Raw genomic sequence first — 144,179 nt, forward strand, 5'->3', positions numbered from 1 at the left:
CATTTACCTAATCAGATATGACATTACGATTCATTCGATGACTGGGTTCATGGCAACAAACTGTGTGCAACATTTTTAATGATAGCAGGAAAACGGAATATTTCTAGTTTGGATGGGTATTTTAATACAATTTATACATTTGATTTGACTTACATTTTTAATTTTTTAGTAATGTGTAGATTTTTTATTTTATCATGTTTAACGTTTAATTGCGGTTACTTGTGGGCGGATGGGTTACGGCCAAGGGACTGTCTTTTCCTTGTTGCTATTATGTACTCGTATCCTAGACTGGGCTTTTATAGAACAGAATTTAAAACATTTATATTGAGTCCCAAATGTAAAAACAGTTTCATTATACATGCACAAAAATATTATCCTCATTGAGGGTGAAAGAACAAAATGTTTACCCGAGACAAGTGATATAACGCCTCAGTTGACATAGAGATCTTGTCAGGGTAGTGATGTTACGTCTCTGTTGACATTGTTCTTTGTCAAGGATAATGATGTTTCACCTCGGTTTACATTGTTCTTGGCAAGGGTAGTGATGTTACGCCTAGGTTAACATTGTCTTGTCAATGGAAGTGATGTAACGCCTCGGTTGACATTATCTTGTCAAGGGAAGTGATGTCACGCCTCGGTTAACATTGTCTTGTCAAGGATAGTGATGTAACGCCTTGATTGACATTATCTTGTCAAGGGTAGTAATGTTACGCTTCGATTGACATTGTCTTGTCAAGGATAGTGATGTAACGCCTTGGTTAACATATTATCTTGTCAAGGGTAGTAATGTTACGCTTCGATTGACATTGTCATGACAAGGGTAGTGATGTAACGCCTCGGTTGTCATTATCTTGTCAAGAGTAGTAATGTAACGTCTCGGTTGACATTTTCTTGTTCCAACACTTCCAGTGTGATGCGATGTTTATTATACTGTACCGAGTAACAAATCAATGTTTAAGATAGTATCTCCGACATAATGCGCGTGAGGACCTATGAGTAAAAGTTAAATCTGTTTAGGTACTCGAAATATATCAAAGACAATTCCTGTCTATTACAATGCTTAAATGATATGTTAAGTACAATTTACATACAAATGTCCTGAAACATATCTTAGGAGTTCACATAAAAGCATATAATGGTGCTGTTTTAGCTGAATTGATATATTAAATGCATTATTAAACATATCTCTAGGTAGTGAACTTTTTTTAAAATGCTTATGCTGAATATGAAAGGTTGCACAATTGTAAAAAAGTGACTTTCTTTGTGTATTCTTTATACTGAAAAATCATTGAAGTCAATATCGGATATAGTGATAGAATATGATTCTATTTTACAAAAGCAACTATTTAGTATTTTCAAAATTCATTTTATGAATAAATTAAAAAGTGCTGTGAAAAATAATGGCAACTACGTGCTTATGTACTGTTTAAAACAAAGTTCTTTTGAGAACATTTTTTATCATTCATCAAGGATAAAGATATTAGAACTTGTTGATATTTCTCACAAAAGTGAAGTGTATAACTCAAATAAAGGTGAAAACAAATGATCGAACTTCTTCATTTTGTAACTGCTGGTTTGCTTTTACTATTCAACGCAAGATTTTATATTATATAACTTATGAACTTTGCAAAACTGTCTGAGATAATCAAATTTAGTTCATGAGCAATTTATAAAATCAGAATAATAGAGAGAAAATGTACATAAATGTGACTCAAAGAATTCAGTATTCCTATTTTTGAGAGACATTAGTATTGTACGGTGAAGTCATTAATTTAAATTATTACCACCTGATGTATAGGTTGGTTATTTTTCTCTACAGTAGAATAAGCTACACTACAGATATAATCTTGTCTTTTTGTAAAGACATTTAAAGAGTGTTATTAAAAATATAATAAGATACAACAATACAATTATTGTGTATTCAAGTACCATTAAATGTTATGATGTTTAAAAGTTAAGCATGGGTAGCAAAATTTTGTTAATCTGTTATCTTGATATTTTCCAGTTCTTTTTGTTATTGCCTATAGGAATGAAGAATTCAATAGCTTATCTTATTATTATCATGATTTATATGTCATTTAACATGACCTTTGATCGAAAATACAAGTTATTCTATTCTATTTTATCATCGAACCGAAATGTGATGTTGCCATGAGACATTACGAATTGTTACCCTCTGACGTACACCTGTGCTATATGTCACGGTTCAGAATAGTTCACTATATAGGGGAGAAGATGTGTAAGCGGCCGGATAGCTCAGTCGGTAGAGCCGCGGTACGGTATTCCGAGGGTCCCGGGTTCGAGTCCCGGTCAGGCTGCACATTTTTCTCACCCTGTGACATATGGGGCCCAACGTGGGGCCGTGACTGCCTCTAGCTCAGAGTTCAATTGGCATTGCTCTGTAGCTTAGTTAAATTCGAGGACGAATTTCAATATTTTCGTGAAGTATGTCACGGCTCAGAACTGTTCACTACTAGTATATAGGGGAGAAAATGTGTAAGCGGCCGGATAGCTCTGTCGGTAGAGCCGCGATACGGTATTCCGAGGGTCCCGGGTTCGAGTCCCGGTCAGGCTGCACATTTTTCTCACCCTGTGACATTTGGCGCCCAACGTGGGGCCGTGACTGCCTCTAGCTCAGAGTTCAATTAGCATTGCTCTGTAGCTTTGTGAAATTCGAGGACGAATTTCAATATTGTTGTGAAGTATGATACGGCTCAGAACTGTTCACTACTAGTATATAGGGGAGAAAATGTGTAAACGGCAGGATAACTCAGTCGGTAGAGCCGCGGAACGGTATTCCGAAGGTCTCGGGTTCGAGTCCCGGTCAGGCTGCACATTTTTCTCACCCTGTGACATTTGGCGCCCAACGGGGGACCGTGACTGAATACAACTCAGAGTTTAATTCACATTGGTCTGTAACTCTGTAAAATTCGAGGACGAATTTCAATATAACAGGGGAGTATGTCACGGTTCAGAACAGTTCACTATATAGATGTGTAAGCGGCCGGATAGCTCAGTCGGTAGAGCCGCGGTACGGTATTCCGAGGGTCCCGAGTTCGATTCCCGGTCAGGCTGCACATTTTGCTCACCCTGTGACATATATTAATGCAATTTATTCATAATAAGGCACCCTTTCTCTACTTAAATTAACCTAATACGTCGAAACAAAATACCATATCATCACGAGAATGTCGAGATTATTTTCCTCACAATTTTGTCTCATTTGTATTTACTGTATATATGTTCCTCCATTACTCATCTATTACCCTAATCACGACTGTGTTGTCTGTTTAATGCGAATGTGTGTATAACTAAATGTTCTCAAATAGCATTGTTTTAATAAAATTTTCGGGGATTTAAAATCTAGTTCGTTGTAAAAAAAAAACTATAAACAAAAAAATAAAAAAGAAAAAAACGCCTTTTTCAGGTTTCGGAACACTCTACCACTACGTCATTATGCTTAACGCAATAAAATGAGTGATTGATTAGGTGGTAAAAGATTGTACACTTTTATATATAAGAATTATCGACACCCTATTTGTCAATATTGATGTAAACAGATAATGAAAGGAATAGCGAATTCGAGCTGTATAATGTAAAAGTCATGTAAAAATAAGATGACTGCATTTTTTTTTAATTTCAGAAAATGGCACTTCCAATTTTTGCTCAGTCGATCTCTATTTGTTTGTCAAATATACTTGGGAGTGTTGGTGTTAATGAGACGACGGTGACAAAACGAAGAGAGATGTATAATCAAGCTGAAGTGATCAAGGAGATTGGTTTTAATCTGATGGCAAAATGTTGTGGTCATCTTGGGTTTGAGAATTCTAAGACATGTCATTTTGGGAGTAAAATGGAAGGTTCGACAACCCTTGGTATGAAATCTGACATCGACCTCGTTTATTTTAGCCCTGTTACGTATGAAATAGTACAGTCGAATTGTGAGAAAAAATCAAGTGTTTTTACTTTAATGATGGACAATTCAGCACCAACCGGCCATTGTAAACTTGATGTGATATCTGGACCATCTTATGAAGGTCTTTATTACTACCTTCATAAGCACAATCAATTTATTCCAAACTCACATATTGATAAATATTGTCGAAGTTTGACTGATATGTACGGGTTATCGCCATTGACAAAGAAATGCCCTTCATCAAGTTACAACAATATTGATAATATCAAAGGGATCTTAGTACCACCTTATCTGTCCATGACAAATGGAATCATAAATCGATTTCGAACTTACCAATGGCCTACCAAACAACTTATTGTCAAAGTTAAAGAAGAAAATGGTCTTGTTGTACCCATTGGCCATCCGAAAAGTGAGAATGCTAATGTCGAATGGAGAGTATCGTATTCCTTTGCTGAAAGGTTGTTGATATTTGATTTCAATATTACACAACTGAGATCTTTAGTTATTCTTAAAATGCTTAAGAAAACATTCTTTCAACCAATCGCTGGCGATCAATTTACAAGTTATCATTGTAAAACCATATTGTTCTACACCATAGCAAGAACGTCGCCGTATCTATGGAGAGAGGATCGACTATTTGATTGCATATTGAATTGCTTATCTACTCTTCAACATTTTCTTTTTTCTCGTTATTGTCCACATTTCTTTGACCCTTCTGTGAATTTGTTTATTGGAAAGTTGACTCCGTTGCTATGCAGAAGTCTAGGTAACATTTTATATAAACTCATGAATGACCATCTTCTGAGTTTGCTTCAGATTCAAATCGATGATATAGGACAAAGAATGCTCAATGTTTCCATAACCACAAGCTGCTTCAGATCACGTAAATCTATTGAAAAAAGAATGATTGCAGAAATTGTTTTTGATAGAAACAATTATCTAATTGAACATTCCAGACACCCGTATGTATTGATGTTTCAAAAATCATTGAAGAAACAGATATATACGGGTTTTCGGCTGATCAATCAGTTGTTGCATATTATTGGCAATAGTAATAAAAAAGAGCAGTTTGTAGCTAGGTTGATGTTGCCGCATTTCATAGCAAAGCATTCCTCACTTCTTGCAGCGTATCGAATAAAGAAGAAACAACCATTATCAGATGAACTCATAGATCTGTTCAAAATAGGTTTTCAGACAGATGCCACATCAACAAGGTTGAAATTAGCATCCGTCCTGTGCTGCAATAACGAGTATGAAAAGTCTTTAAAGGTGTTAAATGAAATATGTAAAATATATGACACAAGCCCAATGCTTATACCGACATGTTTTACCTACATATTACCATATACATCATTTTGGGAGGAGCGTTACAAAATTTTATCAGAGTTGCTTAGTGACGTATGCTGCAGAAATTCATACTCGTCCTGTGTTGAATTTATGAGGAAAGACATTTGGTGTTGCCCGATTGGACTACGGAGGTCTGTTTTTACTTTCTTTACAGATGGCTCGCCCGATTTTGAAAATAACATGTTATTTCATGATAAATTTGGAATTGAACTCGACTCGCCAATAATGTTTCATTATCTTAAATATTTAACATACTCTGGCTTGTCATGTAAGAAACACAAAATGTATGCTTTAAAACAGTTGATGCAAACCGTTGTTGGAAATTCAAAAACATTGAGCAAATATTTCTTTGAAATCGCTAACAGAAAGGATTTGGGAATAGTAAATATGTTTTGGAGGTGTATGCGTAAGGACTATGAGTTTAATGTCGAGTGTGACAATGCCCTTCCAAAGCTTCTAAACAATTTAAGAGATGACCCTTGGGGAGGCATACGACAATGTCTTATGTACGCATTTGGACAAATGTCACCTATACAACATCCAGAAATAGCTCTGATTCTTATTGGGTATTCTCTTGAACTAGAAAACAAAATTGATTTTGCAAGTGCGTTCTACTGGATGTCATTTATCTTAGATCCTAACTGTGTTGCAAATCAGCATTTGTTAAGAGTTCGCCCCAGAAGAGATATTGATGAATATCTTAAGGGTTATTGCATCGGAATATACTCACCACAGCTTGAGATGGATTTGATACCTGAAATTGTTGAAGCCTTTGTTAATATAATGAAGGCTAATATCTACTTGGGCCTCTTACAAGAAGATGATTTTCAAGAAAGTTCCTACGATGCACGAATTTATGTTTGCCTTCTTAACGCACATGTTAGAAAGTTTGATCAGAACAAAAGGAAACCACTTGAAGTGTTTCCCAGAGATCGTCAAATCGTACAGGCGAAACGGAGTAGACTCTTTTTATAAAGCACTATAAAGACTTTGCTTACAAATTGTACACATGTGCGCTTCATAGTAAAATAAAACGTTTTACAAGTTTTCTGCTATAACAGATAAATATTATTCTAAAGGACATTTTAGTTCGTAACAAAAAGATGGGAAGGAATGGATCCCGACATGACTAGGTATTTGAACTCGCGACTGCCCGATTATAAGGTTAAGTAACAACTCTTAGGGCATTTGAGCCTAAATAATCGCTTTCCTGACGAAATTATTGTACATATAAGTTGTCCTCAACCGTAACATAAAAAGATACTGATACACTACATGTACACATTATTTAAAGATGTAAAATTATATTTACCCAACATCATCTTCAAGAAAGGGCATTACAATAGAGTAAGGAAAAAGGGAATCCAAAACGACAAAATTGAAAATGTTGCAGACTTGGTTGAATTGAACCTGTTCGTGGACAATACAAACCATAACAGTAACAGCCTAGATTGATTGGATATGGTATATATAATGATACTTTTAAAAGCAAGAAGACTTTGACTTTATTCATATTTTAATCAGTTACGAACTACTGTAATTTTGATCGTTTATTCACTATACGTGAGTACCTGTGTGGGTGCGTGCGTGCGCGCGTGTGTGTGTGTGTGTGTGTGTGTGTGTGTGTGTGTGTGTGTGTGTGCGTGTGTGCGTGCGTGTGCGTGTCTTCATACTTACAGTATATTTTAACTTTTTACTGGCTTATACTATAATGTTATGTTAAAGCGGCCATCAGCTTTTATTGTCTGTTGGAATTAAACAATTCCATATTGTTTCAAACTAAGAATTTCAGAAATCTTATCTTGTAAAAGTTACATCATTTCACTATTAAGACTTCCTCAGCGTCCCTAGAGATATTGATAACGCGTTAGTGACGCTCGTTTCTAAAAATAGAAGATTGGAAACGAATCTTCCGCTTTACTAACTTAAATATAGAGAGCAGACCGGTAGATTAGATATATCAAGGAATTTCCATTACTGTTTATGTATTTTAACGTTGGCAAATTTCAATTTCCACATTATTTCTTTAAAATCTGACAATTATATGAAACAATTTATCTAAAGATAACATATTTAACCTTTGGAAAAGTTGAAGGCCACTTTAATGCAACGTTAAAAACTGTTTAGTAATGTTTATATGATTTTCATGTTTTTACCTTTTCAAAGTAAAGTGATTCCTCTTACTTAATTGTTATTTATTGTTTAACTTATGTTTTTAAAATAGGCATTTTTACAAATGTCGATTTAGTTTAATTGGAAAAAAGTTTTAGTAATAAGACAAACGAAATCCATAAATAACGCCCAAACCGCAAAATTGAACATGTATAAGACTTGATTTGAAGGTGTCTGCTCATGGGCTATAGTGGTAAATACCAATTTCGCTCACGTCCCCTAGAACCGGTTTAAGAATTTCAATATGTAAATAACTTCGTCGACGTCGCCAGTTTGAGCCAGGACTTAGTCTTTTGAAAACATTTTTGTAAAGCATGTGAGGGCTTCTGATTTTCCCAGCATTTTTCTACTACTAACAGGCGTTTAACTGTAATTCAAACTAACAGTTAAAAATTGACTTCACTTTTTTACAAAATTTAACGACGGATCAGATAATCAATAACGCAGAACTCTATTGTTGAAGTTTTGTGCAGGGATTGAAAAGAACGAGGTTTATTGTCAACGTTAGTTAAATCGCCCATGAGGATCAAAATTACACCAGCTACCTTATTTCAGGTTGAAGAAATTTAAAGCCATTTAGTTGTACTTCAACTAAGTATCCTTGTTAATGTCAGTACAATGTTCTAAGTTACATCAGGAAATATTAAGATACCATGCGCAGTTATTCGGTTGTGACATACTAACAAAAATGGCCATACATGTTTAACAGTTGAACACTGCTTAAGTGGGAGCTAGGGGGCGTTGACGGTATCTTGCAATTATTTATCCCTACTGTCCATGAATAGGCTCAATCAAACCGGGCTTGCAACATTCTAAGGCTTGTCGTTTTGTCTATTTGGATTATGTTCCTCTCAAAACAATATCGGGTATAATGTTATGCACCTGGTCGTCCTTTTGTCCGTCTGTTATCCGGTCTCTATCATTTGAACCGATGGAAGGAAATTAAAACTACATGTACTTGGCAGAAAATTTAATCATAATGTGCGGAGCGCAGGTTTTGGCATTTCTCAGGTCAAGATCACACTTATACTTTTTTTCATGTGTCCGCTCTGTATCTTTTGAACCGATAGAAAAAAAATTTTAGCATCAATTTGAGGACTTAAAATAACTGGTATTTATCATACTCCTTGGGTCAATATTGACCCTGTCCCCGTGGTCATTTAATTGCTATAGTTTTGTTTAGGAAAACACATTTAAGTTTTATAATTGGTGAAACTAAAAAAATCAAAGTGTAAAATCAAAATGTTTAGAAAATTGACATGTAGCATTGCCTTGTTGGTCTTTATAAATCTGGTATTAATCTTGCCACTTGGGTCAATAATGGCCCGCCCCTTGGATCACTTAGTTGAATAAGTCTTGTATGGGAAAGTATATTCCAGTCTTATTTTGTGAAAATAAAGAGCTAAGATATTAAGCCAGTAGCATTACCTTGTTAACCATTGCTCTTGGGTCAATATTGGCCTGCGCCCGGGTCACTTAATTAAAATAACTTCTATAGGAAAACACATTTAAGTCTTAATATGTGAAACTACAACAAACAAAGTCCAGAGCTTAGATATTTAGCATGTCGCATCAATTTGTAGATTTCTACTAAAGTTATAATAATTATAAAACTCAAGTGAAAATTAGCACTGACCTTGGAGACACTTGCCTTATGTAGACTAAGGTATAGGATAACCCATCTTATCTTTTTGTGAATAAAAACTATGCCTCTATATGTGGCATATAGGCTTGCCAAGTAGACCTCTATAACAGTTTTATGAATTATGCACTTTGGGTAAAAATGCCTCCACCTAGGTGATCATATAGTATCCTAAGGATAATTTAGATAAAACATTTTTCAGACAAGTTTCTTGATTGTGTTTCTACTGTTTTACGACAGTTTAAGATAATGATTTTCAACAGATGGATCTCTATGGTCCAAGTACGACGTGTCCCTCGAGACTTCTCCAGAGGAAGCATCTTTTCAAACTTATTTTTTGTCAAATGACAATTAATGGTCATTTTACGAACTAGTATAATCATCTGTTAAATTCATTAGAATATCTATAGCTAGCCATGGTTTAAGGACATAATTCTTTTACATTGTATTTAGAACCACTATAATTATGTTCCATATGGTAAGCTGTACCAATTGATAAATTAATAAATTCCGGTTTTAAGAAATGCAGATAATCTAGGTAAAACATGTTGTGCGCGTTAAGTCAGAACTTGTTTTCTAATCCTTCTCAACATTTTTATTTAACCCTAAATTCATGTGTAGCCGGGGATAAATGAAGACAATCTAATTCATTCCTTTATTATCGGAGACATATAAAACCGAGCCTACAAACAAAATATAATGGACAAATGATTGATTGTCATAACAATAGCATAACAAGAAAAATACATATCTTTATCAAATTTATCAATGGAAAAGAATAGGATATTACAGACAGATAATTTCTTACCAGGATCAGAATACAAGATCTTTCAATAAACGATGTTCTCAAGTTTAAAGCAGCACTCCTCCAGATTCATCCTAATTTTCATGAAAATTTTGAAAATGTATTAAAGGTAAAATATTGTGAAATGAACAAAGAAATTACTTGACACATTACAATCGGCACTTAAAATCCACGTAAAGTACCAAAAAGAGGTCAAAATATGCATAAATAGCCCCTACTGCGTTAGTAACGCAGTAGAAATATGGTGATAAATACTACAAAATACAGTCATTTATTGCACTTAACATATAAATTATCACTTGAATCTTTAATTTGTTTACTTTTCTCAAAGTTTTAGTATGGTTTTTCCAAGTTTAACTTTCTTGAAATATTTTGGGTCCATCTGGAGGCATGCAGCTTTAATATAAAGTAACTAATTGTATCACACAACTATACTGTAAAGTATGTTGGCTGATTTTGTACGCTTTTGTGCGTCTCGTTGGCGCTAGCGACAACACGACAAAGCGCCAAACGGCGCGTTGTCGCGTTGTCGTCCTGTCTCTAGCGTGGCACGCAAAAGGGCGCGTTGTAGTGCGGTGTGTTGTCGCGATGTCACATTGTCGCTCGGTTCAAATTGAAGGATTGGCTTATAAGCCAAGCGATTGGGCGACATTGCGACAACGCGCCGCACGACAACGCGCTAGAGACAGGACGACAAGACGACAGTGCGCCGTTTGGCGCTTTGTCGTGTTGTCGCTACCGCCAACTAGACGCACAAAAGCGTACCAAATCAGCCACCAAAGCAAAGCAAGTTATATCGGTAACTAAGTGGAACTGGCGAAGGGAAATATCTTACTAAAGCAAGATGTTTCGCGGGGATTTTAGGGTCAAGCACGTGCAATATAAGTAAACACATTCATACAACATTTCAACTTACAGTGACCTCTCTTATGAAATAATATAAGTACAAATGTACAGTGAAAACACAACAGTTCGGATTCAACATTACACGTAGGATACAACTTACCAGTGATGAATAGAAAACGATACACAGGTTACACATGTTTATAGTCTGATACCAGTAAATATTTAACACTTCTCTTAGTAATCTGTACTGATCAGGGGAAGTAACCGTTCCTGATACACTACACTTCACTTCTTGCAGCGGTTACTTCTCCTGATCAGTAATGAAGAACGTGTTTGTTACGTTGCACATACTTGTAAAATTCAAAAAGGTTTACCCATTCACTCAGTAATAGACAGAAAAGAATGAAAAACAACAGGTTAACACTATTGTGGCTTATTTGTGCCATTCGTGTTTTTGCCCCGCGCCCCCGCCATTCTAACTTGTTAATTCTCGACTTTTCGCTTGGCGGGGTCGCAGGACGAAAGCACGCTAATTAGCCGGGGCGCGGGGCGACATTTTATTTATTAAACTTTGCCCCGCGCCCCCGCTAATTAGCCTAATAAGCGTGTTTTCGCTTCGTGACCCTCCATTTTAACTTGTTAATTCTCAAGTTTACGCTTTGCGGGGTCGTGGGGCAAAAACATGAATGACACAAATCAGCCACATATAAAACAGCCATGGCGTTTCGTTATTGTGATTAATATACGTTGGCATGTCATTGCTATTTGATGAAGTTGAAAATTATTTAACTTTCAAAAAAAATTATCAAATATATAAATATAAATGCATGACCTTGACCTTGAACCCAGTGATCTTAAATTCCATTCAATCTTAAAGGGCCAGTTGAGGTTTGTTTCTTTTAAATATGAAAAATTGGTAGAAATAAATTCAAAGGCTGTATAAGAAAAAGGGTAACAAAAAAACTATTGTTAGAATATGTGACCTTGAACGTGTGACTACTCCCAACACTGGACCATCCAGTATGAAAAATGTCATCAATAGATAATGACTGTTAGAACAATAAATAAAAGCTTTTTTGACAAAAAGAACAAATCTATTTTAGCACTGGTGACCTTGACCAAACTGACCCTAACTCAATCCAAAGGAAGAAGACCACGCAAGTTATAATCCTACCAAATATGAAAAACACCAGTCAATAAATAAAAGCTGTAATTTAAGCGAATGTTTAGAAATCTATTATTGGCACCAATGACCTTGACTCATTGACCCCTAACTCAATCTAAAGGAAGAATACCATATAAGTTATCATCCTACCAAACATGAAAAACATCAGTCAAAAAAGGGCTGTATATTTAACAAATGTTTGAAACCAATAATTGGCACTAACCACAAACTCAATCCAAAGGAAGAAGACCATGCAAATTATCTTCCTGCCAAATATTAAAGACATCTGAAAATAAAGGCTGTATGGGAATAAGTGTAAAAAATCTAGTTTAAGCACTCGTAACCTTGACCTCACTCATCTCAGACTCCTTCCAGAGGTAGAAATCTTGTCAATTAATGTTCCAACCAACCATACATAAAAGACATTTGTCAAAAGAAAAAAATGTTGCACATGGCATTGGTGACCTTTATATTTACCCAAATGACCCCTGACTACAGCTAATGGATATGAACAACCTAGGAATGTCAGTATTAAACATTAAAAGACATCAACTTAAATTTATGGTTGTATGAACAAAAATGTTTAATTTTATTTTTTACACCAGTTACCTTCACCTTGACCCCAGAGACCCTTACTCCACAAAAAGTTAGAGAATCATGAAAAGTATCTACCTGCCAAATATGGAAGATATCTTTAAATAAATGAGAAACTTGAGAAAAGTTCAACTTGCCGTTTTTGGTTGACCTCGTAAGGACAATCAGACGGACGGTTCAATTACTCTATGCTCGGGTGCATGTAAAATGTATACTCTAATACGATATACAACAAATGTATGAAACGTTGATAAAAAACACGGCTTTTGTAAATCCTTATGTTAATTTTTATTCTAAGAGGGGTAGATGGTATGGTGGCTGATTTCGTACATTGCGCGTTGCCTTGTCGCGCTGTCGTCTTGTCGTCCTGTCTCTATAGAAGCACGCGAAAAAAGGCGTGTTGTCGTGCGGCGCGATGTCGCCATGTGGCTTGGCTTATAAGGCAATCCTTGGATTTGAACCGAGCGACAATGTGACATCGCAACAACACGCCGCACGACAACACGCCGTTTGGCGTACATCGTTAGCGACATGACGACAAGACGAAAGTCCGACAACGCGCCATTTGGCGCTTTGTCCTGTTGTCGCTAGCGCCACCATAAAATGGGTTTTAACTAGTGTGATGTCTTTAAAACATTAATAACAGAAGAATACTTTTTTACTAGCAGGCGCAGAAAAAGCATAGATATACACTATTCTGTTTGCAATGTTATATTATAGTTCACTTCCATACAGCTGCCGTTATCAGTTTTGCCGATGGATTGATAATTCTTAATTTAGCTTCAGGTCCACTTGTATAAATTGAATAAATATTCATCATTTAAAAATCTGATATGAATACAGAGGTATTAGTGTTTCAAGTGTATGACCATATATATATATATATATATATATATATATATATATAAAAGAAGTTCGATTCCTTGTGTGGATCTCATGTATAAATATATTATACGTTACTGTCTGAAGATATGTAGAAACATTTGAAAGCGCTAACAGAAATAAACGTATAAAAAATTAAAGAACTTTGTACTGTGCATTTCCCAAAACATACTTTATCTATATAGGCTTATTTTGGCAATATTGTTTTGATCACTTATCATTGTTTAAGAATGGCCAGTCTATAGCTGATCAGTTTTAAACGGGGGTCATTTTTCACGCGTGGGAGGGTCATTATTTGTTAACAAAAAGGGTTGAAAATTGATCAAAATGCGTTGAAACTTTAATATCACACCGGTACACTTTGACAGCAAGCTGCACACAAAAAAAAATCATACTAACAAGTTATACAAGTAACAAAAAGTGTATGAACGTCTTGAATGAAACGGTATCAGTGGATAAAAATATTGTTGTTTTTCAGAAGACCGTTAATCTTTGTGAAATTTAAAAGAAATTATTTCAGCGTAAAAACATGGTCAGTACTTGTATTGAATGATATTGATGATGATGTCATAAAATATAAGGTACAGTGATCACCTGAACAAACGCTATTATCATTTCATAAGACATCTAAACTATGATGATTAATAGTTTTATGCACAGTACTGAGTACATTATATATGATATAAAGATCATTTTAAACCCAATACGTGAAATAGATTATCATAATCATTGTAAACAAACCAAACAAACACAATACCCTTCAAAACATATGAGCCGCGTTACGACAAAACCAACATAATGGGTTTGCGACCAGCATGGATCCAGACCAGCTTGCGCATCCGCGCAGTCTGATCAGGATCCATGCTGTTCGCTATCAGTTTCTCTACTTATAATAGGGTTTGTGAACGAACAGCATGGATCCTGATCAGACTGCGCGGATGCGCAGGCTGGTCTGGATCCATGCTGGTCGCAAACGCACTATGTTGGTTTTGTCGTGACACGGCTCATATCTGAGGTGGCAACTGGTCTGATGACATGGTCCATATTAGTATTACCGATGTCTATTGCTTCTTTTTTGCTGTTGCTGGTGTTTAACTTCTAAATATTTTGGCACTTGTTGTTGTATTTTTTTTAATGACAATTCTTTTTAATGCAGCAACAGTCGAAGATATATAACAGCAATAAATCAATAAATAACAATCATTGTTAATACTAATGTTGATAAAGTTTATCAAAATGACCTACAACTTAACACACTGCAGTACTAACGATGTTATTGAAACTTTAGATAAATAAGATTAAAACTTTAGATTACTTACTATATAGCCATTGTTAGATTACCTTGTTATAGATATATAGATCTATATATTGCAAGTATCATTCACAATATTTTTACAATATTGTACAAAAAACAGACAAAATGCGTTGGCTTCTTAAACCTCTGTTTTCACTTTTTGTGATATTGCACGTGGTATTTGCTTACAAACCGATTATTTTTATGCACGGGATATTGAGCGAACCCCAGGAAGCAAACACTTTATTCCAATGGATAAAAATGGTATGATTATGTATTATTTTGTTCACTAATTTATTCTTATTTCACGTTCCGAAAAAATGTTTTATCGCGATCTTATTACTAAAGATACGTTGACAAGTCGTATGCAATTATATTTAAAACAAAAACAAATATATATGTTACATTTTTGATATGTTGAGTACATTGAAAAAACACAGGACTTTATTATACATATATATTTTTGTTACGGGGTAGGGTGTCCTCTTTGTTAGTTTGACAGGAAGGTTTTTGCCGCCCTGTCATTTTCACCGGGGGAGGGCTTTTGTCCGTTATTAATATTGATGTCTACAATTTAAAACATTTTTTTATATACAAACATGTATATCTCACTCACTCACTCACTCACTCACTCACTCACTCACTCACTCACTCACTCACTCACTCACTCACTCACTCACTCAATCACTCACTCACTCACTCACTCACTCAATCACTCACTCACTCAATCACTCACTCACTTAATCACTCACTCACTCACTCACTAAATAAATCACAGACGACCATATTTCTATGAACACTGCTTATTGAATTGAATATAAACTGAACTCATTTAAGATAAATTGTAATTTGATCACTTTTATAAAAGGACAGTTCATGTATATGTTACAACAATTCTTTGTTTATCCCTTGAAAATGACCAGTCCAAAATTTAATTATACCGCCCATGCGACTATCATAGACTAGTATCTGACATAGTGTCGTATGTGACCACTCAATTTCATTTATTTTAATAAATGTTTGCTTATCAAAGGACCATCCAGGAACGGAGACGTTTGCTATAGATATGTACAACAAACTGGACAGTCTTGTCAATATGATGGAGCAAGTTGACCAGGTCGGGAAAGTTATGATGAAATTCATGCAACAACATCCCGAAGGCGTAAATATTATCTGTTTCTCACAAGGTAATAAAATTAGAATGTATATGTCTGAATCGATCAATCATGGTATATCTCTTTGCAATATTTGTCTTTTGTTTGTTTGCCTATCATAGCAAGTCTACCGTTTTTCAAGTCTACCTTCCTTAAGACTATCTCTTACAAGTCTATTGTTTGCAAGTCTAATTTCTGCAAGTGTATTTCCTGCAAGTCTATCGTCTGCAATTCAATCGTCTGCTAGTATATCGTCTGCTAGTATATCGTCTTAAAGTATATCGTCTTAAAGTCTATCGTCTTCAAGTATATCGTCTTAAAGTATATCGCCTTAAAGCCTATCGTCTTAAAGTATATCGTCTTCAAGTCTATCGTCTTAAAGTATATCGTCTTGAAGTATATCGTCTTAAAGTATATCGTCTTCAAGTATATCGTCTTCAAGTATATCGTCTTAAAGTATATCGTCTTCAAGTCTATCGTCTTCAAGTATATCGTCTTCAAGACTATCGTCTTCAAGTCTACCGTCTTCAAGTATATCGTCTTCAAGGTTATCGTCTGCTAGTATATCGTCTTCAAGTATATCGTCTTCAAGTATATCGTCTTCAAGTCTATCGTCTTCAAGTATATCGTTTTCAAGTCTATCGTCTGCTAGTATATCGTCTTCAAGTATATCGTCTTCAAGTATATCGTCTTCAAGTCTATCGTCTTCAAGTATATCGTCTTCAAGAATATTGTCTTCAAGTATATCTCTTCAAGTATATCGTCTTCAAGTCTATCTCTTCAAGTATATCGTCTTCAAGTATATCGTCTTCAAGTATATCGTCTTCAAGTATATCGTCTTCAAGTCTATCGTCTTCAAGTATATCGTCTTCAAGAATATTGTCTTCAAGTATATCTCTTCAAGTATATCGTCTTCAAGTCTATCTCTTCAAGTATATTGTCTTCAAGTATATCGTCTTCAAGTATAACGTCTTCAAGTATATCGTCTTCAATGTTATCGTCTGCTAGTATATCGTCTTCAAGTCTATCGTCTTCAAGTATATCGTCTTTAAAACTATCGTCTTCAAGTATATCGTCTTCAAGTATATCGTCTTCAAGTCTATCGTTTTCAAGTATATCGTCTTCAAGCATAACGTCTTCAAGTATATCGTCTTCAAGGCTATCGTCTGCTAGTATATCGTCTTCAAGTCTATCGTCTTCAAGTATATCGTCTTCAAGTCTATCTCTTCAAGTATATCGTCTTCAAGTATATCGTTTTCAAGTCTATCGTATTCAAGTATATCGTTTTCAAGTATATCGTTTTCAAGTCTATCGTCTTCAAGTCTATCGTTTTCAAGTATATCGTCTTCAAGTCTATCGTCTTCAAGTATATCGTCTTCAAGTCTATCGTATTCAAGTATATCGTCTTCAAGTATATCAACTTCAAGTCTATCGTCTTCAAGTATATCGACTTCAAGTCTATCGTCCGCAAGTCTATCGTTTGACTGTGCAAAATTTTAATTTTGACTTTCTCAAGTTAATCTTTCATACAAGGGCACAATTCATAAACTTCATCTTGAGTTATCGAAATATGAAATTGATCTTTAATGTTCAATTTTCGAATTAAGGAATTTTTTACCTTTACTCTTTAAAAAATATTTTCCTTACTTTATTCAAACTTTTAAAATAACCTGCTTTGGTACTGCACCATGTGACGTTATAATCATACTTATTTCATTGCAAACGTTAAAGGAATTATCAGGGAAGTATAACTAGCTTTATATCCTGCTCCTTCATTTAAAGTGGTATCTGGTAGATCTAAATAGATATATCTGTCTTTTATTGACAGGTGGTCTTGTTTGTCGAGGCGTGTTAGAGCAAAATCAACATAATGTGGACACATTTATTTCATTAAGCTCTCCGCAAGCCGGACAATTTGGAGGTAATTGTACGCGTATTTGAGTGCACTTTATCAATCAACTTTAAATCACTTGTCACTTTAGTAGTTTTCACACAATGGTAGATAATATTTGTAATATTTTGAAATATACGATGTAGGAATGACCTGGTCGTTTGTCACGTGATTTGATATCCTTGGTTCTAAATCCTTATATCCAGAAATATCATTAACGTGTCAGCACTTTACATGTCGCACCTTGATAAGCCCAAAGGGGGACCATTTTCGATTCCAATATCTCAATAAACCTGTACAATCTTAAAGTGTTGCTCAAGTGTGGTGGCCTGTTGCGGCCATTTCAAACCCGCGAGAAATTTTAACATTTCATCATAAAATGTTGTAGGCAAGTCAAAAATCCAGAGATTTTCTGCTGAAATCGTACAAAATGTTGAGGTGAACGTATAAACCTCGAAATTTTATAACAGATGATGGAAACTGCAAGGAACATTTTGACTTCAGCGGCCCGTAGCGTCCACGGTTTGACTGTACACTTTATCCCTAGTATGTCTATATAAAAAAGTCGAGGAACAGAAAGAAATCCGCGACATATTTTCAAGTGTTGTAAAAACTCTACTAAGAGTCGAGTGGGAAAATTTAAGGCCGCGGATTTTGTTCTTAAACAACGAATTTCCATAAAAGGTCGCGGGGAAAAATCCACGACTTTTTAGCCGCGACTTTTGTGTAAATGCATTTCCACGCATAAAAAGTCGAGGCATAATGCTCAAACTCGACTTTTTACAAGGTAAGCATCAAAACAAAATATACCGGATTATAATGGCTGCAATCGGCTTCCTAAACCAAAGTAGGCATATGTTTGCGTAGCTTAGTCTACTATATAGACAAAAACAAAAAATGGGTTTCTAAAATCCGCGACATTTTATAAATTTCGACATAAAATATCGCGGATTTAAAAGTTGCCCGCAACATTTTATAAACCGATGGTAAAATTTCTAGCAGCATTAGAATGGACGCTTTCGGCCACCATACTCAAGGTATATCATACACAAAATAAAATGTATTAACATTACTTTTTTTACATTAATAATAATATAAACTTTAAAACCGTTAATTATATGGTTGGATTATAAAAAACGCTTTCCTACATTGCCAGTTAAAGTTTTGATTTCTATTTTCAGATACCGATTACATAAAATATATTTTCCCGCACGTTCTTCGCGACAATGTGTACAAGTAAGTATGGATAAAAAACAAACAATTTTATAATTTCTGAAACAGCAGATAAAAAATTCATGCTTTCTAAACATGTTTGTTGGAATAAACAACATAAACAAAATTTAATGATTCTCTTTTAATGTCTAAGAAATGTATGCAAGCATCAAATTAATCATTTCATGCGTCTACAAGATTTGACTGTACAGAGTTTCAGGATTTATTTTCATAAGTTCTATTTGATCAATCAAGTCAGAAATATATTTGCATGTACATAGTCATGTGTTTGAACCACATGCTGTGTTTTGTTTAATGTGGATAAAATTCGAAAAGACAAAAAGATGACAATGTCGTATTTTGTCGACGTATTTCGTGTGTTGTTCTACGCCTTTCCGCCTTGTTGCAGGGCTTTGCATATAGTAGTAATGAAATGACCGTTTCTTACAGGATAGCGTACTCTAAAGACGGTCAAAATATATCAGTGGGAAATTATTGGAATGGTATTATACTCGTTTACACATCATATAGATTTGTAAATACAAGATGTTTATATAATTAGTAAATGTATATCTAAATGGTAGCCATTACAAAGTTAAATAAAGATGTAAAATATTAGGTAATTTAGATACCGGAAATGATAATATATGAAAAGGTAAAAAGGAAATCTTAAACCTTCATTTACAATACCAATTATTACTCTCACTTATCAACAGCTTGCGGTAGTTGTTTTGTATCGTACAAGTAACTTACAATTTAATTACGTCTCAAGGTGCTTGGCGACATTGTTCGCCAGCAATACATTTTCAAAATGTTAAATTAGAATTAATATTTAGAGAAAAAATAAAACATTTCTTTAAGGATTTAACGTCAATGCGTGTTGCTATGGTTTCAGATCCACATCACCAGGACTTATATAAGGAAAATTCCGAATTTCTGGCAGTGTTAAACAACGACACTTTTAACATAAACAGCAAAGGTCGGTTCAAATAAATATACTGATTATTCATAATATTCATCATAGTTTGCATAGTTTTCAAAACAGAATGTCTTTGGCCATTTAAGTAACCGAGATCTAATATACATTGTTAACGAACTTATAGTTATTCTTTGTGCATAAGTATAAGACATTTATAAGAACTGTGGCCATCCAAATAATTTCAATGCTTTGATTGCAATTAAAGCCGAATTCAAAGAAACTGTATTAATCATATTGTGAGAAATTCTTCAGCGCTCATGAGCTCTAAACATGAACGTAGAAATATTATATTTTATATATTATATATGATCTATGTATATCTTTCAAATTAACCAATATCTTCCAAATTACTTTACCAATTGTGAACAATGACCATATGGTGTCCGCCTACTCTAATTTTGCTCCGTATACTTTATAGTAAATCATTCTCACCTGAATACTGCATACATGAAACAAAATACCGGTTTGCAATAACTTAAAACGTGAACGTTATCCGATTCATTTGAGCACAAATTTATAAATATTAACCCTTGATCTTTTCTTATAACTTTTAATTTGTATAATCACTATAAAGTTATTTAGCAATAATTCATTGTCTACCTTCTGGTACGTAATGTCTATCGAGACATTCCTCCCAGAAATAAAGACCTGCAAAATGCACATTAAAAACTTTAAAAGTCACTAGAAATGACACCACATGTACTGATTTACAAACATTTAACCCGAGAAATTGGGCAATTCCAAAGAACAACTTCTTAGACCACGACCACTCGCGACTCGATACATAACGGGACGACACCATATATAATATAAACAACAAAAATATGAAAGTATAATATATTATTGGTAAATAATTATTTATTGACAATTCAGAGTACAAAGAAAACTTTCTGCGCCTGAAGAGATTGGTAATGATTGGTGGTAAGGATGATGGTGTTATTACACCGTGGCAATCAAGGTAAGGATGATGGTGTTATTATACCGTGGCAATCAAGGTAAAGATGATGGTGTAATAACACCGTGGCAATCAAGGTAAGGGTGATGGTATTATAACATCGTGGCAATCAAGGTAAGGATGATGGTGTTATTACACCGTGGCAATCAAGGTAAGGATGATGATGGTATTATTACACCGTGGCAATCAAGGTAAGGGTGATGGTGTTATTTACACCGTGGCAATCAAGGTAAGGGTGATGGTGTTATAACATCGTGGCAATCAAGGTAAGGGTGATGGTGTTATTACACCGTGGCAATCAAGGTAAAGATGATAGTGTAATTACACCGTGGCAATCAAGGTAAGGATGATGATATTATTACATCGAGGCAATCAAGGTAAGGATGATGGTGTTATTACACCGTGGCAATCAAGGTAAGGATGATGGTGATATTACATCGTGGCAATCAAGGTAAGGGTGATGGTGTTATTACACCGTGGCAATCAAGGTAAGGGCGATGGTGTTATAACACCGTTTCAATCAAGGTAAGGATGATGGTGTTATTAACCGTGGCAATCAAGGTAAGAGTGATGGTGTTATTACACCTTGGCAATCAAGGTAAGGGTGATGGTGTTATAACACCGTGGCAATCAAAGTAAGGGTGATGGTGTTATTACACCGTGGCAATCAAGGTAAGAGTTATGGTGTTAATACACCGTGGCAATCAAGGTAAGGATGATGGTGTTATTACACCTTGGCAATCAAGGTTAGGATGATGGTGTTATTACACCTTGGCAATCAAGGTAAGGATGATGGTGTTATTACACCGTGGCAATCAAGGTTAAGATGATGGTGTTATTACACCGTGGCAATCAAGGTAAGGATGATGGTGTTATTACACCGTGGCAATCAAGGTAAGGATGATGGTGTTATTACACCGTGGCAATCAAGGTAAGAATGATGGTGTTATAACACCGTGGCAATCAAGGTAAGGATGATGGTGTTATTACACCGTGGCAATCAAGGTAAATCTAGAATGATGGTGTTATTACACCGTGGCAATCAAGGTAAATCTAGGATGATGGTGTTATTACATCGTGGAAATCAAGGTAAATCTAGGATTATGGTGTTATTGCACCGTGGCAATCAAGGTAAATCTAGGATGATGGTGTTATTACACCGTGGCAATCAAGGTTAATCTAGGATGATTGTGTTATTACACCGTGGCAATCAAGGTAAATCTAAGATGGTGGTGTTATTACACCGTGGCAATCAAGGTAAATCTAGGATGGTGGTGTTATTACATCGTGGCAATCAAGGTAAGGATGATGGTGTTATTACACCGTGGTAATCAAGGTAAGGATGATGGTGTTATGACACCGTGGTAATCAATGTAAATCTAGGATGATGGTGTTATTAAATCGTGGTAATCAAGGTAAGGATGATGGTGTTATTACACCGTGGCAATCAAGGTTAAGATGATGGTGTTATTACACCGTGGCAATCAAGGTAAGGATGATGGTGTTATTACACCGTGGCAATCAAGGTAAGGATGATGGTGTTATTACACCGTGGCAATCAAGGTAAGGATGATGGTGTTTTTACACCGTGGCAATCAAGGTAAGAATGATGGTGTTATAACACCGTGGCAATCAAGGTAAGGAACATGTTGTAATTACACCGTGGCAATCAAGGTAAAGATGATGGTGTTATTACACCGTGGCAATCAAGGTAAATCTAGGATGATGGTGTTATTACATCGTGGCAATCAAGGTAAATCTAGGATTAATGGTGTTATTGCACCGTGGCAATCAAGGTAAATCTAGGATGATGTTGTTATTACACCGTGGCAATCAAAAGGTTAATCTAGGATGATTGTGTTATTACACCGTGGCAATCAAGGTAAATCTAAGATGGTGGTGTTATTACACCGTGGCAATCAAGTAAATCTAGGATGGTGGTGTAATTACATCGTGGCAATCAAGGTAAGGATGATGGTGTTATTACACCGTGGTAATCAAGGTAAGGGTGATGGTGTTATGACACCGTGGTAATCAATGTAAATCTAGGATGATGGTGTTATTAAATCGTGGTAATCAAGGTAAGGATGATGGTGTTATTATTACACCGTGGCAATCAAGGTTAAGATGATGGTGTTATTACACCGGGGTTGGCAATTCAAGGGGTAAGGATGATGGTGTTATTACGACGAGAAAACTAAACATTGTAAAAAAAAAAAGCCCAACAGGTATAGTTTAACACCCGTTCCAAAAATTCACACATCCTTAAGAAAAAAAATGCACATTTTTGAAAAAAAAAATATAATATACTTGCATTTTTTAAATTGGAATTTTTAAACACATATTTATAATGTGAATATTTTATGATTTATGCAAAACCTTTTACACAATTTTTACAAGTTTATCGTCGGGAATTTTCTTAAAAATTAAAAAAAAAGGGGTTTTAAAAACTCCCTTTTCAACCCCAGTTAGTTATATTTTAAGACTTTTTATTTTCTTTTGAGTTTTGCTTTATTTGTACCCCTGGCAATATTTATCAATGATTTTTATATCTTTAAATTTAAAAAAATCTTTTTTGGGCTTTAAATATAACATTTTTGGGGAAAGAAAAAGAAAAAAACATCCCCCGAAAAATTTTATTATATTTTTTTTTCTTTTTTTTTTGTATAAAATGTTTTCCAAATATTTTACGGGGAGTTTATTTTAACTAAAATTTTCCCTTAAAAATTTTTAAAATTTATTCATTTTCATTAATTAAAAAATGAGTTCGGCCCCCTTTGGGGTGTCTACTGAAAAATCATGAAATAAAATTTATAATTTTTAGTCTATAAAGGGAAAAAAGTTTGGGCTAAAAATCTGGTTTAAAAAGGTGGACTGTTTATAAAGGGGAATCGCCGGTTTTTCAGGGGCCCTACCCACTTTGGGAATTTTTACATAAAAAGTGTTTTTAAAAATCAAAAATTTTTTCCCTTCCTCCATAATTTTAAAAACGGACCTCTGATTCCTGGTGATAAATTTAACAGAACAGAAGATGGGGATTTATTAAAATCACAAAAAAAATTTTATCATAAAAATTAAAATGTATATTATTGTCATATAATTTAAAAAAATTTTAAATATATTGTTAATAAAACAAGTAAAAAAAAAAACCCCCTTTCAATTAAAAAGGGTGAAACAAGATTATTTTTTTAAATTTTGGTTTTTCACATTCCCCTGCCGTTTTTGCACTCCTTTAAAAATGAGATTGCAAAGGAAACCGTGTATATATTTTGAAGTGAGGGCATTAGCGTTTTTCAAAAATAGCGTTAAGACGTAAAAAAAGTTTGCTTACTTTTTATAGGCGCATCAAAAAAAAATTTTTCTTTTTCCCCTTCAAACGCCTTTATTTTTGTATAAGATAAATTGAATTTGGTGTAAACTTCATAAAATGAATTAAATTAATCTTTTCCCCTTTTTACGCTCCCAAAAAGGGGTCGGGATAAAAAAATCATAATGGGTTTAACTCGTTTCCCAAAAAATGGGGGGAAAAAATTTAAAACCCACCCCATTTAAAAATTCCTCTAAAGAGATATGATTAAATTTTTTTAAAAACTTATTTAGGAATCGTGTCTAGTTTTCAGTTACTTAATGGTTTTTTTTTAATGGCAAAAAAAAATGGAAAAAATTTAAAAAATGTATTAAAATACTTTTTAGACTTAAACGTTTAGTGTAGTACTGAAAAATTTTCAAAAACATTTTTTTTTAATTGCAAAGTTTCAATTCTGATTCCGGGGTGGATTGTAAGGAAAAATGTGCGCGTTTAAAGGGACCAAAGCCAAATTTAAAGTTACGGGAAAGTAGAGGATATTAAATAAGCGTTTTTTTAATATTGATTTTTTGGGCGTTTATGATATTTTTTATTAAAATTTTAAAACAAAAAAGTTTTTAATGATTAAGTAAAAAATTTTACTATATAATATTCTTTTTTCAAACCAAAAATAAAGAGCATTTTAAGTAAAAAAACCATTTTCATTAAAAAAATTTTTCGCATACAGTGCCGGTTTTGCTCTTTTTAAAAGGCCCTGAAAATATTTTTACGTTTTTACGTTTATTTTGGGAAAGCAAACCCCTACGTTCATTTTTTACTTTAAAAACAATTTTTATTTTGGGGGTTTTTGTGATTAAAATAAATTGTGGGTATTAAATTTTTTTAATTTCAGGATTTATTTTTTATTTAGTGTTATTAAAAAAAAAATAAAAAAAAATCTGGGGGTTTTTTTTAAACCCTTTGGGGGTTTTTCTTCAAAATAGGGGCAGGCCCATAAATTTACAAAAATCCTGGTCCCGATCTTTAAAAAGGCCCCAGACTCTTTTTTAAAATTATAACATTTTTCCCCTTCAAAGTAAAAAAGAAAATCTTAGAAGTTTTAATAACCCCTTAAAAAACAATTGTTTAAATTTCAATTCCGATTTCTTCTCAAAAAAAAATATCGTACAAGGAAAACTTAAAATTTTGGGTTAAATTTCCCCGTCACAGAAACAGGGGGTTAACAGCCCCCTAAAAGAAACCAACCCCACTCTTTTGAAATTTTTTTTATCCATTTAAAAGGGCAGAGTTTCTGAAACCCATTTTGGGGGCATTTTTTTGTATACGTTTTAAAAAAGGGATTCCCGCCGTAAGAAGACAAGAAACTCGAAATTAGTGGGAAATTTAATTTATTTGGATAGAGTTAAAAGATTCATCATTTTAAAATTTTCTTTTTGGGGGCCCTTTTTTCGCCCCCCAAAATTTTTCCCCGCATATGTTTTCTCCAAAATTGAAAAAATCAATTGGGCCTTGCCCTTTTAACTAGCATTTAAAAATATAAAATTTACCTATCCAACTTTGATATCTTTTAAAAACAGCTCATTTAAAAAACTACTTGAATTAAAAAAAAAAATTTCAACATGGGCACAAATAAAAAAACCAAAGCATTTCACAAAATCTTTCCCCCTTCCCCCTCTTTCCCTTTTTTTCCCTTTTCTTCCCCTTATTTCCCTTTTTTTTTCTTTTTTTCCCCTTTCCCCCCCCCTTCCCTTTTCTCCCTCCCTCCCTTTTTCCCCTCCTTTTTTTGTTTGCCCTTTAAATAATCTCCTTGGCCGACTAGCCAAAATTTTAAATTCCCCCTCTTCCCTTCAAAACTTTCTTCCCTTTTTCTTAAAACCCCCAATTTCAAATTCTTTTTCCCTTTTTGCCTTTTTCTTTACCTCCCCCTTTCCCCTCATTTATTTTTCCCCACTCGGACCTTTTTTTCCTAAAAATTAAAAACCCCTTTATTCCTTCCCTTTTTCTTTCCTTTTTTACCTTTTAAAAATTTCACAAACCCTTGCCCCTCCCCCCTCCCCTTTTTTTTGGGGGGCCCTTTTTTTCGGTGTTTTCGGGGGGGGGCCCTTTTTTTGGGCCCCTTTGGGTCTTCTTTAATAAAACCCTTTTCTCCTTTACCGGTTCTTCCCCCTTCCTTTCCTTCTTTTCCCCCTTCCCCCCGGTTTTTTTTTTTTTTTTTTTTTTTTTTTTTTTTTTTTTTTTGCCGCCCGGTGGTTTTTTGTGGGTGGGTTTTTTCTCTTTTCCGGTTTTTGTTTTTTTTTTCCTTTGGGGGGGGCCGGGGTTCCCTTCCTAATTTGGGGCTTTCCCAAAATTTTTCTTCTACCTTCCCTTCCCCTTGGTACCTCTTTTTCCCTTTTTTCACATCTCCTTTTTAAACCCCTTCACAAAAAACTTCCCTATTTTCCGGGGCTTTTAACCGCCCCCTTTGGCTTTTTTTTCCTTTTCCCCCCTCTTTTCCCTTTTTCCCTTTAGTTCTTTTCCCCTTTTTTTTCATTCCCTTTCTCCTTTTGTCCAAAAAAACCCGTAAAAAAACTCTTTTTGGGGGTTTTTCCCAAAATTTCCCCTCACCTTTTGGGGTTTTTCTTTCTTTTTCCCCCGGGTTTTTAACCCTTTTCAACCCCCCAAATTTTCCCCAAAAAAACCTTTGTTTCCTTTTTCTTTTGGGCCCCCCCGGGCGGGGGGAAGGTTTTTGGGAGTGGGTCCCCTTTTTCCTCTTTTCTTCTCCTTAAAAAAAATCTTTCCCGTTCTCTCCTTTTCACAAAACCCTTTTTTTCTCCCGCCACTCCTCTTTTTCCGTTCCCCCTTTCCCTCCCTTTTTAAACCCCCCCCTTTTATTCATTGTTTCCGGAAAAAATTTTTCCCAACCCTTTTCCCTAAATTTTTTTTCCCCCCGTTATTCCCCCCTTTCCTTCCTTTTCTTTTCCCCAAAAAAAAATTTCAATTTGGGGCCCTGGGGCCCGGGGTTTTTTTTCCCAACCCCTTCGGAAAATTTCCTTTTCCTTGTTCCCTTCTTCCCCCTTTTGTGCCCCCTGTTTGGGGTGGTAAAAAAACCCCAAAAATTTTTGAAAAACAACTAAGATTAAATTGGGCCCGTATTTTCTTAACCAAAAAATGGCAAAAGTTTTTTAAAATTTTTCTTTTAAAATTTATTTTTTAAACCCAATCCCGGGAAAATTTTGATTTTTTAATTGCCCCTTTAAAAAATATCCGGGGGGGGGCCAAAAATTAAAAAAGGGAATTTCCCCCAAAAAAAACAATGATACCTTAAGCAGGTTTAAAAAATTTTCTTGGAAAAAAATTATTAAAAATTTTATTTTAAAAAAAACCCCCAAATTTCCCAAAACCCAAAAAAATTTTCTATAAAGCAAAACCCCCAAACCCTCCTTGGATTCCCCTAATGGGAATTTTGAAAATTTAAAATACGGGAAAAAGAAAAAGGGCAAACAACCCCAAAAAATCAAATTAAAGGGGAAAAACCCCGGAAAACAAAATTACCCCCAAAATTTTTAAAAAAAACAAAAAACCCAATTCCCTAATTAAAATGGAAAAAAACCCGATTATACAAAACAATTTAGAAAAATAAAAAGGGAAAAAATAAAAAAACCCCCCGGGGGGTTAATGCAAGGGAAAAATTTTTCAAACCCTTTTTTTGAAAAACCCAAGGTTTAAAATAAAAATTTTTTAAAATTTTGAAAAGATAAAAAGGCAACCCCTATAAAATTTTACCAATGGGGAAAAGGGAAATTTTTAATTAACAAATTTTCCAATTCCAATTTTCCCAAAATTGAAAAGTAAAAAAATAATTTTTTACCAAAATTTAAAAAGGAAATAAAATATTAATTTAAAACTTTTAAAGCCCCAATAAAATTTAAATTTTATTTTTGGGTTTTCTTTTCTTTTTTCAAAACCCCTTTCCCAAATTAAACATTTTAAAAAAACCCGATTTTTTTTTTAAAATTTTTTTTAAAAAATACTTAAAAAAATTTTTTAGAAAAAATTTTTTAAAATCTCTTTTTATTTTTCAGTTTAACAAATTTTAAATCCCCCCCCAAATTAAAGGCTTTAATTTGTGAGTTTTACAAAAAGTGCCCTAATTGTTTTTTAATTGGGAAAAACCTTTTATTAACTTCTTTTGCACGAAAAGCAATTTTAGGGAAAAAATTATCCCCTAAAAAACCCTATATTCAATTTCTTTGTTGTAATAAAAACAAAAAATTTTATTTTAAAATCCTGGGTTTTTTTTTCCCCCAAAAGAAAAAACAACAATAAAAATTTTTTCTTATATAAAAAACATTTTTGGCAAAGCCCTTAAAATGGAAAAAATTAATTTTTCCCAAAATTTTTAAAACCTTGCGTGCTGGCAAAAAAAGGGTATTTCCCGGCTTTAGGCCGGAATAAATGGGGGCCCCCTTTTAAAATTTTTAGGTGAAAATTAAAGTTTATAGGAAAACAAAAAGGTGTTTTTTTTCCCAAAAAGGTTCCTCTTTTTTTAACCCGGGGTTTTTATTTCAAAAAAAAAAGGGAAAATTCCCCAAAGGGGGCCCCCTTTAGGGCCCCCTTTTTTTTAATCCTATTTAAAAAGGAGCAAGTTTATAGTGAAAATGTTATGTATATTTCACTCAAAAATGCATATAATTGTTACCATTTTTACATACTGTTTGAGATAGTGATTACGGAAAGAGTTTCTAAAAAAGCTTTCAAGCTTACTACTCAATCCGTACTATTTATTATTTGTCAATTATCATGTAAATGTAATACTTATAAATAAAATATTGTTTAAACTAAAAATAAATATTTAATGTGTCGCGGCATCCACGAGAGAAATATGATAATGTTCATACCACAACTAGAAAGACCTCTCGTACTGGCAATATTTAAAGGAAAGTAGTCCGACTAGACACCAGTGAAAATGCGGAAAATATGCTTCATTGCAGTGAAAAATAAATTTTTATAGTGAAAATGCGAAAAATGAAAATACGCATTTTATTTCATCAATATTTCTCAGTATTTCATTTATAAGTATATAAGAAAATACACCCGATTCACTATTTCAAAGAAGAAAAAGAATGAAAGCTAACTATAATTGATCCCACTGTTACGCCTTTATTTTTATCAGTCCGTCATGTAAACTTTACTACTGTAAGTAACATTGTCTTTTGTTAGCGCTAGTAGCACTAACAGAAACATACTGTAGTATGAAAAGGCATCTTTTGTTAGTGCTAGTAGCAGCCTAATATAAGTCTAATAAAAATGTGCTAGTAGCAGCTAACAAAACAGGATCGGGTGGAAAATATTATATTCGCATAATATAATTTTATTCAACTCGTTCAATAAATTCAGTATTAAATTAATAAACTTACACTCATTCAATAGCCCCTATGTATATAATGAGCTTAACGTCAAAACGACGTAACGTTTCATAATTAGACTCTATGATAGTTATAACTACATTCACTGTCGAAAGCGTGTGAGAAGTGATCATTATATAATTCTGATTTATTTATAGAACGCGTTATCCTATCTTCATGTATATTCTACACCCTGTTTTGGCAATCAACGTGCTAAACAATGCCCTTTTCTTTCTTTTAAAACATTTGCTATCTTTGGTAACGGCTCTTATTTATCTTTGGGTTGAAAAAAGATATACGCTTAGTCATGGGAAATCCCCTTAAACTTCCGTGTGTTTCTGTAGCTGTCAATTTTGTTTTACTTTAAACCTTAAATTTAATTGGCATAAACTTTATAGACTGAGATGAATTCGGTGTAACCTTAAACTTTTAAAATAAATTAAGGTATTCACTAGAATACAATTTAACTATGGAGAAAAATCATTTTAGACTAGAGATTTGAATTTCGCTTTATTAAACGTTTGTTTATTGACCTACTTTCGTTTTAAAAGCGAAAGTAGAAAAAGAAAATTCAACTAGCAGTGCTTCTAAAGGTGAGTTAAAGCAAAGTTGTATGAAGCATATTAACTTATACACATGTATGTTAGCATTTTGAACTTGTCACTGACTTTCTACTATCAACTTTCTATTTTTACGATGAGATATAGTATGATAACAGTAAGTAACAAGTGTTCTGAAATTTTATGTCTCGTCTTCTCTAGAGATTCTTGGCGACACTTATTTTTTCTGAAATCTTAAATTCATCTTTTGGTCAACTATTATGTTATTTTATATATATATATCATAGCTCGATTATAAAACAAATAATAGTAACTTATGTTTGTCATTTTAGTCATCTTCTTAATATAGCTAGTCGACTCTTTTTGTGTCATGGGAAGAAATTTATCTGTTCATGGCTCGAGTAGGACTCGAACCCAAGATCCTTTGGTACTAAAACTCCCCAACAGAAAAGATAGTATAGTGCAAGAACCTATATATATATATATATATATATATATATATATATATATATATATATATATATATATATATATATATATATATATATATATATATATATATATATATATATATTACGTCATACAGTATCTTGTTACATATACCACAGGATCTTGACATTTCTATCAATAATTGAAAAATACAATGTATAATTGTAGACTCGATAATCACCCGATACACAATAAAAGTCATACTTTTTACAACCGCTGATAAATGCTATTTAAATCAAAGCATTACTTAATAATAAATTGTAAATGTATATTTTTCAGTTAATGATAGAATTTCAAGCTCCTGTGCATATACATATTAATAAACGCACAGACGTTTGAATTGTATAAACAACACCCTTTCCGCCGAGAATATTAAAAACTGAAACCAATATTTTATACAAGCACTTGTTTTATTTGTTTGCTTATATTAATATGGCACGGTCCAATCGCATTTCTACTCGACCCTTTCCGTCAAACTTCGGATACGGACCTCGAACAGAATAGCATGAATTCACGGAACGGATACGGCATTTCGGTTTTACCTACGCTACTAAACTAAACATGTCAAAAAGCAAATAGTAATTTAATGCTAGTAGTTGTTGACTAAGTTTATTCCAAATGTTTAATGTTTTCGAACTGTGTATATATATGTTGGTCGTTTATATTAACTTTTTTCTAAAATTGTATTCATTTCGTATTTTTAACGCCTCAGTGACAGTTTATAATACAAAGAAGCTATGGGAACTTCGTGTAGCAAACTTTGCAAGAAGACGAAAAAGAAAACGCAGTATAAGAAAGACGAACACAATGAAAAGAACGGAAGGGATCATAATAAACGAACCGAGGAAAAACATCGGCCTGAACGAGGAAAAGGAAGCAAGGAATGTGTGCAACCTACCCAAACAGAAAATACTGAGACTGTTAGAAACTTTGCCATCAATAATGGAATAAAGCTCGAACTTGATAAAGGGGATGAAGAAAACATGAAGCAAAACAACTATATCCCGCCAAATATCGGCAACAACAAGGAAAGGGTAGGTAAAATACAACAGTTTAATATTATATACATAGGTGCTTATTCAACCATTTTTTAAATTCGCAAGAAAATAAAAAAAACGCTTCAGTTTTAAGCCGAAAAAGATTTTATAAAAGCAGTCAAAATACATTAAAAATTACCAGATGATTACTTTTAAGATAAAAAGTGCTTCTCCATACTCTTACCACAGGTATTCTTGCACATCAGACTGTCGTTTCCGTTAGTTTTACCCATGCCGGAAATTTCATCTGGCATGGGGGTTCCAGATGAGTCGCGTGCTGTACAATCGCACGATAAAGATGACGTCATTTTACCGTTTTGAATAATTTTGTAATTCATACGCTGCTGTAAGAAAGTAGTTACGGTTGTAATGATATAAATTTTCATTGAAAATAAAGATAAAGAATTTGAAATATAATGAAATATGGTAGAATATGCAAGAAAAAATATCTGACATATGTTTGCGGTTCGGATCGGGATATCCGTCCCTCGGTCACCCGCCCATGGGCGGGTCACCTCGGGACGGATATTCCGATCCGAACCGCAAAATTTGACAGATATTATTAGTAAAAATGAGATAACTCTCGGTTTTTATTGATCATGCTTCATATTTAAATGTACATTCACATCATAGGCAAATGAGACCGGGGAAAAGGCGAAAGAGAAAAGAAATGAACGAAAGGGAGAAGGTAAGAGGAGAAATGTGAAGAAAAAGAGCAGAAGGAAGAAGAAGAAGAAACATAAATACTGGTCAGACAGTAGTGACAGCAGTTCGTCAAGTTCGTCCAGCTCATCAAGCTCCTCGGATGATGGTTATTAATTAATTAATTTATTTTTATGACTATTATTATTACATTAGATTATTATACGTCACATGTTTTCTATCTGTTTATTAAACTTCGCCCCGCGCCTCCGCCAGTTTAACTTTCGACTTTTCGCTTGGAGGGGTCGCGGGGCGAAAACACGAATGACACAAATCAGCCACCATACTTATGTGACTTCAGATTGTAGCAATCCGTAATCTCACTTGGTTACAATATACGTATTGGCCCTCTGACACTCTGGCTTTGATTATTCTGCTCTGTATTGATTATCTCCCTTAGTGATTATTCTGCTCTGTATTGCTTACCTCCCTTAGACACTTAAAAAAAAAATTTTTTTCGGAATAATAAAATGAAATATCACATCTAATTGAGCGTAATTAAACAGAATACTCATCCTTTAACAGGCTAATGAAAACATAACATTGTTTTGAATGAATCTCGCTTTATCACCGCTGGATGTGATATTTATATAATGTCTTGAGATTCGGTGTACAAAGGATCTCTTTTAATGCAGAAAGGGCATCAGTAATTTAAGTTAGAGAATCTAAAGACGCGAGATCTTACTCATGGACCCCAGTTTTATAAGCAAATGGTCTTTCAACAAAATCCCTCTCCATCTTTGAAAATTCATGGTTATATAAGATTATGTTCAATCATGTTTTGAAACAATAAACCTTGTTTGAAAAGATTTTTTGTTGGACTCCTAGCCTAGCAATAAATTGTCTCTTTTAATGGACCGTTATACAAACAGGTACTCTTCTAATATAACTGATCACAACACAACTAAACAGATTTCCTTAAAGGGATTTCTTTATTTCATTTGTATATAATAAATTATATATGTGACGTAAAAGCCAAACAAACAAACAAACATATAATATATAATGCAATTTTTAAATTTATATAAGTCAGGGTCATCATAGAATTATGTATGAATATCAAAGTAAATGTATTTTATTCTATCTGTACAGATACAGGAAGAACTTCTAAGAGCAGACAAAAGAAGATTGACAAAGATGGAAATGTAACCTATATTAAAAACAAAACAACCATTGGAAGTAGCAAAATATCGTTTAAAGCCGCCAAGAACATAAATATTTACAACAATGGGGTTATAACTCAACCTAAGACAGCAGCCACTAGTATGTCATATTTTTTGTTTTACCTTTTATGTTGTAAACAGGCCTTACCGATGTCGTGACGTTGTGCAACTTATATTATTGACAATAACTGCCCGAATGTCCAAACCAAATTATTTAAAACAATGCGTTCAAAGCTGAAACGATAATGACTATTACGCTTCAAATCATTCATCAATACTTCTCACCACCGAAACATTATAAGCTTGAGGTTTGTATAAGATGACCGTAAACCTTTCACTGCGTGAGAAGGGATGGATGATGTTAGAACGCTGGTTTATATGCGTAAAATCGCCTTATAAAGTCGTCGTTTTCTTTTATTTCCTCTATTTTACCTGTCAAGTTAGTTCTTAGAGGGATGTCCGGAAGGTTCATATACTTCTTCTTCTTTTTATTGTATAACAATACATACGTTGTACAAATTTTGTCAGCAAAAATATACATATCTAACGAACACATTTATCAAAAATTACTGAATTGTGACTTACGTTTGTATTTTTACAGCATTTACATACAACATATATACATCGTCATGGACAACGTCAACGGCATCAATTTAATGTCATGTTTTTCCACTATTCAATTTCTTCCGATTTAAACAGTCATGGAACCTGTCTGGCGTATACTTTATACATGTTATGTTCCCTTGCTATTACTTTATTAATTTCATATACTACATTAAAAAAAACAACAACAAAAAAGGTGTTACTGGTTCCCATACAGTGTGTGATATGTCTGTCTTTTTCAAGGATTGTTGTAACGCAATTATTATCTACGACATTTCGGCCATGCTACTTTTGGTAATCTGATACGTTTCTTATACAAAATACTGTCAGCACCGCTTCTTAATCGTGTTTGACAATTAAACACAAGTTGTCCTTAACAATTTATGGTCGATTTTGTTTTTCAAGTAAAGATAATAATCATTATAAGCGTTGCTTTGAAGTAAAATAACATTACGTTGCTCCGTCCATGAATTTGACGTCATTTTTTTCGACACAAAACTAACGCAACTTCATTGCCCATAATCGTCGTAAACAAGTTATTTCTTTGCGTATGACGTCGTAATTTTCACTAAATATCAAGCAGTAGTCACAACATTAAAACAAGAGTTTGCGTTAAAATTACAACTTTTAGCAGTAGCTATTGTCATGAATTCAAAGTGCTCCGTGATTCGTTGATCATGTTGCCATGGTGATTGGCGATTTGCGAATACAACTTTTATTATGTTTTTTAATTTAGAAATTTGTAGCAGAATGAATACTTAAGCAAAATATTTAATCATATATATATATGACTGCTTATAATAATTTTATTGCCTTGTCTACGAACTTTCCGGACAGCCCTCGTATAACAGTAATTTGAACTGGGTGGCCTATTGTACACGACGACCGGCAGTAATCACAAACAGACAGTCATGACATTTGTAAACGAGTTAGGATAATCTATTGCAATGATGGTGCCGGACTTTGATAACTTGACTGGTCTCATTTCGGAATCTCAGTTAGTCAAACTTTGATGTGAGGGAGGTTAACATATATAGCTAAAGAAGGAATTTCGACGGAACTTTTAGACTTTCGCCGAATTATTAGAAAAGCGAGCCTGAGTTACTGAGAGTCAACTGTATAACTGTATATGCATGCATATATGCAAAACTTTAATTATTTTTTAATTCAGTTGCAATTTATACATTTTCGGTGTGTTTATTCTTTTTTATCATTCCTGAATGGAAATATTTCAGAAAAGCCAGCCAGCCTATTCACTACAGAATACACGAGCGCAACAGCTTATAAAAAAGAGGAAGAATTCAGGAATATATTAGGACAGACCGGAGGCGCTGGACAATTCATAGATCTACGGGGACACGAGAATGTCGTACCAGTTATTGAGACAAGGTCACTTTGCGAGAGTTCTAAATGGGTAGGACAGATACAATTTCCAAAGGGCCACTGTACATGCTTTAGAGTAGGCAGCAAATATATAATGACCACATTACATGCTGTTAGAGAAATCCTCAATACTTACAATGGTCAGTCAATTTTTTTATTAACTTTTTGTTTTGTTTATTCTTGCCCATGAGAGATTGTATAAATTCAAGTAAAAGGCATAGTTATTGTACGGTCGTATCAGGCTCTCAAAGGAGCATTTCTTCAGAAACTTCCAAAAAACAATAAGTTTCTTATATTGTTTAAAATATATTGTATGTTTAATTAAATTTTGCCTTGAAAGTTAAAATTCTTATAAGCGTTATTCTTCTGTAATTGTTCATTGTTTCATAACTTATAACAAATATATCTGCCAATGTATAACAAATATATCTGCCAATGTTAATATTCGTTAACTGTTATTCTTTTCTTAACATTTTCAGATTTCATCTCCGTGAAAAGAAAACCTTCAAGTGGTAAGAGATCAATAGTTATATCATTATTATATGATTAGAATAGTCAATGTGTGCATCATTTTATCATGCCTGAGCACGCAGTGCTCAGAGGTGAGCTTTTGTGATGGCGGGATATTTTTGGTCTTTCTTCGTTACCTGAATAGTAACATCCCTTAAACCACTTGATGGATTTTAAACAAGCCTCATTTAGTCCTGGTCCCTTACAATAGTTATTCAAATACTTTCAGTCTGGTGCATAAATAGGCCTAAGGAGCTTCAAAATTGAAATCTTTAAGATATATGGCATGTATCACCTAGTGGTTCTCTATAATAGTTTAAGTCAAAAGTTGCCTCACCCTGGGGGTCATTACATTTACAAAGATCTTTATAGGTAAATGTATTTAAGTCTTCTTTTATTAAACTGAAATCCCCAGAGCTTAGACTGGCATGTAGCAGTGGACCTCTACAAAATATATAAAGATCATGCCTCTGAGGCAAAAAAATTGATCCAGATTTGAATAGTAATAGTAGCTCCTGCCTAGAGCTTAATTGTAAGGCATGTAAAGATTCACCTTGTGATTCTTTACCAAAGATATATAAAACATATTCCTGGGGTCATATTTGACTCCTCCCCGGGGACCACTTTGGCATGTAGCATTACCTTGAGGTTCTATGCAAAAGTTCTTTAACTAATGCCCCTCTGGTCAAAATCGGTTCTTGTCCTAGGGATCTTATATAGACTTGTATATATAGACCTGTGTATGAAATACAGTTTAGTCTTCCTTTTGTAAAACTACAATGCCAAGAGCTTAATTTGTAAGGAAGCATTTTATAGAAGACATCTTAAACTTATTCGGTAAAAAATGACAAACTCGATGTGAACTCATAACTGACTGTGACTGTTCCGTTTTCTAGCAATGTACCTGGGGTGAGCAATCCAGGGCAATCATGGCCCTCTTTTTAATTTTATTTTAAACCTCCTTGTTTGGTGTTGATATTAGCTTTGAAATTTCTTTTTTACAAATTACACGTGTACATGAATACAAGGTAAATACAGGCATGCATGTATGCATATAATATATAAACATATACACGCACACACACGCATGCATACATACAGACATACGGAAATACTCTGTCAATGTCATTTTATACATACAGACTCAATTTCGATCATGTAATGGAGGCTGATTGAAGTCTGGTTTTAAAGGAACATAAATGCCGTTTTACAGCAGGGTAAATGAAGCACGTGTTTCACTTAATCATACCAATTAAGTTACATAACATTGACATACCAAATATATGTACGATTTACAAGTATTACAAGTATTGTTCTGAACTTGACATTAACATTGACCTGTATTTTCTTGAACCCTTTCATTTTGTGATGTTAGCAGTTCATTACATTTTGTTATGTTTAGTGTTGCCGATTTTCAATTACAAATCATTTCGTTTACAGGTCTTGACTGCGATCTGTCTGTTTTGAGTAACTCTGATGTGAAGATAGATTTTAATTTCGAAGTTGAAAATCAAACGAGTCATGACATCCATAAATTTACCTTTAAAAGGATAAAAACAGAGGAAGAAATTCTGTTTCTAGATGAAGCAACGGATGTGATAGTATTGGAACTTGACATAAAACCGGGACAAGTCGTCCCTCCTAATTTTACCAATTTCGGAATCCCGAAATTAGACAGATCATTTACTCTTATTACGCACTCAAAGGGCGACCCGAAGGCGTTTGATAAAGTTAATAAAATGGTTGATATAAATGATCCAAAAACCCTTAAAGATATAGAATATCTCCGTCAACACAGCAGTGAGTTTGTCACGGGAAACGATCAAGATCCTTTAATACATGGATGTGAAACGCCTCCGTTCAATACTCTCGATAATAAAGATAGATTACTGTTTCATTGTGCATCAGGGAAGGGAGCTTCAGGTAGTCCAGGTGTTCAGGTAACCTCTGACGGAAAGGTTGTAGTTGTAACGATGTTACTGCATGGTTATCCAGACTGGTATTATGATGAAAAATGCAAAACACTGAAGAACGATTGGCAAAAAGTATACACAGTCGAACAAGGTGTAAATTTTGCGTCTGTGTACACCACAATGAGGGACAGAAATAAACAACTGTGTGATGACATATTTGTAGGGGAGGCAAGCGCTTTTAACAAGTCTTTAAAAGTTGTTCAGCCGACAGATGCAAACTAGGCATTAATAAAAAAAAATATCAGTCTAGTTTCATTTGCTTATCGTGTAAATCTCTTATAGTGTTTATCCAGTTATTAATTTATTTCACGCATTTTTATCCGTTTCTGAACTTGAAAAAAGTGTTTTTACATGATACATTATCATTCACAATGTCATAACTTAATAATATAAATCATTATTCTGTACTGATGATGTTGAAAACGTGAAATTATTTTATTTTTGATCAACACAGCTTTATGTATTTTACTGAAATAAAAGTTGACATATGTTCCCATACTAAAATATTCATTGTAATCGTATGGACTTTTAGCATCAGTAAAATCATTTCAATAGAGTGGTGTGATATTTTTAATAATTTGTTCAATGTTATTATAGATGACTTATCAGAAATATGTAACTTTTTTTGGTTTGTTAATTTCGATTATCGCTAACAAAAGGCATTTACCGTTATGTATATGAAATGTTATGTATATCAAATGGCAGAGCGTTGGACTGTGAATAGGGCAACCTGGGTTCGACTCCCAGATTGCGCAGGTTTTTCAGTTTTTTAAGTGTAGGCATCCAGTGCTGGTAAACTGCTCGACAGTTTGTGCAGGAATGGTGCATGGTGCGGTGGCTGAAATTAGCTCTGGTCAGAATTTTCAATACGGTTTGATTTTGAGGGTAATCTACAAACATTCACCCGCCCTTGTTTCTATACAAACTTGTACATAGCACAAGGTGTACACTGTTATGTTGTTTTTATTTAGTTCATTAATAACAATGTATTCTTATGCTCATTTATATATGAGCCGCGTCACGACAAAACCAACATTATGCGTTTGCGACCTGCATGGATCCAGACCAGCCTGCGCATCTGCGCAGTCTGATCAGGATCCATGCTGTTGGCTTACAAACCCTATTATAAGTAGAGAAAGTGATAGCGAACAGCTTGGATCCTGATCAGACTGCGCTGTGCACAGGCTGGTCTGAATCCATGCTTGTCGCAAACCCATTATGTTGGTTTTGTCATGACACGGCTCATATCTTATAAAAGAAGAAAATAATACGTTCCAGTATTTCATTCAGTTATTCTTCAAGTGATTTGAAAATTGATTGCATGTTGTTTTTCATTCTTTCAAATAAGTAATTTACTTTAAGGTTGAAGAAATGAAGTAGTTTTGTTTGTATCTGAAGGCAACCCGTTTTACTAACAGTCTTTTTTGAACTTTACTAACATGTATATATACTTTAGAATTGTACAAAAGTTCATATATGTAAAATGTATGTATAAGTAACGATAAACTGTAATTTTCATGTTAGACGAATAAATACTGTGCCCTGTTTTTAATTAAACCTATAAATTGTTTAAAGATTATAAGATATTAGTGGTGATTGTATATAAGTAAATGTATTAAATAGAATTATTTATAATATGATGTTGCGTTTTTTGTTCAAATAATATTTCGGAAGAGACAGGTTTGCATCTCGTAGAAAGTTGTAAGACTGAAATCACTCTTTAGATCAAAACATACAATTCTGCGTTTCAAAGAAAATGCCCCGTTTAATGGCGGATGTATTTTAACAACTTCAGTTTCTGAGCAGCAATGTAAATGAACGTTAACATAACGCTGTGTAAGCATGTGTCATTGCACATTTCTTTATTTGTCAGGAGAATAAATTTAATTGAAGTCTTAATTAGGTCTTCATTACTTCAGTGAAAATGTCCTAAGTAAGTGTTATTATTGGTTTTACATCCTAGGACTAAACTTTCTATGAAACGTGGTCCAGAATATAGAAGAACAATCTAAACAGAAAATAATAATTCATAATATCAAGTTATAATTATTTTGTAAAGAATTCCGAAACACATGTTACTCTGAGTTCATGATTGAGGGCTATGGCCAACTGATTAAAAAATGACCCTGAACTACCTTAGATTTTGTTACTATATAAAGTAACATAGGTATTTAATAATAATAATGATAAATAATGATCATATATTGATGAAGATTGTGATGGTCGTTGTGATGATGATGAATGCGCTTTTTACGGGGGTGGGGGCATGTAGTACCATTATCTAACTTTTTTTTCGTACAGATTTTTTAATTATTAATATATACTGTTCGTTCAATTGGTTTATTCATTTATTATATTGGTTTCAGTATAAGTATGTCTTCTTAAATGTCTTTGTAGGTTTCTATCAATTGTTTATATTGAATTAGATTACCATTTTGGCACTTTCCTGTATCTGTTTGGTGTCTGCTGGACTCTTTGTCGGTGGTCCTATGTTGCTGGTTTTTTGTTGGGTGATGTTTGGACCGTGAAATACCGTCCTACCTTGTTGATCTTTGTTTATATAGTTTAATATAAATGTTGTGCATGCTGAAACTTTGCAATTATATCAATTTATCCATCATTAAAAATTGACTCTCAATTACTTTATTTGAAAACAAAAGGGAAAGGTTGTTATTTGTATTATGTTCAGTCTATATTGGTCTATATTGGTTCAAATATTTTAGTTAATTTGGTTAGCTAAGCGATTAGCTATTTAGTTAACGAACAGACAGTCGGTGGTTCTGCTAAAGTACATGCTGAAACCTGAAAATATAATTAGCATTACGACTAGTACAAAAGTTTACCACATTCAGGATGCATTCTATAATGCTGTAGCTGTGGCCCTCGATGAAAATGATGTGAATACCATAGGTCTTCAACACCAATTCATGTTTGTAGACCTCTTAGATCATCTTATCCTCGTTCTCTGTGTTTTTATTTTGCCCCCACTTTAGTGGCGGGCATTTAATTTTACCCTTGTCCGTCCGTCCGTTCTCTTTTGTGTCGCACGTAGCTCAAAAAGTATTTGACCTAGAGTCATGAAACTTAGTAGGAATGTTTATCAGCATGTGTAGCTGTGCACCTGGGTATTTTCGTGTGGATTTATTCAGTATTTTTAGAGTTATTGCCCTTGACTTAGTAAATATTTGCAATTTTCAACTTTTGTCGCACGTAACTCAAAAAGTATTTGACCTTGAGTCATGAAATTTTACAGGAATGTTGATCAGCATGTGCAGTTTTGCGCCTTGGTATTTTCATGTGACTTTTTTTAGTATTTTTAGAGTTATTGGCCTTGACTTAGTAAAAATTTGCAATTTTCAACTTGTGTCGCATGTAACTCAAAAAGTATTTGACCTAGAGTCATGAAACTTTACAGGAATGTTGATCAGCATGTGTTGTTGTGTACCTGGGTTTTTTCGTGTGGAATAATTTAGTATTTTTAAAGTTATTGCCCTTGACTTAGTAAAAATTTGCAATTTTCAACTTGTGTCGCATGTAACTCAAAAAGTATTTGACCTAGAGTCATGAAACTTTACAGGAATGTTGATCAGCATGTGTTGTTGTGTACCTGGGTTTTTTCGTGTGGAATAATTTAGTATTTTTAGAGTTATTGCCCTTGACTTAGTTAAATTTTGCAGTTTTTAACTTGTGTCGCAGGTAACTCAAAAAGGATTTGACATAGAGTCATGAAACTTTACAGGAATGTTGATCAGCATGTGTAGTTGTGCACCTGGGAATTTTCGTCTATATTTATTTAGTATTTTTAGAGTAATTGCCCTTCACTTAGAAATTTTTTGCAATTTTCAACTTGTGTCGCATGTAACTCAAAAAAGATTTGACAAAGAGTCATTAAACCTTACGGGAAGGTTGCTTAGCATATGTAGTTGTGCACCTTGGCTTTTGCTTGTGGATTTATCCAGTATTTGTAGAGTTATTTCTCTTGACTTAGTAAAAAACCGTTTTATTATGTTGTGTTATTTGTTCCTTGAGTGCTTGAGTTTGAATCAACCAACTTTACAGGAATAATGATCAACATCACTAAATTACAGGAATAATGATCAACATCACTGTGAAGCTATGCACCTGGGACTTTGCATGTGTTTTTTTTTTTCAGTTTTGTTAGAGTTATTGCCCTTGACTTACAGTAGTATAAATTTGCAAGTTTCAACTTGTTCATGCATAGCTCAAAAGGTATTTGACTTGTAGGCCTGAAAGTTTACAAGAATGTTGGTCAGCATGTGTACTTATGCACCTTGGAGTTTGCTTGTGGATTTATTCAGTATTTGTAAAGTACTTGCCCTTTACTTAGTAAAATATTTTTACAACTAGTGGCACATGTAGTCCAAAAAAAAATTTGAGCTAGAGTCATAAGATTGACAGAACAGTTGCGTGTGGGGGCACCCGTGTCCTTTGGACACATTTCTAGTTTTAACACATACTTATGTCAGTGGCTTCATTTTCTAGATCGACGTCTTAAGGAATGTATACAACTTCAGTCTGTGCTAAGGGAAGGAGCGTGAGAGATGTTGTACTTTCCATTGTATCTGATATATAGACTCAAAAAAAAATACGGGTTTCTTTTATTAAATTTACTTATCAGTTATTCAGATTAAACCTACAGTGCGATTTTCGACACATAGGTTTTTGGTTTAATTGTTCAAGAATGATCTCCCCTTTCAAGATTTGTGTACGGTTTTTCAAGATTTGTGTACCTTTTTTCCAGATTTGTGAACCATTTTTCGTTTGTTTGTGTTTTTAACCAGCTTAGCAGGTGGTACAAACAAACTTTAACTCGAAAATAAGCGCAACAGGCTGACTAATCTATTGTGACCGGTATTGCACTGTAAATTGCGCTATAACGGTAAAAGTTTGTGCCTGGGGATAAGCTTGGAAAAAACACATTTGCCGGGTTTTGGATAGCAACTAATAACCTCAACTTACATATTTATTAATTATATATTATTGGATATATACCAATTAAGAGCTTGATTTACAAAACAAGTTATTTAGTTAGTTTTAAGGGATATTTAGTTCGAAAACTGAAGCAATAGGTATCCGTAAATAAAAGAAAAGCCATGTTATTATTGTCATGCCCCCGCCGAATGTGTTTGCTCATTGGAAGAATGTATATGTAGTAGAGCAGAATAATTTAATTTTAAGAGTTTTTTTATAATGAAAACTGATGGCTGTAGTGATTACAGATTTGAAACCTCTGTGAATACTGGTGACTGAAAATAACAGAAGGCAATAACTGAAAAATAATGCAGGGTAGGTTTTCATTATTGTGCGCCGCTGCACTTCTCCTAAATGAGATCCATCCACCTATGAAGTTTCAAGTTAATACCTCTAACACTTTTTGAGATAAGCTCCGGACAAAAAGTATGAAATAACAAAGGGCAATAACTCAAAGATTTTGAAGGATAAAATTATCATTCTTGCCCACAGCATTCCTCCTCCACCTATGAAGTTTCATGTTGACATCTCAAAGACCTTTTGAGTTATGCTTCACTCAGGTGAAAAATTAATCATGAAAAATAACAAAGGGCAATAACTGAAAAAATATGCAGGATTGAGTTATCATTCTTGTGCACTGTACTCCTCCTCAATATTATCTATCCACCTATGATGTGTCAAGTTGATACCTCAAATACTTTTGAGATAAGCTCCGGACAAGATGTGGGACGGAAGAACGGACGGACTGAAGGACAGACGGACGGACGGATACTATTTCTATATCCCCCACCGCCTTTTCAGCGGGGGGGGGGGGCTGTGTCAAGTAAAATATGAACATCCGGGCTATTTGTATATTTTGGTATTAATATCTTTATCACGAGTTTATCGAGGATATTGAATGAGTGTATGTTTAATACTAAATTTATTGAACGAGTTGAATAAAATCATATTATGCGAGCCTCTGGCTCTATTCTATTTAAATAAGAATAGTAAATGTTTTACATTTACGCGCCTATCCAATAGTGTAACGCTTATATATAACGCAAATGACGTCACGTCAAATAGTGTAATATAGTTTGTATTAAATGGCTTTATCACACACCCGTGCCGATTTTGCGACTCCGTAAATATGGTATTGCACGGCCGTGCATATATTTTGAAGTAACGTCATTAGCGTTATACAAACATAGTGTAAAGACGCGCTAAATGTTAGCGTTATACTACAGGCGCGTTAATGAAAAATGACTCTTATTTCACTTTAAACGGTCTTTATTTTTGGTATGTGATAAATAGAATATTAAATTCGTGTAAGTTCATTACTGAATTTATTGCACTCGTTGAATAAAATAATATAATGCTCGCCAGAGGCTCGCATAATATAATTTTATTCAACTCGTGCAATAAATTTAGTATTGAACTCACACTCATTCAATATCCTCTATTTATTACACGCCGCAGTTTATGTGATAAATGTAGTTATCTTCATCACGAGGAGCTTATGCAGTTAGAAAAAAAGGCAATATTAGTTTCAGGTTAACACCTTTTTCGTGGAAAGGCAGGAGATAATATTACTATGCAAACTTGTTATGGAATTTTGATAATAAATACAAAAACAGCATGTTGTTGCTGTCGGAAAAGGACCGTCAATAATTCGCAAATGCGACGCAAAATATCTTTCTAAAGGTATCGTGATGGATCAAATACTTTTGTGGAACAACAATAGATTTAATTGAATAAAGGTCCTTAGAATACTGCAGTTATTTTACTACCATCATAATAAATGATACTCTGTATTTCATGCTTTCAAGTGTTTTATTGTATTATATCAGATGATTATATTCTGATAAATCACTAGTGAAATTTATAAAATATAATTATCACTGTACTGTAGCCGAACTATATCTGAATGCGGATGAAAAGAAAATCATAACTAAATGGAATAACAGGCAGAAATAAATTCCGTCATGCGTCAATTTTGCTTCTTTAGAAAAAGAAAGTCGATGTCATCATACATCATGTTAAAAATGTAACAAAATTAGAGAAATGTAACAGACCTATATTTCAAAATTGATAATGTGACGTCATGATGTGATGACGTCACAGGGGAGAATGCGCGACGTTACGCGGCAAAATAAGTAAAAAAAAAGTACTTTAAATCACTTAAAAAGCATGAAATAAAAAGAAAATTTATTTGTTTTAGATATAAGATTGAAATATATTTCATTCGTGAACACCAGCTATTATATTTTCACGAGAAAATATTGCATCTGGTGTTCACTCTGGGAAATTATGTTTCAATCTTACATGCAGAACAAACAAATATCCTCTATGTATCAATAAATAGATAGATCTATGTAATATTTGATCATTAATATAGTTTGCATTTTCTTAAAACAAGTTTGGCATGTACATTATTATATTCATGTAGCTAAATATACATGTATGTATATATGTGATATGATATAAAAAACGGTTACACCAAAAATTATTACAACATTATCACGGTTATCTTATCTTGACTCAATTAAATTATCCAGATATCTCCTCCCTTTCTTTTAACTTCTTCTTAATGTGGTGTAGGCCTTAACTGATGATCTATTGATGCAAAGGATAAACATAGAACATATATCTCATCACTTTATTCGTATATCATAACAGTGGTTCAGGTAAATGCCTGCAAAATATATCTTGATAGAGATAAGGATTACGAGCAGCCATATTTTTACCAACAGAAATCATATCTGCACCTTGTTCTATACAGTACTCTTGTGGCCAATCAGACCGAATCCTTTCCTCCACCCTAATATCATAATACCAGTCGGGGTATCCACATAACAGCATTGTCGCCACAACCGCGCGACCATCTTCTTGAACAATTATACCTGGTGTTCCAGATGCCCCTTTGCTAAATTTACAATGAAACAAAATTCTTTGCTTGTTTAATAACACGCTGTGTGGTGGACATTCGTAACCTCGACGGGCTTGTTCTAAACTATGATTTTTAACCCATTGAATATCACTGAATGTGGTTGTACTGTCTCTGTCAATAACTTGATCCACTGTATTGTGTTCCATAGCACCGCCATTATGTCCAATCAGAGTGAATTCAGATACTACCCCTTGGCCACTGAATAACTCAAATGGTGGAGGCATTTGGTTACCTTCGGGATCATCTGCTAGTTCTATAACAACGGTATCTGTATTTTCGTCAAGGAATTTAACAACAGGTTTGAAAAAGAATTTTTTTAAGCAATTGTTTGGAAACGGACCATCTCTGTAATAACCAAACAAGCAAAACACGTTCAGGTGTATCAATGATTCTACAATCAGGTTTCCAGAGTCGTCAATATATTCTCTTGATCCTTAAACACAAAAATAGATAAGAAAATATAAAATTAAAATATGTCATACAATTGTTTTAGAATACTCACTTGTCAGGCTTATAAATGCGCATGCATATTCACATAGTTTCTTAGTAAGACGAATCAAGATTATGTTTACATTTGGAAAAGACGAGGTCAGCATACTTAGTAACAAATTCATCAAATATTTCTAACGTTATTGTCCAACAATATTGACCTGGCACTTCATTCACTGGATAAACACTGGCACAGTGGTATCTAACGAATATATCGATTTATTTTATGCTTTTCAGTGGATTACTGATTTATCCGTGAACATTTTATTTGATAATTTCACAGTGAAAATTATCAAAATATAATTTCACACTTTTCAATGACGAAACTACTTTTTTAAGATTTTTCCCCATGTGGTACCTCAATTTTATTTTTGCTGACAATTCTGACAATGTCCGGCTGTTTAAAGAAAAGTAAAGCTGAAATTGATTAATACCTTAAATGTCAAAAGTAATAAAAAGAAGAAAACTTACTTCTATTCATTCAAATTTCAATCACCAAATTTCGTCTCTGATTTTTTTGTTTCATTTTTACAGTCTGAAAAATACATTCCTTCCACATGCAAAACTGCTCTTGATGACATTTGGGCAAATTAAAGTATCCTACGAGCAATAACTGCCGTATGCTTTATGAAAACTTGAAAAGCAATGACAACCATACCCGTACAATAAGGAAACAACCCAGCGTTCCTGAGCCAGCTTTTGAAGTTTTCAATTTTCCTTGCTGCTTTTTGAATGATTTCACATCTGTCAACACTTATTTTTTTGTCTGATACAATATTCAAATAAGTTTTCTTTCTTTTAAAAACGTGTATGACTAACTAATCCAAATGTTATCCCTCTGAATCAAACACACTTATTTTCCTCCCGTGAAATACACAACTTTAAAAAATGGCTGCCGCTTACATTTAACATTTACATTTAACAAAGCCAGGGGTAATATGAATTCGCAGTAAGTAACGGAAATATGAATGGAAGGTTGGACCTTTTCTCCTACAAATAATGTTTTTTTTATTATTATTAAAACAAGCAATCATTCATATTTTTTTAATAAAATGAATAATATCACCGTCATTTAATGTTGATTGTCTAACTAATTTTTCAGCTAAAACTTCTTGTATTTAATGAGAAATTCCGACTAAATGGGGCTCTCAATGGGGAAATTAGATTTTATTATTAACGTAAATATTATGGAAATTTCGTTTTAACTTGTTCTTAAGCATAAAATAAAAAGAAAATGTGTTTGTTTGTTGTGTAAGCACACATGGTTCAAGCGAGAAAATTGGTTGCAACTTGACAAAACGTGCGAGTGTTGTAAATATTCATGACTCGGCAGCCATTTTATCAAGTTTGCAACCGTTTTCTCGCTTGAACCAAGTGTGCAAGCACTTCACGTCCTGTCCCTCGAAATGGATATCTACACTTATGTCGACTTGCAAGTAGATAATAATTTTTATGGACTTTACCGACTATAGGGTCAAATTCTAAATGCAGAGTGTCTGGACAATATTGTTGGACAATACAAATTAATTTTATATCAACTATACATTAAGAAGAAAAAAGAATACCTGGAATATTCTGGTGGATTTTAGACACGACGTGAAAAGCAGTCATTATATATCTTGAACCAACTCTAAATCCTGTTGCCGTGCCATTCGGAAACCGTATTTGACAAACACTGTGTGACCACTCTGCCCACTCTTTGATAATATACACGAATCGCCTGTCGTCATTTGCTCCTCTGCAATCAATAAAGTTTCCTGCAGGCATTGAGCTTCGCTTTAGTCCAATAGACGGAGAAATAGGAGTGAAGTTACATCTAAATATTTGTCTACGGTTTCCAATATCTATGAGAATGAAACAAGACATTAAAATCACTACTTTTTCTTATTGTGACCATTCGGAACACCACGCCGTTTATCAAATGTCTATATCCTAAATTATTTCCTGAAAAGTTGCGGTCAAAGCTTTGCAGTTATTCTAATCAAATACTTGGAATTTTGTTCACTCCGATAGATAAAAAATAATTCCAGTTTTAGAAATTTGCATTGGTGCAGATTTTGTTATAGAGCTGTTTATCTTATCTACTTTGATTAGCAAATCAAGCGACCTTGGGATAAGGTCAGGTTTATAATTTTAGTCCAGATTCGGCAGAGATCAACCAGGTCATGTAGCTCATCATAAATACCACCGCTTGCAATTTCTGACAAGAAAAGCCTTTTTTATAACTTTTTTTTAAGAGTATGTAAACCCTTAAAAACTCTTAAAGCAAGTATAAATCATGCTCTTGCCAGGAAGGAACTAAAAATTATTGACGTAACAAAAAGTTCAAATAATGTTGTCTCGTATCAAATTTGAAAATGAAAATTCAATGACATGATTTTATGCATTTTTTTTGGCGTCTTGGCATCAGTCTATTTTTTAGAAAGAATGAGAAACCAGATCTTCTCAGGTTTAATTCAAATTGTAAGAAAACAATGCATTATCATGCATACAACAATAAGTTATAGGCAAAACCGAAATGATATCGATCATGAGCACTTGTCCTCAGGTTTTCTGAGTACTGTAAGAAAAACGTTAACACAGTAAAAACGAAATCTAATTAACAAAAGTTGTGTTATCCTTACCATTGTTATATTCTCTTATTTGATCACTTGTTTTTGTAATTTCCTCAATATTGTCGATAACTAATATGCCGTTATTCTCAAGTCTCGATCTGCAGTTTAAAGCCCTGTTCGGTCTACTATGATGATTATTTGACATACTAGTATTTGCCCGTCTCCATGAGGTTTCTGAACCGACATATGCTCCATCAATGCCTTCATCTTATGAGAAGATACAAAAGTTTAGAATTTAGATTATTCTTTTTTAATATATCTTTAAAATACAAAACGTATAACAGTATACCATAGTGGTAAAATAGACAAGATATCTAGCTTTAGTTTACACCGCTTGATTATTTTAGACAGTAACTTAAGAATGCCGGTAGAGGATTGTTACTTTTATGAACCCAGTTTACTAAGGAGTTCTATGATTTTGTTCAGAAGGCTGACATTTTGAATACTTCAGGGAGGAACTAAATGTTCTTTAAATAGCAAGCCATTACATTAAAGTGATCCTAGAAAGTGAGTTTAATATAAAGCTTGTAAAGATTACGGAAGACGCAAAAGAATGTTAATAAGAAGTTTGGGCTAAATAGGACAAGAAATCATACATTATTCCAAAGAAGTTATGATTGATACTTTAATATTTTATTATTAAGATCTATTTTTTTGTTCACTTCGAGTTAACCTATTAGTCTGACCTCTCAGTTCTGTATGACCATGTTGAGCACTCCGTCCATTTTGACCATTGTATCCATTTGATTCAATTTGGTCAGTTTGAGCATTGTGTCCATGTCCAATATTTTCTGTGGGTAAATCATTGTTCTTGATCTTCCTACATTTACAACAAATGCTACCCATCTGGAATAGTAAATTGCAAATTTGGCCTTTTCTTGATTCGCTTTTTTTGTTGATTTGTTTTCATTTATTTATCTATCATACTAACATTCCCACTTTAGACGCATTTTTCAATGGTGGTAATCCATAACAAATGACAATATAGAACCTGATCTTTGGAACATTTCAGTTAGTAGTTTAGTCATTGTTCAATTGTATTGAATTGTTGCGGTGCCAAAATGCTACTTTTGTTTTACAAATAACGTTATTGATCTATTTATTTAACACCCTGTTTAAAAAGGTGTCCTATTTCAATTTAGAAATACCCGAGTAATTTTAATATGAATTATTAAAGTTAAGTTTTTTAAGCACTTTTTAAATCACTTTATTTAACCTAACTATATTTACGTAAGTTTTGTTTTACAAATAACGTTGCTGATCTATTTATTCAACATCCTGTTTAAAAAGGTGTCCTATTTCAAATGGGAAATACCCGAGTAATTTTACTATCAATTATTACAGTTAAGTAAGCACTATTTAAATCATTTTTTTAACGTAATCATATTTATGATGAATGAACCATACTTGGTTATGTTATATCGAATGCACACTGTCAAATATATACAAGTTAAAATACAAGTTATTGTGAGAGCATTTTAGCAATAACCAAATCCAGCGGCAAATGTAACATAGCTAAGGAAAAACAAAAACGCCTCGTGTTAAATATGAACAATAAGTATAATATATAAGCTAGAATAAGGCTAGATAAGAATCCACCTATATCATATAACATAGAATGCTATACAATAAGCAAAATAACAGTCTTTTTGAATATGGTAATAGAAGTAATAAATTCAGCTTTACATGTTACATGGCACTTTACGAATTTATGCATCTTAAAATTGATTCTTCTATATGCAGATACGTTATCTGATGTTTATCAAAGACTTACCTAATCAACTATCTGCATTGTTGCTTTTAAATGTTTATTCCGATACTCAAAAATATCAAACAATGATGTAACGGTACCTAACCCATTTAGAAAAGAAAACGGTGCACAATTGTAACTTAGTTTATATTCTTAATATAGATTTAAAAAATCTATATTTATTAACTTCCTTGTAAATCTAGTTGGCGGAGTTTATTATGATTGACATCACAAAATACTTAGATCCAACAAGATAGAAACATTTCTATTTTTTTCAAAATAGAAATAGGCTTAAGTTTTATCTTTCACTCTCGAATAAACATGACTTCATTTGTATTTTTTTATTTATATCTATATAATTATGACATAGACATGGAATTCCTGTACATTTAGTTTCTGTTTCGGTATATCTAATAGGATCAGGTAAGAATTATTGATTTATAAATGATATCAATTGCTATAAGATACATGTATTTATGTTGTGCTTGTTTCATTGACATGTTATGATAAAGTTTATTACAATTCAAATTTATGGACCCGTGATTAAACCTAAACAATAAATATACAGTAATCTGATATATGTCTTTCCCTATCTAGTCAACCTTAACCATTAGTGCAGGTGTTTATTTTTAAACGTCCTTCGGTTATTTATACGGACAGAGAAAAAAGTGTATCGGGAAATAAACAATGTTAAATAGTCAACATTTTAAATATAGACCCCTCTCAAAACATTGCTTTGCTTTTTACAATAAATGTAAAAACTGTGACAACACAAATGTCACTAAAAGTTGTATCGATATTAATACTGACCCATTATGAGAGATTTCAAATGAGTATACAATCAAAACAGAGTAATTATTTTCAATCTAGATCTTATTGGCTTAAATTCATGGGCGTCTGACCGTCGGACTGTCCGTCGGTATTTCCTTGTCCGTCCAATAAATTAAGATTCCTTTAACCCACAGTCTTCATATTTGGCATGGAGGTTAGTCACAATAAGTAGATGACCTCTTTGATTCTGAGAATGCTCTGTGAAGTGTGTATGCTCACATATGATTTGGTTCAGGCCAAATTTAACTGAAATATCTTCTTCTTTTTCATCGTCTGAGGTTTGCTTAAGTCCAGGTTGAAATCGCCTGTGATGATTACGTCTTTAATACCAGACACAAAAGCCAGTATTATAGATTCATCAATTTATGATAAGACAGATGCATTAGAATTGGGAGGGCGATGAAATACGCCAAAGATAAGAGGGCTTGTTTTTGATACGGACTTTTACCCAAACACAAAATTGATAGAACTTCTACCCAAACACACTCAATACCAATCATGGGTTTACGGTCATTGCGACGAGAAGTTGTAAGATATTCTTTTATGTATACTAATATTCCACTATGTCTATCAACACTACCGTCCTTTCTGAAAGGTGTATGATAATTATAAAAAACGGAGTTCATCTGTATGTTCGAATGAGAAAGCTTCGACCTGAAAAAGACCCGAGAAATATGACAAGAGAAAGACTTTACCATTGACAGAATAGAGAGAAGAGTTAAAGAGAAGAGTAACTAAAAAGTTTGCATTCTGTATGTTATAGAAGAGTGATAACATAGGGTTATCCAATATAATAAGACGAAATTCATTGAAGTAGATTATTTTTAAGCATATCTGTACAATATTGATTATTTTCATACTGTTTTAATTTGGTAGCTTTGTATGAACTTTTTCATCAGATCTTTTTATTTTATTTTAGTAGTAAAATAGGTAAAAGTATTTAAGATATAAAAAAGTTATCTTAAAATGTTTAGGTATAACTGATGATATAAGTTGGTACATATATTCTAATTTTGTAAGAGGTGTTCTGTATTTTTATGGCAAACATGTAAGCATTAAAATTTTGTTATTTCATAGTAACGATAATTTCAGTATTTTAATACAAATAGGTATACGTTTTTATTAAATAATTTTATCTGAATAAATAATTGTCTCACTTATGGTTTAAGTTTATACTAGTACATATTTCCTTAATTATAAGAGGTATTCTGTAATTTTGATGACACACATGTAGGCATTTAAATTTTGTTATTCCATAATAATAATAATAATAATAATAATAATAATAATAATAATAATAAATAGTAAATAGTACATAAACAGTGATACATGTAAAATGATTTAGACTTTCAGACAAGGCAGGTATAAAAAAATTTAAACTTTCAGATTGCAGCAGTTGCCATTTATAGAGTGAGATGCGTGAAGTAATGCATGTATTTTGTTGGGATGCTTTAATGCTTGGCTTGCAGCTGTTTTCGTATTAAAAAAGACAAAACAGTTTTGATATATCTATCAAAAGCTTAAACAAGATGATATTTGGTTATTTAGATTTTTTTCATTTTAAGTAAGCATCATAATGTTTAGAACATACTAAAAGGTTAAAACTTCACACATACAAATATGATGGCTGACTTGTGTTAATTGAAAAATTTCTTAAAAACAAGGATTTACATATTAATGCTGCCTATCAAATAATATTGAAATTGTTGATAACATTACAGAGGTGTTTTCAATAGAAATCTTTGACAATATGTAATTACTCAGCAGATGGGAAGAGTGACAGTTTCTAGCAACACTGATACAAGTAAGTATAATTTGAATTGACACATGTTAAGGCAAAAAGTATTAGTTTATATATTGTCGCAATTCCATTTAAATGACTTACAAACTATGAGAAATTTACCCTCCAAATTTAGGCAAAAAGTAATTATTGTTAACTTTTTTTAATTGAAGCAATTTGGTAAACAAGTAAAATATTTCATTCAAAGTGAGGTGTGAGAGCATACCTCATTCCAAATTTGGAAAGGTCGCGCAGACAAAGGTTGCGCAACACTTAAGGTCGCGCAATAGGAAAGGTCGCGCAGAATCAGCTTTCCTAGGCATGCTAGTTCCAAATATGGAAAGGTCGCACAATAAGAGATCGCGCAGACTAAAAGTACAAGGTTTAAGTTATTTTTAGCCCTTCAGCATCTCAATTGTTGTTAACAAAGCATAATTTGGTCATATCAGATTTTATGAATGGGATTCCTTACTGCTTTATCTATGTACAGGTTACTTGGTTCAAATGTTGAGCTGTATGTTGTAAAGCTGGAGAGATTATATTTCTGTTGTTTAATGAATTATCGGTCAGTTTATAGAATTGTCAATCAGTAGTAAGTGTATTGGTCTTATAAGCCATATATAGTACATATATCTTTATTAATGCAAGTATATTTTGCACTATTACATGTATTAAGTTGCATTATTGGACAGATAATAATTATGCTATTGAGTGTTAACATGTAAATTTATATAACTATTATGTATTTTTGTACTTATGTTTGTATTGTACAACAGTCTGTATACCTCTGTATACCTGAACTAGTTGCAGGCCATTTTGAACATTGTTAAGGCATTGTCAAGTAAGGAAAGAATATTGTAATATTATATATTTGTAAACATAATAAGATCAAAAATTTGAAATATATTTCTTGCATCAAAATCAAGCATGCTATCTCTGATAGTCATTCATGCAAGGCTAATATGGTGTTCTATGAAAAATGGATTTAAGCATCTTAGTTCAATGACAAGCTTGTACATATAAACTTGTAAAGAAAATTAATGGAAATAATATACTTATGATCATTTCAAATGGGAATTTCAAGAATGTTTATCAATTGACAGAGTAACTTTGATGACTAACATACTGGAGGAAAGTTTTCAAATGTGAGCAAAATAATGATACACTGTCATTTTCATGAAAAATTGATTTTAATATATAAGTCAATCATGAAAAGATTGCAATATCATATTAAGGCAAATATTGTACTAAGAAGTTACATTGTTCAAGGTTATAAAAGACAAAGATTCACATACAAAACATAAACATATCTGATAAAAGATGATGATATGACAATAATTTTGTTTATTTTATTTTTGTAGAGAAAAGTAACACTATGTAATCACTGTAAGAGCAGTATTGATGACTAGCAAAGGGTAGATTGACAATTTTTAGCAACATGGCTGCAAGTAAGTACACACTGAATAAGCACATGTTAGGCAATTTATGATTGCAATTTCAGTTAAATGACTTATCAAGTATGAGGAAATTACATTCCACCTTTAGACATCACAAAGTTTCATGTTACTTTTATGTGATTGAAAAACAATTGTTGAAAAGTAAAATTAAGTGCTACATATTAAGATGTTGAATTTTTCTAACAATATAGATGTAGGTTCAATATTTTGATAAGTATATTGAAAGTTTAATTGTACTGTTAAATGGGAAATTTTAGTTTGATGTATAGTAGGAACTGACACTAGTGCATAAAATATCATAGTAATGCTTTAAAATACACCTAAATTGTGTAATTAAAAAAGGTTAGGGCTACTTGCTATAAATTGTACTAAGAAGGATACTTTATGCATCTTATGATACTTATTTGTTTATAATTTAAGTTTAAATTTACAAATTCCATATAAGCACAACAATATGTACATAATTTTGTATGGTATAAATGTACATGAATTACATTGCAATTATCACAGCTTAGATTCACAAAAGAATGATTCTAACACTATCGGATGATTTTTTTTCTATATAAACAAAGAAGGCCCGAAGCGTGCATTGCACTCGCCGTTCTTATTATCTCCCTGTGTATTTTCACATTGAGGGCGCCATTTTGTTTAAGAAATCTGATAAATAAAAACGATTTTTTTTGTTGAATTTTGTTGTGAAAGCTATCTAGAATGAAAGAAAATGGTCTAACTAAGAAAAATGAATCCGAACACCAATATCTTTAATTCAGTCGTTAACGCTGTTAATTTGAAATTTGTTAAATACTGATTACGGAGAGAGTTTTCAAAAAAGCTTTACAAGCTTCCTACTCAATCCGTAAATTTTATTTTATGTAATTTATTATGTAAATGTGTGGATTATCAATAAAATATTGTTTAAACTAACGCTGTACAGACTTTAAAAGTGTTGTTTACGTGACGTCACAATGTAGCGCCAAACAGTAGGCCTACGTGCAAAACAATCAAATCAAGTACACTATTTTAATGTCGCAAACGAGTTAAGTTTTACATTTATTTCACTTATAATAATTTGTATTTCGCTTGAAAAGTTATAGAGTGAAATAAAATAAACAAACAAAGTTTTATCAACGTTTTCAAAGTTCGTTATTCTAAAAATGTTTCTACACACGGTAGATTTAACGACAGATTTTTTTCAATTTAAAGAACGTTTCTATGGGAAATTCTCAGGCGAAAACAAATTTAATCACCAAACATAAAGTTCAACTTTATAATAATAATAATTATATTTTTTCTTTACGTGTTAGAATGGAAATAGATATTAATTTTTCGTGCATTATTACATAATAATGCACGTTTTTCGTTCAAATGCTTTGTAATTAATCACTCAGGCCTACCGGCCTTCGTGATTATATTACTACGCATTTGAACTCAAACCGTGCATTATTCTACAACAATGCACTCAGAATTGATATCTATTTCCTAAACAAACAGGCAAGTATTATGATACTTATAAATTAAGTATTTTTTCTCCTGTTTATTGACAGCTTTCTGAGTGTTAGTAACTACATCAATGAGCTTTCTGTACTAAATTTCTATCTTATAAACTAGTTTTTTTACATTTTTGTTTACTTTTTTTTACCAAAAAAATTTTACGTGTTACATGAGCTTGTCTAAAGTCCGTATAATATTTGCAGATATGTTATCTGATTGTTATTTTAGCTAAATAACGAAACTTCTAAAAACAATCTAGAAGACTTACCTAATCAAGATACGCCTTATTGCTTGTAAACGTTTATTCCGATAAAACAATGATATAACGTTATCAAAGTCATTATGTAAAATATTTAAAAAAAAACAAAACACGAACGATAGTATAACCTTGTTTATTTTCCTAAAATAGATTTTTAAAAATCTAGAGCGTAACTAACTTCCTTGTACCAAAGGTAACACTATACAGTAGGCGGAGTTTATTATCATAGTATGACATCACAAAATAATGGGTTTTCATTTGTAATTTTTTTCTACTTTATTTATATCTATAAAAGAAATTACATTGACATGGAATTACTGTAGTTTCTTTTTCGTTCGGGTAAGAATTATTGCTTTATAAATGATATCAATTGCTATAATAGATATTTATTTTTATATTGTTTACATATACACTTTATGATGTATTTTATAACAATTAATATTTATAACAATAAATATACAGTAATTTGATACCGTTGCCCGACTTATGTCTTTCCCTATCTAGTCAACCCTAAGCCATTAGTGCAGGTGTTTATTTTTTAACTTCCTTCGATTCTGTAAACAGATAGAGACTTAAATAAAAATTGATAGTCCCCTCTGAAACAAACTAAAGGTAAAATCGCTTTACTTTTTACAACAAATGTAAAAACTGGGACAAAACAAATGTCAATATTTTTTTTTATCGATATCAATACTGACCCATTATGAGAGGCAATGCCTTATGGTATTTCAAATGAGTATACAATCAAAACCACAGGGGGTGGGGGACACGCAGTGTTTTGATGGTATATACTGCTTGATGGTGACCTTCATAACCTTATAATATGTAAGGGAATCAGAATAGAATTAGTGTTTATCAATTGTGGATTCAATAAGATACTGCAAAGAAAATTCTGTACTTACCGAGTAATGCCCCTTGACCATATTTACATATTATAAGGTTATGACTTAAATCTCATTTCAAGGTCACTATCAAGCAGTATATACCATCCAAACACAGTGATTATTTTCAGTATAGATCTTATTGGCTTAAATTCATGGCATCCAAAGAAAATGTTTTAGCCACCTTTAAGGAATACTTTGCTTACAAAAAAGGAATTAAGTGGTGAAAATAACAATTGTTTTGTCAAATGAGATGTTTTTTTTTCAATTTCAAATTAAAGTTGTTTAATTGGAACGAACGTGTCATTTAATATGATCCCGCTAAATCAGCATGGCATTAAAGATCTAAAAACATAATTCCAGCTAATAAATATGTAAGTGTTTTTAAACTCAGAATTTATTCCATTAACAGTCGGGTATACTTCCTGATCGGGAAACAAGGGAATAATACCCCCTTATACCCCCGATCGGAATTTTTTTTTTTTTTTTTTAATCTTTTTTTCGTAGTTCTGGAAAAATGGCTGGTGCATAACAGTTTTCTACCCACTTCAATATGAATATCACCCTTTAGTGCAGAAAAGGTACATCTAAATTCCTATTGAGTCTGTATATTTCCTTATATGACATCAGCGCTGATTTGTTCCATGAAGCATACTCAAGACAGTTAAAATGAACCTGTGCATTTACAAATACAGTATGACTTTATTAGTACACATATCCATTTTAATATTGTTGAACAAAGCAATTTTTTTCGTATTTTGAACAATAAGGGGTCTAATACTACTGGGAAGATGGGGAATCTGTTTAGTAGATGTGTGCACAATGAAAGTACAGCTCAACGTCAAAATACATATAAGAGGAACAGCATTGGAAAAGACGACAGTAAACGTATGAAAATATTTCTTTATAACTATTAGAAAACTCCCAGCTTTGAGGTATCGTCAATATTAAAACTAACAGATTGTCACATTTGTCCATGTTACCGAGATGCTATGATAGAGATATAAAGTTCATTTAATTATTTTAATAGACTTGTTCCATAACAGTGTATTTCAAATTAAATTTCAAAACGAGCATTCACCATATCATATATTATATCAGGGCGCCAAACTCTTAAATTACACTTTTTATTTATCCATCAATTTACATTTCATTAGCACTACATGGCTACATTTAACCGTAAAATATATATATAATACTTTGTAACTTTAAAACTGTATTCATCCGTCAGTTTCCAATATTTTGTACATTGCAGGTATTTACACTCACAATTATTCATATTATTTCAGCAAGAAAACCCAAACATGGACGAAATGACTGCAGAGAAAACGTTACTATTACTACCAGCGTAGAAATAAAGAACTTCAGTTTTTCTATCGGGAAAAACGCACAAAATGTAACGATCAACAAACTTAATGTCATTGAAGGTAAACGGTCAAAGAAGTCTAAAACAAAACGATCCACGAATGGTAAGGATTATAAAACAGTGCGATTAAAGTATGTGTATTTTCGACGTATATTTAATCTTATAAGTCACTAAAAATTACATATTATACCAACAATATATCTAGGCAGTATAATATATATTATATATCTTCACATCGTTATAAATGCAGTAACTTAATGAGTTAGATCACCTACTCAAGTCTTCGAATCATTTCTCAAATTAAAGACGAGGAAGAAGGCTGCTGTACAGTCGCTTAAAAATCTTGATTTCTTAGTAAATCATTCAGTGGTTACAAAAAAATTCTCAGACAAACTTATTTTAAGGCTTTACAACAAACATTTGTAATACCAAGATAATACTCATACACTAGCAAAGTAGTATGTTCTTGTCTTTGTTTAATAGCCCTGACATTGACTTTCAGACATTCTTAAATAGTCTCGTTTCTTGTTTATTTCGAGAAAGTAAATTATAAGTATAAGTTTCAGGTGAACGGAAAGACATATTTACAACAGGATACAAAACACCATACACGGAAGAAAATAAACAACAAGCCTCCGATTCTAGATCGACAGGAAATTTTATAGATGTAAGAAATGTAAAACTAAAAGAATTTATGTACAAACACGAAGATTTGGGAAAGTGTTCCGACAGTGTTTGTCAAATACGGTTCCCTGACGGTACTGGTACGGGATTTAGGGTAGGCAGCAAGTACATAATGACGGCCCTCCACGTTGTGAAAGGAATTATTGATGCCAGTATGTCTACTTTCTAACCTATGTAATATAATGATATCTTTTAATATTTATTAAGTAAAGGCTTACGAAATTATTAATGAGCGTCTGAAATAGGATCTTAGATTATTTGCCCCGGCTTAGAGATTTCAATATTTTTGATTTATTCCAAATTTAGTTACAATTTTCAAGTTTTCAGGGGTCTGAAAATCAAAAAACTTATATTCCTAATTTTTTCCAGAACAACATATTGAACTTATCTTTATGATGTTGCCCTTTACTTTTATGTCTATTAAATACAAATTCTCTGTTAACTTGGCTTTTGAAGAAGTGTCTATGAACGTCTGTATAAGTGTAGGGCAGTGATATTTTGTACTGCTAAAATTGCGCATGCGCCAGAAAAATAAACATCCCGCTGATTTTACATAACATTTCAAGACTAGATTTCTGGAGTTTATTTACGATATTTTTTCAGGTTATCAAAGTGTTGAATCCGACCAAAATCGACTGAACGCATTACAAGATGGCAACGTGTATTGTATATTCAAACATTTGAAAAGGCCCGGAGGAAACGAAAGGCGTTTTTCCTTTAAACCAGAAGTACTCTTTCGCAATGAGGAGACAGACACAGCTGTGTTGGAGCTAGCGGAACATTCTGAGGGAAGCCCTTTTCCACCACCATTTGAACGCTTTGGTTTTCCAAATTTTAGCGATTCTTTTTACCTAATAGGTCATGAAGGAGGGGTTATGAAGACTAATAATGTTGACAAAATCATCGATAGGTCACACCCTACAACATTAGAGGACATCACATGGGTATTATCATTGAATAATGAACATACAGATCAAAACTATGAGTTTCCTCCACATAGCACACTCTCGAACGAAAATAGAATTTTGTTTCATTGCCGTTTTAGTAAGGGCGCATCTGGTAGTCCTGGGGTGCTTATTATGGAAAATGGAAATATTGTAGTGGTTACACTTCTGTTATGTGGTTATCCAAACTGGCGCTATAATGAAGATACTGATGATCAGATGAGATCAAACTGGCCGAATGAATACTGCATTGAACAAGGAGCTGATATGATAAAAGTTGGAAATTTTATGCGTGAAGAAAATGATCAGTTATATCAAGACATATTTTGCAGACAACTTCCTTCACCTGCTCTATAATTATAGTCAAGCGCATTATACGGTATCAATCATGCAATAAACACTAGATATCCATTAATGACTACGATATGCAATAAACACAAATAAGTAATCATGATGCAGAGACCTTCTATTTACATGAACAATGAAATAATTTAAATTTGGAAGACGACGGAGATTAACAACTGTTATCTAAATTCTTATATTTACCTTTTACAAAATAATGGTAGCTTTAGTAATGTGACTTCATCAAAATCATTCATTAACTTGTCCAAGTTGAAAAAAAATGGGTTAGTAAATTGCTAGGGTAAAGATATTTACTTATATTTACGTAATTAAGTATCTTTGATTATGTACTCGTACATTTAAGTAAGTAAGTAGTGGAATTTATCACTAATATTTTAATAAGGACATAAAGAAATGAACCAACTTTTGCTTTCAATATTTAAAGTTCCTGTATGTTGTAATCAAGGATGTAAAAACATTTAAGTGAAATTTTGTAGATGTATATAATTACCAATTTCTAAACGTCCAAATACATTTGTAAATGTTAAAAAGGATTGCAGTATCTTTCAAAATAAACCTATTATGATATTGTGCTAGTCTGGAATTTGTCATTGGCATTTAACGAGGAAGCAATTGCTTTCCCTTTTTTCAGACACCTTTTACGAAAACTTTTGTTCAACTTTTGTTACACATTCGTGCATGAATACTTAACTGATCTAAGATATTTCTTTCTCCCGGAAGCCGGGTCATTTATAGAATATAATTTTATGTACAAAGCCTTTTACAGAGTTATAAAATCTCAGGCAATGAATGATGTGAATAAAATCTTTGCTAAACTATTTACATACATGTTTCAGTACCAGAAAGGTTAAAACCAACAACTGTTAAGCATTTTTACCTGCATCTGTTCTATATACAATAAATTTGATATACAACAGAAGTAATTGTACATGTATTTGCTATCAATTCCATTAAAAATTGCTGCTGATATACCGACGAGTCATAAGCTTAGAGGTACTTTATTGGCGTCCGCGCCGAAGCGCGGCGCCTTTTATGGAATGAAATCAGATTTTGTGAAAGGGCGACAGCAACTTCTCGAGCCTTTTAGGTCGGTCATAATAAAAGCCGATCATTCCGATTGGTATGAGAGTGCTTGATTATTAATTAAGAATCAAATGTCGCGATATGTTACAATTAATAGCGAACTGGAGAATATCGCAATGCAAACATTTTCAAATGAAATAACTTTTTCCGTCAATAAATCGCGCTCTTGGGGGTTTTTTATTTATCAGTTTGTAGTACACAGTGGGTTATCATGGTATGTTATTGTTGTACATGTTTCCTAGAATGATCAGTTGATGACCTAAATATTCCGAAAATCTATTTATAGGTATATATCTATTTATCACTCCTATCGGTAACTCCCGGTCTCTCCCGGTCTATTTTGACCAGGATTTACTAGTGACCGGCGAATAGTACCACACGTTTATTGTCTTTGGAGTAGATGTTTGATATCGTTACAATTCGAAAAAAATCAAAGGACTGCATGCTCTGTACGTAGTATTTTCTGATCTTTCCTGTATAAGTTTATTTTTATATACTATTATTCATCTTACGCAGCGACTTCGTTTAACAGTTTGTGATTGATACATATGGAATTTTGCATGCCTAGAGTTGCATCAAAAATCATTTTTCATTTTTTATTACAGCCACACTTTATCCTTGCATATCGTGGCTACATCCTTTAAAAAGACACTTCAAAAAATATGTTGCCTAGACAAGGATTTTAACCTTAGGCCTCTCACACCCTAAACGAGCGCGCTACCTTTGCACCACAGTGAAGTAATACGTATGTAGCGTGAATAAAAACAAATATATTGTAATTCTAAAATTGAGAATTTTTATTTCGTATTTGTAATCCTTATTAATTTCGAGGTATTTTGTTCACGATAAACCTGTTGTTGTGTCGCCTCTACGGAGTAGTGGCGACATATAGGGATCACTTCTCCGTCGTCTGTCTGTCCGTCTGTCTGTCCGTCCGTCCGTCACAAAACTTGTCCGGACTACTCGTCATAAAATTAAGGTGCAATTTCATCCAAACTTTACAGGAATGATCAGTACCAAGTCTAGTTGTGCATATTGTCAGCATTTCCGGTTCAATGATTTTTGTCAGAGTTATGGCCCTTTAATAATTTTTATTTTTAAAGTTTGTCCGGACTACTTCTCTTATACCACTTATGCAATTTCAATGAAACTTTACAGGTTTGATCTGTAGCTCAAGTCCTTGCGCATATTGCACAGGTTTTCCGGTTGATTGATTTTTGGCCGAGTTATGGCCCTTTGTTAAAAAGGTGTTTTTTCTGTGTGTTGCCAGATACACAAAAGCTTGTCCGGACTACTCCTCATAAACTACTGGTGCAATTTCATTCAAACTTTACAGGAATGATCAGTACCAAGTCTAGTTGCGCATATTGTCAGCATTTTTCGGTTCAATGATTTTTGTCAGAGTTATGGCCCTTTAATAATTTTTATTTTTAAAGTTTGTCCGGACTACTTCTCTTATACTACTGATGCAATTTCAATCAAACTTTACAGGATTGATCTGTAGCTCAAGTCCTTTGGCATATTGCACGGGTTTTCCGGTTGAATGATTTTGGCTGAGTTATGGCCCTTTGATAAAAAGGTGTTTTTTTTTTCTGTGTGTTGCCAGATACACAAAAGCTTGTCCAGACTACTCCTCAAAAACTACTGGTGCAATTTTATTCAAACTTCACAATAATGATCAGTACCAAGTCTAGTTGTGCACTGTCCGTCTGTCTGTCTGTCACAAAACTTGTCCCAACATGAAATTGGCCATTATGAGGCGACACATGTGATTACTGATCGCTCTTGTTAAACACTGATGAAAATAATTTAGCGAAAATCTTCTCGCCAAAACAGTCCGACATGTATATATTCCATTACTCGACAGTCAGATTTATTTGTGTACTACGCTCTGGAGTATTCGGTAATCGACATAGCTAAAAATAGCATTTTCATTGATTAAGCCTTACGGAAATAGTCGAACATTTTTCATTGGGTAAAAAAGATATTCATCCGCGAAATTTGTGATTGTAACCTCATATTTCTATTGACTAATGTAAACTTTTAATGCACTGTAATTCGTTTAATGCCTACATTAAAAATTATTCTTTCTTTTAAATTGATGGTTTTTAAGCAGTTTTGAGTGAGAACTACTTTGCGTTGTTAGGTCTGTGAGGAAATTTTGTGTTAGACCGTGGATGTTAGCTATGTATTTACTGATCTTGCGATCAGAAATTACAAAAACCCAACAACAACAACAATAGCATGTTTCATTTTATCTATATGAGATAAAAACAATAAATATGTACAATAATTGAGAAAAAGGTACATTTTTATAGTATTAATATGACATTATCAACTTTGAAAGACAGATATTACAATTATTGTATAATAAACAATTATGATCAACATGTTAATATAACCAGTGTCATATTTTTACTAAGTGTGAACAAAAACCTTAAGAGGGGGTCTTCGCTAATAGCGATAACATAATAAGGGGCAATTACACAAGTGTGGTACGCATTGATCATGCGTTACACATATGGATTATAAATAATTGTGTACATGTATATCCGTTGCTATTAATAACCACGATCATAAAGAAATAACAAGTAATATTCTAATCTCTAGCATGCCAATCAAAGTTCATAATGAACAATGTCTTTTGTCCGCTCATTCATAAGTGATATACAATTAGTTGTAGTTTATAAGAATATCTTGTCATCATATATCTACTAGTTCATCTTCACTTGATGCATTTATTGCTTGGACGCGCTTTGATGCTTTGCATCAATGCTTTTCTTGTGCTTATTTAAACGAATACACTTCTGTTACGGTAGTGGCACATCCGACCAATGCGCAGGAGGATAACTTGCGCTATGCCAAGTGCGCATCTTCTATAATTACTTCCTTTATTACAGGGGAATACAAATTCAGAACGGCCATTTTTAGGAATTCTTTGACTTGATGCCTACTAGAGTTTAAATAATAACCGTGCTGTATGATAGTTCATTAGGTCACAAAATCTAACAGAATATGTTTTAATGCATATTCCCATAATCTCTAGAGGTTTTAATTTGAATGCAAACATCGGTAGTTCTATGAGCAACCTCGGCCATATTTACACGTACTTTTTTTAAAACCTTTCGGTTTAACGTTGATTTCTTTGAAAATGCACGGGCCTGTTGAGATTTTGTGAACACCATTCATAATGATATTTTACACAAAAATCTTTACCCAAGTTTTCATTAAATCATAAATATTTTTTTTGTTTTTTAAATGTTCATTATTACAATTTATTCAAAGTTGAATGACGAGGGACGGTCAGAAAATACATTTGTATCCGGACTTTTGACTCGTTCTCGAAAACCATTCAACATTTATAAAAAAAATCTTTCTACTCTTTTTCAAAATATTCTCCACCTACGTCTACGCACTTGTGCCATCTTCGTGGGAGCTTTTGTATTCCCGCTGTGAACCATGACGTAGACCTATGTTTGAGGTACTGTGTAACAGCAGATATCAAAGCCGCCAGCAAGCAATTTTTTTTTCAGTTCTGGATAAATAAAAGTCACATTTGCTTCAGCTTTTTTTCTGAGATTTTTCAGAATTACTTCAGAATAATACCTGGCGGTGACAGTTTGACCTTTTGGCATGAAATGAGTAAGTATCATTCCTCTCGAATCCCAAAAGGCAACAAGCATGACTTTGCTAGCCGAAGGAGACAGCTTAAACTTTTTAGGAGGTGGGGAACAAGCTCGTTTCCACTGCTTTGACTGAGCTTTTGTCTCAGGTTCGGAATAATGAACTCCAGTAATAATGCAGTTCAAAAACTTATCTCCTTCACGATTAAAACGACTTACATGTTCTTTTGCATTGGTTACTCTGGTTGCCTTTTAATCTGCAGACAGCTGTCTAGGCACCCACCTGGCACTTACCTTGCTCATGCCTAGGGGTTCGTGTAAAATCTTGTGGGCCGATGCCTTACCGATGCTAAACTTGTTGGCTACCTCCTCCAAAGTTACTCGACGATTTTTGTTTTTTTCTGCACGTGGAAAGAGAGGAACATGAAAAGTCCGGATATTTTCTGACCGTCCCTCGTATAAACATGCATAACATTGATGTAATACATGCCAACAATGGTAGCAAATGTTAAAGCTTTTGTCAACAAAAGTGAAGGAGTAAAAACAAAGTCGTGTTTCTTTTAGTAAATATATTATTTTGTAACATATCACTTTAAGGTAGCTCGCTACTTTCGGACCGAAATTTGACAATATCTCAGATCTTGATGATTTTTGGTATACAGACATGTAGATATGTAAGCTTTACTTCTGCAGTCTTATTTCATAAATAAACAGCGTTACTATGACGTCAAAGCGCCCTCTATCGGTAGCGGCGAAATTGCGTCTTTTTTATCAATAAACCGGTCTGTTCTTATCAATTTTCATCCAATTTCCTTCATTTTAATTTTATAATGTTCAGTAAATGTATGTCTTTGTAATGATGTCTTTCTTTAACATTTACTTAATAGTCTGCGATTTTACGTCATTTTTCTCTACGTTCTAACGTCCATATTTGATGCAAATATCGCGCGATATCGCAATAAATATTGTGAAATAATAAAAAATCAACACGGTGAATTTTGCTATAATTTTTTTAACATGTAGTGAAGTCATAAAAGAAAATATTTATGCAATAAAAATATAGGGTCAACGCGTAAGATATTTTGCTATTACTATTTGAATATAAAATAAAGGGTGAGTAAAACGTAATGATTTTGGTGACGTCAAATATTTTTCTCAAGGAAATTTTCACGACTTTTTCGATAAATATCATACTGACAGGAATAAATTGTGTGAAAACCATAATAACAATAGTATTTAGACATGTTCCGTAAAAATGTTTTTTTAAAGTCCTGTCATTTCGATGAATATCTTATATACATGTACAACAAATCAGGGTATAACTGTCTGCAAAAGTTGGTATCAACTGAAAAACTGCAACGAATGGATATAAATACCTCGAGGACTGAAAGACAATTCAGAATATTGAAAGATATAATTAAAATGCCACCTAAGTGGAAATTATAAAAACATAAATTTTGCAAAGAATGTCAGAAAAAAATAATGAAAAGGCTGGTGCAGTCGCAATGTCATCATGTTATGTGTATCTCGGTACAACATAAACTTCCATGTTATCATATGTAACACTTTTGAATTTTATATATCAGTTAGTAGGAACAGAGACATAGATATTATCTATGTCTCTGGTAGGAAATGAATCAAATTTACGTTTCAAAAATATATGATCAACTGGAAGTAGCAACGATTTGTCCGTAAGTCATGATTCACTGGTAGTCTTAATTATATTATAAAATCTAGCAGACATTTAATTCAAAATTTGCTACACGTATAAAAATTTATTTATTAACAGCCATCAGTAATTCTATTTTCTTTCGCAGCTAAATACCCTGCACTAAGCGTGATACTCAGATTTAAAGCAGGAATCACGCTCTCATGCTATGGCTTTAATTTCTCACGTATTTCACATAATTACAGATATTCTTATTTATTTTAAACTAGCTGACTCGCGGTATGCGTTTACTAGCGCATCTTTGAGGCGACCTGAAGCCGCGATAATTTCTCGATTAGAGGCGAAAGATCCGTTGATTTATTTTGTATGTTCAGAAGCGGAGAATTTTGCAGATTCCCTTGTATTGAAGGGGATTTTGTAGGATTCTCAATTTGTGTGATTATGGTTGTGGGAGAAGCTCGTTTTTTGTCTGCACATAATGCAGTGCTATGTAGAGCCTATGAAAATAATGAACTATGCATTTTATGTTTTATATCTTCTTATTTTTTAATATTGGGTTTAACGCCGCTTTCAACAGTATTTCAATTATAGCGGAGGGAATTTAACGAAACCAGTGTTTCTCACAGTATCAACTTCTCTTTGGAAATGAATGACAGGAGTCCGAGGTGGACCTTGAAACATTTCATATACAGTAAACAATTCTAAAGGATAATCTATTAGTACAATAGGCAATCGTGTCTCGAATCCATGCCTTCCGAATTCAGCGTAAGACCACTTTACCGATTACAACGTGGCAACAGAAGAATATTCAAAGTTAAACACCTGATTATGATCTCCCTTAATTAGGGAGAAGTCCATTTTATTGCTAACATCATAAACATGTGTTTTTGGTGTGTGCTTTGAGGTTGTGTTTTTTTTCTTGATTTAAACTCTTTGGAAATAAATAATATTTGGAGGGCCGCTATGTTATACTGTAATGAAAAAGCGGTAATGAATCCGAGTTGAGTAATGGTTAAATTGGGTGTTTCACGCTCGGAAAATTATAGCAAAATTCACCGTGTTGAATTTTTTTATTACACAATCTTTATTGCGATATCGCGCGATATTTGCATCAAATATGGACGTTAGAACGTAGAGAAAAATGACGTAAAATCGCAGACTATTAAGTAAATGTTAAAGAAAGACATCATTACAAAGACATACATTTACTGAACATTATAAAATTAAAATGAAGGAAATCGGATGAAAATTGATAAGAACAGACCGGTTTATTGATAAAAAAGAAGCAATTTCGCCGCTACCGATAGAGGGCGCTTTGACGTCATAGTAACGCTGTTTATTTATAAAATAATACTGCAGAAGTAAAGCTCACATATTTATATGTTTGCATACCAAAAATCATCAAGATCTGAGATGTTGTCATATTTCGGTCGGAATAGCGAGCTACCTTAAAGTGATATGTTACAAAATAATATATTTACTAAAAGAAACACGACGTTGTTTTTACTCCTTCACTTAAAAAGTGGTTATTTGGTGGTCGATTCGTTTGTCATTCATTTAGTACGTATTTACATCAAGCTGTTAAAGTTTGGACTTTGCCAATGGCTTGTAGAACTACTATGGATTTAAGGTCAAAAGTCAAAGTGACAGTGACACTGTGTCCAATCCTTGTCTGATCAAAAATTAAGACGAAAAAAAGGTAAGTTCATTACCTACGCCCAGTAGAAAAACCATATTGATTTGAGGGCATAAGTTCAAAGATCACAGTGACCCTTTTTGCGAATTTTTTGTCTAATTAACGACTAGTTTCCTGAGTCATAGGTTTATGAAATTAGTTCTTTCTTTAATGACATAATAATATAACTTAATGATATAACACCAATGACCTTTATGAAATACGCATAAGTGCATGTATGAATATATGTCACTAGTCGTAATATGTCGCCGGTTTGTAATATGTCATAATAACAAACAAATGAAAATAAGAAGGGGGAACAAAGGTATAATGTGGTCTCGTAAAACAAGTTTTATCTTTTACAGTTAAAAGACCCGTAGTTGTGAATGAAGAGCATTGTTTTAACTTGCATTTGAGTTATATAATTTTTTATTATGAAACCTGATTGATGTTGCTTTTTAGCTCACCTAAGCATGCTCAGGGTGAGCTTTTAGGATCAATGATTGTCCGTCGTCCGTCCGTCGTCCGTCCGTCGTCCGTTCACATTTAGTTGTTAACACTCTAGCGGTCACATTTTTGCTTCAATCATCATCAAACTTGGTCAGGATGCTTATCTAGTTGATAGCTCGGATGAGTTCGAACATGGGTCATCTCGGATGAGAAACTAGGTCACAAGAGCTAAAAATAGAAAAACCTTGTTAACACTCTAGAGGTCACATTTTTGCCTCAATCATCATCAAACTTGGTCAAGATGTTTGTCTAGGTGATAGCTCGGATGAAATCGAACATGGGTCATTTTGGATGAAAAAGTAGGTCACCGGAGCTAAAAATAGAAAAACCTTGTTAACGCTCTAGCGGTCACATTTTTGCATCAATCATCATCAAACTTGGTCAGGATGCTTATCTAGTTGATAGCTTGGATGAGTTCGAACATGGGTCATCTCGGATGAAAAAGTAGGTCACCGGAGGTAAAAATAGAAAAACCTTGTTAACACTCCAGCGGTCACATTTTTGCATCAATCATCATCAAACTTGGTCAAGATGCTTTTCTAGGTGATAGCTCGGATGAGTTCGAACATGGGTCATCTCGGATGAAAAAGTAGGTCACCGGAGCTAAAAATAGAAAAACGTTGTTAACACTCTAGCGGTCACATTTTTGCATCAATCCTCATCAAACTTGGTCAGGATGCTTATCTAGTTGATAGCTCGGATGAGTTCGAACATGGGTCATCTCGGATGAGAAACAAGGTCACAAGAGCTAAAAATAGAAAAACCTTGTTAACACTCTAGAGGTCACATTTTTGCCTCAATCATCATCAAACTTGGTCAGGATGTTTGTCTAAGTGATAGCTCGGATGAGTTCGAACATGGGTCATTTCGGATGAAAAAGTAGGTCAACTGAGCTAAAAATAGAAAAACCTTGTTAACTCTCTAGCGGTCGCATTTATGCATCAATCATCATCAAACTTGGTCAGGATGCTTATCTAGTTGATAGCTCGGATGAGTTCGAACATGGGTCATCTCGGATGAAAAAGTAGGTCACTGGAGCTTAAAATAGAAAAACCTTGTTAACACTCTAGCGGTCACATTTATGCATCAATCATCATCAAACTTGATCAAGATGCTTGTTTAGGTGATAGCTCGGATGAGTTCGAACATGGGTCATCTCGGATGAAAAACAAGGTCACAGAAGCTAAAAATAGAAAAACCTTGTTAACACTCTAGTGGTCACAATTTTGACTCAATTGTCATCAAACTTGGTCAGAAAACTTGTCTAGGTCATTGCTGGGAATAAATTGAACATGGGGCATCTCGGATAAAAAACTAGGTCACAGGAGCTAAAAATAGAAAAATCTTGTTAACACTCTAGTGGCTACTGTTGTGATCCAAATATTCTGTTAATTGGTCTGAAAGTTTGTTTTGATGATTTCTAAGTCAAGATCGAACATGGGTCATCTTGGATGAAAAACTAGGTCACACTGCCAAAATATGAAAAAAACCTTGTTAACATTCTTGTGGTCACATTTTTGACTCAATTATCATCAAACTTGGTCAGGATGCTTGTCTAGGTAATTGCTTGGATGAGTTCGAAATCGCATGTGAAACTAGGTCACCGGAGCTAAAAATAGAAAAATCTTGTTAACACTCTAGTTGCTACTGTTTTGATCCAAGTATCCTGGAAATTGGTCTGAAAGTTTGTTTTGATGATTTCTAGGTCAAGTTTGAATATGTGTCACCTGGGTAAAAAACTAGGTCGCACTGCTCAAATATGGATAATTTTTGTTAACACTGTAGTGGTCACGTTTTTGACTCACCTGTCATGAGACTTGGTCAGAATGCTTGTCTAGGTAATTGTTTAGATGAGTTTGATAAGTCAGGTGAGCGATCTAGGGCCATCATGGCCCTCTTGTTTATTTAGTATTCAACCTCAAATAAAGTTCAGATCTATAACACCAATATTTCTCCCCTTAAATATTAGAATGTTTAACTTAAACATTATTTACGTTTAACTTCATCTTTGTCATTTATAGATTTTTCTAAAGATTGAAAATAGTTATTCCTGATCATACTGATTCATGTCATGTATGACAAGGTTCATTTTTCTAAAGGTTGTCATATTTTCCTGTAGGTTTGAGGAATTGGCAAGTGATGCAAGGGTAAGGTAGGGGTAAGGTAAGGTAAGGTAAGGTAAGTAAGTAAGTACTTAGTTAATTTTATTAAAGTGATATTGTGTTATGTGCAATATAGTAAAACAATCATATAACATATTATATTAACGGCCACGTTGGGCCTATAAGTCACTTAAACTACGTGAAGACTTTGTTTATAAACAATGCATAAATAATGTTTGAAATATTTTTATAAAGAAATGATACTAGTTATAATTAAATCTTTATTGTTACATTCACGTTATGAAGCTAGTCAGCTAGCTTTCGGAAGTTCGGGGGTTGTATTCAGGTATCCGTTTGTGCCTAAAATAATGCATGGAAGGAAACCCGAGGTCTCCCTCCACCAGTATAGCTGAAAAGTCACCATATGACCTATACTATTTTTGGTGCGACGTAAACCCAAACCAAAAGAAAAAAAGTTTTCAGATAAAAAAAATGTCGGTGATATATATGAAAAAGTACAGTGATGATGATCAAAACATATATTTTTATATAATATAGAGGCTAAGATCTAAAACAGACAACATCTACTGTATATGGTTTGATTGAATCATATAATCAAGTTAATTTACAGTCACATTTTCTATGAAACGAATGCGTGAAATGTTTCTATGATAGCAATAGAAACTAACGAGCGATCTAGGTTTCATTTCTCATAATTCAGTTTTAAAAAATTGCACATACATATGTATAAATATACAGTATAAAGTTATACACAAACTGGTGTTCAAGCCATTCACACTATTATGATAGAAAAACTGAATAGTTTACTTAATACAAACTTGATAGTTTATATACTTGCAAGTTAATGAAGAAAACGAACATTTTAAATGCTAAAAATGCATTTATCAGATATAAATGTTCTTGTATTTCACAAATTGTATTTGCTGATTTGTCTTCCGTGCACGGATCAAGAGCGGAGACCCTCTGAGATTTGGATGTAAACTTACATTGTTTAAAAAATCACGCAGAAATTTTGCACCTCCCCTACTTTCAAAAGCATAGGATGAGACTTGGGTGCTCCATACATGCAGCAATTTCCGTTGGGAAATTAAAAGGCCACACATATACATGTAAATGGAATATATATTCAAGTGTTGTAACTATGATTATAAAAATCAGATCCATTATCCATAAAAAAACCTTTGCACACTGTTCTTTTTTTTTCTCACTGTCACTCACTCAATAATGGGAATAGCTGAGGTTCAACACTTGTGACATCTTTCTTTGACAATTGTAAACAAGACAGATAATGAGATAATCACTAGCATTTATGTATCCACCAAACGGCGACATAAGTGCACAGTGTAGTTATGTTTGGTATCAAGAATAAACATACGTGCTTGTTTGTTTTACACAACTATATATTTCTAAATTAAATAAAGGTCAAAAATAGAATTGAACAAATTATTCAACAAGTGAGAAGGGAACGTAGACCTCTTAACATACTACTTTACCTTAGTTTAATTTTACAAAGTGTGTTTTAAAGCAGTCTTTTTAGCTTGCTGAAGTAAAAATATTTTTATGTTTCAAGAAATATACATGTAATAATTATAAAATAATACAGTTTCTGCGATGCCTTCAAAATAAAAAGAATATATTAAAATAAGCAAGGGCTTTTTAAAATGTTGCCTGCCTTATGTATTTTGCTTGCTTTACTAACCTGCCCTAAATTCGGTATAAATGACGAAGTTCCTTATACAATGCGATTTTGCTTCATAAAAAGGATTCCTGTAGACCTCAACTCAAACCTAAGCATTGCTGGAACACAGCATTTACATAAATACGGCGATATGCAATTTCTTTTAAAAAATCAGGCAAAGGTGAGCCGCATATGGTGTTGTATACAGTACCGTAAACAAGTCACGTGATCATCCACCCTGTTTAAAGTAACAAGAGCTGTCGGTAGGACAGCAACGCTCGACTATTCTCAGTGCTTGATAGTAAAAAAAAATGCTTGATAGAGTTACCTCCTCCTGGTTACAGGTTGGGGTCATGATGGTGAACAAGTGTACAAAGTTTCAAAGCCATATGTCAATGGACTTTGAAAATATTTGAACTATTACAAAAACTTTAACGTAAATACTAAGTCGAAAAAGGGGCATAATTCTGTCAAAATGCTTGATAGAGTTACCTCCTCCTGTTTACAGGTTGGGGTCATGATGGTAAACAAGTGTGCAAAGTTTCAAAGCCATATGTCAATGGACTTTGAAAATAATTGAACTATTAAAAAACTTTAACGTAAATTCTAAGTCGAAAAAGGGGCATAATTCTGTCAAAATGCTTGATAGAGTTACCTCCTCCTGTTTCCAGGTTGGGGTCATGATGTTGAACAAGTGTGCAAAGTTTCAAAGCCATATGTCAATGGACTTTGAAAATATTTGAACTACTACAAAAACTTTAACGTAAATTCTAAGTCGAAAAAGGGGCATAATTCTGTCAAAATGCTTGACAGAGTTTCCTCCTCCTGTCTACAGGTTGGGGTCATGATGATGAACAAGTGTGCAAAGTTTCAAAGCCATATGTCTATGGACTTTGAAAATATTTCAACTATTACAAAAACTTTATCATAAGTGGTTACGCCGACGCCGACGCCGACGCGGACGCCGACGCTCGGGTGACTGCAATAGCTCTACTTATTCTTATCGAATAGTCGAGCTAAAAATGTTACGTACACTGAGTATACTTTTTAGCATTAAATATTCGTGAAAATGAAATAGAAATGAAATAGAAATGATGATCATCATATTTATAGACATGGCTTTCTGTCTTTCTGAAACAAATTCGGAACAGTCCAATTGGAAATTAACAATGTTATATATTTGGATTAGGAATAGAATCTACATGATCAAAGAATATTTGTTGACAAAGCGTTGGGTTGTTGCGAAACATCTTTTCGTAGACAGATTTTAGATTAACCCCTTGTTCCACACAATATTGTTTTAGCCAACTGTTTTTTACGTTGTCCTGAACGGCAGGGTCATAATACCAATCCGGAAGTCCGCACAATAGCATTGTCACAACTACAACACGCCCATCAGGCAATATAACTACGCCCGGTGATCCGGACGCCCCCTTTGTAAACTTGCAATGAAACAGAAATCTATTTGGGTTAGTCAGAATATTATGAGGAGGCATCTCATAATCTTTGCCAGAATGTTGCAAGCTAGTTTGTTTTACATGAATTATGTCCCTTTGCGTGTCAGCACTGTTCAAGTCAATTATCCTGTCCACGTGGTTAAATTCCATACGACTTCCCAACGAGTGTCCGATAAAAGTGAATCTGTTATTAAGTCTCGGTAAACTGAAGAATGTGAAAGAAAGGGGCATTTCAGTACCCATAGAATTGTCCTCTAGTTCAAGAACGGCACAATCAGTTGCATCATCATGAAATGGTACGACCGCTTTAAAACGAAATTTTTGTCTCTCTGACACGGGCCCGTCAGTTGTAAAGTTGAAAATGGCATAAACGCCCGCATTTTGTAATGACTCGAAAGGATCTCGATTATGTCCCACTTGCTGATAGCCTGAAATATATAAATCAAAATAATTTGTTTCAATATCTAATACTTAGGTTAATTTCTGGTATTTATTATTTTACGGATTACAACGAATTAGTTCACATTGATCAAACACAATGTTCTGGAATAAGTATAATATATTCACTTCATTGAAACACTTCCATTAAAAAAAAACGTTTAAACAATTGTATCATGCTTTACAAATCTGATTATAATATAATTACACCAGCTGTCAAATCGGAATATCTGGCTCAAGGGTCACCCTTTCATGTGGTTCTAGTTTCTGTTTAGAATATTGCAATAATAGTATAATTATACTGTCGATGTATATTATAAAAAGTGCTTTTCCAGACTGTTAAAATACGGCTGTATATATTGGTAGCTGCAAAACTTGATGAGCAGGCGCGAGAAATTATAGTTGCAGTGTTGATAAATTTTCATTTTTGGCAAACTGGCAATTAAACATTAAAAGCTGTATATTGAAAACAAATTAATGTGAACATTTAATACCTGTGTCTAAAATATATTTCACAACATGACTGGCGGTCATGATATGTCTAGGTCCAACACGAAACCCCGTACCACTTCCACCTGGGAAGCAAATCATGCAAACCCAACGTGCAGCATCAACCCTTACACCAGATTCGAACACGTATTCTTGTATGTGTAATTCTCGTGTATCTATAAAATTACCACCGGGTGGCCGCGCTGCATCCTGGCCCCATGGTGATGTGAACTGACGACGTTCTTCTTCCCTTGCACTCGACTCTGTATAATAACTCTCAAAAGGTCTCGTTTTCTCTGCAAAACACAATTCAAAATAAACGCATGTGTTGCATAAATTTATGGCTGAAATTTATATGGCTGAAATTTATATATTATACAAAATTGTATAGGAAAATATACATGTATGTATGTGATAATTTCATTATCTATCGTGATACATTTCAGGTGTAACTATCGCGGATTTATATCACAATTAAATACAATCATATATATCGCAGCACAATGAAATTCTATTGTTGAAACTACATGTACCTTCTTTCTTCACGACTGGTGCACTATTGCCTGTGCCAATGTTGATAGTAACGTTTCTAGCATTTTTTCCTATCGACATTTTACTACCTCCTATTATAGTCTTCTTTGAGACGATAGTTGTCCCTCCTCCTTTGTTGTTATAAACGTTCCGGCTACTCTTCACGTGGCCAATATCCGAATCTAAAACACGAATATCTATACATGTACCCCTATCACATTCATCTTATTCAATATATTTGAGTCATGTGACCAGCAGAAGTACTTGAATTTCTGAAATTTTCTTTCAGATGTTACAAATCTACAATTGGCTATCTGTAGAAGGTAAAATATTTGCTAGTAAGTTCCAAATCCAAACAGACGCGGCGTTGTAATGAATGACTTAATAAAGAAGTGATGACAAAGGCAGTGATGCAATTATTCACAAAATCATCAGTAATTAAACTAAACTTGAATGCTCCGGGTTCGAGTCAAAGTCAAATTACAATTTTTCTAACCCTTTGACAATCTGAAAAGGAATAGTTTGACCATTGCAAATGCGAATGAATTATGTTTAATCACATAGAATCTACATGTGTGTATTCCTAAAATACATTTAGAACATTTTAATAGTAAAACAGAAATCCAGTACATGTTATACCTGATGAAGAAGAGGACTCTGAACTGGACGTTGACCAAAAGTCGCTGCTATCCTCACTACTGTCATCCTGTTTCCGTTTGTGCTTTCGCTTGTGGCTCTTATCTCCCTTTTTTTCTTTATGCTTATCTCCCTTTTTATCTTCTTGCTTATTTCACCTTCTTTTCTTGCTTATCTCCCGTGTAATAATTTTCAGTTTCTTTGTCTTTTTTATTAACTTTCACATTATTATCCTGTAATCAATACAAATGATAACGTAAGAGTATCATGAAAAAACATACATGTACATCTGATAGCCAACATAATGTACATCTGAATAACCAACATGTACCATTGAATAACCTACATGTACATCTGAATAACCTATGTGTACATCTGAATAACCATCATGTACATATGCATAATCTACATGTACATGTAGATATGAATAACCTACATGTACATCTGAATAACCAACATGTACATCTGAATAACCTACATGTACGTACATCTGAATAACCTACACATATACGTATTTATTTGTTGAGATTTTCTGCTATTTATAAATTGGTTGTCAGCTTGTCACTATCATTTGTAGGTCAATGTTAAAAAGCATATATCTTAGTTTCTAAGCCAAATTTCGGGAAACAAACTTTGTTTCACACTTACAAAACTAATTGGCGGAAAATAATTAATTTGTTTTATCAACATTGGGTTTTAACCTATGAATCAGAGTCTTATATAACAGATATATAGATCCGTGTTTGAATGAACTTTGTAAATAAAATTTACTTGACGTGACTTGATTTCCTGCCACCCGTATCCTACCTCACACAACCTAATTAAAAATTAATTAGTTTTTTTCAAATTCCTTCGAGAAATGTATTATATTAATTTTACGAAATCTATCTATCTATACTGCAACACCTTCTTCCGAACATTACTGTGTGTATGTCGATCTGTGCGAGAGTTTAAAAGAAGAAATGTAGGAGAATAAAAGTAATACTGTACACGTATTTGTGAGAGTTGAAATAAAAGTTAGTTAAAAAGAGAAAGTGTACAACTGAAACAGATAAAACACTTGTTTTCATTTCAAAAACGGTGGGAAAGAGTGCACTCCCTGTTTAAACTGGTCCAGAGTCGGGACCGATGACTCGTTGTCCATATTTAACCTCACCTGTGTTTCATCTGATTTACTGACGAAAGGGGTATCTTTGACACCTCCAGCATTTGTAGCAATCTTAACTTCCTCTTCTTGTTCCGGCTGTTTTATCTCGTTATTCTTTTTGTATTTCCTATCTGCCTTACCACAACATTTGCTTATCAAGTTTCCCATTTTACATGTTTTATTGAGTACAATGTCGGTCAAAAGTTATACGCTGCTTATGTCACACTGTTAAATATAGATTTACATATGACAAAATCACTTATGTACCTGTATATAGATATACATGTACATGATTGATTGTCTACACATACAATATTTTGTATTTCAAACAAAACATTGAGTAAAAACGAAAGTAGGTCACAATGTAAACTAAAGTACGTCAATCAAGTATGAATATGTTCTGATATTTCCTAAAACAACACTGCACTCCTGTTTTTTATTGCACCGAGACAACACAAATCGAAATTCCTCTAAAGTCCAAAATCCTACCCAATTTGACAGATAGACAAAGGGGAAGCAAAGGGGAATCACTGACAGTGATCTGCTAACTGCCGGCTTTCCCGTAATGTACCGTGATACCCGGTGAGAACGTAATGGCATTTAGCTAATTCCCAAAATGGCGGCCCCCATGTTTGAAAAAGTCGGCACTGTTTTAGCTGATGGGAATATTCCTGTAGCAAAATACAGGTCTAAAAAGACTGGCTTATCAGTGTGTATTGCACAAGTTGAGGGACCTCTTGTTAACGGCTACTTTTGTCTAGGTTTGTTATCAAATGTCAATAACTAGTGAATAATGAAATCTAGCAGTCTTACGCTTAGATCTATGTTCACACACGATTTGCACTAATATCGATATCGATTGTATTGAGTAACATTTAAAATGTCAGTTCCAATGCACAGCAAATGGCATTGAAAGTTTTATTGTCCCATGTCTTTTCGGAGAAAAATGTGAAAATTATATAGTCTATAGATATAGAAATGGGCACCATCTGTCTGTCCATCCATCTTACCTTTGTGACTGGTCAAGGTCTGGCTTCCATAACTTTAATATATGTCACATTTATTTTGACGGTGTGCAAAAGCAGTATTAATATGAAATTAGGCAAAGCCTATGAACGGGGAAGTCGGTTAAAAAATTAGTTATTTTTTTCCGTTTTAAAGGTGTCATTCGGTATTATATGCACCACTTCCGTTTCACTCGGAATACTCGACGATTATTATTTATCCGAAAAGTTGCTATTGTCCGTTATCGGAGTATCCCGCTTATTATCATTGAATTACATTAAAAATGGCGCCGCCCGACTAGTACTGACACTGAAAATTTCATTGATAGGTATAGAATTCTATGTATTTTTTAATTGTTTTTTAATTGATTTTCTTTTAAATATACACATGTAGTCTATAGCCGGGCAAGCCAAAGCCCGGGCGCGCTTCGTGGACCCGGCCTTTGACTTCCCCGTATAAACCAGTTCATTGAAGTCTCTTTAGCTATGCCTGGTCCTGAACTAAGCCATTTATCAAAGGAATTTTAAATTACTTAATGCCACTTGTAAATGAAGACCATGTGTGTTTTCAGCATTAGCCAGACGCCTACCTCAAAGGTCAAGGTCAAACTTGGTGATTAAAGGTTTACCGTTAATATTGTCGGTTGGAGAGTATATGTCATGTCTGGCCCATAACTAAACTTTCTCAACCATCAAGGGATTTTGAAAATACCTGCCACAAATGTTCATTACAATGTATATAATAAATGAGACAAAGTGTTGTGACCAATACCCAGACGACTACTACAAGGTCAAGGTCACACTTAGAGGTCAAAACTCAGCATGGTCTGTTATAGGGAGTTTTATGTATCCAGTCCATAACTTTTTGTACATATTTTTAGTAATTTTGAAATTCTTAACTTGGCACAAATGTTCACAATAATGGGACAATAAATGGATGGCGTGATAGGTCAGTTAGTTAGACACTGGCTGTCACTCCTTAGGTCCTGGGTTCGATCCTGGGTAACACCCTTGGGATTTTTCAGAGACACTTTCAGTGTTTCCAACCTTACTAGATGTGTACTGGTAAGAAATCCAGGTAATCCTCGCAAGTATCAGTGCTATATTCTAGGCATGTTAAAGAACCAAGGGGTCTATTCAATAAGCGCTAGGGACTGGTTCCAAGATTACCTTGTATCTCATAGCTGTCTCTGAAGTGACTAGCCGAGAGACATGTCTATGTCCCCGTAAGGGATTTGACATTAACGGAAGATTATACATGTGAACTTTTTTCAATGATCAAGTGGGAGATTTTTCTTCAAAAAGAGGGAGATTTTAGAATTTGCAATAAACAAAGAAGAAAGTTTTGACATCAAAAATAGGTAGATTTCTTTAATTTGTGAAAGCTTCAAAGAAATTAACCTAGACGGAAAGTTATTTACATGTTATTGTATACAATGCTGTCCTTGCAGGAAATATGTAGCCCCAAGACATTTGCCAATGAATATTTTCCATAACTCCCACTTATTTAATTTGTATAGGCATTTCACTCCCATAATATATGAGAGGCGCCATGACAAAACCAACATAATGTGTTTGTGACCAGCATGGATCCAGACCAGCCTGCGCATCCGCACAGTCTGATCAGAATCCATGCTGTTCGCTTACAAACCCTATAACTGACAGCGAACCCATTATGTTGGTTTTGTCATGGCGCGGCTCATATTATACAAACTGATGCATTCAGTTCTCACTTTTATTTTTCAGCAACAGAAGCTCATGATGACGATGGATTACCTCATACACTGGAACATCTTGTGTTTATGGGCAGTGAGGACTTTCCATACAAGGTATAGTTACTTACTTTTACCTAATCTTTAATACTCACACCAGATTTGTTTAACAGACTTGCTCTGTTTTTACAAAATGTAATGTCAAGTTTTTTAATTGTTTGAGTATTTTCTAGTGGCTAAAGCTAGTCATTATTGTAGCCCATGTTTTTCTAGTGGCTAATAAAAGTCAATATTGCTGCCTATTTTTCTGTTCTGATGTTATTAGATAGAAACTTCACAGATACATTCACAGTCACCTTCTGTCTTGAGAGATATCAATTTTCAATGCTGCTCATAGCAAAATACAAAGCCTCTGAAAGCTACTACAACATAATTTAATATTCTGTTGTATATTAACCCAAAATATTATATATATATATGTCTGTATTTTTTTAGTGCAGTTATATATGTCACTTGCATAGAAATGTCATCTACTTGTTCCTATAAGCATTAATTTTAAGTCATTTTAATTTCAGGGTGTTTTAGATTTACTTGCTAACCGGTGTCTGGCTTCTGGAACAAATGCCTGGACAGATACAGACCACACTTGTTATACCATGACAAATGCTGGGGACCAGGGATTTCTTAATCTGATGCCAATCTATCTAGATCACATCCTGTACCCTACACTTACAGTAAAATATAATCCTTTACAATTTGTATACTTTACATAGCTCAGAATACTGACTGATTGAATGATTTAGCATAGAAAAGTAACAGGTTGTTTGAGTTAGTATAAAACATTTGTAATAGGTTGTTTGAGTTAGTATAAAACATTTGTAATAGGTTGTTTGAGTTAGTATAAAACAATAACTGGTTGTTTGAGTTAGTATAAAGCATTAGTAACAGCTTGTTTGAGTTAGTATAAAACATTAGTAACAGCTTGTTTGAGTTAGTATAAAGCAGTCACAGTTTGTTTGAGTTAGTATAAAACATTAGTAACAGCTTGTTTGAGTTAGTATAAAGCAGTCACAGTTTGTTTGAGTTAGTATAAAACATTAGTAACAGCTTGTTTGAGTTAGTATAAAGCAGTCACAGTTTGTTTGAGTTAGTATAAAACATTAGTAACAGCTTGTTTGAGTTAGTATAAAGCAGTAACAGTTTGTTCGAGGTAGTATCAAACGTCAGTTACAGGTTGTTTCAGTTAGTATAAAACAGTAACATGGTTTTTGAGTTAGTATAAAACCAGTAGCAGGTTATTTGAGTTAGTATAAATAGTAACAGGTTGTTTGAGTTAGTCTAAAACATTGACAGTTTGTTTGAGTTAGTATAAAACATTAAAAATAGGTTGTTTTAGTTAGTATAAAACAGAAACTGGTTGTTTGAGTTAGTATAAAACAGTAACAGTTTGTTTGAGTAAGTATAAAACATTAGTAACAGCTTGTTTGGGTTAGTACAAAGCAGTAACATTTTGTTTGAGTTATTATCAAAAGTCAATAACAGGTTGTTTGAGTTAGTATAAAACAGTAACATTTTTTTTAGTTAGTATAAAAACCAGTAGCAGGTTATTTGAGTAAGTATAAATAGTAACAGGTTGAGTTAGTATAAAACAGTAACAGGTTGTTTGAGTTAGTATAAATAGTAACAGGTTGTTTGAGTTAGTTTAAATAGTAACAGGTTGTTTGTGTGAGTATAAAACAGTAACAGGTTGTTTGAGTTAGTATAAATAGTAACAGGTTGTTTGGGTGAGCACAAAACAGTAACAGGTTGTTTGAGTGAGTATAAAACAGTAACAGGTTGTTTGAGTTAGTTTAAATAGTAACAGGTTGTTTGTGTGAGTATAAAACAGTAACAGGTCGTTTGGGTGAGTATAAATAGTAACAGGTTGTTTGGGTGAGTATAAAACAGTAACAGGTTGTTTGGGTGAGTATAAATAGTAACAGGTTGTTTGGGTGAGTATAAAATAGCAACAGGTTGTTTGGGTGAGTATAAATAGTAACAGGTTGTTTATGTGAGTATAAAATTGGAACAGGTTGTTTGGGTGAGTATAAAAACAGTAACAGGATGTTTGGGTGAGTATAAAACAGGAACATGTTGTTTGAGTTAGTGTAAATAGTAACAGGTTGTTTGGGTGAGTATAAAACAGTTACAGGTTGTTTGGGCGAGTATAAAACAGGAACAGGTTGTTTGGGTGAGTATAAAACAGGAACAGGTTGTTTGGGTGAGTATAAAACAGTAACAGGTTGTTTGAGTTAGTAAAAAAAACAGTAACAGGTTGTTTGAGTTAGTATAAATAGTAACAGGTTGTTTGGTTGAGTATAAAACAGTAACAGGTTGTTTGGGTGAGTATAAAACAGGAACAGGTTGTTTGGGTGAGTATAAAACAGTAACAGGTTGTTTGAGTTAGTATAAAAACCAGTAACAGGTTGAGTAAGTGTAAATAGTAGCATGTTTTTTGAGCTAGTATAAAACAGTTACAGGTCGTTTGAGTTGGAATAAAACATTAACAGTCTGTTTAAGTTAGTATAAAACATTATTTGAGTTATTATAGAATAGTGAAAGCTTGAATGAGATTGTATAAAATCACAACAAGTTATTTGAGTTAATATAAGATAGCGACAAGTTGTTGGAGTTATTAAAGAATCATGACATGTTGAATGATTTAGTAACCTGAAAATGACCTAATGACCTACATCTGTATTGTAGCTTGCATTTATTTTCCAGAGAGCTATCTAGGGTCATCATTTCCATCTTGTAGATAGGGTAGATTAATCATGCATTACAGCTTTGCAGCCTGTGAATTATATGGCTTTGCTATTTGGCATGTTGGTCCTCATCTGATAGGGATCAAATTATTGCCCTTGACCACATCCAAGGGGTCGCTTAGTGACAAGTTGAATGAGTAGATTTAGCGTTGTGACTTGTTGAAGTAGACTATAGATTGGTGATAGGTCATTGTGTTTGAATTGAGTTATTGAGGTTGTTTTAGGTATACTGGTGCCTCGTATTCCGTGGTACCCATATTTCCAAGGTATATGGCTTAAACAGTCTAAAGTGCCTCCTAGACTTCTTGAACCTGCCAGTAGTTTTACTTTTACTATTATTGTATTTTAATCGAAATGTTACATATAGAACTAAAAAGAATTATTTTATTCAGATTAAGAGCAAAGTTATTTAATATTTTACGATTTTTCTTTTAGATTTCATACCTTTTAACAAAATCTTTTTTGTTAAACAACCATTGAGGTATTTGATAAATGCCAAAGAGAAAATCGCCCCTTTCAGATGAGCCTAGACATAGGTGTGCTAATAAATAAAGTTTACTATTTGTTTTGCTTTGAAACTGTTTAAATGTAATTGCCTTGGAAATATGAGAACACAAATTTACTCACAAGGCCGCAGATGGGTGTTAATTTCAATGTTGTATACATAATTGCTTACATTCAAACAATGGAATAAACTATGATGCAATTGACATGTCTATCCTACAATATTCACTGTGTTTTCCAGAATTTTAACCTTTAAACTTTTGTTGTCTGTGTTAAACAGTTAAGTACCATGGAAATATGAGGCACCAGTATAGTAAAATAGTATATATTTATGCATGATAGGTCGGGTGTCAGTTAGCGACATTGTGACAATTTGGTCCTAAAACATTATGCCTGTCTCTTTGTCATATCTTATTTAGTGAATATAACATGTACATAAAGCATGCATAATTATAGTCTTGAATAAATTTTATTTTTCGGGTCTCTTCTTTGTAATTTAGGATTCTGGATATACAACAGAAGTACATCACATCAATGGTAATGGTGAAGATGCTGGTGTTGTTTATTGTGAGATGCAGGGGAGAGAAAACTCGGGTGAAAGTATCACACATTTAGAACTGATTCGTGCACTCTACCCAGGGCATTGTGGGTACAAGTCAGAAACCGGTGGCATCATGAAATCTCTACGAGAGAGCACATCTCATAAAAAGGTGTTGTTTAAACCTAATTATATTAAAATGCTGGCTTATGTTGTTCAAAGTGTCAATGTTACTCTAAAAATGTAATCATGTTAAGGTTTGTCAGTGTTACTAAAACAATATTCATGTAAAGCTTTGCTTTTATAAAAGTTCAAAATTTATCTGAACAGTTTATTATCAATGCTTGTTTTTAGCTCACCTGTCACAAAGTGACAGGGTGAGCTTTTGTGATCGCTTTTCGTCCGGCGTCCGTCCGTCCGTCCGTAAACTTTTACTTTAAATGACATCTCCTCATAAACCACTAAGCCAATTTCATCCAAACTTCACAGGAATGTTCCTTTGGTGGTCACCTTTAAAAATTGTTCAAAGAATTTAATTCCATGCAGAACTCTGGTTGCCATGGCAACCGAAAGAAAAAACTTTAAATATCTTCTTTTAAAAAACCCAAAGAGCTAGAGCTTAGATATTTGGCATGAAACATCTTCTAATAAGTGTCTACCAAGTTTGTTCAAATAAAAGCCCTGGGGTCAAAATTGGCCCCGCCCCAGGGGGTCATTGATTTTCCCTATATACATATAGTAAAAACTTAAAAAATCTTCTTTTAAAGAACCCATGGAGCTAGAGCTAAGATATTTAGCATGAAACATCATCTAGTAAATGTCTACCAAGTTTGTTCAAATAAAAGCCCTGGGGTCAAAATTGGCCCCGCCCCGGGGGTCATTGATTTTTCCTATATGCATATAGTAAAAACTATAAAAATTTTCTTTAAAAGAACCCATAGACCTAGAGCTAAGATATTTAGTATGAAACATCTTTTAATAAGTGTCTACCAAGTTTGTTCAAATAAAAGCCCTGGGGTCAAAATTGGCCCCGCCCCAGGGGGTCATTGATTTTCCCTATATGCATATAGTAAAAACTTAAAAAGTCTTCTTTTAAAGAACCCAAAGAGTTAGAGCTAAGATATTTAGCATGAAACATGTTCTAATAAGTGTCTACCAAGTTTGTTCAAATAAAAGCCCTGGGGTCAAAATTGGCCCCGCCCCAGGGGGGTCATTGATTTTCCCTATATACATATAGTAAAACCTTAAAAAATCTTCTTTTAAAGAACCCAAAGAGCTAGAGCTAAGATATTTAGCATGAAACATGTGCTAATGGGTGTCTACAAAGTTTGTTCAAATAAAAGCCCTGGGGTCAAAATTGGCCCCGCCCCAGGGGGTCATTGATTTTCCCTATATGCATATAGTAAAAACTTAAAAAATCTTCTTTTAAAGAACCCAAAGAGCTAGAGCTAAGATATTTAGCATGAAACATGTGCTAATGGGTGTCTACAAAGTTTGTTCAAATAAAAGCCCTGGGGTCAAAATTGGCCCCGTCCCGGGGGTCATTGATTTTCCTTATATGTGTATAGCAAAAACTTAAAAAAACTTCTTTGAAAAAACCCAAATAGCTAGAGTTTAGATATTAAGCATGAAACATCTTCTAGTGAGTGTCTACAAAGTTTGTTCAAATAAAAGCCCTGGGTTCAAAATTGGCCGCCCTGGGGTCATTGATTTTCCTTATATGTGTATGGCAAAAACTTAAAAATCTTCTTTGAAAAAACCCAAATAGCTAGAGTTTAGATATTAAGCATGAAACATCTTCTAGTAAGTGTCTACAAAGTTTTTTCAAATAACAGCCCTGGGGCTAAAACTGGCCCCGCCCCAGAGGTGTCATTGTTTTTAACTATATGTGTATAGTAAAAACTTAAAAAATCTTCTTTTAAAAAACCCAATGAGCTAGAGGTTAGATTGCAAGAAACATCTTTTTGTGGGTGTCTACCAAGTTTGTTCAAATAAAAGCCCTTGGGTTAAAATTGGCCCTGCCAAAGGGGGGGGAGGTCATTGTTTTTCATTATATGTGCGTAGTAAAAACTTAACATCATGAAACATCTTCTAATGAGTGTCTTCCAAGTTTGTTCAAATAAAAGCCCTGGGGTTTAAACTAGCCCCGCTCCGGGGGCCTAAATACAGGTGAGCGACCTCAGGGCCATCATGGCCCTCTTGTTTATTTAACCTATATGAATGTTATGTAAGGAAACAAGATTATCATTCTACAAGGTCTCAAGGCAAGCTTTAAAATTCTTTGTTGCCCCTCCTACAATCCATGCCAGTTTGGGTATGGTAGATAGGTCTATAAAATATTTTTTCTATCAAATTTGCATACTTAGCATCTGTTTAAAGATTAGAACCATATTTTCAGTTTTATTCAACATATATCCCAGTTTGTAGATTTACAATTATAGAACATCAGACAGAATATATTGATATAAAGATGTGATTCTCATTGACATTCTCTGTTTCCATGTTTAGTAAAAAATAATCTTTTTTTACTTGGCAATAAAATCTTGTGGGTAGTTGTGATAGTTGTGGGTAGGAAGCGGGAGCTGAAACAAACTATTTTATTTTAGGTCCAAACTCAAGATTCATGGTAATGCAACTTAACAACCAAGTCTGCTTCCTCTTTGGTTTAGAATAACCGTTTGTTCTGTAGAATGTATTTATAACTTATATTTCAACTTATATAGGTCTGTTCATACCACAAGGAATTCTACCGTCCCGAGAATCTGTGTTTGATAATAACTGGTCAAATAAAACCAGAGGAGGTGTTTAAGGGCCTTCAACCCCTTGAAGACAAGATTATCTCTAAGGTAAATAGTAATTACGTTTATAGATCACTATGTTAGCAATCACTTTGAAGTTGTGGCATAGCCGAGTGGTTAATGTGTCGGATAAGTAATCTAATGATCGATAGCTGCATATTTTCAAACTCTATCATGGGCAAGTTGAGCAAGAAACTTTACACTCATTGCTCAGTACTGGTTGATTCCAGGAACAGATCCTAAAGTGTGTTTTTAAGCTGATAGCTTCCTACACAATCAAACTAAAAAAAATTCTGTATTAAGCAAGAAAGTAATCAGAATGATATGATCTAATAATGTTTTTATCAGTTTATACATTAAGAATATGTTTGTATCAAGATCTTTTAAATAATGTACAGTGCATACATGTTTCAGGCCGGGAGTTAACAAAGTGAGTTCACAAAAAAAAAATTTATAAGTCAAAATAACTCTTGTTTATTCTCATAGATTTAGTATGCAATATCAACTTAATGGCATAAGTTCATAAAATCTTAGAAGAAAAAAAAAATACTTTACAAGATATGCACCTTTAAAAGTTGATTGATCCTTAATTTGATCCTGTCTGTAACTTATATTCCCAAAATCTGTTTGTTGCTTTGCAAATCAGCATTTTTTTAGAAGTTGCAGCACTTTGAAATCAGTTTTGATGGAAAATATCAATGCAAAATAGTGATTTTTGGCAATTTTAGGATGTCCCCTTGTTGTCATGGTAACAGGAAATTAAAGATTAAACATTTTGTTACAAAGGCTATAGTCTACATTTGTGCCAAGTTTGATCAGTATTGCAGTAGTTTTAGCTCACCTGCCACAAAGTGACATGGTGAGCTTTTATGATTGCTTTTTGTCTGGCTGGCTGGCATCCATCTGTAAACTTTAACTCGTAACGTTATCTCCTCATTCAAACTTCACAAGAATGTTCCTTTGGTTTTCAATATGTGTACGAAATTGTTTTAGCCTTCTATGAAAAATGTAAGTTTCATACAGAGATAAATTGAATCAGTTTTATTTATCCTGATTTTTTGTTTGTATACAAGGAGCCGCCCATCACTGTGATAACCATTGATCATATTCTAGGTTTATAATAAATCATATTTCTTATAAATTCATGTTGCAGGGTAGTTTACCAAAGTTTACACGACCTTGGCAGTCACCTGTACCTGCATTACCAGGAAGTGTAGAGAAGCTTGTAAAGTATGCTGCTGATGATGAAACACATGGTATTGTGATTGCTGCATGGAGAGGACCCCCAGCAAAGGTAGTATACTCATAACATAGTTCAATATCAGTGGTCTTCAGGGCTTCTGAATGTCTTATTTATGTATTATGAAGACATAATGATTTTGCATGCATAATGTATCATTTGTATAAGTTTGTGACTCAGTATTGTTATAAAGTAACGACCAGATTTTGGCACTTTATTTTCATATGTTGGTACAGTTTTATGACCAAATATTGGAACAAAAAAAATAGTACCTTATTATTAGTTTGTATATTTTGGTATAGACTTGGCAATAGAAAATAAATATAGAAACAAGCAACATGTTTGACTGGTTTTATGTTGAGGTTAATCCTAACATAATATGGTACCCAGTCTGGTTGGTACATAATGCATATCAAATAGAAAACTGTATAGGCCCTAATTGTAGTCAATTAAGCTAAAGCAGCTTAAGTATCAGGAAGTACTAGAGAACTTACTGTAATGATAAAAAATGATATGAAATTGCAGGCATAGCCCCCACAAGGTAGAAATTAAGGGGACAAATGACTAAATATAATGGGATTCCTGCAATGAAGTCTGTGTCAGAGTTTCATTTCATGAAATTTTTAGATATTTCTTTATATTTAGCCTTGATTTTGAATGAAAAGGTTTTTCGAATATTTGTTGGGTTATCTTACTCTACATCATACTTACCTAAAACTTTTAGCAAGTCATTTTTATAATGAGTATAAAGTTATTATACGCCCGTTTGAAAAACGGGACGTATTATGGGAACGCCCCTGGCAGGCGGGCGGCGTCCAATTTTGTCCGGAGCATATCTCCTACATGTATGGAGGGATTTTAATGAAACTTCATAGAAATGTTCACCACTATGAGGAGCAGTGTCGCGCACATGAACCAGGTCTCTAGGTCAAAGGTCAAGGTCACACTTAGAGGTCATTGAAAAATGCTTGTCCGGAGCAAAACTTCCACATGTATAGAGGGATTTCAATATTACTTGGCACAAATGTTCACCATTGTGAGGCGGAGTGTCGCGTGCAAGATTCAGGTCCTTGCGGCCAAGGTCAAGGTCACACATAGAGGTCAAAGTTCAGATAAAAATATGAAGATGTGTATATGGACCATTTAGTCATCATTTATTGAGGGATTGTAACACAAATGGTCATTATCAAGACTATGGCTGTGATACATATAATTTAGGTCAATATATACAAGGTCAAGGTCACTAAAGATGATGAAATATCCAGATTTTGTAAATAGAATTTAATCAAAGGGCGACAACAAAGTTATTACTTTGTTCATAAATGACTTACACAATTACTCCCCTTGATCTACTTTCACTTTCAATTCTAAAAATAGAATTTAATCAAAGGGCATAAAATAATCCTCTTTCTTGGACTTGAGTATGTTCTAAAGAATGTAACATTTATTTACACATGTTTCATTCATTGGTCAAGATTCTTAACTGTGATAACTATGGTGTTCTGTAGACTTGGTATTTGTTCATAAAGATCATACAGTAATTACCTTATCAAATGTAAATACTTTCTCATAGAAATTTAATTATATTTTAATTTCCAAGTAAATATCAGTTCAGCTCATTCAAAGATAAAGAATTGTAATGAAATGTATTTCCCTAGAATAAAATCTTAAATCAGAATTTTTTAGTTATTAAATTACAATTACATGTACTTTTTATCTTCCCTACTGATTTGTTTTAAGGTTCATTTAACAACACAGTGCCAAGGATAAAAACTTGCTTGCTAGATAACACTTATCCATAATGCCCCCCATCTCCATCTAAAGCTTTCGTAAACGGGCGTATTTTGTGACTATGGCACCCTTGTTTTGGAAAGTCTGATATCCTAAGAATGAAAAAAATTGTTTTGATTCTTAATAAAAACCTGACAACATTTACTAAATTTATTAACAGAATGATAAATATCTGAATTCTGCTGATAAATTCTCTAAGTCATGTGCTGATTGATTGTCAATCTATAAAAATACCCTATCCTGCATATTAAATAAACTGCTTTAATTAAACTTTCTTCAGACATGACCATAACATTATATAATTATTGTGATACAGTGTTTAAAGTAGTTATATAATATTTGCTATTTGTAGGTTTATTTCAATGACTATTGTATGTATATTTTCAGGATCAGTACTCATTCAACAGTGTTGGTCTATTGTTAGATTATCTCACAGATTCTGCTATATCTCCTCTACAGAGAGATTTTGTAGAAATTGACGAACCATTCTGCTCTGATGTAAGTAGTTGAAATTCCTTTCTTCTTGTTCTTTATCCTATTACCTGCTCAAATATAAAGAAATAAACCTTGTGCCATCAGTAACCCTGCCCAGGCTCTAGTAGCTTAAATTTTGTATTTTCTTATTGAAATTAGTTGAAATATGAATGGACTATTACATTAAGAACAAGAATTAAAAATTTTAGGGTTAATAACTATATTGATTGACAATAAACATATTTACTTGGATAAGCTTGTACATTTACTAAGATGTCATATAATTATCTACATTCTGACATGTGTTCACAATTATGCCACTAGAGGATAGGGACTGAAAAAATGCTCTTGTTATAAGAGTAATTTGTCAAATTGTCAGACACATAATTATTGTAGTTGTTAGTTAGAAGGCTGTTCAGAAAGATGAATTGTTCCATGTACGAAAGTTCTTCTACTACTTCACAGAAACTAAGGAGCATGCTTTTGTATGAAAATGACAAAATATTATTTAAATTAATGTTGCTGCTATCGTAGATAGTCGTAAACCTGAAAAATAGTAAGAGGATTTTTTTCGTTTGCGTGAAATATGGAATATATTTTCACGAAACATGATAACGTACCGGCTCGTGAAAATATGTGGCATTTTATCATGTTGAGTGAAAATATATACCATATTTCACGAAAAACGAAAAAATAACCTTTTTATTTAATTTCATTATCAAAGAAAATGGTAACGAATCCCCTTGCTTGCTACCAACTGCACTTGTACAGCGCGCAGTAATTTATGCGTAAGCACGCGCTGTTTGGCGCTACATTGTGACGTCATGTAAACAACTCTTTAAACGTCTGTACAGCGTTAATTACTGAATTAAAGATATTGGTGTTCGGATTAATTTTCTTAGTTAGACCATTTTCTATCATGCTAGATAGTTTTCAAAACAAAATTCAAGAAAAAGTTGTTTTGTATTTATCAGATTTTTCAAACAAAACGGCAAAAGAAGTCCCTTAAAATAAATATGAGTTTTGACTCCGCCCACTTTCATATTTATATTTTATATTTATTTTTAAAAAATATGAAATATATTTGACTGATATAGCACCATATTTCATGGGTAAAATTAAATAAAACTTGATACATAGTAAAAGGTAACAGGAAATAAGCTTAGTTACCCCCTATATTTTTTGCTTAAAATGTTTCTGTGATCATGCAAAATTTAATTAAATTCTGTTATACAGTTAACATGTTCTGCCTTTATGTATATCTGAAAGTATTGCACACACCTTTAGCTATAGATTGTTTGCTTTGATGGTATTTACTATGATGAGGTGATCATAATTCATCAAAGTCTACAGCAAAACAGAAAAGGGAGGGGTTTTTTTTGCCAGGATCAAATTTGCTAGACATTGTTCATATAATTTAATATTTTTTTATTAAATTGTGTTACAGGTCCATGGAAACTTGATAGAAAACGCTGAAAGCAGTATTTACATCAAGTTTGATAATGTTTTCAAAAACAAGTTGGACTCAGTTTTTCCAAGGTACTTTTCTTTCCACATTTAGAAATAAGCTTGGTATACTAATAACATCATCATGTTTCTTCTTGTGTTGATGTATAAGAATATTTACATGGTAGGTAAACAGAATCACTGTATCATTTATTGCAAATCTATACGATTTAATGGTATTTTATGTGAGCACAAGCACCTGTTTAATTACTGTATCATTTATTTATTATTTATAAGTTTTATCAGTTTAACTTCTATCATTATTTCACTAACCCACAAAGACAGACAACTCTCTTGTAACATAGTATTTTGTACCACAATCTTTCCAATGTTTAAACTAAAAAGTAAATAGGTAAGCTCACTAGATTTTCACACATTTGATGGCTACTTATATATTTAATTAATGATTTATTATTTGAAGGTTATATATTGAGCTTTATTTTCACAGGTTACAGGATGTATTAAAGAAGATCAGCAATGGATTAGAGAAGATTGATATGACCAGGATAAGTAATCTGATTCAAAGAAAGGTTCTAGATGCCCTAGCTTCTGTAAGTTTCATTCTTCCTTAATATGAAAAACCTACCTCAAAATGAAAATAATTTTTTGGGGGAAATGTTTTTTTTGCTAGAAGAAATGCCTTCAATATTCAGGACATAATGCATAACAAATCATTAGTTGTATTGCGACATCCCAAAGTGACATAATTGGCAGTACTTAAAAATGTCTTGTTTGGATAAATTTCATATGGTACAGAGTTTACAAAGAAATACAATACATACAAGTACAATACATAGAAATGTTAAACTGTATTATTGCACATTACAGTACAGTTCATTGTTACTTGATTGTGCACTACACTGTACAAATCTGTTTTTCTTAAAGATAAATGGAAAATTCAGAGTGCTAATGCAATGTCTGGAAAAAAATATTTTGATTTCACATTTCTGCAATTTCTTGTAATAGATACAATAACACAAATGCTCTGTAACTAGTTATACAAATGTTCAGTGTCTAGTTATACAAATGCTTGTATTATTCAGATGGAAGATAACCCACACAACAAGATGGCGTCATTTCTTATTGGAGACTTTCTCTTCAGTGATAACCAGTCAGATGTATGTATCACAGTATTATGAGTATTAGATTATTACTGTATTTGCCTTCGCCATCTGTCTTTCTGCACTACCAAATAGGGATAGCCATCTAACAGTAAACAGAACAAAGGAGAACAATAGAGGTTCATTCCGTAACAATAGAGTAAGGGGCCGTTGGCCCTCTATTAAACAATGAAACTTCACATGAGTGACCATACATAGTTTTGGGAGACATATGTTTTTATGTCTTGTTATTCACTGCTAACCTGCATTAACTTAATGAAGTTGGCCTTTGTTACATCCATGTAGTCTGACAAGGCTCTATATTGATGGTAGCTCAAATTTTGTATTTTTGATATTGGAATTTATAATTTTCAAATGGACCATTCCAGTTTCAAAGAAGGCAAATTTATTGTACAAATTTAGTAGGTTATGGAATAACTGAATCAATAACTTTAGAAGAAATATGTCTAAGTTTGTTATTTTCATCGGTCAGTGTAACATTAACAATGTGAAATCTTTATGTAGTCAATAACTAAGGTTTCCTCTGTCATGGTTTGTGAGCAAAAGTCAAATATGGCTGATGCTACTGTGAAAGGCAAAGTTGGTACATAAGATTTTGATTTGCAAAAGATAAAAAATAACAATGGAACATTGAGTTGTTTATTGAATAGAAATTGATGATGGTAACATGATTATGAAAAAAAAAGCAATAAGCATAGGTTCCTTGGGATACTAATGATCTTTTCAATATTTTGCTAACCCATTTTTTTTATAATAATCCTTTAAAAATTGATTTAGCTTTATAAATAAATATTAGTTAAACTTTAAAACCTTTTTTCTTTTTTTAAGCTTGAATGTCGGGTACAAACAGTTAAGTTATACACAAAGATGAAAGCTGAACCAGAATCATACTGGATTGGATTGATTAACAAGTACATGACTGATAAACATCATGTTTTGGTAAATATCTTTTTTTGTTGAATTATAAGCAAGTACTTGACTGAAAAACATCATGTTTTGTTAAATATGTTATTTAAGAAATAATATATCCCAAACTGTGATATTATAGCTCAATAACATCACTGTTCGGATGCGAGGAATTATATCACGAGGGCGTAGCCTGAGTTATATAATGATGCTCATCCAAATGTCAAACATTGATTTAATCAAGCGATAAAATCACTGATTTGGATATATTATTTTGATTCTAACACAACATCAACAAATAAATGCTGCCAAACCTGATATTAAGCTAAATTGCGCCTTATTTGTTTCTGTACTTATTTTCAGTGTATTACATTTCTAGTGGTTACGTCCGTGTATAATGATTACATCACATTTAGAACGTCAAGCTGTGATTTTATTGCATAATAACACACACTTTCCGTTCTTCTATGCTCAATAGGGAAAAATGCAGGTCAGAAATAATAAACAAGTAAATGAGTGATAAACATCATGTTTTGGATAATATATATTATTGGTAAATGATTAACTGCAACATGATTTCATACACATCACATTTTGATCAACATCATGTTTTGATAAAAATCATAAAATTAATTGATAAATAAATTGATTATCTGACTTCATGAATATCTTGCTTTGGTAAATACTTTTCAAAATGATAAACTTGTCGTCCTCCATCTGTATAATCTGCTATACTATAAGATAACCTTTATATTTGTCAAGACAAAATGAAATGGATATTGATTGCACATATTGTATACAGATAATTGGGGAGCCAAGTATAGCAGAACAAGAACGTCTTGCTAAAGAAGAAAATGAAAGAGTAGAGAAACAGAGGGAACGTCTGGGGAAAGACGGATTACAAGAGAAGGCAACTATACTAGAAAAAGCTACGGAGGAGAATGAGGTAATAGTTTTATTTTAACCCTTACCACACTAAATATCCTAAATGGACCAGTCCATCTTTTAATCTAGACAATACCATTTATCATTTTTTGGAGGTAAATTTCAAAATAAGCACAGACTGAATAGCAAACAATGAAGACTATGTTCAGATGGGACGGATATGCCGGCTGATCTTGTTCTGAACTGGTTACATTGGTAGAATCTGTTGTCATCATTTTTTGGGGAAAAATGCAAAATATGTACTGACTTAAAAGCAAACAGTGTAGACTAATGATGTTGTTTTGCACCGGTCACATGGGTAGAATGTGTTGTCACCATCAGGCAAAGGATTATTAATGGTAATCGCATACTTTATTCCTAAAAAGAGATGGGGAACAATACTGCTATTTTATAAATAGCATCATTATCCAAAACCAACAATTTTAGTAATGATGTCATCATTATAAATGTCAAATGCCAGCTAAATCATTCCAGTTCAATAAAAGTAGAAGATATTTATTGTTCTGTTAGATGTTTACTTATCAGTGGTCAAATGATTAAAGAAATCCACTCCTTACAGTAATGTGCAATGTAAACAAGAATGATTCTTTTGACATTCTGCTGTCACAAGGGAGTTAACCTAGGACTTACTTTAATTGTTAAATGTTAAAGTATAATAGTTGTTTATGTTTAGCTGATATTTCATGTAAATTTATTATGAAGAAATATGTGTTATTATTTACATATAATAATGTTAAGATAACAGAAACAATATGTTTTCCAGGATTTTGTATAAAATATTTTCTGATGTATCAAATAGGAGCTTGGATTATGAGTTCTTTACTTTTTGCCAGAAAGAGGCACCAGATTTAAAGAATAATATTTGTTTATGTTTAAGACATTTAAATATATTATTAAATGAAGAAATATGTGTTATTATTTACTGATTGTAATGTCAGGGTAACTTAAAAGTACAAAAACAATGCCTGTGGTGTCATATCTTTTTCAGGGTTTCTGCAAAATATTTCCCTCTGCAAAATATTTCCCTCTGCAAAATATTTCCCTCTGCAAAATATTTCCCTCTGCAAAATATTTCTCTCTGGATCATATAGAAGCTTGTACTCTGAGTTGTTTACTTTTTTCAGAAAGAGGCTCCAGATTCTGTGGTTACAAGTGTTGATGTTCCAAACGTTGATTCAATCCATTTTCATCCCATAGTTGCCTCCTGTAACAGGAAGGTGGAGCAATCTGCAAAAGATTCTGGGTATGGGAAAAATCCAGCCTTTCCATTGGATGATATACCGTTTCGATTTCAACTGGATGATGTGCATACAAACTTTGTACAGGTTAAACTTTATATTTATTAAATTAAGGTGAAAAGTGGGGTGGCCATGGCCAAGTGATTAAAGTCATTGACCACTTACCGGTCACACTTACCCCTCACAGGTGTGGGTTTAAAACTGATAGGGACTTGGCTTCTTTCTTGTGAAGAAACTATCCTGCAGGCTTAAGGAACAATGGTGGTTCTACTCAGGTACCAGTTAGTGCCTGAAATAATGAATGAAAGGCCAACTGTGGTCTTCCATTACCTGTAAAACTGGAAAGTAGCCATGTGACCTACATGTATACTGTGTTTATGCAGTGTAAAACTCGACCAAAGATTACCAACAAAAAAAAGTTAGGATTCTTACCATTTTTACATCTAAAATTCTAAATGCATTGGCCTTTTTATTGCAAAGACATGATATGTCATTTCCATGCATGTGTCCATTTAAGTATTTTCAATAAAGCATGCAGGCCAAAATTGACTACATCAAAAGTGCATCAAATGTTATATATTGAAATTGCATGAAATTTTGTTCATTTTCTAAGATATTGGCTTATTTGCTTGGTGATCAAAGCATTCGTCTTGAAAGAACAGCTTTACGTTTAACAACCTAAATTATTTATATAATATATTTTAACAAACGAAGACATTGATAGCTTTTCTATATAATATTTGGTATAAATTCTCTCTTATGTAAATTGCAAGAATGATGAGAAGCCACTTTTTATCTACCAGACCTTGCAGTTTTCTTGAATGAACTCTTAGGTGGTCTTTTACAATAAATTTATTTACAGATTTTTTTAATCACATCTGTGAAATTCAGATTTATATTAGTTACAAGTAACATATTCCTTGTATCACCTGTTCTGAAAAGTACTTTCAACAGTTATTACCAAATGGAATGCTTATTTGTCACTCAGGCTTTGGAATATCAAACAATTAGAATCAAGCATTTTATTCTTCTTGTAATTTTTCATGTGTATATTTCATGATTTGTATTCATGTAATATTTATCACTAAGACACTCATGTATAATCATTATTCACTACATCAGAATTATTTCCTGTAACAGATGCATGTGATGTTAGACTCTACATGTTTACCACAAGAGCTGAAATACTTCCTTCCACTTTATTGTGAAATTTTATTTGAGAGTCCAATTCTCAGAGATGGAGGTAAATATTTAATCATATACCATATAATTTGGTTTTGTTTTGTATGGAATGAAAGGTTTTATTGTGGCTAGAAATATGAGGTTGATCTATCATTATTAAAGATATTAAGGTTTTATTGTGGCTAGAAATATGAGGTTGATCTATCATTATTAAAGATATTGGACTTGTCTTATAACAGATGTATTGAAACTGTTGTTTGTAGAAATTCTGGACTTGTTTATATTTAGGAATCATACTGGACGGTTCTTTGTTTAGAAAATACTGGACTGATCTTTATAGTAAATACTAGACAGATCTATATTTAGGAATATTTGTACAGAATTACTGGACTGATCTTTGTTTAGGAATATTAGACTGATCTTTGTTTAGAAGAATTGGCTTGATCTTTGTTTAGGAATATTGGATTGATCTTTTTTAAGAAAGACTCGACTGATCTATAAGTGTAAAACTTCAGAAAGGACTTGAACTAATGCTTTGCTGGAGCTTTAAATTAAACTTAAGAAGACAAGAATTAATCTTTCCTGGAATTTTATAACAAACAGAAATATGATGGGGCATAAGATGTCCATACATAAGATTATTGTTTAATTTGTTGTTTCTCTTAGATTAAAACATTATAAATCATGGCAAAAAAGTCAACATCTGTACTTAAACTCTTGCAAAAATGGGTACTACAAGATAGAACTAGGCACCAAATTTTGTTGACGAATGATTAAATAAAAGAATCCAGTATCTTGTGGTAGATAAAATTTATAATGTCACAGAAATTTCTGTAACTATAAAGATGCCTCGCTAACAGCAGGTCATATTTTTCCAGATAAAGTGATAAATGATGTTCATTTATTATGTTTTGTTATAGTTTTGGTGTCTCACGAGGAGATTATATCACAGTTAGAAGCTGATACATTGAGTACAGAGTCTTGTATTGGAGTGAATGGAGGGAAATTTAGTTGTGGAAGTTTTCCTCAGATTGTAATGCTGAAGATACAGGTTTTTTTTTTTTTTTTTTGTTTTTTTTTGGTGTTTTTTTTTCTGTGCTATAGTGTAACGATACTGTTTAATTGTACACTAGAACTAGGTTCTGATCCTGGTATAACAGTACAAATTGGTGGCATGGTAACAGGTATATTGGTGACACTATATTGGTATGCACCTCTGTTGTACATCATCTTTCCTGCTGTCAGTCATTTGTCAGCTGTTAAACTAATGTGTTAGAATAAGATAAAACTAAAGAAAAACGTTTAGCACTTGTAGCAAAGCAGGTTCAAATCGAATTTCCTTCTGACCACCGTCTTGTTTTTTATATGAGAAACAGCTTTGCCTAGTGCTTTGAAATTTCACACGTTTCCAGATAAGAAAGGTGACCTTAATGATAAAGTAATATAATTTACTTAATTTTCCTTAAAATTATAATTCTTTAAACCATACCATGCTAAATAGGAAAAAAATTCATCAGCTATTAGAAGTTAATTACAAATACTAAGTACAATGTAAATAGTTAGATGAATGATATATAATTGGCTTGAATAACAAAGTAATCATTTGGCCCTCTTGTGGCTGAAGGGCTGCCTTTAATGCTTGAGGCATCAGAATTGCAGCCACTGTTTATTGCTGCATGTTCGTAAGAGGTGACAGATAGGTTCAATTAACTGGAGTCTATGCATCTTTTAACTCTAGCAGGTCAGGTAGTTTTGACACCTGGTGTTGCTATAAGTTTGTAACACCCGAGGTTAGCCAAAATCATCTTTCTTGTTTCAATACCATATGACCTAAGTTATGGCTGTGTGTAGTAAAACAAAACGAAATAATCATTTATAATGAAATTTAGCATATTGCTGGCTGTTTTATATTTAATCACTGGTCATTAAACTTGGAAAGTAATAAGAGGCAGTTTTTAATTTATAACTAGACAAATCCATTTTACAAAAAGATGTGGGATGGGGTTATCAAGTACTGTGAATTCATTAAATTCTGTTGGCATGAAATTTCGTGGTTTTTTCACAAAGAACATTTTCGTGGGTTCTTAAATTTGTGGACTGTTTACTTTTCAATAGGTAAAATGTAAATAATGTGATGTAAAATTATCTTACAGCAGACAGAGTGAAATTTCATTGGAGGTTAAATTTGTTAATTGACCTATCCACGAAAACCACAAAAATTACTTTCCCATATATAACATGTATAATAATGATTTTGCAGTAGAAAGGTTATATTTTGCCAATATTAAACCTTATTTTAGGTGGAGAAGGCAAAGTATGAACTTGGTGTGAAGTGGTTGAGAGAAATTCTCTATCAGACTAAATTTCCTGCTGAAAGGTTAAAGGTCATTGCAAAGAGGATGAATAATGACATCAGTAAATATAAACGAAAAGGAAACGCAGTACTAAAAGCTGTTTTCAGAAGTCTTGTTTTCTCTCAAGGTAGGTAACTAGTTTTCCTACACAGTTATATTTTTTTAATCAGCTGATACTCTAAAGATAGTGTAAATGACTTTGGCAACTATATATGTGTAAATTGTCAAATGTTACTATTTAACCTGATCTTACAGAGTTATTGCCTTTTAAAGTTAACTTTGAGCTCTTCATATTTAGGTGGCTTTTTCTATATAGGATAAGTTACTTAATTGTGAAATCACTACCCACAAATTGTATCAATATTTAATACTGGTGAAATATTACTTACTGTTAGCATTATTATCTGTAACATTAGAATAAATGGCTGGTATGAAGCACCTATTTATCAGTAGCTTGGTATAGATCATCAATAAACTTGGTATATAGCACTGTAAGCTTAGTATATATTCATCTATAAATAGATCATTAATGGTGATAGATCTTGGTATATAGTGCATTAAACTTGGTATATAGCATCTATAGGTAATGCTATCTTTTCTAGTGTCTTCATTCTGGTCAGGAAATAATGGCAGTCATATTGATCTTGTTTTATTTTAGATTGCAATCATCAAGTAAACAGCATGTTGAAGCAACATAAATTCCTAGAAAATTTGCTCAAGACACTTGAATCTGATCCAAAAAAGGTAAATATGCTAGTCTTCTTATCTATTGTGTGTTGTTTCCCCATATGTAGCTTGAAGTGGTTTAAGCCAACTTTTCACATATGGTATCAATTATGGATTTTAATTGAATTATGGCCTCCTGGTTAAAGTTTCCATGCTACATAAAACTTTCAAACTACTACACTAATTCACTTTTCCATATCTATGTGATCAAAATTGGAGGCATATAACTATTGGATTTTGACTGATCTGTAGCCCTTCGTGAATTTAGAAATTTTCTTATGATTGTGAATAAATTATGACCTTTAGAAAATTCTCAGTTATAATATTGCATGAATGGTTACATATCTGTATTGTCGACTAAAAGGTGGTATGGATAGTGGAATGGGCATATCCTCCTTAAAGATAGCAAAAGGATTTAAAGAAAAAGTTAATAAATTGTGTGACATATGACCAATCATTCGCTGGTGACTGTATGTGTATTTTCATTTTGATACATGTATAGAAGAAGACTATGTTTTATGTAAACGCATGCTATATAATTTGACAAAAATGAATGAGCTCGACAAACAGAACAAACAAATGAGTCGCATCTGCGCAGTCTGATCAGGATCCATGCTGTTCGCTATCAGTTTCTCTACTTGTAATAGGGTATGTAAGCGAACAGCATGGATCCTGATCAGACTGCGCAGATGCGCAGGCTGGTCTGGAACCATGCTGGTTGCAAACCCATTATGTTGGTTTTGTCGTGACACGGCTCAAATGTATAATAGCATGATTTACTTTTAGGTTGAAGAGAAAATGGAGGAGGTACGTAGATTACTAACTAACCCCAGTAACCTGACCGTTCATTTGTCAGTAGACGTGGAGAAGTTATCTGCTGATGGTTATAAACCTGCCGGTGTGTGGTCAACATTGGTACCTGAAGACAAACAAGTTACAGAAAACAGGTCAGATCAAATATATAATGCATAAAAATAGATTAAATACAAAAAAACATTAATCATTTTTAAGACGTCTGTATGCTTAGCTCAATAGGGAGAGTATTGGATAGGTAATCCATGGGTTGCTTGTGTGATCCTCAGATGAGGAGTCACTTCTCTTTGACAATTGATCTCTACCATTGAGTCTAGTGCTCTTTTGTCTTTCATGACTGATTTAGAAACTATTCTTATTATTATTTGTTAAAAGAAACAATGTTTTAAAAGATGCAGGCTCTGTTATTAAACCATGTAATTGTTGAAGTTTTATTCATCAGAATGTAAACTTAGCATAGCATCTCCTCAAGACCTACCCACTTTGTCACTATCCCTCTCAGTCACTAGTCCCTGCCAGTCACAAATATATTCAGATTTTTTATTTGACATTGAGTATGTAGTGCCTAATGCAATAACAAGACAACAGAAAGAAGTTTGGTGAAATAGTTCATTCATTAGATTATTCTATTCTGTGTTACAGCTGTGTAATGAAGAAGACATATGAATATGTAGTACCACTGTCAGAGTGTAAACACAAGTCTGTCGTAGTAGGAGTTGGCTCTATAGAATCTTCATTTCTAATACAGGTAAAGTTTGTGTTCATTAACTGTTCAGGTAAGGTTAATGTTCATTTCTAGTCCAGGTTAGGTTTGTGTTCATTTCTAATTCAGTTAAGGTTTGTGTATTCCCACTCGCCATATGGGCTTGGGATAATGCAACTTTTCACTATCAAATCAAGGGATACAATTCATTAGAATAGCACATTCATGCAATATTCCCTATTTATAACCATCCACGTCCAATACAACAGGGCACATAATTGGCACCAATGGTATTTATAAGAATTGTATCTCATTTTGAATGTTCATTCAGAAAAGAAGAGAAATATTTCAGAAATATCTAGGAATAATAAAGAATTTCTGTAGTACATGTACTAGTATTTATATTCACAATTGATGATATTCAATCATGATATGTGGTGTCACTGAATTTTTCTCCTGCTATTGAACCACCTTCGTGGTCGAAGGGTTACAGTCGATGACTTCTAATCCAGTTACCTCTGGCGTGGGTTTGATCCCCGGGAGATTCTTTGGTAGTTTAGTGCCCAGGAAGGTAGTCTAGTACTGGTGTAACTCTCCAGGAATGATGGTTAGGAAACTACCCGCCTATATGACTGAAATACTGTTGGGGAAAGAACAAACAAACAAATTTCCTGCCATTGAAAACTTGATTTATGAGCTGTTGAGGTCGTCATTGTTGTCATCATGCAAATACTTTAAATTAATGTAGCACATTACTTAAAGAAATTTAAACGTAACAATATGAAACTTGGAATATTTGCTTATCATGACAAGAGCGATTTGTAAGACAAGGGGCTAACTCTGAAAGCTATATTGTCATGCCCCTTTTTAGCTCACCAGAGCCAAAGGCTCAGGGTGAGCCAAAGGCTCAGGGTGAGCTATTAGTATCAAAGGGGGATACTCCGTTGTCCGTCGTCATGCGTCAACAATCGTCTTCTTCTCTGAAACTGCTGGGCAGATTTACTTCAAGTTTGGTCTGTAGCATCCTTGTGACAGTCACACTTGAATTTGCTCATGTCATTTCAATTGGCCCCTTTTAGGGGTCAGCAGAGCTAAAAATAGAAAAACCTATAAACATCTTCTTCTACAGAACTAATAGATGGATGGTCACCAAACTTTGTCTGTAGCATTCTTAAGTAGTCTTTTATCAAGTTTGCTCATATTAATTTGATTGGCCCCTTTTAGGGGTCTCTAGGGCTAAAAATAGAAAAACCTTTAAACATCTTCTTCTACAGAACCAATGGATGGATGATCACCAAACTTTGTCTGTAGCACTCTTGGGTAGTGTTTTATCAAGTTTGCTCATATTAATTTGATTGGCCCCTTTTAGGGGCCGCTAAAGCTAAAAATAGAAAAACCTTTAAATGTCTATTTCTACAGAACTAATTAATGGATGATCACCAAACTTGGTCTGTAGCATTCTTAGGTAGTCTTTTATCAAGTTTGCTCATATGAATTTGATTGGCCCCTTTTAGGGGTCTCTAGGGCTAAAAATAGAAAAACCTTTAAACATCTTCTCCTACACAACTAATTGATGGAAGATCACCAAACTTTGTCTGTAGCATTCTTGGGTAGTCTTTTATCAAGTTTGCTCATCTTAATTTTATTGGCCCCTTTTAGGGGCTGCTAAAGCTAAAAATAGAAATATCTTTAAACGTCTCTTTCTACAGAACTAATGGATGGATGATCACCAAACTTTGTCTGTAGCATTATTGGGTAATCTTTTATCAAGTTTGCTCATATGAATTTGATTGGCCCCTTATAGGGGCCACTTAAGCTAAAAATAGAAAAACCTTTAAACACCTTCTTCTGCTAAAGTAAATGATAGATCATCACCAAACTTTGTCTGTAGCATTCACAGGTAGCCTTTTATCAAGTTTGCTAATATTAATTTGATTGGCCCCGCTATAGCTAAAATTAGAAAAAACCTTTAAAGGTCTCTTTCTACAAAACTAATGGATGGATGATCACCAAATTTTGTCTTTAGCATTCATAGGTAGCTTTGTATCAAGTTAACTAATATTAATTTGATTTGCCCCTTTTAGGGGCTCCTAGAGCTAAAAATAAAAAAATACCTTAAAACATCTCCTACAGACCTGATAGATGGATGATCACCAAACTTTGTCTGTAGCATTCTTATGTAGTCTTTAATCAAATTTGCTCATATTAATTTGATTTGCCCCTTTTAAGGGCTTCTAGAGCTAAAAATAGATAAGTCTTTAAACATTATCTTGTACGGAAGTAAAAGATTGATGATCGGCAAACTTTGTCTGTAGCGAGTTTATGTTGTCTTCTATCAAATTTTCTCATATTAATTAGATTAGCTAAAATGCCCCAGGCCATGGCATTTCTTCAAATTATAGTTTAAAGATATACTATGCTCATCCTTGGGTAAAATATTTTCATCACATAACTTTATTGAAATGTATGTAATTTTTATCAAGTATTTCCAATTTGAACAAAAGAATGTATAATTATCTATTGGAAGCTGTGTGCCCTATTATGGTTCTAGTAAAATTGGTCTTTTCTTAAAAAATAAGTGCCAGTTTTTTAATGACACTATATATTCATATTGTAACCTCCTTTAGTTTGTAGAATTTAAAACACAGCTTTGTGTGAAGTTGAAACATGTTTATTTTATATTTACAAAGAGACTGTGTAGCAAGTATAAGTATGATCAAATGTGAAATTTGATGAAAGGCAAACAACCTATGTTGGAATGTCTTTCATAAATGTGATCTGTTATGCAATTATTCTAAGCTGTTTGCTGATGAAATTATTTGAGGTCATGACCTATGGGAAGATTTACAATATCACTTGAACATAATGATTAACAACAAAATTTATAGTGATGATTTATCATAAATGTTTTCAGAAATAGGTAATACTTAATTGAAAAGGTAGTATACAGCTATGTAATACAGTAAATGCTTATATTTTTTTTCAAGTTTGAATACTTTCACATTGAATCAATTATTATGCTTTGTATCTGAACTGTAAACATATCTGCACATAGTTATTCATTTTACATGCTAAAATAAAAAACCCTGATCCCAAAACGCACTAGACTGATGCACTATGGCAAAGTTCAATGGTAAAGAAAAAATAATGTTCTGATTTTTTTCACAAATGCAATCTTGTTAAGACACTGATTGCATCAGAAACTGTCTATAGGGTCATTGGTAGGTCAGTGTACAGAATTTTTCCCCAGGAAATAAAATTAGGCCAAAAGAAAGATTTTGTTTTCTGCACTTATAATAACCAAGATGAGTTTGTATGATCATTTTTGTGTCGCCTCTACGGAGTAGTGGCAACATATAGGGATCACTTCTCCGTCGTCTGTCTGTCCGTCTGTCTGTCTGTCTGTCCGTCCGTCCGTCACAAAACTTGTCCGGACTACCCCTCATAAACTACTGGTGCAATTTCATCCAAACTTTACAGGAATGATCAGTATCAAGTCTAGTTGTGCATATTGTCAGCATTTTCCGGTTCAATGATTTTTGTCAGAGTTATGGCCCTTTAATAATTTTTAATTTTAAAGTTTGTCCGGACTACTTCTCTTATACCACTAATGCAATTTCAATGAAACTTTACAGGATTGATCTGTAGCTCAAGTCCTTGCGCATATTGCAAGGGTTTTCCTGTTGAATGATTTTTGGCCGAGTTATGGCCCTTTGATAAAAAGGTGTTTTTTTCTGTGTGTTGCCAGATACACAATAGCTTGTCCAGACTACTCCTCATAAACTACAGGTGCAATTTCATCCAAACTTTACAGGAATGATCAGTACCAAGTCTAGTTTTGCATATTGTCAGCATTTTCCGGTTCAATGATTTTTGTCAGAGTTATGGCCCTTTAATAATTTTTATTTTTAAAGTTTGTCCGGACTAGTTCTCTTATACCACTTATGCAATTTCAATGAAACTTTACAGGATTGATCTGTAGCTCAAGTCCTTGCGCATATTGCACGGGTTTTCCGGTTGAATGATTTTTGGCTGAGTTATGGCCCTTTGATAAAAAGGTGTTTTTTCTGTGTGTTGCCAGATACACAAAAGCTTGTCCGGACTACTCCTCATAAGCTACTGGTGCAATTTTATCCAAACTTTACATGATTGATCAGTACTTAGTCTAGTTGTGCACTGTCCGTCTGTCACAAAATTTGTCCCAACATGAAATTGGCCATTATGAGGCGACACATGTGATTACTGATCGCTCTTGTTTATATTAAATTTTGTGAAAAATTGTTTTAATTTTTTCAATCTTTATTGAATTTGATTCAAACTTGGAGAAAGCACATTTCAATTAATTTTGGGAGACATTGTTGAACCTGATGTTTCATGTGCATAGGTGAAAGTTGATATCAGTTGAGATATCAGGTATCACTTATGTGATTTTTTATGTATAGACTTGATATTTGGACAAGGGGTGTAATTTCTGATGCTGAATTGAATTTTCATATCAGCTGACCTGTTTTGATTTCTTTGATATCATTTGACCTACTTTCTTGTTTATTGACATACAGACTTGTAATTTGGACAAGGGGTGTAATTTGTGATGCTGAATTGAATTTTGATATCAGCTGACCTTCTTTTGATATTTTTTACATTGTTTTACCTATTGTCATTTTAGGTACAGTTATATTAACATATAGAATGTATAAAAACATTGTTATTTCAAACATCTTCACCTTACATATTTTGCATGTGACATTTTGTGTATTCATTCACAAAAGTTATGAAAAAAGTCCTATCAAAATTACCCCTGCTCTATTGGTCAATTATTCTGCATTTATTCTACATAGTCTCATAGGAATACACTTGCAACATAAATATTTTTAATAAAGCCTTTCCAAAATATTAGAAAATATTTCAGTTTATAAAGTGGACAATGAATGGTGGGCCATATGAGTGATCTAGGGTCATCTTGGCCATATGGTTTATTATGAAGGAAAAAAACAATCACTGTTGTGAAAGTATATAGCTACATGGGCAAGTTAAAGTTGAGCTTTCTAACACTAAAAAACAGTTGTTTCTGGTGAGCGACTAAGGGCCATCATGGCCCTCTTGTTTAACTTAGAATTTTTGTCAAAAGTGGTTATTTTAACAGACAAGAGTTAACACTGCATGCATTGCTTGTGTTATAAGAAGAAGAGTTTTGTACATTGTATGTGTTTCCATACTGTCCAGTATTAAAATAATTAAGTCTGATGTCCTCTGATCACTCTTGTTTGTTTACACCTGACTTACTGATTATGACTGATAGACAACAACATATATATAACAGGCTGTAGATTGTGTGAAATCACCTGTTGATGAAGATTTGGCTGCTATAATGGTATTCATACAGTATCTGACACAGTTAGAGGGGCCAATGTGGCGACAAATCAGAGGTCTTGGACTAGCCTATCATTACAGGTATATTATTGTAGTAGATCTTACACAATTACCTGATCTTCAGTGTTGATTAACCATAACTTCCTTTTGCATAGTTTTAGATAAATATGCACATTATAATTTTCACATTTTATTTGTCAAGAGCATACCTGAAAAAGTAATGTAGGTTTGAACTTAAACTTCATAGATAGATACATCTGATTGTTGTGAAGTGTAGAGTTTGTTTATCATAATTCTCTTTTGCATCCTTTTGGTATTCTCACCATATGTTAGTTATTATACCCCCGCACAACAAAGTTGTAAGGGGGGTATACTGGAATCAGATTGTCCGGCTGGCTGTCCGTCGGTTTTTTCTTTTCCGCCCAATAACTTAAGATTCCTTTGACCCTTAGTCTTCATATTTGGCATGGAGGTTAGTCATGATTAGTAGATGACGCCTATTGATTTTGAGGTCACCAGGTCAAAGGTCAAGGTCACAGTGGCCTTGACTTCAAAAAGCTTGTCCGCCCAATAACTTAAGATTCCTTTGACCTACAATCTTCATATTTGGCATGGAGGTTAGTCATGATTAGTAGATGACCCCTATTGATTTTGAGGTCAAAGGTCAAGGTCACAGGGGCCGTGACTTCAAAAAGCTTGTCCGCCCAATAACTTAAGATTCCTTTGACCCACAGTCTTCATATTTGTCATGGAGGTTAGTCATGATTAGTAGATGACCCCTATTGATTTTGAGGTCACCAGGTCAAAGGTCAAAGTCACAGGGGCCGTGACTTCAAAAAGCTTGTCCGCCCACTAACTTAAGATTCCTTTGACCCACAGTCTTCATATTTGGCATGGAGGTTAGTCATGATTAGTAGATGACCCCTATTGACTTTGAGGTCACCAGGTCAAAGGGGCCTTGACTTCAAAAAGCTTGTCTGCCCAATAACTTAAGATTCCTTTGACCCACAGTCTTCATATTTAGCATGGAGGTTAGTCATGATTAGTAGATGATCCCTATTGACTTTGAGGTCACCAGGTCAAAGTCACAGGGGCCTTGACTTCAAAAAGCTTGTCCGCCCAATAACTTTAGATTCCTTTGACCCACAGTCTTCATATTTGGCATGGAGGTTAGTCATGATTAGTAGATGACCCCTATTGATTTTGAGGTCACCAGGTCAAAGGTCAACGTCACAGGGGCCTTGACTTCAAAAAGCTTGTCCGCCCAATAACTTAAGATTCCTTTGACCCACAGTCTTCATATTTGGAATGGAGGTTAGTCATGATTAGTAGATGACCCCTTTTTTGAGGTCACTGGATCAAAGGTCAAGGTCACAGGAACTTTGACTTCAAAAAGTTTGTCCACCCATTAACTTAAGATTCCTTTGACCCACAGTCTTCATATTTGGCATGGATGTTGATCATGACCATAAGGTGACCCCTATTGATTTTGAGGGCACTGGGTCAAAGGTCAAGGTCAAAGGGACCTTGAAGCTTTTCTTCTCAATTGCTAAAGAATGCCTATCCGCAGTGTATTGATTTTGACATTTTCACATATGAAGCATGTAGAATACATAACTTAGCAATGCACTGGCTTAGTAACCTCAGATTTGGCAGGGAGGTTGTCCTTGAGCTCTAAATGGCCACTGTTGATTCTGACAAAGTGGTATGCGGGGGTATTCATGCCATGATAGTGGCAGTTCTAGTTTTTATAGTTAATTTCTGTCTGGAGCATTACTCAAAATGTATTAGAAGGTATCAACTTGAAACTTCACATATGAATTAATTGCATAGGAGAGAAATGTATTATTTCTTAAAATTAATTAAAAGAAAAATTGCATAGTTTTTTACTTGGTTTTTGTTGTTGTTTTTTTTAGCTCACCTGAGCTTTGCTCAGGGTGAGCTTTTAGGATCGTTGAATGTCCGTCGTCCGTCCACATTTGTTCGTTTACACTCTTAGCGGTCACATTTTTCCCTCAATCATCATCAAACTTGGTCAGGATGCTTGTCTAGGTAATTGGTAGGACGATATTGAACATGGGTCATCTCGGATGAAAAACTAGGTCAAAGGAGCTAAAAATAGAAAAATCTTGTTCACATTCTAGTGGCTACTGTTTTAATCGAAATATCCTGGAAATTGGTCTGAAAGTTTGTTTTGATCATTTCTAGGTTAGGTTCGAATATGGGTCACCTGGAGTCAAAACTAGGTCAAACTGCTAAAATACGGAAAAACCTTGTTTAACACTCTAGAGGTCACATTTTTGACTCAACTGTCATGAAACTTGGTCTGAATGCCTGTCAAGGTAATTGCTTGGATGAGTTTGATGGGTCAGGTGAGCGATCTAAGGCAATCTTAGCCCTTTGTTTATGTAAATTTTCTAAGACAGTGGCAGTTCTAGTTTATCAATATTTTTATTTTTTCAGTATGTATGTTCTGCCAGAGTCTGGGTTACTGTATTTTCTGTTAGCAAAATCTACTCATATAGTGAGGGCATACAAGGAAGGTCAAGATATTGTGGTAAGTTAATCTTTCATTCTCTATCATTATTACACTGATCACATTCTTATGGCATCTAGACACCAGTATGTCAGCTGATTCATAGAAATACTAATAAAAAAACACCTCGAATTAAGGTGGCCAAAATCCCTCAATAAAATTTGCAAAAACAACTAGAAGTCTCATTTCTATGGGAATAAATACCCCTCAATAGAAATAGGTGCTTTTCTGACAGAACATGCCTGTCTATATGTCAAGTACCATTCTGAAAGTTGATTTTATATTCAAAGAGATGCCTTTTTTTACAAATTTAAACCATTAAAAGAACAAGTCTCAATTTATATCATTTTTATTTCAGAGTACAATTGTTCTACCTAGCTATTATATTGTATTGATTAAAAAGACAGCTACATGTAGTTCTTTCGTGAGAAATCTTAATTGGTAAAATAATAAATGTGCATTGATACACAGTCTTTGGCCTATCTGTTGTGGTTTTATCAGTGACTGCTAAAATATTATTCTTGTTCATAAAGAATTGTAAACATTCTGAAAAAAATGTTGCATTTTGTATTTAACAATATTTTTTATGATCTCTATGGTGTGTTTAACATTTTGTAGCAATGTTTTGTTTAGATATGTATTTCCTATCTTATAAGTTTGCTGTTCTACACAGGTATCTTTCTCTTTACTGAAAAACACACAGAGGGGCACCTGAAGACTTCCTTCACCAGTTAAACTTGAAAGTCTCAATTTAACCTTTACAGTGCTGATTTGACTTATATCCCAACCCTATATACTAATAAAACCAAGATGTATATGTGTATTGTAGATGAATTATGTAAATGGTAAGACAGAACTGAATGATATAGAGTTAGAGTCAGCCAAGAGTAGTCTTACTTTTGAAGTAATTGAGAAGGAGACGACAGTATCTGATGTATCAACCCAATCACTGTTGTCCTACTTTAAAGGTGTACCACACACATATAACAAGTAAGTACAGGTGTTGTTAAACTAAACATTGTATCATAGCTTGGTGACTTTATTATTGAAAACGTGTTAAATTGTATACCAATACATGCACAGTGTGTTAACTGGATGGAGTGCAGGTATAAGTTACTGTCAAGAGCATGCTTGTTAATTGGCTCATTTTTTTCAGGGGTTAACTTATTGTGACGAAATGGAAAGAGATAACACCCACTCGTACAAATCAGATAGCCTTTTTGTTCTGATGATCTTTCTATTTCCTAATCTAATTGTTTCATTTTATGGGCTGGTTTCACTTTAAATTGTGAACAATCTATGGTTAATTTAAAAAATCAATCAAAATGACAAATTTAAGTCTTAGCCAGTATTTATAGTTTTCATGGATGTACCATCTGGTGTGTAGTTGTAGCATTAGTAATTTTTGCTCAAAATGTTAAAGGCACATTAAGCGTCTGAAAATAATAAGATTTTTTTTCTCCAATTTAAAAACAATCCAGTGTTTTATAATGTTTTTATTACGGATGTAGAACATGTTTGATGTTTATCATGTGAATACAGCGTAAAGTAGCAAAATGAAAGTGTTTTGTTATTCATACAAAGTAACAGAATAATTATCAGAATAATTCAAGACAATAACACACATTTTTTTTCTTTGTACAGAGATTTGCTAAAGCTGATATCAATGGTGACGTTAAATGACCTGAAAAGAGTTGGTGACAAGTACATTGCTAAGTTATTCAACGAGAAAGAAGCAAGAAGGGCAGTCTGTTGTAATCCATCCAAGGTGACAGAGGTTGTTACAGCTTTTAAAGAGTAAGTCTGCAGTCTTCAATATCATTTATATGGCTGAATTAACAGTTATGGATTTATTCAACTTTCAGTTTGAGGGTGGTCTTTTAATTTTAATAGTGAGAGAATATATTTTTAAAGAAAATATGTCAGACGAAATACCTATATATGAGTAAAACAATTTTAAAGTTGCATACAAATGAAGGTAAACTTGTAATATAAATAAAATCAAATGGATGTATAACTTTAGAGAGATAAAATATTTCCAAAACCAAACACTTGTACATGATATTCCAACAAAGTCACTAATAAGTTCAAATGCAATGACAAGACATCTTTACTTTTAAGTGTGAATCAGTGAAGGTCACCTTGAGAGATTGAGTGAATGTTATTATGATATATGTACATTATGCTGATTGATTTATCCTTACCAGTTACTTAAATAATAACTTTGTTTGAAGAAACCACCCTTTCTACTTCATAACAATGTTTTACCAAATGTCTGAATTAGTAAATTACCTAGCCGTTTCGATTCTGATAAGTATCCAACTGATCTGAACTAAGTAGATTAAATTTTAAAACTCTAAGGGAAAGTATCTTTTATATACATCTTATCTACTTCCCCTCTATATTGCTAGAGTTGTGCTTAATTTGTGATTCTGGAAATTAAATGGTTTGAAATTTGAACTGTTATAGAAATATCTATCAGAAGAGTTCATACAGTCTAAAAAATTGCTTAAATTTGAGCTTCCTTCTTGAAAAGTGCTTAAAAATGAAAAAAAATTAAGTGGGTAAGAGTCCTTGAAAAGTGCATGAAACGTGCCACAACATGGAGGCAACAGTGTAAAGATTTATTAGACTTAAATATTACTGGAGGCAGCAGCAATCATAGAGGGAAGATGATTCTATAACATTTTTATATTTTCAGGATTGGTGTTGTGATGGAAGCGGTGCCTTCACTAGATGCCGAATTTCTGTGTGCATTATAGACAACATTTCTACTTCAATAGTGCTTTTATGTAGAGAAAACAGCAGCAGCAATCTCATTGGTCAATTAAATAAAAATTAAATCTAAAGTTATTCCAACTTTAAAAGAACGTGAGCAAGTATTCAATCAATAAAAAAAAACACAAGTGTAGTAAATTATAGTTTTATCTAGAATAAGTTATATTGTAAACACTGCTATAAAAGAAAGTGAACTTAGTAGGTTTTAAAGGAACTCCACTGAGGTCCAAAAGCCTAAAGACATAAAATTTGAATTTCTCTCATATATCAACAGGGACACTTAAAACAGAGTGATATGCAAAAGATAATAAAGATATACTCAGAAATGAATTGAAAGTTTTATTTTTCTACTTTTCTTAGCTGTATTCGAGTGAAAAACATTGCAATGCTTTTTTGTTTTGTGCCATTTTTCACAGTTACCTACATCAAATAGAAAATTAATCTCAATAAATCAATTCAGTCTTGTCAAGTCAAAAAAACTCAGGGGAGTCCCTTTAATAATTTCTTAGCAAGGTACAGCCACTTGCTTGTACAGTAATTGTAAACTAACAAAGAACGATCAAAAGATTGTGACAACTCTGTTTTCAACATAGTTTGGTTTATGCATAATGTATCGTCACTGACTTCTTGATATAAATCATTATCATAGATTTTCATTGTTTACATTTAAAAGGGATAGTTGAATATCAATGCAATTTGTGCTTGTGTAAAACAGCTAAAAGTACACCTTTTATACATGTTGTTAAACAAAATCAAAAAACAATATTCTTGTCATTAACATTGCCAATGCTCAAAATTAAATTGTGTATTAATAAATGCAACCTATACTTGAGTTTCAGATTACTGATACATGATTGCATTAAAAACAATCTTTTTGTTGATGTTTTTTTGGGTTTTTTTAAATAAGATTATTTTTAACCAGTTATTTAAACAATATATGTTTTAGCTTACATCCAGATTTTAAAATTACAATGATTTTATGGTTGTGATCAAAATGTTAAAGGGTTGTTAAAATCTTTACATCGCTGAATTGGTGTTTTACCAAAAAGATTAGCCCTGTGTTGAATTTTAAAACAGATCATTCAAAGTTAAACAGATTTCACTATCAAAAGAAAATTCACTATCAAAATATAAAAGTTTGGCTACCAAATTTGTATAGACCTGGTCAGACTGGCTAACATTTCTCTATACTGGTGGAAAAGGCTTATCAGACTTGGTTCCAGTAGGTTTATTTACATTTTTGCCATGCATTTCAATGTCATACTGGATGAATGAGCCAACATAATTAATCAATTTAAATGAACTTGCACTAGAATAAATTCTCCTTTCCTCATCTAAAGTGAGATTTTTTAACATGTTAAAACATGATTTATAATACTGTAACCCAACGAATATTCGCGACCAATTAATATTCGCGGATGGCCACGAAGCGCGAATATTTGTTTGCGCGAATAAGTCCGCACGATTTCACAAATAAATTAGAGAGAAATTTTTATTTTAGACGTTCATGCAAAGCTACTTGACCGGATATATTCGAATTTTACGGGCACCTCTTAGGAAGTAATGAATTGTTATGAATATTGCCATAAAGCAATAAAAACACAAACTAAGTAAACTACTACTATTTTATAAATATCAAAAGAACTCTATGTCAATATAGCAATCAAAATAAACATCCACATTTTAATACAGTTTATGAAATACTAGTAGGCCTATTGTCAATCACGTTCCGTATAAGGTACTATTTGAATAAATCGTTTGACAAAAGTGGGAAAACTATCGAGCATCACAAAAGGCTATTGTTTTTTTGATCCTATAAAATAATTGTTTAAGTGAATTGTTACAAAGATGGTATAAACCTATCACAAGCATCACAAAAGGGTATTGGGTGTACATACTTACAAACAGTGAAATACAAGATGGTTTCATACTAGTATCGATTTTTACCCGTCAAACTAAACAGTCTGTATAGTTCAGTTAACATCCCTGCATTCTGAGGGTTTATTTTTTATCAACCACCCTTTTAACGACATGTTTAGAAAAGAAGACGAACGATGCGTACATGTACATATATAGAGAAAATGTTTTGCTGAATTGTGATCACAATTCACTTACCAATACAATATAAGGCTAGCGTATTGTTAATCCCATTTAAGACACCAATAATGACCTCAATTATTGAAGATTAATAGTCGGCTTATGGATTTGACGGCCCCATCGGACTTTCCAATCCACGAATTTTTTTTTTTCGGAAATCAAGAAAACGCAGAAATTAATATTCGCGAATATGTCCGACCTCGGCAAAACGCGAAAATTTGTATCCGCGAATATAAATTGGGTTACAGTACATGTCTGTTATTGAAATTATTTCAAGTAAATTGCTTTTTGTTAAGGATTGTTATGTAGATTGACTACCATCTATATAATATTTGTTGGAATTTCATTTCCCCATTCCAAATGATTACAACTCATAATTTTACTAGTTGTACATAATCAATATTCAACCAGAAACTGGTCTTTGTAAAGAAATGGATTGTTTCATGCTAGTGCTAGTGCCTTTCTACATATGAGCTGTGTCATGACAAAACCAACATAGTGCGTTTGAGACCAGCATGGATCCAGACCAGCCTGCGCAGTCTGATCAGGATCCATGCTGTTCGCTATCAGTTTCTCACCTTGTAAAAGGGTTGGTAAGCGAACAGCATGGATCCTGATCAGACTGGTCTGGATCCATGCTGGTCGCAAACACACTATGTTGGTTTTGTTGTGACGCGACTCATATGCAATTTGTGTTAGTACTATTTACCTATTACAGCTTACTCAATTAGTTCAATTAAATGATTAACTAGGCAAGAAAGTGTTGTTTGTTTGACTCTTTTTGGACTCCAAGTCTATGTTCAATAAAAGAAAAAACAGTTGCACATGTCTTTTGTATTCCATTTTGTTTATACATATACCTGATGAATTTCACTGTTGGCAGATGACTTTATGTCGGAAGAGAGTCTACCTGTTTACATCAGTAACAGCATTTTTTCACAGAGACTATTAGGTAGCAAAAATAGTGCAAGACTTTATATAATCTGTTGAACCGTTTGGAGAAAAGAAACAAAACTTATATATAAATGTAATCTGTATAAAAAGCAGTCTTGTCAGATAATGGAGTAAGTGGGCCTGTAATGTTTATTAATTATATAGAGGATATTTGTTGAGTTCAGTGTAAGAATGGAATATGTTTCACAGAGTGAGCACCAAAAGGTATAATTGAACTTTTGGTGTTCACGAAGGTAAAACATATATTTCGAACTAACGCTAAACAAAACAAATTTTCTATTTATTATAATTATGCAAAGAAACGTCCAAAAAGACATTTTAACCTAATACTAAATGAAAAGGGCACCAAATGATAATACAACGTCACATTATTAAGTTGCGTTTTTCCAAGTATTTGTGCAGGTGATTGCTGGAAAATTTCAACCTGAAACAACGTTTGGGCTTTAGAAATAATCAAAAGTTGAAATTTTAACTGTTTTAAACAGTTGAAGAAATTATTAGGCTTTTAGTTAATAATTTTCATTTGCCATAATAGGTTTTCTATAAACGACCGAAAAGCATGTAATAAAGTCTGTTCTACATCTTTAATAATGTCAGCCTACTTAGCACAAGAGGAAGAGCACCAGATAAGCAATCCTGGGGCCACTGGTTCAATCCTCGGCCATGGTATACTTTCTCCTTGACAATTGATCTCGAGCATTGATTTTAGAGTGTCAACATCTCATGAAATTATTAGTTGAGAATCAGCTGCTTTGATATGAAAAAACAAGACCTGTCAGCGGTAAGCATGCTCCACTTTTCAGTGCTAGATAGATCAATAAAAACAATATAGAAAACGGGGCATAACTTTGCAAAAGATCATTTTAGGATTATCAGCCCTTTTGAAATGGCGTCCTTTAATGACAATAAACGTGTAGCAGTGAGAAGTAAATCACCAACACCGACAAAAGTGTCAAGACAATGGCTCTACATTTTTTCTTTGAAAGTCACTGGGACCTATAGAATATACTGGATGCATTTGAAAGTCAATGGCTGCTATGTTAGTCACCGGTTGCTATGGGAAGTCACTGGTTGCTGTGGAAGTCTTTGCTTGCTAAGAAAATACTCAATAGATGCTATAGAAGTCAATGGATGTTTTGGAAAGTCAATTGCTATGTGAGACACCAGTTGCTATAGGAAGTCACTGGTTGCTATGGAAGACTGGTTGCTATGGAAAGTCAGTGGTTGCTATGGCAAGTCACTGGATGTAATGGAAAGTCACTGGGTGCAACTGCAAGTCAGCGGTTGCTATGTGAGTCACTTGTTGTTATGGGATGTCACTGATTGCTATGGAAGTCTTTAGATGCTATGGAAATAGTCAAGAGTTGCTATAGAGGTCAATGGATGTTTTGGCCCCAGGGCTGTTATTTGATTAATTTTTGTTTAGGTTCACCTGACTATGTTAAATATCATACAGTTTTCAAGTATTTACTATATAAAGAAAAGTCATGACTCCCTCGGGCCAATTTTGACCCATCAATTGAACAAACTTAGTCAAGGTCTACTAGATAAGGTTTTGTGTAAAAAACACTAAGCTTTAGCTCTTGTAGTTTGAGAGAAGAAATTGTTTTTAAGTTTTTACTATATTGTTCCCCCAGGTGGTATCAATTTAGGCCCAAGGGACAATTTGAACAATTTTTGTAGAGGTCCACCAGACAATGTTTTATACAAAATATCTAAGCTAAAGCCTCTATAGTATAACATCAGATTTTTTGTTTGCGTTTTTTTCTATATACATACAAGGAAAATCAATGACCCCTGGTGACTGGCAAATTTTGACCATGGCTTTTATTTAAATAAACTTAATAGACACCCACTTGAAGATGTTTTATGCTAAATATCTAAGCTCTGGCTCTTTGGCTATCTTATCAGAGTTTTCAAGATTTTTCTTTGCGTTGCCATGGCAACCAGAGTGCTACATGGAATTCAATTCTTTGAACTTTTCAAAGGTGACTAACCAAGGAACATTCCTGTGAAGATAAGATGAAAACAACAACATTTAAATGACTGTTACATTATTTTACTCCACTGTCAAATAATCATCAATGTTTCAAATTTATTACTTAACAACAGTATCAATACTTTTTATTACTCACAGCTTGTGTGTTACATCACATTTAAAATAACAATATTATTACATTATCCAATTGTGACATACTTTTCATTGTTTACAGACACACATTTCACAAACAACAATTCTCTAACAATAATATGACAATTATGTACAGCTATGTTTATTTTCTTTTAACCACCAACTTTTTGATTTATGTAATTAAAGCAGCACGCCTCCAGATTCATGCAAATTTTTATGAAAATTTTGAAAATGTAATTGTATAATATTGTGAAGTAACCAAAAAGAAGCAATTTGCACATTATCAATGGCACTTACAAACCACGTAAATTACCAAAAAGTGGTCAAAATATGCATAAATAGCCTTTACTGCGTTAGTAACCCAGTAGAAATATAGTTGCAAATAGTGAAAATCGGTCATTAATCGCACATAAAACGTAAAATATTACTTGAAGCTTAGAACTGTTTTACTTTTCCTTACATCTTCGTACATTTTTCTCAAGTTTGATTTTATTGACATATGTTGACTCATCTGGAGGCATGTTATGATGTAGCTTTAAGACACCTTCCATACATGTCACATTTCAGTCACATGATTGCAAGTATATAACTTGATAGTCAACAAAGTGAATACCTGTAAAGCTTCTATCCCACACGGTGGTTTGTGTGTTTTTGAAATAAAATATCCTCAAAATTTAAAATTTCACAACAGACGCATACATTTATTTGGAACTAAATGATTCATACATGCCTTGCCTTGCAAAAAACATTTAATAAAGTCTTTGCACCATTTTCCTTCTGCAGTTTAAAATGTTGTGATGTTTTATTTTGTAAACAATGACAATTAAGAAAGTAATAAACACACAAGTCAACTGGTTGCATTTCCAGGTAAAAAAGTTTTATGTTTGGTAAGTCTTTTTATACTACAATCAATTGCTGCACAAGATATCATATAAAGTTATGTTTATAAAAAAAATTAAAAAGTGACATATAAAAAGAATATATATTGAAACTGACATTTATATAGCAAGTTCTAACTGCTCTCTATATGTAAATTAATAAAGCAGACGATTCGTTTCCAATCTTCTATTTTTAAAAACGGACATCACTGACCCGCTATAAATAGCTCTCAGGACAATGTTTTGAAGAAGGCTTAACAGTAATATGATACACTTTACCAAAGATAAAGTAACTGACATACTCAGGTTTGAAACAACACAGAATTGTTTTTCCAACATAAAATAAAAGCTGAAAGCTGCTTTAAAATGCTAGTGAGGGAAAGAGTGAATGTTAATGCATTGATGGTCAACATTCTATCACAAATGCCCACTTTGACATTTAAGACAAAGTAAGCTAAAAACTACCTTTATATACTGTGTACAGGTCACATTTTAAATTTTAATTTTATACAACATAACTTATTCAAAAATAATCCATTGAGTTGACAATTCAAATTTTCATACACTTCATCTTTTATCACTGATAAACATTTAAAAATTTACATTAAATTGTAGTTAATATGGATTCAGTAAAAGTAGCATTTCAAATACTGGCACAATGTTGATAGATCATTATTCCATACAGATGTTTAATTACATACATTTGTATTTCAAATATTTACACAACTTTCAGGGCATTCTGTATATATATTTCAACCGGTGTCACATTTCACTTTTGAGATACCCACAAAACTTTTTAGGGCATCTTGTGAACGTATTACAACTGATGTCATATTTCAAATATTATGTATGGTGTAACATTTCAAATATTCACAACTTTCAGGGCAGCTTGTGTATGTATTCAACCAGTGTCATATTTCAATTGTTAACAAAACAATAAGTGCATCTTGTGTACATATTTCAACTGATGTCATATTTCAAATATTCACAACTTTCAGGGCATCTTGTGTTTCTAAATATTTTAACTGGTGTCACATTTCAAATGTTCACAAAACTTTGAGGGCATCTTGTGTTACTACATATTTTAACTGGTGTCACATTTCAAATGTCACAAAACTTTCAGGGCATCTTGTGTTACTATATATTTTAACTGGTGCCACATTTCAAATAATCACAAAACTTTCAGGGCAACTTGTGTTACTATATATTTTAACTGGTGCCACATTTCAAATGTTCACAAAACTTTGAGGGCATCTTGTGTTACTATATATTTTAACTGGTGTCACAATTCAGGGCAACTTGTGTTACTATATATTTTAACTGGTGCCACATTTCAAATAATCACAAAACTTTGAGGGCAACGTGTGTTACTATATATTTTAACTGGTGTCACATTTCAAATGTTCACAAAACTTTGAGGGCATCTTGTGTTACTATATATTTTAACTGGTGTCACAATTCAAATGTTCCCAAAACTTTGAGGGCATCTTGTGATACTATATTTTTTAACTGGTGTCACAATTCAAATGTTCACAAAACTTTCAGGGCAACTTGTGTTACTATATATTTTAACTGGCGTCACATTTCAAATAATCACAAAACTTTCAGGGCAACTTGTGTTACTATATATTTTAACTGGTGCCACATTTCAAATAATCACAAAACTTTCAGGGCAACGTGTGTTACTATATATTTTAACTGGTGTCACATTTCAAATGTTCACAAAACTTTGAGGGCATCTTGTGTTACTATATATTTTAACTGGTGTCACAATTCAAATGTTCACAAAAATTTGAGGACATCTTGTGTTACTATATATTTTAACTGGTGCCTCATTTCAAATAATCACAAAACTTTCAGGTCATCTTGTGTATATATTTTACCTGGTGTCACATTTCAAATAATCACAAAACTTTCAGGGCAACGTGTGTTACTATATATTTTAACTGGTGTCACATTTTAAATGTTCACAAAACTTTGAGGGCATCTTGTGTTACTATATATTTTAACTGGTGTCACAATTCAAATGTTCACAAAACTTTGAGGGCATCTTGTGATACTATATATTTTAACTGGTGTCACAATTCAAATGTTCACAAAACTTTACGGGCAACTTGTGTTACTATATATTTTAACTGGCGTCACATTTCAAATAATCACAAAACTTTCAGGGCAACGTGTGTTACTATATATTTTAACTGGTAACACATTTCAAATAATCACAAAACTTTCAGGGCAACGTGTGTTACTATATATTTTAACTGGTGTCACATTTCAAATGTTCACAAAACTTTGAGGGCATTTTGTTATTACTATATATTTTAACTGGTGTCACAATTCAAATGTTCACAAAACTTTGAGGGCATCTTGTGTTACTATATATTTTAACTGGTGTCACAATTCAAATGTTCACAAAACTTTGAGGGCATCTTGTGTTACTATATATTTTAACTGGTGCCTCATTTCAAATAATCACAAAACTTTCAGGTCATCTTGTGTATATATTTTACCTGGTGTCTCATTTCAAATAATCACAAAACTTTCAGGGCATCTTGTGTATATATTTTAACTGGTGTCACATTTCAAATAATCACAAAACTTTCAGGTCATCTTGTGTATATATTTTACCTGGTGTCTCATTTCAAATAATCACAAAACTTTCAGGGCATCTTGTGTATATATTTTAACTGGTGCCACATTTCAAATAATCACAAAACTTTGAGGGCATCTTGTGTAGGTACTCCACTGATGTCACACATGTTGATGTATGTTAAAACATTACATTCATACAATCCACACTGATCAGGACCTAGGTAAGCTATAAAACCTTGTACATCTGCATAGGCATCCCAGAAACTAAAGTGACCCTTTGCTTCCATACAGTAAACACCAGCTAAAAATATCAAACAAAAGATATGTATTACACTTAAATCAGTTCAGAAATTAGCAGTAAAATTATTGTCTTAAGGCATTGGTCTATGTTTTATTATGTGAATTCTTGGTCAGATTTTGATACAGTTCACTAAAATGTGTGAAATGTAAACAATTGGAAAAATATGCAATGCAAACATCAACACTTTCCTAGGTATAACCTAACATCTTCTTAACATTTAAAGACTGACTAAATTTCAGCTGTATACAACATCCAGTAAATCACCAAAATTGAATAATTATAATTATTGTTTTTTAAAACTATAAGGAAGAAGGATATGCCGTATGAAGAGTATTATATAACTGGAAACTAGTAGCCAATAAAATCTTGAAACTTGACCTGGTGTTGTATGTATGTTCCTCGCCTTTATTATTTTATTACAATAAAAAATAGTACTCACAATTTCATTTTTTAAATCAATTATTAATTCTTTTTTAGAAAACTTATGGAAGGAAACTATCTTTAATTAATAATTACGTTTTTTCCAGTCTGGGTTTCTAATGTTTTGTTCCTCCATATCAGGACACTGGTTAAGTTCACTGATCCATGGAATATCTGAAAACATCTTCCAGCCACTCCCGTCAATACTTGAACCTTTTGTGATAAAAATAAGCTACAGTTCATGAACATGTCAATTAATGATTAAACATACATTTCATCATTAACATTTTTTAGGGGCATTTACATCACACCAACACAGTAAAGGTCATATGGCGACTTTCCAGCTTTATTGTTAGAAGAAGACCTCAGGTGCCCCTCTGTGCATTATTTCAGATACAAACTGGCACCTAAGTAAACGTTCTGTAAACTTGCTGGATAGCTTTCTCACATGAAAGAATCTTAAGACGCTAGCCAGACTCAAACCTACAACATCGAGAGGCAGTGGCAGAGAAGTCAACAACCTTAACCACTTGGCTACAGATGCTGCAATTAAAATCATGCACAAACATCACATCATAATACTATATAACTACAGTGTACTGTCAGTGCTGGCAGATGAAAGCAGCCAGTGTCAGCTGTGGAACATCTTGTCTGTTTGTCTGGTTTTTATGATAATTTCATCATAATTTTTTTGTCATTTCAAGTGAACCGGCTTAATCACCTTAACAGCTTCCTAGATACAAGTAACTAATATGATTTTAAATATATATACATGTCTTAAAACACATAGATCACTACATGACCATAACTAGTCACAATTGCAATAGTTTTAAGTCAGAACTCGGCAAATGTGAGATTTTCCAAGCTAATCCCCCACTACAAACAAACTTTTACTGTCATAGCTTCACTGTGCACTACTGGTCACAATAGATTAGTCAACCTATTGTGCTTATTTTCAAAATTCTAACAGTAAACATTTATTTGTACCCGGTCCCCCTGATTAGCTGGGAAAACCCTAATATTCTGAACTCCGGAGTAAGTCAATTATCAGATGAGTGAATTACAATAAGAATTTCTTCATAACGTATTTGTTAACACATGTCAGTGTTTGTGGTTAAATCTATTAGTTATTCATATTAAAGGTGAGAGCAGGGATCCATCAATACAAATACATTACAAATATATTTTTCAATTTTGTTTCAATTTTTTTTCCCCTCAAGAATTATTTAAGTGTTCTGGAGCTGGGCTGCTTTAACATATTAAAGTATCTTACAGTTTTAAAACAAAATGTTTACCTTCTTCTACAGTAAGACCTTTGTTTGGATGATCCATTTCATGAAATCTTTGCCATCCATGATCCATCATTGTCATACTACAATTAAAGAACATTAAAAAACCAATTATCATAAAAAATGTACTTACATGTACTAAGTACATTTATTTTTTGTTTTGGTAAGATTTTAAGTAAAACTAACTGCAACTTTGTACATTATTTCAGGCATGAGCAGGCATCTGGGAAGAACCGAATACTTTCCATAATGCTGACTGCTTTAGTCTTTATAAAATACATGACTGTACATATACTATAAACATATTAAGCACTATAAAACATATTGTTACAAAATAATAGTATTACATGTTCTTGTATTAGAAAGTTACCTAAGTGGTATACAAACATTTGACCCCCCGGACATTTTCCCACCATTCTAATAATGAATCACTGTCCCCCCCCCCCCCCACATTTTTATTGGAATTTAAGCTTTAGACTGAATTTGACATACATTTAGCAAATTTCCATACTGAAGGGCAAGTGTCTACCCCTACATTTCACAAATGTCCAATGATACATATATTTAGCCTGGGAATAGTGGGTGAGGTAATGTTCCTGATTCTACACAGATCAATGAAAAAGTATATTGTGACTTAAGTCAGAGAAAAATTTAAGAAAACAAATCGTAAATGAGCAGCCTCCCTTGCTCTACCTCCCCTTAGTCAATATTTACTTCTTATGTTCTATGTATTAATGTTTCAACATTTCTATATTTAAAAAAATAATGAAAAAAATGAAAAGAAATCTTACGATGTCATTCGTTCAAGGACATTCATCCAGGACTTCATACGTAGTTTGTTATAATTGGTTTTACTTGGTTCATCACTGTAGTCATACAGCATGACCGTACCGAAGTTATAGTCTCGAAAATCTGCGAAAAACATCAGGCTGTCATACAAACTCTCATCTACCTGCAAGATTATAAAAATTAAGTACTGTACTGTAAATTCATGTAATTTTGTGGGCATGAGATTTTGTGGTTTTGTCAAAAAGAACATTTTCTAACACATTCTTAAATTTGTGGGCTGTTTATTTTTCCAAAAGGTAAAATGTAAATAATGTGATGCAAAATAATTTTACACCAGACAAAATTAAATTTTGTTGAATCTTAAATTCGTGGATTGACTTATCCACGAAAAATAAGTTCCACACGAATAATAATGATTTTGCAGTGTATGTGCATTTTCGGTTAAATTTACAATGAACTACAGCTATCACTAAAGTTGATTCTTACCCCCACCATGCACATTCACTATGATAAAACATGCAAAGAAAAACATCTATTATGAATTCTTAACTTCTTATACTTTGATTAACCAAGTAATTAGTCTTTGACACCAGTATAGAGCTAGGCTAGCCAATACATTTTCTTCACTTCACTTCAGTGCAGTCTGATCAGGCTCTATACTATTGTAAGCTCATTTTTCTGTATTTTGAGAATGAAATTCCCGAAAAATTTGAAAAGACTTCAAAATTCAAAGCTATGCAAATTCATAATTTCATTACACAAATTCAGCAGTTCAATGGTTTAAGATTTTTTTTCTTCAAAATTTGTTCAGTTTTCATAGTTTGGAAAGTTTGCATGATTTGCTATATCTTGAATACAATTTTAATTCATATTGGTGAAATTGGAGTGTTATTACCTACTCTTGTTTTTAGTATAAATTCTGTCAGAAAAGAAAATGAGACCACTACTTGTACCCATATAAACAGTTTTCAGTTTTCCATAGCAACATGAGTATTGGTACCTGAAGCAGTTCATACCATATAAAAAGTAAGTACTCACGAAGTGTAAGGGGCGTAGGGAGACAAATTTACTTCGATTTGGAGGTAGTCTATATATTTCATCAAGGAACATTGTCTCGTCAAATTTCCTGCACTGAGAGACATGCACATTTTCTAGAAAGGGAGCCTCTTTTAATTTTATACTCTTCAACACCCGACATCTTGAAACTGAAAAAATAAGTCATCTTATTGTATTATACCTGACATAAACTTTTTACTATACATGTATAGCCTTATGTGACATCACATGGTGTTATTTCCATTTACCTTAAAATGAATATCACCCGGTCAATAATTTTTTTGCAATATTCCCCAGGGGCAAGTAACCTACAGAGACTTAAGAAAACGTTCATGTTCTAGTTCTCCCATCTGGTCGCTCTGCTCTGCATGATAAAATCAATGATGAATGGCTGGCTCACAGTCATAACACATAACAGTGAAAAATTACATTAAAATGTTGGTTGGGTATTTAATAACAAGAGGGCCATGACGGCCCTGAGTCGCTCACCAGAAACAACTGCTTTTCAGTGTTGGAATATCAATATATTCTCATATTAAACTTGAGCATAGAATATGTTTAAACAATAATTTGAAGAAATACCATGACCAGGGGCATTTAAGCTTTAGCTTAAACGGGGCTAATCAAATTAATATGAGCAAATTTGATAAAAGACTACCTAAGAATGCTACAAAGTTTTTAGATCATCTATCAATTATTTCAGTAGAAAATGATGTTCAAAGGTTTTTTCTATTTTTAGCTTTAGTGGCCCCTAAAAGGGGCCAATTAAATTAATATAAGCAAACTTGATAAAAGAGTACCCAAGAATGCTACAGACAAAGTTTGGTGATCATCCATCAATTGGTTCTGAAGTAGGAGATGTTTAAAGGTTTTTTCTATTTTTAGCTTTAGTGGCCCCTAAAAGGGGCCAATCAAACTAATGTTAGCAAACTCGATAAAAGACTACCCAAGAATGCTACAGACATAGTTTGGTGACCATCCATCCATTAGTTCTGTAGAAGAAGATGTTTAAAGGTTTTTCTATTTTTATCTCTGCTGACCCCTAAAAGGGGCCAATTGGAATGACATGAGCAAATACAAGTGTGACTGTCACAAGGATGCTACAGACCAAATTTGAAGTAAATCTGCCCAGTAGTTTCAGAGAAGAAGACGATTGTTGACACTAGACGACGGACGATGGACGCCGGAGCACCGCCCTTTGATACTAATAGCTCACCCTGAGCCTTCGGCATTGGTGAGCTAATAAAAACAAAAGGTCAATGATGGCACTGAAATTGCTCACCTGAATATAAAAGCTCTCCATGACAAGAAGCAAATAATATTTTTAAAAAATAAATGCACATATAAAATTTAAATATCTTAAACTGATAAAATTTTGGCGAATACAAGAAATTCTAACTCCATAAAATCAAACAAAACTTGCATTTTTTTCAATAAATCATTTACTACTTTACTGGTAACTACATGATTCTTTACATATACATGTATCTGTGTATCATTATTTTACACAAATTGTCATAGAGATAACATTTTTGTTAAAATTTAATTTCTTTTTAGAAAATCATATCGATTTATGTTCTTTAAACTATCTGCTACACAAGCATAATTTTGTGAGTGTAAAGAAAAGTTTTTTGGCATTTTTCTTTTTTGACTTTTTTTTGCAGTTTTGCGAGTGCTTAATTTGAGCCCTAGGAAAAACATGTAAAGTTTTGTGAGGTTAAATTTCATAAATAACAGACAATGCTTTTCCCCTGGATATCAGAATCATTATATGATTCAAATAAAAGGGGAAAAGTTGGGACTTTGATAAATGTCCAGGTTTTCTGAGGATTTTGGTTTAAATAAAGATCCTGTTTTGCAGGTTTAATGTATACAAGTTTTTCACATACCAGATAAAGTTTGTAGATTATAACAGACTATGTTAAGTTCTGACACTCCAACACCATCAATTCTCAAGTATTCTAGTCTTCTATGTAAAATTGTCAGTTCCTGAAATATACAGTAAAATAATGTACCAACTGATACCAAATGATATCATAGGTTATATACAGCTACCATTAACAGCACTTGATTATGCTTAGTGTTTGAAAATAAATTCTAATGAAATACCTAGATACAATGTATGCACACTGACCATAACAAATGCATTTTCGTTCGACACAAAAGTGGTCTTGTTCCTTTTAACCCTGATAATCTAGTGTATTACTCTGGTGAAAGTATCACGCATTTACAACTGATCTGTGCATTCTATCTAGTGTTTCTCCCTCTATAGACAGAACCTGTAATCAGATCCATTCTCAATTTCCAAAAAATTCCAATTTTGAAATGAACTGACCTGAAATACCCCAAAAAGAGGGGAAAAAAGAATACAAATTTGGTTACCATGACAGGGTCGTCTTCCCAGACGGGGTCATTTGTACTGTCACATTTATCTGCTGTCACAGGTTTCTCTTTTTTTCTTCTTCTCTTATGAACCTCACATGATGTTACCTGACCTGCAGCCTCATACATAGAACTTGGTTTATACTTCCCTTAAAATCAGATTGTACCATGTAATAATAATAGATTTACTCCGGTATTAAGAATATTTTTGGTTTTTCCCAAGCTAATATGGGGTACAAACAAACTTTTACAGTTAAGCTTCAAAAATATTTTGTCTGTAATTAACATCGAATGTCCCTTATACTCTTAACCTGCTGAAATCCTTGACCACTTATTTTTTCGGAAGAGTCAACTATCAACTTTGGAGATATCATGATGGAAATTTAAACTAATTTTCAGCCAACGGAATAAAGCCTGGACAGACTGCCAGGTAATGTAAACTGGCCTGGTCCAACCAAAATGTGATTATCTTGTTAATGATCAGGGGCTGCCTATTAAACCCCCATCCCCAAATTGTTCTTATTGTTATGATTTTCCAAAAAGTTACTCAATCGCCATGCATCTGTTGCTCTTTAGCAATTGGTATTATTCTAGTGATTTAGTTTTTTTGTACGGAAGACAAAATACTACTTTGTTTACATTTTGCTACCTTTATGACACATGCTTGCATGTTCAGAATTACATTTTTCAGTTGTTTAACAGCTATCATGTTATAAATCATTTTAAAAAAATTAAAACATTATAAAATATATGTCTGACCTAACTAAAGAATTAAAAAAAAATATTGATCTTTTTATGGCATAATGTGACTTCATAAAGATATTGCATTTATGTTTATTTAAAGGAATGTATTAAAAATAATGGTTCATTTCAAACTTACTTGCTTTGATTATTTTCTCTTTATCTTGGGGTTTTTGTGAAGCCCTCTTTTTCCGGCTTTTCTTGTGGGTGGTAGCTTGTCTAATATCATCATTTGTTGCCTGGCAACGTACTTCAACCTTCTCCCTCACACATGTACATTCTGATAATCATAAAATATACAAGTAAAATGTAACTGCCAAATGATACTTTAATTTTGTATGCAGCTTACATACAATATTGCAATACTGAGCATAAAGGGTTCACTTCCACAAACTGGGTTATTTAGCAACCATTTAATTGTCTTTCAAACCTAATAGTGCTGGCAGGGATTGTATATGCTACAAGTACATGACTGGATAGGGCCAGGTTAGCTGATCACTTTTATCAATTTTAATTTGAAGTCTCTCAAAATTGAAACAGACATCCCAAACTCAATGCACTACAAATCTGTTGTTCTACGAGGGCTGTCCGGAAATTTCGTAGACAAGGCTATAAAATCATTCAAAGTCATATCAATATGATGATTGAATATTTTGCTAAAGTATTTATCTGTTACATATTTCTAAATTAAAAGACATGATTAAAGAAATATTCGCAAAGCGCGAATCACCATGGCAACATGATCAACGAATCACGGAGCACTTTCATTTCATGACGATAACTACTCGAATATTATGTTGCTAAAAAGTGTAATTTTAACGCAAACTCTCCTTTTTAACTTTTGTGACATCATTAGATACTATTACATGATATTTAGTGAAAATTATGACGTCATACACAGATAACCAGCTTGTTAACGATGATTATAGGCAATGAAAGTGCATAAATTTTAAGTTGCAAAAATGACGTCAAATTCACGGATGGAGCAACGTAATGATATTTAACTTTATAGCAACACTTATATGGCACCAACTGAGATTTTAATCTTTACTTTAAAAACAAAACCAACCATAAAATGGTTAAGTCAACTTGTGTTTTAATGTCAAACAAGATTAAGGAGCGGCGATTACAGAATATCGTAAAAGAAACGCTCCAGACGACCAAAGGTAGCATGGGCAAAATATCGTATATTGCGTTACAACAACCTTTGAAAAAAGACAGACTTCTCACACACTGTATTGTTTTTAAATAATAATTTTAAATATGAAATTCATAAAGTAAAAGGAACATAACATTTATTAAGTATACGCCAGACAGGTACTATGACTGTTGAAATCGGAAGAAATTGAATAGCGGGCATACATGAAGTTAATTTGACGCCGTTGACGTTGTCAAAGTGCACCATGATGATGTATATATGTTGTATGTAATAACTGTTAAAATACAAATGTAAGTTACAGTTCAGTATTTTTTGATAAATGTGTTCGCTAGATATGTATATTTTTGCTGACAAAATTTGTACATCGTATGTATTGTTATACAATAAAAAATGAAGAAGTACATGAACTTTCCGGACATCCCTCGTACAAATTCAGCATGGAACAGGTGAAGATTTAAAAAATTTTGTAAACATATAATGATTTTATATACAGGTACATGTAAATTGTAAAGGTATACATACATGTATATTTATTACTAAATACATCATAAATGATCTAATACAAAATTGATATTTTATTTTAGAAAGCTTGACATGAATGAATGAATGAATGAATGAATGAATGAATGAAGGTAACTCAATAAGATAAGTCCTATCAGGGCCCTCGATCAACCAAATCTGCGGCCGATATTCGGCCGCAGTCCCCCACCAAAATAGTATGTTTTTTTCCCCCTAACAGAGGTAAAAATTCCCCCTCAAAACATATAAGGTGTTAAAGAGAAAAATGAAAACTAATGTTGTTTTTGAAAATTAAAATCCATCTATTTGACGTCTATTTTGTAAGCGGAATATCGTACAGTACATGTCTGCACGTTTCCGTTTGTTTTTTCCCCCAAAATCTACCGTCACATATTGGCCTTTCATCCTGTAAAAATGCTAAAATTTCAACAGAAATATGCAGAAAAAAATCACAATTCCCATCAACAATTTGATTTCAAATTGTTTATTCATGAAATCATATTTTTTTTGTCTTCAAAATGTTACATCAACCACGGTAAATTTTGCCGTAAATTACAAACAAGCTTGTAAGTTTTGTTTTCATGATACTTTATTAAATAACTGATGAAAAATGATCTTATAATAAACAATCAATTTAATTTTATATAATTTACATCAGAAACAACTAGAATTGTGGATGTGTAAACAGAAAACAAAAAATTTTCATTTGTCACATATTTTCGCGATGCAAATTTTTACGAATGTTTTACAAAGCCAAGAAAAGGAAGCTTTGCCTTATTAAAAGGTGTGTTAGAACACTAGAAATGTGGTTTATGAATACAATTCACTTTAGGTCCATGTATTGTTCATATTAGTGGAAATGGAGACATTTGTCTGAATGTGTTTCTAAATGCTTATTTTTTTCCGGGGGGGGGGGAAATCATAGAGAAAGCTAAGCAGCATAAAGATCTGATGGTGTAAGGTGTTATAAACTTTTCTTTAAATCTTATCAATCACTTCTGAACAGTTTTGTGTTACCTATTTGGGATTTTTAAAAAAAATAATATGCATGTAAATAAAAAAAAGCTGATATTTAAATAAATTTGATATTTGATCATAAAAGAAAAAGAGGAAAATTCCCCCCATAAACTAAAATTCCCCCTGCTGAGGGTAGCGACCCGCTTCCCCCAAATTGAATTGAGGGCCCTGCCTATCTTCTTTGACTTGGGCTTGAGGCTATCAAACAAACATTTACACATACATTTATACAATTAAATTAAACGTAAACATACAGACAATTCAATGTATAATATAAATATTAACACTAAAGAAAGTTTCAAGGAAAAACGTATTTATATGTCTCATCGGAAAAGATAACTCTACATGGAATCTCAGATTATAATATTCAGTATCATACTGATATTTCCCATGCTAAAATAAATGCTAAATACATATATTATTTCTATGAAATTTAGAAACATACCCTTTTTCACTTGTTCATCTTTACTACTGTTTCCTAAATCTTCAGTGCTTTTTCCCTTTCCTTTAGTAGATTTCACTTTATTAACAAGCCCTTTCTTGGTGACTAGGGCTTTACCCCTCTTAGAAACCAATCTGGTTTTATCATCTGCTTCTACCCCGGAGCTACTGGAATTGGACGCATGCCCTGAGTTCTTATTTTTATCACAGCCTGCTTGATTGCTATCTTTCTGCTGAATTCCAGAACCATGTTCCTCATCTGTGACCGACGTTTTCCTTGTACTTGCAGACCTACTTCTATGCCTTGCCTTTCTGGAAGAAGTCTGTTCTTTACAACTATGACTAGAATCATTTCTCACTGAGTTTCTAAGGTTATATCCACCATTTGCATTTTCTAGTTCAGCAGCAGCACCATTTTGATTATCTAAATTCTCTCTACCGGCTAAACCTCGGTTGTGACCTTGAATTTGACCATGACCTCGGTCCATAGGTTCATTGTTATTTAAAACATCATTTTCTTGGTTATCTTCAGGAACATTATCAGCATCATTATCATCATCGTCATCATCATCATTGTTATTTAATCCTCCAGGATTATTTGCCAACGGTTGAGGGTTTATGAAAGCTGCAGATATACCCAAACCTGTACCAGCACTTAGTCCAACTCTGAAACAAAATGGTAACAAGAGCTGTCAGAAAGACACAAATGCTTCCTACATATGGAAGAGTAGCCTCAGTATATCAATATTTAACATCTTACTTGCTCTAAATCCAATTATTTGAACATTGTTAATTATTTGTCTGACATTTCTAAACAATTAAAAAAAATATTTCTGAGGCATAATGTGCCTTTAAATATTCCATTAACAAAAGATGAAAAGACAAAAGTTATATAAAAGTTATACCTAGAGCAGCCAACAGGTTGTTCCTTAAATATATCTCTCAGAGTTAGGTAGCGTAGTTCAGGTAAAAATGCCAGGAAAGCCCAAAACTTGTCTACACGTAAACTATGACAATTTTCCAAAGTCAATTCTTGAATATGTAGAAAATAATGCGGCCCTGAAAAAGTAAAATTCAACATTATCTAATGACTTATAGCTTTTGAATTATTAAAATTCACTTGACAATTATTACAGTTTTTTTAACGTCTTAAAAATACAAATATAATCATTTAAACCTTTTTATTTTAGTGTTTGCCACTAGTATAATAGAGCCAGGCCAGGTCTGACCATGCTCTATACTGTTGGCTGACCAACTTCAAATCCCTACAACTAATAATGAACTGTTCCACAAAGGAACATGGACAAATCCATTTATAAAATTCCACATGTAAAGGGTTACTATGAATTCACTTAAATGTGTGGGCATTTGTCAAAAAAGATTGTTTATGTGTATTCTTAAATTCTTGGATTTTCTGTTTGAGCAAAAAAGTCATGATAACTTTACAGCAGACAAAATAAGATTTCATTGCATCTTAAATTTATGAATGACCTATCCACCATAACCCCGAACATAAGTGTCCCACGAATAATAATGTTTATGCAAAAATTATAAACTTTAATCTGCTCATCACTACTTTTCATATCCATGTCTGTGCATTTTTTTAAGTTTGGTAAATTTTGATGTTATGTATATAATTTATATATAATCAATGTTTTAAAATAAACACCATTATTAAACTGAAGTGATTTAATTTGCAAATATTCCATTTCCAACAAAGTTTTATCAAAGAATCCTTGTCAATGAACAAAAAACAAAGAACAATAAAATCCTGTAACACAATTTTTTTATGGTTTTAAGATATTAATATGATGCTCAAATTAACATTTATCAATATTGTAAGTTCTAAAAAGCATTATTTATAAAGATATTACCAAATTTAGCATTTCATGAAAACAAAGGGAGGTAATTAGAAATTTATTTTCTATAAAGTCTAAATCAAAATTTTTCCATTAGAAATAAATGCATATACGAGGGTTGTTCGGGAAGTTCTGAGAATTGTTTTATAGCACACGTTGTAGTTGGGTTAGCGTAAATATAAATATATACGCATTTATTTCAATACATACTGTACAGTATCTGAAAATATCATCATCATACACACAGAAACTAAAACATAATAAAAATAGTAAATAACCATATAACAAACACCCGGAGCACGCCGATGTCATTTGCAACGTTATGCGACGTTAAAGTCCATCGATCGTTGCACCTTTTCAACGTAGTCACCTGCAATTTCGATGCATTTCCTGTGTCGGCTGATCCACTTATTGTATGTTTCCACATATCAGCTATCGGTAAAGGACGAGACTATAGCTTGCGTATGCTTAACAAGATCATCAGCTGAGTGAAAGCGTTTTCCACACAGCTGTGATTTCAGCTCCGGGAACACATGGAAGTCCATCGGAGCAAGGTCCGGGCTGTATGGAGGGTTTCTTCCTTCTTTAAAACGAGCATGCCATCTGTACACTGTAGCCAGACTGCATTTCTTGTATTTTCCTATAGTATTGATCATTTTCATTGTTTCTGTGGAAGACTTTTCCAGCGCAACACAAAATTTCACGATGCTTCGCAATTCAACGTCACCTATCAACATCATGTTGTTTACTCAGTGGCTCTGGGCAACAACTTTAAAACAATGTTGATCCGTTGAGAAATTAAATAACGTTATGATATTTTCAGGAAATGACGTCATGACGTTCCACTTCTAACCAGCATTTTCGCGCATTTTTTAAGTTATCAAAATTACGAAATATCATTAGTGTAGCGCGTTATACCAAATCTTTAGAGTCGGACTGCTCCGGTGTGGCGTTATAGTGTTGCTATGGTTACTGCTATTTCCGGCTTTTTTTGTCTGATTCTATTCAATTTTTAGGAATAGTTCCATGATATGCTAATCTTAGTATGTGCAAAATATTACGTCTGAGAAACAAAAAATATAGAAGATATGACAAAATTCCCAGAACTTCCCGAACAACCCTCGTATATTTTAATTATTACATATAATGTTGACAAATATTTGCAGTACATATTTTACATATTCCTCAATGTTTGAATGTTGCTTTAAAAGCATAATTATATACATACATAAAATTTCACTTAAGTGACGTAACAACCTTAATTACAACATACAGGATCTTTAAAGCATTAAATATATGTCAAAAAATCTATTTCTAAATACCTGGAGTGACCCACAGTAAAGGGTTGATCAAATTAGGACAGTTATGGATCTCTAGTTTCTTCAATGACAGGAAACACTGCCCTACCAGCTGCATACCGGAATCAGTGATGCGTGAATGTGACTCCGGGAGATCAGCAAGACCAAGCTCTGCGTCTGTCAACGTTTCTAAATTTAGAAACACCGCATACATGTAATTAAATCTTTGAAAAGAATGATAACTTGGAACAGACCATCACAACTTCAGTAATAGGTTCTTCATTAGCTGTTCAAACATACTTTTTATTTTTATTTTTGACAGAGACAGTGTGTTAGCCATTATCATACTAGTGTTTTTGAAGAACTTTCTACTGTTAAAATGATTTAGCAATATATTTCAAAAGATGATAATTATTATGTTTCTGAACATATTTAAAAATGTTTAAGAGTACCACTTCAATTAAAAAATCCAAATTAAATAGGGGTCTCCATGGTCGAGTTGTTAAGGTCTCTGACTTCAAACCACTTGCCCCTCAATGCTGTGGGTTAGAATCCCAATAGAAACCTTAGATTCTTTCATGTGAAAAAGCTATCAAGCTACCTTAGGGAAGTCAATTGTTCTACTCAGATGCTAGCTTGTGACAAAAGGGCACCTGGGGCCTTCCTCCACCAAGCTGGAGCATCATGATTCACCATAAGACCATAATTATGTTAGTGCGACTAAAAAAAGAAGCTGATCCAATAAAGAACTCTATATACCATTTAATGTAATGGACTCTTTCCATCCAAGACACAGTTCCTCAAATCCTGGATTGATTGTTACATCCGATACAGAGAGAGCTGAGAACATGGCATCCTTTGTCAGTGCTGGTTGAATACGTAAACATTCAATACTGAAATAAATAAATAACTCTGATGAAAACTGTGGATGAATCATTTAAACAAGTGTGTTTTGATGTATTATTCCTTCTGTTTATATTCCAATTGAAATGAGTATTTTTTTTTTTGGGTGGGTTTCATATCAAACCGACCAGAATAGCTCATATGGCGTTTTTTTTCCAGCTCTTCCAGTGGAGGAAGACCTCAAGTACCCTTCCATGCATTATTTCAGGTCATATCTACAGTGATGTTGATAATCTTTATAATATTATATCCATATTTGATATATTTGACAATGATTTATCAATAAGCATTAAGATGCATGTATGAATATAGACTGGTCATTGATTCAATTCAAAGAATATCGATGATATATCAATCTTGGATGACAATTATCGAGTATCTCACTTTCATACCAGTTTTTATGATTTCAGTAAAATGCTAGTTCTGTCCATACAATTATTATGTTTATTGTTTATAAATACCCACTGCATGTTTTATTTTTATCAGACCAATTTTTATCACCATGGCTATAAAAGATGGCAATCACATAGTTTGATGAAGCACATGTTTTGGTGGCATTTCATTATTTCTAGACAGTTTGTTAATTAGTCAAAATTATTGATTTTTACAAATTTGTAATGATTATTGATTGACAACAAGAGCTGTCAGTAGGACAGCATGCTCGACTATTCTAAGTGCTTGATAGTAAAAGAGCCTTCAAAATGTTAAATTTTTTAAGTTCACTAAAGGGCCAATTCTTTTTTATAAATTCATGTTATAGGCCAATTATACAGTATTGGCTTGACTATTCGGAAGGTAATATCACAAGGGTGTTTTATTGAGTATAATAATACTAATAACCTATGAATACATAAATTTGACAGAAAAGGTACAAAGGCTTGTTATTAAGATGTTTTATCAAGTAAATCACTGCTTTATTATTATGAATGCATAAAATTGTCCCAAAAAAGGCACAAACCCTTCAGTAGTTATTGAGATAACAGCTTACAAGCAAAACTTTACCATGAATTTCTAAGTTGAAAAAGGGGAGAAAAATCAGCCTAAATGCAAGATAGAATTATGGATCTTTGTCAGTGACCTACAATTATGACCCTAAATGCATATGTGAAGTTTTAAATAAATATCTTTAATAGTTATTGAGATATGTAAAACTTGCATGTAAACATTAACCAAGAGACTAAGTAGAAAAGGGAATATGAATCAGCCTTAATGCAAGATAGAGTTATGGAACTTGGTCAGTGACATACAATTATGACCCTCCAATTATGACCCTAAGTGCATGTGTAAAGTTTCAAGTAAATATCTTTGAAGACCTTTAACCTTTAACCAAAATTTCTAACTTTCAAAGGGGCAAATAATTCTGCAAATTTTGCAGACAGAGTTATGCAATTTTGCAAACTGATGTACATTGTTACTATAAAAAAAGTATTTTTAATTTCAATTGAATATCTCAAGCAATAATTGAGATATTTGACTTTATAAAAAAACTTTAAACAAAATTTTAAGTTCCAAAGGGGCATAATTCTGTCAATATTGTAGGCAGAGTTATCCAACTTGTCAATCTGATGTACCTTGTTACTATAAATAAGTATTGTAAGTTTCAATTGAATATCTCAAGCAATAATTGAGATATTTGACTTTACAAAAAAACTTTAACCAAAATTTCTAAGTTAAAAAGGGGCATAATTATGTCAATATTGTAGGCAGAGTTATCCAACTTGTCAATCTGATGTACCTTGTTACTATAAATAAAGTATTGTAAGTTTCAATTGAATATCTCAAGCAATAATTGAGATATTTGACTTTACAAAAAACTTTAACCAAAATTTCTAAGTTAAAAAGGGGCATAATTCTGTCAATATTGTAGGCAGAGTTATCCAACTTGTCAATCTGATGTACCTTGTTACTATAAATAAGTATTGTAAGTTTCAATTGAATATCTCAAGTAATAATTGAGATATTTGACTTTACAAAAAACTTTAACCAACGCAGACGCCGACGCGGACGCTGACGCCGACGCCGGGGCAACTACAATAGCTCTCATATTCTTCGAATAGTCGAGCTAAAAATTACAGTGATTGTTTCTATTGATGCCAGTCTCATATTAATATATAAAGTCAGTATCAACATGGAACTTACTGAGCAGCCGAAGCTATGATGAGATAACCGAGATCAGCATCGAGAGCATTTTTACAATCTCCTAGTGTTATATTTGTAAGTCTCCTGAATCCTCCATTCTGCCAATTATCCTCACATATATGTTGTATAACTCCTCCTGAAATACATAACAATGGATTGTTGTTGCCTTATTTTTATCATTTATGTTGTTGTGTTGTAAACATATAAACATCAAATATCATAATTATTATAATCGTTATCATATACTATTACATGTGTACATGTTTGAGGAATTTACTACATTCAATATTTTAACGAGTCCTTAGCAAATAACATTAATTTTGTACTTTCTCAATGAATTAAAATTTCATATCTTGTGTTTTAAGTGACCATTATGCCAATTTAAGGGTAAAGATGTATTGTGAACAGTTGGAAGTGCAAATAACTTTCCATTTTGCCAGAAATTTTTAATTTACTTTGCATGAACATCAAGTAGATTCTGTATGTAACTTGTGTGACCAAAGGAAATTTCTGTAAATATGCATTAGAATTTATTTTTTATCATACACATTTTCAAATATCAACTTTTGGTAAATCACCATTTTCAAAGTCAATCTATTGAAATACAGTTGACTCTCGGTAACTCGAAATCCAAGGGACTGGGTATTTTAATTCGAGAGAAACAGAATTCGAGTAACGTGCATCTGCCGCCATTACGCTGACATTTGTAAATGTATATACATGTGTCTGATTGAATGTGCAAAGAAGTAGGATTGTTATTGTTGATAGCGGCACTGCTGCAATATTTAATCGTTGAAATGACGGTAAATCACTTACAACTACAAATTATAAATGAGCAAAAATATATTATTCAAAATTTAATACATGTATATTAATAGTGAAACATAAACACAAGCATTCGTAGCAATGACATAAATGCAAGTTTGTCAGTATTCAGCAGTAAAGCACATGTTTTTAATAAGCACTCACGACAATTCATTACAATAAAAGCACAATAACACATTTATTTCAACAATAATTATTCCAATATTTGAAGTGAATTGATCATCGGATGAAAACGAAAGTAGCAACTTTCGTGAACCAAAAATAAATATTAATGTATGCAATATGAAAGAACATTAATAATACAAATTTTTATGTCATTTACGTTGATAACACACATCAAGACCTAGGCTGTTATGTGACTAACACCTGTCAGAATGGCACGAGTCAACTTTCTTAAAGAAATGTAATTCAATCTTGATTTAGTCATCTAACTGTTAAAACCAATTAAGTCCTGAAACTGATTAAAGCCACTTTCACGGCATGTTAATAAAATATTTTAAGCAAATCAACCTTGAGAAAAAAGATTTTAGGAAAATTGAAAAAATTCTGACTTCAAGATTATATATTACACATGTTATAAGCAATTAACGACTGATTTTCCATTATTTATCTGACACCATATTTCAGAAGTAAGGAGTGTTTTTGCATATACTAACCTATATATGGTAATCTTCATAAATTTTAAGTGCCATTTGAAATGAGTAAATTTATTACTTTTAACTTTTTCATACATTTCAAATATTTTTAATAAAATTAGCATGAATCTGGAGGCAAACTGCTTTAACCATCTAACATTGAAATTACCTAGAAATGGGACTCTCTGAAGCTCCAGTCTTTTAAGCCCTCTAGCATCGGCTAATGCTGTAAGTAGTGGGATATATTTCAAGGCACTGGTTGGACCAACACAGTGTGACATCACAAACGATTTCAACTTACAGGCAGAGAAGTCTTTGAATGGGTGGTGATGAACAAACTTTACCATTCTGAAAACATAACAAAACCAGACATAGATGTAATAGTTTTATGTGTACCCTGTAGCGTACAAAATTACAGCTGGTGGTCACAACTGAAATATGGTTTGTTCAACTTCTTACATCGTTTTAAGTCATTTTAAAAAAAAGGTTACGTCATTTGACAAGGCTTTTTACTGTTGGTAATTCATTTTCAAAGTTTGACCTTGAAAATCGCTAAATTGATAAATACAATAACTTCCAAACATTCAGAAGGTCAAGCATAAAGTGAATTCAAAATGTTTAATCATTTAAAAATATGTCTACTTTTCAAAATAGTTGCAAAATCTTAGTGAATTTAGCAAACATCTGGAGATTTGACGTCAATTATAAAAGCCAGGCAAATCATAACAAGTCTATAATGACATCTTAGACAGAAATTTGCTGATTAAATTATTATTGATAATTTATCTAATATGGTACCATTGGTTGTTGCTTACCTTAAGTACAGATGTTCAAGATGGTTGTCCATCTGTGGCATATAGTATAATGAGCATCCCACTAGGTGTAAATTTGTTATCCAACAGTCTTCTTTAAGAACTGTAGTTCCACCATGCAACACTGGAAACTCCCTGTTTCGGTTTGCGAACTTACCGATAATCTTCAGGTTATCATTTTTAGAGACGATATTTTCAAGAAGATCCATGTTTGAAATCTCAATACCCTCAAGAAATTTACACTCAGTCAAAGCATCACATACACTAGGAGTTGTCAAAACATTTGAACCAGAGCTTGAGAATGATGAAATATTTGCAGGATGGAAATTATAAATATTTCGTAACCTTGGTAACTTTCTGAGCAGACTCGAGAACATTTTATTGGTCATATTTGGAAGATTGTTATTAAACAGACCTTTGTCGCCGATTTCTTCATTAAAATCAATTTCTTCTCGAATTGCTAAACAAGCATAAACAGCCCTCTGAAGCTTTGATGATAAAGATTCGAAGCGTAATACCTCTCGTAGCGTCAGATACTGAAAGATGTGACAAATCATCTCAACGGACAGAACAGAAAAATAATCACCATGTGCTCTTGACCTTCTCACACTATTTGTTTCACCTTCTTTACATTTATCAAACTCGCCAGTTAGTTTCATAAACTGTTCATCTCTTTTACCACAAGGACATCCACGAATCAGGCCACCATTTGTAAAAATGTTGAAATATTTATTTTCAGCACAGTCACAAACCTTATCAAAAACAAATCTGGTGACACCGACTTTTTTAGCTCTCATTGACCTTGTTGTTATAGAAGCAGATGATTGAATTCTTGACCTCTTACTAGGTGGCTCATTATTTTCTTGTGGGCCTGAAGCATTCATCAAGCTTTTTCTTTTTCTTCCTAACATTGGCTTTAAATCTTTGCTATGCATGACAAAATTGCCTGATTTTCTGTTATTTTTTGTCTTATTTCCATAAGGCTTTTGTTTCTTTCTTTTCACAGATGAAGATTTCTTCCTAGATGATTTTATCACAGAATTCTGACTTGATGTTGATACAAGCTGTTTGCTTGGATTATGTATTTTTTTCACGAATTTCTTTTTACCATCAACTGTATTTGTTGATTTATTTTTCTTCTTGATCTTGCTTCCTGACTCGATATTGTTACGCCCTCTAGCAGGTCTAACTGTGCCATGTTTCAAAAAAGTTGTACAGTGAAATTTGAGAAAACCGGACGCTGAGAAAATCGGAACTCTCTAAATACCGGACGAATAATTCAGTCCCAAATTTTCCCTTCTTTAAACTATTGTATTAAACATTGACAATACCGGAATCTGTAAAAACCGAATACCGGACGGTTGATTGGGGACTACAAAGTCAATTATATAGACAATTACCCTGACAATACCGGACGCCGAATGTGTGAAAAACTTTGTGTACTTATCAATTGGTTTGTCTAATACGCTAACTGAGCGGTAACGGAACAATAATTGTCTGATTTGTTTACACTGTCTCTTTTCTCAGTTTGATTTATTGTAAGGTGTAGATGTTACCGTTTTATATAAATGCCAAAATGCACGAGATATTGATCAGTTAAAATTAGTATGAATAAAAAAATAGAGTATTTTTCTATTGTGTTTCGCAACGGAAACGAAATTTATCGGCGCTAAGTTCTATTCCATGGCCGAAAATAATTCGACGAGAGCTGTCTACATGTGACAAAGTAAGATTAATTAAAGACAGTGAAACTTTGCCGAAACCTACTTTAAAAATCTGACCAATATGTTATTATTATAAACAAATAAAGTAAACTATATTCGTTAAATCATTACCCATTACCCAAATGTAAACATATGCGGATGTACTCGGACTTGATCGTTATGAGGTCACTATTGTTCATTTATATCCAAACTTTTATGTCTTTATATGCAATAATGGGACAAAAACAATTAAAACATATTTTTTGTTGTATTCTTATCATTTCTTTATTTAGCAATATACGTACACATGATCTTGAAATGCAAATATACAGCATCCTTAGTAAGTCATTGCTCGGTTATAATATAAGATCCTGAACAGCTGAAGGGGACATTGAGAATACCGGACCGCTGAGAAAACCGGACAAAACCCTCAGTCCGAAAGCCGTCCGGTTTTCTCAACTTTCACTGTATCTGTTCTTCCTTGACTATAATTCCTTTTCACTCTCTTTATTTTGAAATCTTTTCCAGTTACTGGTTCATTTTTCAATTTTCTGGTTTCTGGCTTAACTATGATATCGTTTTTTTTTGGTTTCCTCATGTCTGGCTTTCTTGTGAAGTTATTCTTCCCTGGTTTAAGAGGTCCTTGTCTCTTTACTTGTTGACTGGTACCAGGCACCTGACTGTCATTTACAAAACGTCTTCGTCCCATAATGTACACCTTTAAAATCTAATGTTAATGTCTGAAAATAAACAAAAAACATTAGAATAACCGCTGCATGATGTTGTATTTGGGTTGGAATTGGATACAAGCCTTGGACTATGTTTTACATACATAACTCAACATAAACATCTACCAAGGCTTACATTTAGTTAAAAAAATTTGGAAGTTAGACACTGCAAAATGTCTGATATTGGAAGTCACATTTATTCATATAAGAAGGAAAAGCATTACATTTTGGAAGTCATCAGCAAAAACCATCGCAACATAAGAATCGCAATATGCATCGCATTTCTTCAAAGTATGCAATAAATATCGTGAATCGCATCGTTTTGAAAAACAAATATCATGATATGTATCGTGACAGAAAAAAATGGCAATGCACAGCCCTACCGGAGGGGCACCTGGGGTCTTCCTCCACCAATAATTTGAATAAAGCTGGAAAAAAATCAACGAAAAAATCTCGGCGGGACACTCTAGGATGGCCCGACTTGAGTGTACGGTCGCCCATATGGGCCTTCAGGGCCCTCAATTCAATTTGGGGGAAGCGGGTCGCTACCCTCAGCAGGGGGAATTTTAGTTTATGGGGGGAATTTTCCTCTTTTTCTTTTATGATCAAATATCAAATTTATTTAAATATCAGCTTTTTTTTATTTACATGCATATTATTTTTTTTAAAAATCCCAAATAGGTAACACAAAACTGTTCAGAAGTGATTGATAAGATTTAAAGAAAAGTTTATAACACCTTACACCATCAGATCTTTATGCTGCTTAGCTTTCTCTATGATTTCCCCCCCCCGGAAAAAAATAAGCATTTAGAAACACATTCAGACAAATGTCTCCATTTCCACTAATATGAACAATACATGGACCTAAAGTGAATTGTATTCATAAACCACATTTCTAGTGTTCTAACACACCTTTTAATAAGGCAAAGCTTCCTTTTCTTGGCTTTGTAAAACATTCGTAAAAATTGGCATCGCGAAAATATGTGACAAATGAAAATTTTTTTGTTTTCTGTTTACACATCCACAATTCTAGTTGTTTTTGATGTAAATTATATAAAATTAAATTGATTGTTTATTATAAGATCGTTTTTCATCAGTTATTTCATAAAGTATCATGAAAACAAAACTTACAAGTTTGTAATTTACGGCAAAATTTACCGCGGTTGATGTAACATTTTGAAGACAAAAAAAAAATGATTTTATGAATAAACAATTTGAAATTGAATTGTTGATGGGTATTGTGATTTTTTCTGCATATTTCTGTTGAAATTTAAGCATTTTTACAGGATGAAAGGCCAATATGTGACGGTAGATTTTGGGGAAAAAAAAACAAACGGAAACGTGCAGACATGTACTGTACGATATTCCGCTTACACAATAGCCGTCAAATAGATGGATTTTAATTTTCAAAAACAACATTAGTTTTCATTTTTCTCTTTAACACCTTATATGTTTTGAGGGGGAATTTTTACCTCTGTTAGGGGGAAAAAAACATACTATTTTGGTGGGGGACTGCGGCCGAATATCGGCCGCAGATTTGGTTGATCGAGGGCCCTGGCCTTCTGCGGCGACCTTAAATAAATGCATCAAAAAAAGAAAATAGCGAAAAATCA

The 144,179-nt window shown here is 33.2% G+C and overlaps 7 protein-coding genes across 11 annotated transcripts; 4 read left to right on the forward strand and 3 right to left on the reverse strand.

Annotated features, from left to right (window-relative positions):
- Positions 1 to 14,696: 14,696 nt before the first annotated feature.
- LOC132753997 (lysosomal thioesterase PPT2-like) lies at positions 14,697 to 20,891 on the forward strand. The gene is made up of 7 exons (XM_060744579.1): positions 14,697 to 14,927; positions 15,697 to 15,850; positions 17,646 to 17,738; positions 18,890 to 18,944; positions 19,371 to 19,423; positions 19,816 to 19,899; positions 20,773 to 20,891. Exons 1-7 carry the CDS (start codon positions 14,790 to 14,792, stop codon positions 20,859 to 20,861), a joined length of 666 nt encoding a protein of 221 aa, XP_060600562.1. The 5' UTR covers positions 14,697 to 14,789; the 3' UTR covers positions 20,862 to 20,891.
- Positions 20,892 to 29,888: 8,997 nt separating this feature from the next.
- On the forward strand, positions 29,889 to 39,602 carry LOC132753998 (uncharacterized). Its single transcript, XM_060744581.1, has 7 exons — positions 29,889 to 30,138; positions 31,307 to 31,628; positions 32,265 to 32,442; positions 33,426 to 33,596; positions 35,335 to 35,622; positions 35,962 to 35,994; positions 37,433 to 39,602. The coding sequence occupies exons 2-7, from the start codon at positions 31,332 to 31,334 to the stop codon at positions 38,185 to 38,187; spliced, it is 1,722 nt and encodes a 573-aa protein (XP_060600564.1). The 5' UTR covers positions 29,889 to 30,138; positions 31,307 to 31,331; the 3' UTR covers positions 38,188 to 39,602.
- A 5,979-nt stretch (positions 39,603 to 45,581) lies between these two features.
- Positions 45,582 to 56,697, reverse strand: LOC132753999 (uncharacterized). Of its 3 annotated transcripts, none has more exons than XM_060744584.1 (5): positions 56,568 to 56,697; positions 49,677 to 49,836; positions 49,000 to 49,197; positions 47,941 to 48,219; positions 45,582 to 46,154 (listed from the first exon to the last, which is right to left on the reverse strand). In XM_060744584.1, exons 2-5 carry the CDS (start codon positions 49,834 to 49,836, stop codon positions 45,607 to 45,609), a joined length of 1,185 nt encoding a protein of 394 aa, XP_060600567.1. In that variant the 5' UTR covers positions 56,568 to 56,697; the 3' UTR covers positions 45,582 to 45,606. The 3 variants fall into 3 exon arrangements, with proteins under 3 accessions (XP_060600567.1, XP_060600565.1, XP_060600566.1); XM_060744582.1 differs by having other exon boundaries at positions 45,582 to 46,319; positions 56,568 to 56,695; XM_060744583.1 differs by lacking the exon at positions 56,568 to 56,697 and adding an exon at positions 50,765 to 50,864 and having other exon boundaries at positions 45,582 to 46,319.
- On the forward strand, positions 50,876 to 62,273 carry LOC132754000 (uncharacterized). Of its 3 annotated transcripts, XM_060744586.1 has the most exons (7): positions 50,876 to 51,163; positions 53,293 to 53,375; positions 54,713 to 54,799; positions 58,210 to 58,327; positions 58,729 to 58,908; positions 59,366 to 59,641; positions 60,093 to 62,273. In XM_060744586.1, exons 4-7 carry the CDS (start codon positions 58,231 to 58,233, stop codon positions 60,788 to 60,790), a joined length of 1,251 nt encoding a protein of 416 aa, XP_060600569.1. In that variant the 5' UTR covers positions 50,876 to 51,163; positions 53,293 to 53,375; positions 54,713 to 54,799; positions 58,210 to 58,230; the 3' UTR covers positions 60,791 to 62,273. The 3 variants fall into 3 exon arrangements, with proteins under 3 accessions (XP_060600569.1, XP_060600568.1, XP_060600570.1); XM_060744585.1 differs by lacking the exons at positions 50,876 to 51,163; positions 53,293 to 53,375; positions 54,713 to 54,799 and adding an exon at positions 56,764 to 56,897; XM_060744587.1 differs by lacking the exons at positions 50,876 to 51,163; positions 53,293 to 53,375; positions 54,713 to 54,799 and adding an exon at positions 56,764 to 56,897 and having other exon boundaries at positions 59,372 to 59,641.
- Positions 62,274 to 74,183: 11,910 nt separating this feature from the next.
- LOC132754002 (uncharacterized) lies at positions 74,184 to 78,363 on the reverse strand. Its single transcript, XM_060744590.1, has 5 exons — positions 77,865 to 78,363; positions 76,712 to 76,941; positions 76,075 to 76,254; positions 75,547 to 75,837; positions 74,184 to 75,042 (listed from the first exon to the last, which is right to left on the reverse strand). Exons 3-5 carry the CDS (start codon positions 76,151 to 76,153, stop codon positions 74,330 to 74,332), a joined length of 1,083 nt encoding a protein of 360 aa, XP_060600573.1. The 5' UTR covers positions 76,154 to 76,254; positions 76,712 to 76,941; positions 77,865 to 78,363; the 3' UTR covers positions 74,184 to 74,329.
- A 73-nt stretch (positions 78,364 to 78,436) lies between these two features.
- On the forward strand, positions 78,437 to 113,707 carry LOC132754001 (uncharacterized protein C05D11.1-like). The gene is made up of 24 exons (XM_060744588.1): positions 78,437 to 78,616; positions 80,606 to 80,688; positions 81,147 to 81,305; positions 84,380 to 84,589; positions 87,141 to 87,263; positions 88,369 to 88,509; positions 90,634 to 90,744; positions 92,168 to 92,259; positions 92,675 to 92,777; positions 93,270 to 93,344; positions 94,176 to 94,286; positions 95,056 to 95,199; positions 96,323 to 96,523; positions 97,577 to 97,679; positions 98,539 to 98,669; positions 99,919 to 100,099; positions 100,631 to 100,716; positions 101,485 to 101,645; positions 102,154 to 102,259; positions 107,535 to 107,665; positions 110,048 to 110,141; positions 110,950 to 111,110; positions 111,765 to 111,917; positions 112,822 to 113,707. Exons 1-24 carry the CDS (start codon positions 78,472 to 78,474, stop codon positions 112,880 to 112,882), a joined length of 3,066 nt encoding a protein of 1,021 aa, XP_060600571.1. The 5' UTR covers positions 78,437 to 78,471; the 3' UTR covers positions 112,883 to 113,707.
- A 7,543-nt stretch (positions 113,708 to 121,250) lies between these two features.
- On the reverse strand, positions 121,251 to 141,344 carry LOC132754003 (F-box only protein 38-like). The gene is made up of 15 exons (XM_060744591.1): positions 140,139 to 141,344; positions 139,493 to 139,671; positions 137,864 to 137,999; positions 135,581 to 135,714; positions 134,846 to 135,010; positions 132,570 to 132,723; positions 131,669 to 132,330; positions 128,668 to 128,808; positions 127,788 to 127,936; positions 127,295 to 127,394; positions 125,388 to 125,554; positions 124,352 to 124,512; positions 123,567 to 123,643; positions 122,368 to 122,484; positions 121,251 to 121,851 (listed from the first exon to the last, which is right to left on the reverse strand). The coding sequence occupies exons 1-15, from the start codon at positions 141,068 to 141,070 to the stop codon at positions 121,667 to 121,669; spliced, it is 3,459 nt and encodes a 1,152-aa protein (XP_060600574.1). The 5' UTR covers positions 141,071 to 141,344; the 3' UTR covers positions 121,251 to 121,666.
- Positions 141,345 to 144,179: the final 2,835 nt, after the last annotated feature.

This window comes from Ruditapes philippinarum, unplaced genomic scaffold, assembly GCF_026571515.1.
Source record: "Ruditapes philippinarum isolate M1 unplaced genomic scaffold, ASM2657151v2 ctg2015_1_1_1_1, whole genome shotgun sequence".
Classification (NCBI taxonomy): Eukaryota; Metazoa; Mollusca; class Bivalvia; order Venerida; family Veneridae; genus Ruditapes; species Ruditapes philippinarum.

What these genes read in the sequence shown, in the direction of transcription:
- LOC132753997 (XM_060744579.1), top strand. Translation starts at nt 14,790, where the DNA reads ATGCGTTGGCTTCTTAAACCTCTGTTTTCACTTTTTGTGATATTGCAC. An exon ending in TATTATCTGTTTCTCACAAG is followed by an intron (nt 15,851 to 17,645) that starts GTAATAAAATTA and finishes TTTTATTGACAG; the next exon opens with GTGGTCTTGTTTGTCGAGGC. An exon ending in GCAAGCCGGACAATTTGGAG is followed by an intron (nt 17,739 to 18,889) that starts GTAATTGTACGC and finishes TTCTATTTTCAG; the next exon opens with ATACCGATTACATAAAATAT.
- LOC132753998 (XM_060744581.1), top strand. Translation starts at nt 31,332, where the DNA reads ATGGGAACTTCGTGTAGCAAACTTTGCAAGAAGACGAAAAAGAAAACG. An exon ending in ATCAAGCTCCTCGGATGATG is followed by an intron (nt 32,443 to 33,425) that starts GTTATTAATTAA and finishes CTATCTGTACAG; the next exon opens with ATACAGGAAGAACTTCTAAG. An exon ending in GAAAAGAAAACCTTCAAGTG is followed by an intron (nt 35,995 to 37,432) that starts GTAAGAGATCAA and finishes TTTCGTTTACAG; the next exon opens with GTCTTGACTGCGATCTGTCT.
- LOC132753999 (XM_060744582.1), bottom strand. Translation starts at nt 49,836, where the DNA reads ATGGGTAGCATTTGTTGTAAATGTAGGAAGATCAAGAACAATGATTTA. An exon ending in TGGTCATACAGAACTGAGAG is followed by an intron (nt 49,198 to 49,676) that starts GTCAGACTAATA and finishes TCTTCTCATAAG; the next exon opens with ATGAAGGCATTGATGGAGCA. An exon ending in AATCCACCAGAATATTCCAG is followed by an intron (nt 46,320 to 47,940) that starts GTATTCTTTTTT and finishes TTTGTGTTTAAG; the next exon opens with GATCAAGAGAATATATTGAC.
- LOC132754000 (XM_060744586.1), top strand. Translation starts at nt 58,231, where the DNA reads ATGGGGAATCTGTTTAGTAGATGTGTGCACAATGAAAGTACAGCTCAA. An exon ending in AACAAAACGATCCACGAATG is followed by an intron (nt 58,909 to 59,365) that starts GTAAGGATTATA and finishes TATAAGTATAAG; the next exon opens with TTTCAGGTGAACGGAAAGAC. An exon ending in GAAAGGAATTATTGATGCCA is followed by an intron (nt 59,642 to 60,092) that starts GTATGTCTACTT and finishes ATATTTTTTCAG; the next exon opens with GTTATCAAAGTGTTGAATCC.
- LOC132754002 (XM_060744590.1), bottom strand. Translation starts at nt 76,153, where the DNA reads ATGTCGATAGGAAAAAATGCTAGAAACGTTACTATCAACATTGGCACA. An exon ending in ACCAGTCGTGAAGAAAGAAG is followed by an intron (nt 75,838 to 76,074) that starts GTACATGTAGTT and finishes TGTGTTTTGCAG; the next exon opens with AGAAAACGAGACCTTTTGAG. An exon ending in GAAATATATTTTAGACACAG is followed by an intron (nt 75,043 to 75,546) that starts GTATTAAATGTT and finishes TATATATTTCAG; the next exon opens with GCTATCAGCAAGTGGGACAT.
- LOC132754001 (XM_060744588.1), top strand. Translation starts at nt 78,472, where the DNA reads ATGGCGGCCCCCATGTTTGAAAAAGTCGGCACTGTTTTAGCTGATGGG. An exon ending in TTCTAGATGCCCTAGCTTCT is followed by an intron (nt 92,778 to 93,269) that starts GTAAGTTTCATT and finishes TGTATTATTCAG; the next exon opens with ATGGAAGATAACCCACACAA. An exon ending in AAACAAGTTACAGAAAACAG is followed by an intron (nt 101,646 to 102,153) that starts GTCAGATCAAAT and finishes TCTGTGTTACAG; the next exon opens with CTGTGTAATGAAGAAGACAT.
- LOC132754003 (XM_060744591.1), bottom strand. Translation starts at nt 141,070, where the DNA reads ATGCATAGCAAAGATTTAAAGCCAATGTTAGGAAGAAAAAGAAAAAGC. An exon ending in ATCATAGCTTCGGCTGCTCA is followed by an intron (nt 135,715 to 137,863) that starts GTAAGTTCCATG and finishes TATTTATTTCAG; the next exon opens with TATTGAATGTTTACGTATTC. An exon ending in GGGAAGACGACCCTGTCATG is followed by an intron (nt 127,395 to 127,787) that starts GTAACCAAATTT and finishes TGTATATTTCAG; the next exon opens with GAACTGACAATTTTACATAG.